This window comes from Papio anubis, chromosome 6, assembly GCF_008728515.1.
Source record: "Papio anubis isolate 15944 chromosome 6, Panubis1.0, whole genome shotgun sequence".
Lineage (NCBI taxonomy): Eukaryota > Metazoa > Chordata > Mammalia > Primates > Cercopithecidae > Papio > Papio anubis.
Genome location: NC_044981.1, coordinates 123283170 through 123427348, shown reverse-complemented (window position 1 = coordinate 123427348; position 144179 = coordinate 123283170). Strand labels below are relative to the sequence as shown.

At 41.5% G+C, this 144179-nt stretch overlaps 1 protein-coding gene and 2 long non-coding RNA genes across 4 annotated transcripts; 1 reads left to right on the top strand and 2 right to left on the bottom strand.

Moving 5' to 3' along the window:
• Positions 1-29041: 29041 nt before the first annotated feature.
• Positions 29042-31449, bottom strand: CITED2 (Cbp/p300 interacting transactivator with Glu/Asp rich carboxy-terminal domain 2). Its single transcript, XM_021937805.2, has 2 exons — positions 31205-31449; positions 29042-30744 (listed from the first exon to the last, which is right to left on the bottom strand). The coding sequence occupies exon 2, from the start codon at positions 30734-30736 to the stop codon at positions 29915-29917; it is 822 nt and encodes a 273-aa protein (XP_021793497.2). The 5' UTR covers positions 30737-30744; positions 31205-31449; the 3' UTR covers positions 29042-29914.
• Positions 31450-75256: 43807 nt separating this feature from the next.
• LOC103883990 lies at positions 75257-116080 on the top strand. The gene is made up of 3 exons (XR_001902111.3): positions 75257-77250; positions 79019-79110; positions 116017-116080. It is a non-coding gene; the product is annotated as an uncharacterized LOC103883990 (long non-coding RNA).
• LOC101021721 lies at positions 98583-136268 on the bottom strand. 2 transcript variants are annotated; one of them, XR_646411.4, is made up of 5 exons: positions 136010-136268; positions 134368-134491; positions 131778-131888; positions 103747-103853; positions 98583-99980 (listed from the first exon to the last, which is right to left on the bottom strand). It is a non-coding gene; the product is annotated as an uncharacterized LOC101021721 (long non-coding RNA). The 2 variants fall into 2 exon arrangements; XR_646412.4 differs by lacking the exon at positions 136010-136268 and adding an exon at positions 134768-135447.
• Between the last annotated feature and the right edge of the window lie 7911 nt (positions 136269-144179).

The following is a 144179-nucleotide window of genomic DNA, read 5'->3' as shown; positions in this document are numbered from 1 at the left end:
AAATAATTCTGGCAATATAACAAAACAGCGTTCTATATAACACCATCCCCTACCAAAAGATCACACGAACTCTCCAGCAATGGATCTATACAAAGATAAGCTCTTTAAATACCAGATAAAGAATTCAAAAAGTTGACTATTTAGCTACTCAAGGAGATACAAGAGAAAGGTGAAAACCAATGTAAAGAAATTTTTAATAATTCAGGATATGAATTAAAAATTTTCTAAATAGATATTATAAAGAAAAACCAGTTAGAACCCTTGGAAATGAAAGATACATTTGGGGAATTATAGAATGTAGTGGAAAGCTTTAACAACAGACTAGACCAAGTAGAAGAAAGAATTTCAGGCCAGGCATGGTGGCTCACGCCTGTAATCCCAGCACTTTGGGAGGCTGAGGCAGGTGGATCACGAGGTCTGGAGATTGAGACCATCCTGGCTAACACGGTGAAATCCTGTCTCTACTAAAAATACAAAAAATTAGCCGGGCATGGTGGCACATGCCTGTAGTCCCAGCTATTTGGGAGGCTGAGGCAGGATAATCGCTGGAAGCCAGGAGGCAGAGGTTGCAGTGAGCTAAGATTGCGCCACTATACTCCAGCCTGGGCGACAGAGTGAAATTCCATCAAGAAAGAAAGAGAGAAAGAGAAAAAAAGAGAGAGAGAGAGAGAAGGAGGGAGGGAGGGAGGGAGGAAGGAAGGGAAGGAGGGAAGGAGGGAAGGAGGGAAGGAGGGAGGGAGGGAGGGAGGGAGGAAGGAAGGAAGGAAGGGAAGGAAGGGAGGAAGGAAGGAAGGAAGGGAAGGAAGGAAGGAAGGAAGGAAGGAAGGAAGGAGGAAAGAGAGAGAGAGAGAAAGGAAGGAAGGAAGGAAGGAAGGAAGGAAGGAAGGAAGGAAAAGAAAGAAAGAAAGAAGGGAAGGAAGGAAGGAAAGAAAGAATTTCAGAGCTTCAAGATAAGGTTTTCGAATTAACCCAATCAGACAAAAGTAAAGGAAAAAGAATCAAAAGAAATTAACAAAGTGTCTAAGAAATATGGCATTATGTAAAATGGTCAAACCTAGAAATAAGTGGTGTTCCTGAGGGAGAAGAGAAGGCAAAAAGTTTGAAAAACTTATTTGAGGGAATAATTGAGAAAAACTTCCTTGGCCTTGCTAGAAATTTAGATATCTAAATACAAGAAGCTCAAAGAACTCCTGGGAGATTAATTGGGAAAAGGATATCACCAAGGCCTGTAGTCACTAGGCTATCCAAAGTCAATGTGAAGGAAAGAATTCTAAGAGCAGTGAGAAAAAAGCCTCAGGTAACTTATAAAGGAAAAGCTATCAGACTAACAGCAGACTTCACAGTGGAAACCTTACAAGCCAGAAGGGATCAGGGTCCTGTCTTTAGCCTCCTTAAACAGAAAAAACTGTCATGCAAGCATTTTGTATCCAGCAAAACTAAGTTTCGTAAATGAAGGAGAGATAAAGTATTTTCAGACAAGCAAATGCTGAGAGAAGTTGTCACTTAAACCAACCAGCTCTACAAGAAAAGGTAAAATGAGTTCTAACTCTTGAAACAAAAGATTGCTATGCACCAGACTAGTACCTCCTACAGGCGTAACAGTCACAGGGCCTATAAAACAGTAACACAACAAGGGAAACAAAATATCTAGGTAACAATCAACTTGATAAGTGGAAGCATACCTCATATCTCAATATTAATGTTGAACACGAATGGCCTAAATGCTCCACTTAAAAGACAGAGATTGGGCCGGGCATGGTGGCTCATGCCTATAATTCCAGTACTTTGGGAGGCGGAGGTGGACGGATCACTTAAGGCCAGGAGTTCGAGACCAGCCTGGCCAACATGGCAAAACCCTCTCTCTACTAAAAATACAAAAAATTAGCCAGGCACAGTGGTGCAAGCCTGCGGGCCCAGCTACTCAGGAGGCTGAGGCATGAGAATTGCTTGAATACAGGAGGCAGAGGTTGCAGTGAGCTGAGATTGCAACACTGCACTCCAGCCTAAGCAACAGAGCAAGACTCTGCCAAATAAAAACAAAACAAAACAATCACAGATTGGCAGAATGGATAAAAAAAATCACAAACCAAATATCTCTTGTCTTCAAGCGACTCACCTAACACTTAAGAATTCATAGAAACTCAGAGTAAAGGGATGGAAAAAGATATTCCATGCAAATGGAAACCAAAAGTAAGCAGGAGTAGCTATTCTGTTTTTGTTGTTGTTGTTGTTGTTGTTGTTTTGTTTTTTGTAGACAGAGTCTTACTCTGTTGTTGCCCAGGCTGGGGTGCAGTGGCATGATCTCTGCTCACTGCAACCCTCTACCTCCTGGGTTCAAGCAATCCTCCTGCCTCAGCCTCCTGAGTAGCTGGGACTTCAGGTGCCGGCCAACATGCCCTGCTAAATTTTTTATGTCTTTTTAGTAGAGAAGGGGTTTTGCCATGTTGGTCAGCCTGGTCTCGAGCTCCTGATCTCGTGATCTGCCCACCTCAGCCTCCCAAAGTGCTGGGATTACAGACGTGAGCCAGGGCGCCTGGCCAGATTTCTTAAATAACTCAAAGATGATCTACCATTCGATCCAGCAATCCCACTACTGAGTATCTACCCAAAGGAAAAGAAGTCATTATATCAGAAAAGTACCTTGAGTGGTAATATAAAAAGGTATGTTTATTGCAGCACGATTCACAATTGCAAAGAAATGGAACCAACCAAAGTACCCACTGACCAGTGAGTAGATAAAGAAAATGTGGTATATATACACCATGGAATACTACCCAGCCATAAAATAGAACGAGATAATGTCTTTGCAGCAACTTGGATAGAGCTGGAGGCCATTATTCTAAGTGAAGTAACTTAGGAATGGAAAACAAAATACCATATGTTCTGACTTATAAGTGGGAGCTAAGTTATGGATACACAAAGGCAGACAGATTGGACAGATTGGTCTAACAGGACTCTGGAGAGTCAGAGGGGGAAGACAGGGGTGGGATGAGGGATAAAAAATTACATATTGGGTACAATGTGTAATACTTGGGTGATAGGTACACAATAATCTCAGACTCCACCACTGTACAATTCATCCATATAACAAAAAACCATTTGTACCCCAAAAGCTATTGAAATAAAAAATATTAAATAATAATAATAAAAGATTCTCGAGCATTTTTCTGGGATGTAAACTACTTGAAAATAGTTTGTTCCTTTTGTGGCTTACTTTTAAGATTTGTTCATCAGTCTTAGGGCAGGCTTAATTATTCTTCACAATTAAGGCAAGACGCTTTACCAAATGCTTTGTGAATTACAAGGTTTTTCAGTTTGGCTGGTGGGAGTGGGCACTATTCCCCATCCTGTGTGAGTACCCACTATTATTAGCTCTAATTATTTTGGATGATTCCTTCCTTGCGACAATCTTCAGTACTCTGTCCTATAAACTCTAGCTACTACGTTTTCTCCAGATTCTCAGCTGCATCTCCTCAACTCAGGGATACTTTGAAGCTCCTCTTTGGTTCTGTTTTTCTGTTCTGTGGCCTGAAGGCAAGCCAATCATCAGTCATCTTATTTGTTTCCCATCTCCCAGCAATCAATGTTTATTGCTGCCTGATACCTAATAACCTGAAATATGTTCTTTCATATATTTTGTCCTTTTGTGTTGGTTGTTTCAGGCAAGAGGGTCAATCTTTCCTTATTACTCCATCTTGGCCATAAGCACACATTTTGGAGGCTACTTTTGGTCATGGAAATAGATTTATTGGGACTCCATCTGCTTATCATTCTCTATTGTTTTTCCTCTTATTGACAAATAATGTTTATGAGAGGACAGAACAAGCTAAAGCTGAGCCTGGATGAAAACTGCTATGTCACCAAGAACTTTTAGTAACAGAAGTCTAATCAGAAAGTCCAAAGATATCAATCAGTAAAATATAATTTTCTCAGGAAAAAAAAAAAATCACATTCAGTGCTTGGAAGCTTCAATGAAATCATATCTTAGACCCAGAATATGATTCATCTCTCCACCATAAGCCAGGAATCTCAAACACAAGAGGCTTTCAGTGCCCTCAGATAAGCACGCCAAAGTCATTTGGCTCAAGGGTCCTCGTCGGTGGCAGCTGAGCCTTGGCGGGTTCTCTAAACTGTGGAAAAGCCTGTTTCTCATTTAAAAAAAAAAAAAAAAGCTATTATGATATAAACAAATGAGCTTCATAAACTTACAGACCCAAGATAATGCATTTCAATTCTGAAATAGCAGGGGAAATGACTGCATAATTTTTGTTGTTCAGTGGTTGATCTTGGAATATCAAAAGTGGGGAAAGTCTTTGAATTGGTTGGTTTCTTAAAGTGGGGGTTGACTCCGGTTCTGAAAGAAGAAGGAAGTGTTTGTGTGAGTCTTAAGACATTCTCAGTTGGAACTGGAAGTAGTTCTTCCAGTTCTGAGTTTGGCATGATTGATGGAGGTGATTGGTCTGGTTCTAACCTGTTAACACAAAGTAAGCCCTATGTAATGTTAGCTGTTACTACAGATGAGGACAGGTAGAACTAGCGGGGCTGACTAACCTGTGTGCTCATAGCAAGGCATATGTGGGTAGCATGCCCCAAATGCTCACCACTGTACTCTTCTGAGTTTAACTGACTGTGTGTTGCAAGCATGGAAGTTTTTTTCCCCCCTGTGGCTTCTTTTTATGTTGTTTATTTTGTGTTTGGCACACATATTTGATGACAGGGTTTAAGAAAAGTGAAGCAGAGAAAACTCATGCTGGATATTAACATGCAATTTTTACATTAACTAGAGGAGGCTTCAAAGAAAGAGTTGTGGAAATAGGCAGCTAGGGATTGGTGGCAGTCTCCTGAGAAGTATACTCTACTTATAACTACAACCCGGGAGGGAAAACTGACCAGAAATTGAATAAATGGGGCTTAGAAAACCATGTTTCCCGGGATGTGCAATGGGGAGATTTGAGATCAGGCAAGTGAATATCAACTTAAAATGCTGTGGAATGCATCTCCGTAGGGACCATGTCGTAATGATGTCAGTCATAGCTGATGCAATGAATATTGTCATTTCTAGATGCACATTTCTTCTGTGAAACAAGACATACACAAAAAGGTGTCTCTTGTCAATGCAGTCAGATGCAGGTCCAGGCAACTCTCCAGGGTGACTGCTATCTATATGGTGACTCTGTGATCTAGACATGATCCTGTAACCTGTACCCTCTACAAGACATGGACCTCTCTGCTAAAGGTCAGGAGAGGAAAGAGACTGCCTTAGTCTTGGAATTGCTGTATATTGACTCCTATTCACATTTTAGTGGACAGAAGCAGACACATTACTTGCCCAAGTACAAAGGAGCTGAGAAGTAGAGCCCTCTGTAAGCAAGCCAAGGAAGGAGAGCTGACTGTTGGAGAGCACTAGGTACTAAACTTCTTGCCTCCAGAGTTGGGGCATATATTGCCTCCTGCCTTATTTACCACTCAGCTTGGCTTGGCAAACACTCACTAATCTTTCTGGCTTTGAGTTACATGATTATTTGCTTCATATTTACCTCTCCCATTAGACTTTAAACTCTGAACTACTTATTCTGTCTTGCTTCCCAACTCTTAACACATTACAGTACCAAGTGTTTAGTTAGACAGGCATTTGTAAATGAACCATTACCCGAAGTAGGGTAACGACAGAAGGCATCTGGAAATTTTTTTTCTGGATCTTGTCAATACTTTGTTTCACTCACTATAGAAATGTTTAAAAGTTATAGGCTGGGTGCAGTGGCTCACGCTTGTAATCCCAGCACTTTGGGAGGCTGAGGAGGGCAGATCACTTGAGGTCAGGAATTCAAGACCAGCCTGGCCAACATGGTGAAACGCCGTATCTACTAAAAATACAAAAATTAGTCGGGCGTGATGGTGGGTGCCTATAACCTCTGCCCCTACTAGAAAGGCTAAGACAGGAGAATTGCTTGAACCTGGGAGGTGGAGGTTGTAGTGAGCTGAGATCGCACCACTGCACCCTAGCCTGGGCAACAAGAGTGAGACTTCATCTAAAAAAAAAAAAAAGTTATAGCCAGCCTGATTTCGCAGGTGCTAGACAAGAAGTTGCATGACATTTACATGCCTGTATGGTACAGGTGCTACAGATTATCAATACTTACTCTAGTTTCTGATATTGGGTTATTGGCTTGTTCGTGGCACAAAATTCCACCAGATAATGTTAATTGTTAGGAAGATAGATTACTAAAAATAGGCTGGGTGTGGTGACTCAAGCCTGTCATCCCAGTACTTTGGGAGGCTGAGGCAGGCAGATCACGAGGTCAGGAGATGGAGACCATCCTGGCTAACACGGTGAAACATCGTCTCCACTAAAAACACAAAAATTAGCTGGGCGTGGTGGCACGCACCTGTAGTCCCAGCTCCTTGGGAGGCTGATGCAGGAGAATCCCTTGAACCCGGGAGGCGGAGGTTGCAGTGAGCCAAGAGCATGCCACTGAGCTCCAGCCTGGGTGACAGAGCGAGACTCCATCAAAACAAAAACAAACAAACAAACAAACAAAAAAAAAACACTCCATTTCTTTAAAATTTTCTTCAATCTTTTTCTGACTCCAAATATAATATGTATGGATTATAGAAAAATTAGAAAGTAAATCAAATATAAATAAGTCTTAATTTCATTGTTCAAAAACCATTGTATTATCATCATGGCATACTTATTTTTGGACCTTTATCAACATGCGCATCATCACATAGTTGATCTCCAACAGTAGAATAGATTTTTATCTAGAATTTTTTTTAACATTTTGTCATGCCATTTTCATTTTTAACTGAAGTTTTTTAAAACATTATTTTAAACAGCAACACAACTTATCTATGTTTAAATAATAATTTACTAAACCATCTTTTAATAGTGGACATTTAGATTGTTTCCAAAAGCTTTTGACTACATATAAAGCTGCAATATAAACAACATGTAAAGCTGCAATATTGTAATGCACAAACATTTTCAAACATTTTTCTATATTTTGGACTATTGTCTTAGGATAGATTCACAGAAGGAAAACATAAATTAAAGGTTATGAGCATTTACACAGGCACCTTTAAGTGAGTTGAGAGTTTTGGGGTTTTTTTGAGATGGAGTCTCTCTCTGTTGCCCAGACTGGAGTGCAGTGGAGTGATCTTGGCTCACTGCAGCTTTTACCTCCCGGGTTCAAGAGATTTTCATGTCTCAGCCTCCCCAGTAGCTGGGATTACAGACATATGCCCCCATGTCTGGCTAACTGTTTTTTGTTTATTTGTTTGTTTGTTTGTTTGTTTGTTTTGAGACAGAGTTTCACTCTTGTTGCCCAGGCTGGAGTGCAATGGCTCCATCTCAGCACACTGCAACATCTGCCCCCTGGGTTTAAGCCATTCTCCTGCCTCAGCCAACCAAGTAGCTGGGATTACAGGCGCCCGCCACCATGCCTGGCTAATTTTTTGTATTTTTAGTAGAGATGAGGTTTCACTATGCTGGCCAAGCTGGTCTCGAACTCCACACTTCAGGTGATCCACCTGCCTTGGCCTCCCAGAGCGCTGGGATTGCAGCCATGAGCCACCGCACCAAGCTTTTTTTTTTTCCTTTTAAATAAAGATGGGGTTTCACCATGTTGGCCAGTCTGGTCTCGAACTCCTGACCTCAAGTGAACCACCTACCTCCGTCTCCCAAGGTGCTGGGATTACAGGTGTGAGCCACCATGCCCAGTTCCTAAGTGAGTTGATAGTTTTAAACAAATTATCCAACCTGTTTACCATTTTCACAGCCATAACTATGGAGTATGAGCTCCAGGGAGTTTAAAATACTTGGTCTTTTTTTCTTTTTTTTTTTTTAAGATAGAGTCTTACTCTGTGGTCCAAGCTGGAGTACAGTGGCCTGATTTCAGCTCACTGCAGCCTTGACCTGCCAGGACTCAGATGATCCTTCTACCTTAGCCTGCTGAGTAGCTGGGACTACAGGTACCTGCCACAACGCCTGACTAATTTTTGTATTTTTTGTAGGGACAGGGTTTTGCCATGTTGTCCACGCTGGTCTCGAACCCCTGGGCTCAAGCAATCCCCTCACCTCAACCTCTCAAAGTGCTAGGACTATAGGCATGAGCCACCACACTGGCCTAAAATACATAGTTGTTTTATGTAGGAGTCAAAATAATATTATAAAGTATTAATAACTCATACAAGCAGCAATACCTCATCCAATGAGACGATAATAGCATGCCCAGCAATTCCATACTGCCTTATGCAGCAGGTTCTTAACATTCAAGAAAGAAACATCTAAACCCATCTAGAATCCTCCAAGTTACGAAGTTACTTCAACATATAGTTTTCCCCCACAAATGTCCATGTTTTCATTGGCTAAAGCACTGCAGAAATAATTTCTTCAATCATCCTTTCTTCCTTTCAAATTGAATAAATATGGCAGAATCATTCACATACAGAGTCATTGCCCAATTCAATATTCTTTTATTCTTTCACTTATTCAAAACCAAATTTTTCTAGCTAATAATGGTTACTTTATTTGCTTTTTACTTTTTCAACGCTAGCTTGCTTTTGGGGTCCATGTTAAATAAACATGGTTTTTATTGTTCCATGTTTTCACTGATGAGAAGGGAATGACAAGGTACAATTATTGGATAGTCCCATAGCTCTGGCATCAGCTAAATGACTATCTCAGGTACCATCTTTAAACATCCACTAATCCAAAATGACAATCTACTCTACATGTCAAGGGCTTCCAGGAATTATGTGTGCATGCACAACCATGAACAATAAATCTACACATTTCAAGGATCTATTGTGATTTTTTTCAAAGCACATTAAGAGGCGGTTATAATTATCCCCTTTGTGCAGAGAAGGAAGATAAGGCCAGTAAGTAGGTAATTGTCTTGGCCAAGGTCATACTGTCCATAAGTGGGACTGCTGTGATGAGTCTCGGACTCAGGAATAGAACGCATTAGAAACAGAATCTTCATTATATACATGAGCAGATGGAATGAAGCTGAGTAGACATTATTCCTGAGAATCAATGAGATGTAAATATAGGTGGAAATAAGAGTGGACAAGAGAATAGGAAATCAAATCATCCTACAGAACAATCCTTGCAGAATAATAACTGCACAAGAGATGACCTCAATTCACTCATGAAGGGAAGGGGAAACGAACTGATATTTTTGCCATATGCTGGCTGAAGACATGTGGAGGAAATTGCAAGCCAATTTGAGTTGAAGGCGCATCGCAGGAGCTGACAGCACAATTTCTTTTCCCATCAATTTTCACCCCCGCCCCCACCTCCACCTCACAAGGGACCTGCCAATGTAGACATCCAAAAAAAAGTATATCTCAGTTAAGAATAGAATGTTATGTTGTGCAGCAGCATAGAAATAAAAAAGAAGTTTCCAATACAATCTAGTTTTTATCTCTTGAGAAATTATACAATTTTAGAATGCAATGTACATATTTGTTCAAATATGGGTATAATTAACTGGACAAACTTCTCTCTGCTTTTTAATTCAAGGTTTATATTCAAATGCATTATTTCTTTTTTTAATTTAACTTTTAAGTTCAGGGGTACATGTGCTGGTTTGTTAAATAGGTAAAGATGTACTATGGGAGTTTGTTGTACAGATTATTTCATCACCCAGGTATTAAGCCTAGTACCCATTGGTTGTTTTTACTGATCCTTTTCCTCCTCCCACCCCCACCCTTTGATAGACCCCAGTGTGTATTGCTTCCCTCTGTGTGTCCATGTGTTCTCATCATTTAGCTCCCACTTATAAGTAAGAACGTGAGGTATTTGGTTTTCTATTCCCATGTTAGTTTACTAAGGGTTATGGCCTCCAGCTCCCCATCCATGTTCCTGCAAAGAATATGATCTCATTCTTTTTTATGACTGCATAGCATTCCATGGTGTATTTGTACCACATTTTCTTGATCAAGTCTACCACTGATGGACCTTTAGGTTGATTCCATGTCTTTGCTATTGAGAATAGTGTTTGAAATGCATCACTTCTTAGTAATGTATAAGATAACACAAATTCAGTTTTGTTAAACTTGATTAATGTTTATTGACTCCAAAATTTATTGTGCTGCTAGAACTAAAGATGTAAATTCCCCTATTGCTGACATAAGCCATAACCCTCAGTTGAGGATGAGCCATAAGAAACAGAACCCCAAGAATATAGTATATGTAGAAACCAAGAGTTGTTAGGGTTGCAATAGGAGTAAGGTTGCAGTGGGAGTAAGAAGACCTCAATAAAGCCCAGCTCTAACATGTAGGATCTCTGAACCTCAGTTTCTCTATCTGTAAAAGGAGGATACAATGATATCTACTCCTTTTACCTCTCGGGATGATGTGAGGATCAAATAAGGCACAGTTCAGAGACAATAAAATACTATATTGATGTAAGATATTATTACCAATATTGCAATCATTACTGGCTGTAGAATAGCTCTCTTTCTTCACAGGTTATTTTTGGAGTGACAAAAGCTTTGATCCACCTTGGCCATTCAGAGAGTGAATGAGAGGTGAGATTCTGGAATATGGGAAAAGGGCAGGCTCTTTTCATTGGGACCTGTCCCAAACCAAGGCAGAGCTTCTAGTAGGAGCTTGTGTTTGCTTCTGTTAGTTATTTTATATTTTGTTCTGAAAAGTAAGCAATGGGTGCAAAGCAGGCTCACTGTGTGCTGGTTTCCACTTCCTCCCACTGCATCTTGGACTGTGCTTTTACTACTTGCCTGAGTCCAGCAAGACAGAACACTCACATGCACAAGTTTTATGAAGAGGGTTTATTACTCACAGATAGGCAGCAAGGGACAACAGATGCCTAGGATTCAGGGCAAGCTAGTCCCTCAGGACTCAGGAAAGCTACCTAGGGCAGATGGACTCTCATCTGCAGGCATCCAACCTGCATCACAGCTGAGGAAGTCTGAATAGCAACTGCCTTGGGTTTTGTAGTTCAGGGTAATGTGACTTGCTGGGTTAAAGCATTTAAAAACGTCCTTTGTCAAAGAGGGAGGGGGAAGGAACAGAGACAGAGCTGTTCTGACCAGTTCTTCCTTGCCTCAGGATGTGCATTCCCAATGCATTCTACAGCTATTCTTTTTTTTTTTTTTTTTTTTTTTTTTTTTGGGTTCTCTGTCACTCAGGCTCACTGCAGCCTGGAATTCCTAGGCTCAAGCAATCCTCCCATCTCAGCCTCCCTAGTAGCTGGGATTATAGGTGCGAGCCACTGCACCTAGCTTCTATAATTATTCTTTTTTTAATTTTCAAATGGGGTCTCACTCTGTCACCAGGCTGGAGTGCAGTGGTGTGATCCTGGCCCACTGCAACATCTTCCTCCCAGGTTCAAGCGATTCTCCCACCTGAGCCTCCCAAGTAGCTGGGACTACAGGTGTGCGTGCCACCATGCCCAACTAATTTTTGTATTTTTAGTAGAGACGAGGTTTCACCATGTTAGCCAGGATGGTCTTGATCTGTTGACCTCGTGATCCACCCACCTCGGCCTCCCAAAGTGCTGGTACTACAGGTGTGAGCCACTGCGCCCGGCCTACAGTTATTCTTAAGAACTAGAAGTGAGAAAGTGGGGAGAACTGGGTTGGTTCAAGGCCACTGGGAGAACCATACTGCACTGGGTTAATGAATAAAGGAAAAATGGCATTGGTAAATGCAGCTTGGCCTCAAATAAATGTTATCATCTATCTGAGCTCACAAAGATCTCTTCTTATTAATTAACACATTCATTTATGCAATATTTATGTATGACCTACTCTGCACTAATTTTGGCTTCCTTTTAGCCTTCGTCATCTGAGCACACTGCTGAGCTGTATGAAGATGCCTGCTTAAGCTGTATGTCTCCAATGAGACTGTGAGCTCCTTAAGGGCAGGGCACACACCTCATACCTCTATTCTGTCCTCTGGAATGCTTAGCAGAGTGCTAAGAAAATTTAAGGAGCCATTCTTAGGGGACCCTGTAATATTTTCACAGTTTGATTTTTTTGTTTGTTTGTTTGTTTGTTTGTTTGTTTGTTTTGAGATGGAGTCTCTTTCTGTGACCCAGGCTGGAGTGCAGTGATGTGATTTCGGCTCACTGCAACTTCTACCTCCCGGGTTCAAGTGATTCTCCTGCCTCAGTCTCCCAAGCATTTGGGACTACAGGCACGCGCCACCTCGCCCAGCTAATTTTTGTATTTTTAGTAGAGACGGTGTTTCACCATGTTGGCCAGGATGGTCTTGATCTCTTGACCACGTGATCTACCTGCCTCGCCCTCCTAAGTGTTGGGATTACAGGCATGAGCCACCAAGCCTAGCCCAGTTTGATGATTTTTAAAGTGTTGTGCTGCCAGTTGAGTTATTTAGGAAGGGCTGCCCCTGAGATGGAGATTAGAATGCTGGGAGTGGATTGGGAGTGGTCTTGGAAGCAATGCCTGTGGAAGGAAGGAGAAGGACAGATTGGGCAGAAGAAGATGAACTTCAATGCAGCCTCAAGAAAGTCCTCAGTTCATCCATGGGAAGCTCCAAAGCTAGGATGGCCTCCCAGAGTTGTCCCAACTTGACAAGAGAGCCAGGCCTTTATTCCAGACACTGGAGGCACGCTACCTCCAGAAGGGGTGTGACCTTGAGCAAGGTGGTGAGGAAATTCCAAAAGAAGGTGTCAGTTGAGGGCCATTTGCTGACAGCATTCCCAGTACTGGAGGGAAGAAGTTCTTCAGTCCTGAAGGGGGATTTTGAGTAGCACTTCACAATGTCTATTACTTACTGTAATACTGGTACAAGATGATGCTAGAAGCCTTATCCAAGGAGGAAAAAAAGTGAATTTGAATATTGACATATTGTATCTCTCATATTGTTTCCCGAAAAGATCATTTTTAAGTCACTTCTGAAAGTATACATAAAATAGAAGTTCTTCCCAAACATATACTTCAGGAAAATATTTAAAAGCAAGCAAGCAAACAAACAAAATACAGTGGAGATGAAAATTGTGTCAGTATTAGTATGATTAGTCAAGATAATTTTGTTTCATGTATTTGATCACAATTCAAATTAGTTCTGGAAGGGGAAATTTAATTGTCTCTTGTAACCAAACTTCAGGAAGGGCACAGTTGCACCTAGACCTCAGGGATTCAGATACTAACGGATCACCTTTTTGTCTCTGCTTCTCTCTTCATATTGTCTGTTGATACGGTTTGGCTGTGTCCCCACCCAATTCTCATCTAGAATTGTAGTTCCCATAATCCCCATGTGTTGTGGGAGGGACCTGGTGGGAGGTCATTGAATCACGGGGGCAATTACCTCCATGCTATTCTTGTGATAGTTGAGTGAGTTCTCACAAGATCTGATGGTTCTCTCTGCCTCCATGTGAAGAAGGACGTGTTTGCTTCCCCTTCTGTCATGATTGTAAGTTTCCTGAGGCCTCACCAGCCATGCTGAACCGTGAGCCAATTAAACCTCTTTCCTGTATTAATTACCCAGCCTTGGGTATGTCTTCACAGCAGTGTGAATACAGATAGAGTGTGTATTCTCCCACACTCACTTCTTCCACACTACTGTAAGTATGGCTAACAGCAGTTTCCAGGCTCATAGTTTCATCACTAGAGAGGACTTAAAACTTGATCTCTCTGTTGTCAAGTTAAAAGTTCCTGGGGGAGGGGGAGGAATGCAAATTAAAACCACAGTGCAATACCACCTTACTCCTTCAAGAATGGCCATTATTAAAAAGTCAAAAGCAACAGATATTGATACGGATATGGGGAAAAAGGAACTTTTATACAGTGCTGGTAGGAATGTAAATTAGTACAACCTCTGTGGAAAACAGTATGGAGATTCCTTAAAGAACTAAAAGTAGATCTACCATTTGATCCAGCAACCCCACTACTGACTATCTACCCAGAGGAAAAGAAGTCATTAAATGAAAAGAATCTTTGCACATGTATGTTTATAACAGCTCAATTCACAATTGCAAAGATGTGGAACTAACCTAAGTGCCCATTGACTAATGAGTGGATAAAGAAAATGTGGCACATGTACACCATGGAATACTACTCAGCCATTAAAAGGAATGAAATAATGTCTTTGCATCAACTTGGATGAAGCTGGAGGCCATTATTCTAAGTGAAGTAACCCAGCAGTAGAAAATCAAAAACCGTATGTTCTCACTTAGAAGTGGGAACCGCTCTATGAATATGCAAAGGCATGTAGAGTGATATATTGGACCATAGATACTCAGAACAGGAAGGGTGGAAGGGGGGTTAGGGATAAAAATCTACACATTAGGTACAACGTACACTACTTGGGTGATGGAAGCACTAAAATCTCAATTCACTGCTACATAATGCATCTGGGCAACAAAAAACTATTTGTGCCCCAAAAGTTACTGAAATGAAGAAAATAAAAAAGCTAACCCCTGTGGGAAGGTTTCTGTTGGGTCAGTGTTATCCACAGACCAATTAGCTGCAGCCAGAGGGTAAGATGAAGGTATGATGAACCAATCAACTGGGCCCAACTGGGCATCCCTAGCCATTCACTGTGCGCAGGGCACATAGGATTATGGGAATTATCACATGGACGTATGTAACTAAAGTATAAAAGTGGCATTTTGTGGAAGGATAGGACAAGCAATGAGTAGACAGAACAAAAGATGTTCACTGCCATATATTAGAGTTTTCTTATCTTCCGTGTTTGAATCTTGCCAGGCTAATTTTGTATTCTTTTTGGCTTTGTCATATGGACCAGTGCATTTATTATGGAAATAGATTATATAGCTATTGGTAATTTGTTCATAAATATTAGATTCTGTTCATTTTGCACAGAGATTAATCGCCTGCCAAAATGTACATGATTTTCTTGGTGCAGAGAAATCACTTATTAGTCATATTAACAAGGGAATATCAAATATATTTTGAAGGGCTAGAAATGAAGACATAATGACCATATACTTCTTTTTAAAATGATATTTATTTATATTAACAAATGTCACTTTATAGAAGACATTTCAACCTTATTCAAGTAAACCCTCTTTGAATGATTTATGGTGTAATTTTGTTAGCTATATATATCTTTATTATATGAAGAAGATTTGGAAAAAAAAAAAAAACTTTAAAAAGAGTCCCTGTCAATTTCATCTTAAAATCTATGCTTTGAAACAGACATTTTAGAAAAGGTCTGCTTAGCGGTTAACTCTTCTGGTGATGGAGTTGCCAATTTAATATCCATTTCACCCCAGGGTGATTAATTTAAGTCAATTGTGATAATTGCACCCCATGGTAAAACCAATCTCAGTGGTTGGTTGGTTGGTTCAGAAATCGATCCCTGACATGACCATGAAGAAAAGGATGGTTCTGCAGAAAGTTTTCTTTTTCCTACATGTCACATGAGCTCTGCTCATGCCACCTGTCACCGGTCCAAGGTGCAGCCAACACTGACAACAGCCCAGGAGAGAGAAGAGAGAAGCCTGAGTCTCTATGGACATTATTGATCAGTGAATTAATCAACCCTGAAGCCTGCCCTTGCCTTCTTGACTTTTGACAGATAATAAAAGTATTTCTCATGGTTTAAGCCAGAATCAGGATTTCTACTACTTGCAGCTAAAAATTTCTTAATAGATATAATTGCAAAGTATAACAGAGAAGCTTATTACCAAATAATTGTAATACTTGTACATAATCCATACAAACAGAGGTATTTATAAGGCATAGGGATGCTGCAAAGTAGGGAAGTATATGAGGAAGTTTCTGAGAGAAGTCGATGCTTAAGATGGATATTGAAGGACATTTCAGCAAAGGAATGAAGTTGAGGAAGTGCCTTTTGGGCAGAGGGGACAGCATGTGCAAGAGCACAGAATAATAAAATAGATATTCTCAAAATCCCTCAAGTTAGACAAATTACAAAAGGCATAGAGACATCTTACAGGAACCATGGGTATGGTGGCTACTAATCAGGAAACCAGGAAGTTGCCCGGGACAGATGTGTCTTCCCTCTCCGTCTATCTTGATTTAGCGCCAGATGGTCTCTTAGTATTGCTTTGTTCAGACAATGTGTTCCACTCTCCCGCTGACTTCTGCAAACCAGTGTCTCTGCTCTTCAGTATGAGTGCATGGCTCCCAAAGGACATCACAAGGATCAGTATTAGATAATTTCACTAAAAACACCTCCATGCTTTCTTTGACTAGTTTCGCTGTCTCTTTGTTGGAGTTTTCCAGGCCAGCCAATGTGCTAGCATTTCCTGACAGCTACTTGCCTACAGTCCAATCTGCTGTATCACTGGGAGACAGGGTCATTATGGTATAAACATGGCTGCCCAGATTCACCATTTCAGTTGGCCTGAGCAATAGTATCAGATGAATGCTTCAGAACAACTCTTTCTGAAGTTTGAAGCATGCATGGTAGGGGGTAAATTGGGAGAAAGTGAGGCCAGATAGGAAGTTATTACAGTCTAGATAAGAAATAAAGAATCTCTGAGCTAAGACGACAGGAGAGGGATGAAGAGAAGAATGATACAAGAAAGGTGAAATTCATTCATTCACTCATTCAACAATATTTATTGAGAATATATTGTGTATCGGTACTCTAGGTACAGTGAACAAAGTAGACAAAAATTCATGTCCTAGTGGAGTATATATATTTGAGAGGGAGTCTCGCTCTGTTGCCAGGCTGGAGTGCAGTGGTGCCATCTCAGCTCATTGCAAACTTCCACTCCCTGGTTCAAGCGATTTTCCTGCCTCAGCCTCCCAAGCAGCTGGGATTACAGGCACGTGTGACCACACCCGGCTAATTTTTGTATTATTGGTAGAGACGGGGTTTCACCATGTTAGCTAGGATGGTCTCGATCTCCTGACCTTGTGATCTGCCCACCTTGGTCTCCCAAAGTGCTGGGATTACAGGCATGAGCCACCGCGCCCGGCCATGGAGCTTATATTTTAAAGAAGGGATGCGAATCAAGAAATAATTTGAGTAAGTAAAACATGTATTACAGGAAATGATGATAAGTGCTGTTCAAGTGCTCTTGCTATTTATCCAAATATCCCCCAAATTTGCCATTTTATTATGCTCATGGATTCCGTGGATCAGGAATTCAGAGCTGGTGCAAGGGCTCTGCTCCATAGCGTCTGATACCTGGGGGTTCCACAGGGAAGATGCTACAGATGCTGGCACTCGACAGCCGGAACCTGGAAGCACCTGGAGGCAGTCGACAGTGGCTGTCACCTGCGAGCTTTGGCTGCTGCTGCTAGTGGACGCACCTACACAAGGCCTTTCCCTGTGGCCTGGCTTCCTTACAGCATGGTCGTGTCGGGGTAGCTGGACTTCTTACATTGTAGCCCAGGGCTCCAGAGGCATGTGTCCCAAGAGAACCAAGGGGAAGCTGTGCGGTGTTTTCTGACTCAGTCTTGAAAGTTACACAGCAAGAGTCCATGAGTGAACCTCAGATTCAGGGAAGAGGCCTAATGCTGTTTTGGTGAGATGAGTGTCAAAAAAATTTACGGGCAGTTTTTGTTTGTTTGTTTGTTTGAGATGGAGTCTCACTCTGTCACCCAGGCTGGAGTGCAGTGGCACCATCTTGGCTCACTGCAAGCTCTGCCTCCTGGGTTCACGCCATTCTCCTGCCTCAGCCTCCCGAGTAGCTGGGAATACAGGTGCTTATCACCATGCACGGCTAATTTTTTTTTTTTTTTTTTTTTTTTAGTAGAGACGGGGTTTCACCATGTTAGCCAGGATGGTCTCGATCTCCTGACCCTGTGATCTGCCTGCCTAGGCCTCCCAAAGTACTGGGATTACAAGGGTAAGCCACTGCACCGGGACTTTACAGACAGTTTTAAACACCCTTATAGCAGTGCTCTGGCGAAAAGTTGATCAGGATTAAAGGGATAGGGTATGCCATGGGGAAAAGCTGGAGATGGCTTTCCATTTTAATTAGTGCGGCCATCTGAAAAGAAAATTCTCACAAAGACCTAAGGGAGGTTTAGGAAGGAAGGCACATTGTAGGCAGGTGGACAGCAAACACAGCAAGCTTGTTGAATGTAGTAACTAAGTAGCTTGGCTGGTGGAGAAGAGGGAAGGAGTGGAAGAAAGTTCTAGATTTCTGGTTTCAGTGTCTGGATGAATAGCAGTTCCACTGACCAGGAATCAGAACACAGGAAGTGAATGAGAGAGGACTGAATGCAGTCTTGGACATATTCTACTGCAGTGTGTATCAGACGTCTGCGTGTGTGTGTGTGTGTGTGCGCGCGCGCGCACGTGCCTGTGTTCATTCAGTAGTAAGCAGAGATTGGGGAGGTCTGGGCTGGACATCTGGGTTTTAAAATGCTCAATATCTAGATGGTATCAGAGCCCTTTAGAAATAGATGAAATTGACTAGTGAGGTGAGGTAAGAAGTCTGGCAAACACCAATATTTAAGGCAGGAGCAAAAGGCCTAGTATAAGATTTTGAACTGGCTTGAGAAGTAGGAGAGACAGGAAAGATTAATGATTTTAGGGTCAGAAAAAGGTAGAGAAAGGCTTAGGGACCTTCAAATGTCTTTCTGACTGATGCACAAAATCCTACCATTCAAAATTTCTTCCTTTAAATGTTCTCTCTCTAAAATTTCTCTATTAAGATATAAACGTCCCAGCAGGGCAGAAAATTGAGCCACTGATACCTGAGCAAATGGAAGGCAGGAGAGCACTTCAAAAAGGGAAGGGGTTAAAAGGGGGAAGAAAGTGGAGCTGCTCCCTACAGAATGGGAGAAAAATTTTGCAATCTACTCATCTGACAAAGGGCTAATATCCAGAATCTACAAAGAACTTAAACAAATTTACAAGGAAAAAAAAAAAACCCCATCAATAAGTGGGCAAAGGATATGAACAGACACTCCTCAAAAGAAGACATTTATGTAACAGCCAACAGACACATGAAAAAATGCTCATCATCACCGGTCATCAGAGAAATGCAAATCAAAACCACAATGAGATACCATCTCACACCAGTTAGAATGGCGATCATTAAAAAGTCAGGAAACAACAGATGCTGGAGAGGATGTGGAGAAACAGAAATGCTTTTACACTGTTGGTGGGAGTGTAAACTAGTTCAACCATTGTGGAAGACAGATTCCTCAAGGATCTAGAACTAGAAATACCATTTGACCCAGCGATCCCATTACTGGGTATATACCCAAAGGATTATAAATCATGCTACTATAAAGACACATACACATGTATGTTTATTGTGGATCTATTCACAATAGCAAAGACTTGGAACCAACCCAAATGTCCATCAATGATAGACTGGATTAAGAAAATGTGGCACATATACACCATGGAATGCTATGCAGCCATAAAAAATGATGAGTTCATGTCCTTTGCAGGGACATGGAAGCAGCTGGAAACCATCATTCTGAGCAAACTATCACAAGGACAGAAAACCAAATACCGAATGTTCTCACTCATAGGTGGGAATTGAACAATGAGATCATTTGGACACAGGGCGGGGAACAGCACACACTGGGGGTTTGCCGTGGGGTGGGGGGCAGGGGGAGGGGGATAGCGTTAGGAGAAATACCTAAAGTAAATGACGAGTTAATGGGTGCAGCAAACCAACGTGGCACATGTATACCTATGTAACAAACCTGCACGTTGTGCACATGTCTCCTAGAACTTAAAGTATAATAAAAGAAAAAAAAAAAGAAAAGGAAAAGAAAAAGAGTGGAGTTGCTCAAAGACATCTTTTGTCAATTTCCTATTTTTATTAGACTGTAGCAAGCAATGGTGCCTGGGCAGAGTGTATTTGGGTGACCTTGACATATCTTTAATTTTGAGGGTTAAAATAGGTCACATAGGATATTTTATGTTTCAGTAATACAAATAGGAAATGGTAAGTGGGGCTGGGGGCAAGTTCTCTTTTTAAAATTTTTTTATTTTTATTTTTTGTTTTTTATTATTATACTTTAAGTTCTAGGGTACATGTGCATAACGTGCAGGTTTGTTACATATGTATACTTGTGCCATGTTGCTGTGCTGCACCCATCAACTCATCAGCACCCATCAACTCGTCATTTACATCAGGTATAACTCCCAATGCCATCCCTCCCCCCTCCCCCCTCCCCATGATAGGCCCCGGTGTGTGATGTTCCCCTTCCCGAGTCCAAGTGATCTCATTGTTCAGTTCCCACCTATGAGTGAGAACATGCGGTGTTTGGTTTTCTGTTCTTGCCATGGTTTGCTGAGAATGATGGTTTCCAGCTGCATCCATGTCCCTACAAAGGACACAAACTCATCCTTTTTAATGGCTGCATAGTATTCCATGGTGTATATGTGCCACATTTTCTTAATCCAGTCTGTCACTGATGGACATTTGGGTTGATTCCAAGTCTTTGCTATTGTGAATAGTGCCACAATGAACATACGTGTGCATGTGTCTTTATAGCAGCATGATTTATAATCCTTTGGGTATATACCCAGTAATGGGATGGCAGGGTCATATGGTACTTCTAGTTCTAGATCCTTGAGGAATCACCATACTGTTTTCCATAATGGTTGAACTAGTTTACAGTCCCACCAATAGTGTAAAAGTGTTCCTATTTTTCCACATCCTCTCCAGCACCTGTTGTTTCCTGACTTTTTAATGATTACCATTCTAACTGGTGTGAGATGGTATCTCATTGTGGTTTTGATTTGCATTTCTCTGACGGCCAGTGATGTCGAGCATTTTTTCATGTGTCTGTTGGCTGTAGGGATGTCTTCTTTTGAGAAATGTCTGTTCATATCCTTTGCCCACTTTTTGATGGAGTTGTTTGGTTTTTTTTTGTAAATTTGTTTGAGTTCTTTGTAGGTTCTGGATATTAACCCTTTGTCAGATGAGTAGATTGCAAAAATTTTCTCCCATTCTGTAGGTTGCCTGTTCACTCTGATGGTAGTTTCTTTTGCTGTGAAGAAGCTCTTTAGTTTAATTAGATCCCATTTGTCAATTTTGGCTTTTGTTGCCATTGCTTTTGGTGTTGTAGACATGAAGTCCTTGCTCATGCCTATGTCCTAAATGGTATTACCTAGGTTTTCTTCTAGGGTTTTTATGGTATTATGTCTAACATTTAAGTCTCTAATCCATCTTGAATTAATTTTCATATAAGGAGTAAGGAAAGGATCCAGTTTCAGCTTTCTACTTATGGCTAGCCAATTTTCCCAGCACCATTTATTAAATAGGGAATCCTTTCCCCATTTCTTGTTTTACTCAGGTTTGTCAAAGATCAGATGGCTGTAGATGTGTGGTATTATTTCTGAGGACTCTGTTCTGTTCCATTGGTCTGTATCTGTTTTGGGGGCAAGTTCTTTAAGGAAATGACAGTCTAACAGCTCAGGAGAAAGTGCAAATATGAATTTACAGACCTTTAGCTCCATCTAGTGGCTAGGTCATGAAAGGAACAAATATTTTATAACATCATGGTTCTTTAGCTACATTACTTTTACATGTCAGTCTATAATTACTTCCTGGATAGTTACGTATTATGATATACAGTCCCTTTTGTTTAACAATTTTCAACTAATCTATTGATTTGTCATCTAGCTAAATAATTTATTTCTCAAACTGTTGGAATGTGCTGTTGGAAAGTTGGGGAAGGAGAAATAGATAAATGGATATAGACAAATGCCTCTTAACTACTTGAAAACTCTTATGTCTCTGCTTATTATAGTGTTCAACACATGCTAGCTTCCTCTGATTTAGCATTGTATATAGAATTACCTCTCTCAGAAAGTTAATAATACTAACAGTCATGCTAATAATGATGATAATGATTGTGACCCAGAAAGAGATGTTTGAAGGGAAGAGAGTTCAAATAGTTATAGTTTGTTATTTATGAGGTTGGAAAAGTGAAATTAATCTGTAGGAAAATAAAACAGAACCTGAAATAAAGAATTGATCGAATTATTTCCAGTAAATTACACCACACACACACACACACATATAATTTAAACAACTGCATCAGCAAATTTGCAATGTCATGTTCTAGAAATATTTCCTAGGGTGGCAAGTTTTTTCGGTATTTGCTTGCAGGCTGATAAATCTCAGTAGCCAAAATTTGTGCTCATTATGGCAATGAAAGGGAATATTTACAGAGACTATTCCAACCTTTGGAAAGTTGACACAACTGGGTCAGGTCTATGGCACATCCACAGACTCATGGTGAGCTTGGAAAAATAATGAGAATGACGGAACAGGTTTTGAGGTGGTCTTATAATATTGTACTCCATCTTTTCAGAGAAGGAGAAATGATAGGAATGGGCTTATGTTTTCTTCATGAGAATTTGAATACAAGATGTATTAATTAAACATCTTCATTTTACTGATGGAGAAACTTGAGTCAACAGTGATTAAATTACACAGCTATTTGGTTGCAGAGTTAAGACTAGACCTATGTTTTTTATTCCTGATCTACTATTCTTTTCAGTACAACTATTAATAGAAGAGTTCTCCATTTCCGTAGAAGACCAAAGTAAGAGAACGTGAGCTTACATTTGCATCAAGGAAGTTTGGATAAATTGAGGAAGATTAGCTAAGTGTAAAGTAACTAAATCCCGAATTTCCTTTATTCTAACATGTACTTAAAAAAATATTAACATTATTAAATCAACCTGAATCTTATAATCAATATTAAAACATAATTGCTGGCAGGCAATGGGGGAAGTTGTAAAGCGGTCATATTTATGTGTCAGAATTTACTAACTAACATTCTCATTTAATAGAGTATGGAATTGGCAGAGTAAGGCATTGGCTTAATTTCTGAAAGAAACTGTTTATTTCCAGCAAGATGGAATTCAATTATGGAAAAAAAACTAAAATTGCAATTTAAATCACTGGTATTCATTCATTTGACTTGAAGTCCTAACGAGGCACCAGGATGCTACTCATGCACTTTCAGGGGTCACACTGAATTTGGAGGAATTTTTATACCAAATTTGAAAAAGTGTAGACCTGAATCTTGTGAATCCCAAAAGGAAACGGTGTGTGATTGTATGGATAAATACATGTTATAGTTGTGTTCATATATTTTAGAACTTGTGTTCATGTAATGTAATGGGTTTTTTTCTTAATCGCTTATTAAATTGATCATTTTACAATCAGTGGCATTTAAGAATAGGTGTCATTTGGTTTATCACAGCAGCATTGCATCCTAGAAAGAGCACTGAATCAGAAGCTAGGTCTGGAAACTACTCTGCTCCTCTGTCTGCTACTGTGTTGTCCTTGAGCAGCTGACTTCCTCTCTAAATGTCAATTTCCTTATGTAAATTTGGGAGAATATCATGAATCTTGCAAGCATATTGTGAGCATTAAATGAGATTATGTATGTAAAGTGCCTACCACAATATCTGTCACATAGTAAGTGCTCAACCGAGGCAGCCACAGGAAACTTACGGTCAACAAAGAGATATGTTAAGAGATGTTGACGGAAGGGTAAATTTCTTTGATTTGATCCCATGCAGTCTAAACAGTGTTTCTTACTATTTAAAAATCTATGCCCTATCAGTCAAGAAGATTTTGAGGCGGGCACGGTGGCTCACGCTGTAATCCCATCACTTTGGGAGGCTGAAGTGGGTGGATCACGCAGTCAAGAGATTCCGATCATCCCAGCCAATATGGTGAAACCCTGTCTCTAAGAAAAATACAGAAAAAATAGCTGGGCGTGGTGGTGCGGGCCTGTAGTCCCAGTTACTCAGGAGGCTGAGGCAGGAGAATCACTTGAACCCAGTAGGTGAGGTTGCAGTGAGCTGAGATCGTGCCACTGCAGTCCAGCCTGGCACCAGAGCAAGACTCTGTCTCAAAAAAAAAAAAAAAAAAAAAAAAAGAAGAGATTTTGAAATGTCTTTCTACATTTTGTTTTACTAAAAGAATGTGTATTAAAACATCTGTCCAAATATAGTATGTAATATGTTTTTATAAATTACTGTTTTCTCTCCCTTCTCCCTATCCTGAGAGGTACCTCTACCCAGCTGAGAACCATTGATTCAAAACATGGTGTCAGAAGGGGATCTTAGAAACATTTAGATATTTAAGTTCATATTAGGAACATAACAGTCAGTTCAATCATTTTTCACCTACTGGCCTCATCATCCTTATGTTTGGTAAACACACTGGGTAAAGAGAGATATATGAAACTGGTCATCATCTTGCTTATCCTCAAGAGTTATCCAAAATACATGCAACAGAGCCATATTTAGAAGGTGATCTAAGAATGTGTATGCACAATTGAAGTATACTATGTGTTTGTCATGAAGGAGATACCAACTGTCATGAAGCAAAAAACCCAACGGAACCCAAAGCAAACCCCAAAACCAGTGGGTTACGAGAATAAACCACCACCATTAACAACAACAAAATTCTGTGGCCTAGTGACTAAAGAAATCACAAGGCCAAATTTCATTCCAGTCCATAGGGAAACCCAGAGAGAAAAGACTTCAGTAGCCTCCAAGCCCATTTCCTTCACTGTAGCGGGCGTTCATAAAAACAGTATTGACAATCTGGAGTTGGCTGACTTTTCCTGATTTTATGCTAGTTTGACTTGCACTCAAGCTTTAATTTTGCTCCCCACTCAGCTTTCAGGAATGGACAGGCAGAATTCTTTGGGCACTATTAACTTTTTAAAAGCCACTCTACTATTTGCATATCTCCTGCAATGCGCACCACGCTAACCTTGCCTTGCTACAGGCTCCTCAGGAGACAGATTCCCCTGTGGGCTTTGTTCAGCAACCCAAAATGTAATCAAGTAACCACTCTACTGTAGAGGGAAGAAAGGGAAGGATTTCAGGGCTGAGCACAATGGTGATACCATGGGAAAATTCCAAGAATTCCGTGAACCGCGGTCCTCACCCCTGGTTGTGCCCCTGCCTCACTAATCTTTCAGATTAGTTCAGCCTAATGAAAACTAATAACATATAAAGCAAGTAATAATATTCATCGTCCATCTTTCTTTCATGTGCTTTTTGTTCACTCTGCAAGTTCTGATTTAGCCAAGCTGAATTCTCAGAAAGCACCACTAACTGCCTCCTGGGGCTGCTTCGTTTAGTGCTCATCTAGGGAAGGAAGTAACTGATAAGAATCCAGCTGCTAAAAAGTCATTATTTGTTCGTAGACAGTGTGGAAGAGGTCGGTCTGATAGTTTCTGTTTCCCAAGGATTCAGTTTCTCAACACAACAGACTCTTATTAATCATAGCTTTTCTTTCATTGTGTATAAATGTCAAAATATGATAGAAATTCTCGCCAGCCGCTCTCAGAATATTTTCTCACCATTTAGCATTACTTATGAGTTTAATTTCTTCCTGGGAAGGGAAGAAGTTCTTTATTTCAGATGTTTTAATATTTTTCAAAAATATAGGTGGGGCTTACTACAAGGCGAACTAAAATGATCAGCAGTATGTTATTTGATAGAAAATATTCTTGTATTTCCTTTTCCAGTTTAAATTAGAAGCATGGCTACCAGGAAAAAAAAAAAAGGAATCATTTTTCTTCTTGCTGCATAAAAATAGGTCAAGTAATTTAAGCCAGTCCATTGCAATTAAAATTCTGACATTGCCATTGTTCCTTCTATTCTAGGGGGAGAAGACAAACAGAGCCCCTGATAATAGGGGTTCACTGGCTAAGTCATTTGATGTGCTACCTATTGTTCTCTTCTGGAGGCTCAGCCTCAACCTGCCTGGGAGCGCTGATTTTGATGATAGTGGTACAGTCCCAAAATGATAAATACCACCTCTGAAGCATGCGTTTCTGAAGAGGTGTAATGCTGCTTTCATGCTAGGAAAACAATTCCATTGCAGAGGAAAAAAATTGCCAATGGCGTGGGTCCTAAATTCTTTGAATTCTAAATTTATTTATTTTTTGGAGACAATGTTATCTCCCCGGTTTATTTTAAAGTAAATTTTACTGACTCAATTAGACAGCAACACTCATCCTCATTAAAGATCCTGCAGTCCTTTCACAAGATTAGGGCTGGTGGCTTGGTCACATTCCAATGTGGATAATTGCATTCTGCATTCCTGGATATTTCCCTCCACCTTTCCAACCTCATACCATCAAATGCATTGTTATTTTCCCTTACTGCAAATCAACAGTGCTGTTGTGGAGGCGCCGAGGGTTTGCCATCCCCTCAGTTTACAGGCTAAAGCATCGGCCCAAACCACTGCTCCTTACGCTTTTAAGAGAAAACCCCTTAGGTAATGCATATTTTCAAATATGAGGCAAATCTCAATTATGCACGCTTAATCATAGGTTAAGGTCTTTGGTAAGTAAAATATTCTTATTTTATAAAGGATGTTTATTTTGGAATCTTCTTTGATTTAAAAAATGTGTTGCTCGAATATGTGCTGTTTGCTCAAAGAAGAAAACAAAGTCTTCAGAAATGGTAACAAAACAAACAATAAAGAGAAAAACCTCTTGAGGAAACAGCTTTTCATTGACCTTCTAAATAAATTCCACAAGGGGGCGAAAACACCTAATGGTCCGGGGCTGCAAAGTTTTTATTGCAAAACTGGCCACCCATAATAGATTAGTGGATTAATATTTTTCTCTAAAGGATCTGGCCTTTAATGTTGACATCAATTTATAGCCATCCCAGGCGTTTACAGTAGTAAAAGTCATGGAGACCATAAACTTCACAATAGATGTCAGCCTTCTGCTACCAGTGCTCTAGCCCAGCACCCCATAAACAGTGGTGATTAGGTAACTGTTCTTCAAAGACCCATCCATAGCGCTAACGTCTTTATCAGCTCCGGCAAAGATACTGTCACAAGGATTTTATCAGGCACATGACAGAAGTACACGTTTTTATTAATGTGGACTTATTTTTCTGACATGTAGCTATGAGGTTGCACTGCGGCTTATCATTGATCTCTTCTTGAAAATCAAGCATGGAGTGTCTATTTTTGGGCAAAGCTTAAAGAACAGAAGCTCTCTTGTATCATATTAGAACTTTTTGACAAACAGCCAAGGTACAGAGGTCAAATTTCCCCATATGCTATAAGCAACTTAGTAGGAAGCAAGACCACAAAAGGTTTTGCAAATGTCTGCCAGTAGCCGGGTGATCTAGGTCACTGTACAGGTTTCATTAATCAGGTTGTTGAAACAAGGAGTTATTTTTCTCTGCTTAACAGACCTGCAGATATCACGTAGAATCTGCTCAATTGTCGATCAAGAAAGAGTTTTTAATGAAACAGATCATTCAAGTGAACGGGGGTGGGGGAGCATTGTATTTGTACTGAAGACAAATTGTGCTTTTTAGCCCAGCTCCTCTGTTTGAGTCCTCTGTTCTGGTAGGGATGGGCTCAAGAGCTAATAATAGTTTCTTGGGCTCTGCATCTCCACATACGTGTTCCGGCGTTTGAGCAGCAGGAGGAATTTAGTGACAGAGCAGGTGTTGTGGCTTATTCCCTGGCAGAATAAATGGTGAAGGGTGGTGGCAAGACAATTCTTTTGCTTCTTTATGCAAAAAAACAATGCCTTTAATCGCTTTCCTTTTTTCCTGGCACTAGTGAAAAAGGATAGGAGTTGCTGTATTAATATGTATGCAAACATATTTTTTCACTTGAGCCTCTGGAAAAAAAAAGAGAAAGAAAAACTTACTGTGAAAAAGCTTAGCCAGAAAGATTTATAGCTGATTGCAGATTTAGTATTGACATGTCTTAGCTGAAGAAAACTTCAGCTTTAACTATTAATGTGGAAATCTGGATCAGTTTTTCAAGTGGGGTAAAAAGAGTTTTGGATGATTCAGTATATTTTCAGAAATTATTTGAACATAATTTTAAATAAGAAAGTGTCAATTATAGAGGTATATAAAAAACCCAGTGGAGTGTGTGCATTTTAATTTTACATGGCCTGCCTTGGAGATAGAATTATAAAATGTAGATGATCTAAATTATACTTAAAGCAGCCTTTATGGCCAACTTACTCTCTCGTAACACTTCTAAATATCAGCTCTTCCTGATTTCTTATAAACTATGGAATTTAAGATGAGAATCGAAGTCTAAATGAAATCGTTTTTTAAAGCATTATTTGTAAGACTTTCTTCAACCTACATTTTTTACTTCCCCAGTAAGTTACGTATAAAAGTCTGTATTTGTTCTTGAAGGTAGGTGTGTTGCTCTTATAAACATAAGATAAGCCATGGAAACATGAAGGAGAAAAACAAAATTCCTTCTCCTTCCACCTGGGATAATTTGAGATTTTCACACTTATTACTTTTTCCTTCGCTTGATTATATAAGGCAAAACTTGACACCCACTTAGTTGTAGCTATGGTCTTCTTGGTAAGTCATCTATCTAGGTAAAATTAAAATATTATTTTTAGGTGCTTTGCATCCCATGCATGCAACAGGAAAAGCTCAGAATTCAGGAGAACAGGGCATGCTTAAGAGGGAACATCTTGTAAAGACTGTAATTTGACCTTTGAGTCAACCTGAGTACATTTTAAATATTATAGGACAAAATGGAAAGCCTCAAGGCGGAATTCTGCCCCCTCTTCCTCTCAGAACTATAAACCAGTCAGACACTATTTCAGAGATTACCCTAGAAAATATGTACCTATCCTTGGCACTTTCGCTGAAAAATAAAACTATCATCACTGGAGATAAAGGTAGATTTGTATTTAATGCCACCCCCATCAATCAATCAGTATATTATTCCAATCTACCTCCATTTAAGTAGTTGAATCAGATATAAACAGAAACACTTGATTTTTTTTTGCCTCCTGTCCATTGAAAAAGATAATGTTGAATATTGCAAACCTTTCTAACTCTGGAGTACACTTGATATGATGGCAATTAAGAAAAAAAAAAAAAGCACTGTGACAACTTTGCAGCTTTTGATTAAAGCACACCAAGAGGCATGTTACAATGATAACAATGAAGCATTATGCCAATTATGTTAAATCCTGCTCTCCGCTTAAGCTCATCATGACCTGTTTTAGTGTCCTGTAATTTATCCTTTGGAATGCTTACTCTCATCAATAAGGTGTTCAACTCAAAGACGGGGGAAAAAAGCCACCAAAGGTAACAATCACTCCCAAATGACTTCTAGAAAACAAGTTATTTCTTAACTTTTTATTGACATTGGCAAATTAAAATAGAATAAATTAACAAGTATTTTTTCAAAAAAATGTTTTGTACAAAAATACTGTCAAAATTTCCTAAAAAGCTTTCAACACAGTAGTATCTTTTCATGTACTGAATATAACTATTAGCACAGTGTCAAAATGTTGAAGACAGAAACAAAATAAAAATCTGTGAAATGTTTGCCACTGACGACATTCCACACCCTATTATCATCTGTACATATGGGGATGGGGGGTGGGCAGGGGGGACAGCCAACTTGAAAGTGAACAGTATGACTTCTCCTGATCCAGAACAGTTTGGCCCACATCTGTTTAATCTTCCAGTTTAGCATATTTTAAAAATTAGTCTGTACTCAAATGCATAGTTAAAAAAATGAAGCGAGATGGCAGAGTTTGTGCAGTAATATCTGCCCTTCAAAGTTCATGCAACCAACTAATGCAATTTTTCCTTTCACTCGTAAATCTGAATGCAGTTCAGTCATTTGAAACCATCTACAAAATCCACAAGATTAAGCAGTTTGCCAAGATTAATATCTAACAGTTGAGCACTGGAGAAAGTGAGGGAAAGGAGTAAAAACAAACAACGAAAAAGACCAAGTTAGCTAGATATTTCAACTACATAAGGGAGGTGAATGTCAAGGCTACAAAAACGAAACAAAAACAGGAAAAAAAAAGTGGCAGCAATTTTTTTTAAACCAATTTGTACAAGTTTATAGTTTACTTTGTTTCCAAGTTCTCAAACCTTTCAAGATCTGAAAAGTGAGATACTGTGTCTAAGGGAATGTTTCTTTTAATTCACACCGAAGAAGTTGGGGGTTTGATTTCTTTCGCCGGGGTTTCGATCGAGTCAACAGCTCACTCTGCTAGGCTGCTGTTTGCACACGAAGTCCGTCATAAAATCAAACTCGTTTTGCCCCAGCCAGAGTTCGGGCAGCTCTTTGATGCGGTCCAAACCCATTTCTATCACCAAGGACATAAGAACTTCCTCGTCGATGAAATCAGTGTCTATGACATTGGGCGGCAGCATTGCAGCAGGGACGTGGGCCACGGAGGCGGGCATGTTGCTGCTGCCGCTGCCGCCGCTGCCGCCGCCGCTGTTGCTGCTGCCCGCGCCGCCGCCCGAGCTGCCGCCAGAGCCGCCGGGGGTGCTGCTGCCGCCCGAGCCGCCGGGGGTGCTGCTGCCGCCGCTGTGCTTGGGGTTGCAATCTCGGAAGTGCTGGTTTGTCCCGTTCATCTGGTGGCCTGCAGCAGGGTGCAAATCCGGCATGTAGTGGTTGTGGGGGTAGGGGTGATGGTTGAAATACTGGTTGTTGAGCTTCTGCAGCTGCATGCTGGCCGGCAGGGAGCCTCCCTGACTGGCCACCGGGGGGCCCATGAACTGGGAGTTGTTAAACCTGGCCGCGGGGGCCAGTGCGCTAGGGGGGTGCCCTCCGTTCACAGTCCCCGGCCCCATCGCATGCCTGATGCCGCTCGTGGCATTCATGTTGCCCGCGCCGTAGTGTATGTGCTCGCCCATCAGGGCGTTGAAAGCGTGCTGGGGCTGCTGCTGCTGGTGGTGATGGGGGCTCGGGAACTGCCCCATGCCCATGCGGTGGGCAGGGTGGTGGTGCAGCCCATTGGTGCCGTCGGGGAAGCGCCCGTGGTTCATGGCCATCATATGGTCTGCCATTTCCAGTCCTGGAAGTGAAAAGGGCAGACGATGAGACCCGCGCCACACGTGTCGCCCACCACAGCGCACCCCACTTTTGCCCGCCTCTGCCCCCCAGGATTCCCGGGCGCACGTCGGCTGCAAACCACCACCCCCAAGATCCCACTAGCAGCCGGTGCACCCGGGCTCGCCACCACGGAGGAGCTGCCACTCATAACACAGCCGAGCGCTGCATAAACAGCCCCTTCCCCTGCGACCCGGCGGGGGGACCCGAGCCCACACCCCCTCTGCTCCCCGAAGTGGCCTAATAAAGGAAGTGCCCCGTAGCCCTGCCGCGAACTTCAGGCATTAAATCAGCCCTCCTCATCCTGTTGTTGCACATCCTGTTGTTATTCCCCAGCTTCGCCTCACGCTCTTCCTCCGGGCAAACCCTGCCCTCGGAGGACTGGGCTGGCAGGAGCCCCAGCCAGCTTCGCCCGTCGCGCTTACCTTCCGTTTTTGCGATTTCTGCTCCGAAGACCGAGGGCGGGCTCGTCGGGTCCAGGACCGGCTCAGCAGCACATAGAGGGGGCCTTCTTGGCGTGCAAAACGCTTCGCTGTCGCGATGTCGGCGCCGAGGTCTCGCAGCGGCCGCTGGGGCAGATTCGGAGCCGTTCCCTTTTATTTCCCCTCCGCTGCCCTCACAGCTCGGCAGGACCGCCCGGCAGCTGCCAACAATGAGCTGTGTTTCTTAGGGCTTTGGCCACAGTTAATATAGGCATTTCAGGAAGGGCGGAGCGAGAGCCTCCAGGGCGGGCGGCGCCAAGACGCGGATTCCGGAATGCCGCGGACACCCTGGACCGGGTCTGGGAGCCGCGTCCCCGCCACCCGCGGCACGTGCGCAGAGGCTGCGGGACCCAGGGGCCGCCCCGTCGCCCCGTCGCCCCCCGACTCTGGTTTCTTCCCGACCCAGAAACGCGAGGTTAGCTCAGCCACCCCCGAGGCATGGGGGAAATCTTCCCCGGCCGCCCCGCCCGAAGGTAGCGCCTGCCGGGATAGGAACGAGGAGAGCTCACCGCCCCACTCTGGTTGGAGCTCCCCACCCCCAGCTCTCTCACTCGGCTCACAGCGATCCGGCCGGCCCTCTACGGGAAAAGGGGACTCGCCCAGCGCCCCCGCCCGCCAGAGTGCCCTTCTGCCTCCCCGGTTTTGCAAAAGGTTCCCCAGACTGCGAAGAATGCCTGTGCTTCCTCGAGTTGGGTTTTAAAGACCTGGACAAATAATGCGCCCTTTCCTGAGTCCCCTTTCCTAGGCTGTGCCTTTGTGTTTTCATACGGGCAGTGGGTAGACCTACTCTAGATCACCGCGTGTAGATGCATTTTTTTCCTCCACTCCTTTCAAGGACAGGAGCTGGGGGCGGGGAGCGGCAGCGGCTGCAGGTGGACGGAGCGCGCTTGCGGGCCCGGCCAACCCTGCTCCCGCGCCCTGGAATTCCAGTCCGCGCTTTCGGGCCCACCCGCCGCTCCCGGGGTACGTGTGCTTCTGCTAAGTTTGCGTTTGCAGCTCTTGGTAGCTTTGGCATCCGAGCTGAGGCGTCTCTGCTCTGTAAACAAACTCAGCGATCCTCGTCCCCAGATCCACCTTTTTGCACATACACAGTTACTTGCTTCTGCTGTTGCCCTGGATCCGGGAGGTGGGGGTGTGTGCAAACTTGCACAGCCTCCCTCCGGGCTCTGCCTGACGGTTTGGGGTTGATTTAGAAGCAAACGGGTTTGTAATTAAGAAATTCGAGGGCTGAGTAAGGCTGCTGCTGCTGGAAAAGGAAAACAAATAGATAACATGGTAATCGCTTTGTAAATAAAGTCGTTCTGGAGGTGGGCACGTAGCTGCATGTCCCGGATGGCACCACGCGCACACACACGACTGGGACTCTTCCTTTTCAGTGAAATTGTTCAGTGGGGCAATAGGCGATAATAATAACCTTGCTTTCAGAACGCGGTACAACGAGCCTGGTCGCCCGTTTGGTTCATTGACTTGCAAATAAAACCCTTAACACAGGTCTGGGCTACTACCCAGTCGGAGCTCTCTGGTTTTCTCACATGGGGAAGCCGAGTTGTTTCCCCAACACCATGATGGGGCTACTCTGAGCTTTTATATTGCTCTTTATGTGGTAAAATCGAGTTTAGCGCTCCGAATAAGGACTTCTGGGCAGTTGTTCTTCATAACTCGATAGCCATTGAAGACTTCCTGCTGCGAAGAGCGAGTCCGCCTCCCCGCCCCCCTCGTCTTTTTCCCCCTTCTTGCACACGAGACTTTTAAAGGCCCTATTTCTTGAGGTCTGGAAATTCTGATACATCTCCCCGTTCAGGAATTTGCAAAAGAGACCCAATCCTGATTACTTTCGTCTATGACCCCTCTGTCTTTTCCTAGTCAGGCATATTTTTTAAAATGTTATTCCTTTTTGTCTTTTCTTCTTTCCTCTTCCAGGGTCTCCGGCAAACCATGCATGCAAATAATTTTTAAACCTCAAAAATATTTACTTTTTAGAGATACAGGCACAGGACACATTGCATTGTTAGTTGCAACAATTCCCTATTCTCCTAACCTCCCACCACCTTTGCCTGTAGGTCAGGACATGCAGTTTACCGAATCAGAGGCTTGGGTACCTGAAGGGACCACTTCCTATAAAAAAACAGATTCTAAAATACTGGTCAACCCCAGCCTCAAAAATCACGGGATTGTTTACTTTCCCTTCTTTATACTGCAAGTGTTTTTAGACACAAGGAACAGCTTTTGAATGTCTAATCTAAATTCCTCTTGCAACCACTAAGGAAAGGTGGAGCTCCATCCAGCTCCCGTGGTTCTACCTACTATTGGGAAATCCCTGGAAAGGTCACCTGCCCATCCCCCATCCCTTAAAGGAGAACAAAATAGTTCTGGGACCAGCTGGTTGGAACATGGCATGCTTTGTTCATTTATTCTCATCCATCCGTTGAACGTGCTCCAAGTGCCAAGCGCTTTCTTGGTGCCTGGAGATACAAACAAGATAGGAACTCATGGTCACGGGGAGAAAACTGACAAACAGGCCTTGAACACACTATGATAAATGCCACAACGGCATTGAAAGAAAGGGCTTTGGAGAGCACATAGGAGGGACACCTACCCTGTCCTGGGGGCTTTGGGAAGGCTTTCCGGTGGAGATGGTGACTAAGGGAAGGCCTCAGGATGAAAGGAAGTTTCGTCCCATTAGGAGTGGAGTAGAAAACTTATGGTTAAGGAGTTAATGCAAAGATGAGAGAAACAAGGTTGGACAAATATGCTGGGGCCGGATGCCAAGGGCATTGTGTCCTCAAGCCGAGAAATTTTGCTGTATCCCAAAGACAATGGGAGGCAGGTAAAAGCTTGTGAAGCCATGAGATAGGAAAGATTTGGGTTTTAGAAACATCAGGGCAGTACTGTGGAGAATGGTTAGAGAAAGTAAGACAGGAAACAGGAAGTCCAGTTAGGGGGCATTTACAGTAAGCCAGGGCTCCCAGAAGTTCTGTGTAACTAGTGTTTATCCTGTGAACCTGGGTGAGCGAGTGAGTGGTCTGTCTGTGGCCCTCACAGATGGCTGTATTTGTTTCCCAGAGCTGCCATAACAGAGTACTATTTAGGTTGGTGCAAAAGTAATTGTGATTTTTTTTTTTTTTTTTTTGCCGTTGAAAGTAATGGCGAAAACCGTAATTACTTATGCACCAATCTAATACAAACTTAAGGCTGATCAAGCTTTAAACAACAAAACATTGTTGTCTCACAGTTCTGGAGGCTAGAGGTGCAAGGCCAAGTTGTTGGCGGGGTTGGTTCTGAAGGCCTTGAGGGAGAATCTATTCCATGTCTCTTTCCTGGCTTTTGGGGGTTTTCCGGCAATCTTTGGTGTCCCTTGACTTGTAGATGTATCACACTGATCCCCACCTTCATCTTCACGTGACTTTTTCCACCCCCTGCCCCCTTGTATGTGTATCTCTGTGTCCAAAGTTCCCCTTTTTACAAGGACTCTGGTCCTTTTGGATTAGGGCTTCTCCTACTGGCCTCATTTTAACTTGATCACCTCTACAAGCTCCTGACTCCAAAGAAGGTCATATTCTGGAGGTTAGAACTCCAACATATCTCCAAGATATTTTTGTGGAGATGCAATTCGACCCATAACAGTGGTAAATAAACTGAGTAACAGAAGACCCCTGCTGCTAACAGAGAAAGTTGCCACCTGGAACTCTCTTCCCAGATGTCCTACTGGCCCAGATTCTCATTTTTTCACGTCTCTGCTCAAATATCACCTCAACAAGCTCTTCCTGACTATCCTACCCAAATGGCAATATCTCTCTTGTTTCCTTGCCCGGCTTTATGTTTCATCTTAGTGTGTCTTCCTACCTAACGTGCTGCATGGTAAATTGACAGTTTACTGCCTTCCCCACTAGAATGGCACCTCCATGAGAGCAGAGACCTAGCCTGGTTGTTCACTCAGTGTCTGAAACAAGCCCTGGCAGGTATTACTCTTTTACTAACTGATGGGTGAATGCATGAATAAAATATGGCATTGGCACTATGGGAACCCCAATGAGGGGCCAAGGAAGACTTTCTGGAGAAGGTTACTCTCAAGGCTGGAGGTGGACCAGGTGCAGTGGCTCACACCTGTAATCCCAGAATTTTGGGAGGTTGAAGTGGGAGGATCACTTGAGCCCAGGAGTTTGAGACCAACCTGGGCAACATCTTGAGATCTTGTCTCAACAAAATAAAATTAGAAAATGAGCCAGGTGTGGTGGTGCATGCCTGTTGTCCTAGATGCTGAGGAGGCTGAGGTGGGAGGATCGCTTGAGCCCAGGAGTTCGAGTTTGCAGTGAGCTATAATCGCACCACTCCACTCCAGCCTTGGCAATAGAGTGAGACCTCCATCCCTTCTACCTCCCAAAAAAAGGCTGGAGGTAGAAAAATCAAGTGGAAAAGGAGAACAGCAGCTTACCTTTGTCTGCATCGTGGCAGCCACTTGGGCAAAACTGTTATCTGTTTGGGAAGATGACTTACCTGGGCATCACTGGCTGCTGAGTAGTGGACAAAGGTCCCCATTGGTGGGAACTTTTGTCTGAAACAAGTTTTTAGAGGTGAGTCTCTGGCTTTAGCTAAAACCTGAATTGAGAAAAGGCTGACTGAAGGGCCCAGCTTCAAAAAATATATTGAAAGAGCTCATACTTGTGTGGTGGAGCTGGGGAAGGGGGTGGGGTGAGATTTAACACTGTATTTTGTACTTTATTTAAATTATCTCAACTGGGTGCAGTGGCTCATGCCTGCAATCACTAGCACTTTGGGAGGCTGATGTGGGAGAATTGCTTAAGCCCAGAAGTTTGAGACCAGCCTAGGCAATATGGCAAAATCCCAGACTCTACAAAAAATATAAAAATTAGCTGAGCATGGTGGCTCGTGACTGTAGCCCCAGCAACTCAGGAAGCCAGGAAGCTGAGGTGGGAGCATTACTTGAGCCCAGGAGGTCAAGGCTGCAGGTCGAGGTCGAGGTCATGCCACTGCACTCCAGTCTGGGTGACAGAGCAAGACCCTGTCTCAAAAAGAAATAAAACCCAAAAAACAAGACAACAAAATGAAACAAAACCCTAAAGCTCACTTAATCCTCAATGTAAGGAGTAGGGATTAATTTCATCACTTTAGTAAGGAGGACTTTGAGTCTCAGAGAATCTTTTAAAAATAAAAATAAAAACAATGAAAAACATGGCCACCTTCTCAGAGGGAGAGGAATAGAGAAAAGAGGAGAGAAGTAGCCAGAGAGTCTGTTAATACATGCATATAGGACAGAGGCCCTATATGCAACCTGGTGTTATCTGCAAATTGAATAATGTCTTACATGTGGTATATATGTCAAACTGAGATGTGAATATCACTTTTAAACATGTAAACTTGGTTCTAATTCATAAAATACAAATTCACTTGAACTTATTACCAAACTCATAATAGTTTTTCTGTCTTTAGGTATTTTTTCATTCAAGAAAAATATAGCCATTATCATGTAGAAGTCAATGAAATGTTTGTATTAAAGGGTCTTTGAATTGATGAAGTTGGTACTATCCCGCTTGAGAATTTGATTAAAATAAATATTTTAGGATGTCATTCCTGGAGTTCTTGATTCAGCAGGCTGGCAGTGGGGCCTGAGAAGCTATATATATTTTTTAAAAGCTCCCAGTTGGTTTTGATATTTAGTTAGGTTTGCAAACAGCCAACCTTGTTTATAGGTTGATGACAACTGGATTCATTCTCACAGGGTTCATGGGTGTATTATGAACCTGGTTCACCCTCATAATGTCCAGTTTCCCTGAAGTGCCACCCGTTTCCTCCCCGCCTCCCGCCCACGACTGGAATTTTGCCCATCTTTGAAGGCCCAGTTCAGATGACATTTCCTCTTTTTTAGTCTCCCCTGATCCCCTAGATGGAAAGAATTCTGGCTCCTTGGTGCTTCCAGGGCAGTTTACTCAGATCTTCCTTTATGACCTATTTTGACTTGAGTTCTGGGTATTTGTGTTCTCCTGTAACCTTCCCTGTGATGGCAGAGGTTCCCAGGTGAGCTCCAAGGGGCTGCAAAATGTCGTGCACAGAATAAGGTCAATCTTCAACAGATGTCTCTCGACTTACCATGGAGTCACGCTCTGACAAACCCCAGTTCTATAAATTGAAAACATCATCAGTCAAACCATCATAAGCCAGGAGCATGTGTATAAGTTTTCTAGGGCTGCTAGGGCTGCCATAACAAAATATCGGCCTGGGAGGCCTAAATAACAGAAATGTGTTTCCTCACAGTTCTGGAGGCTGGAAGTCCACGATCACAGTGTGAGGACCCCTCTCCTTAGCTTGCAGATGGCTGCTTCTTGTGTGTTTTCACATGGCCTTTCCTTTGTGCACAGGAAACCCTGGTGTCTCTTTCATGTGTCCAAATTTCCTCTTCTTATGAGGACATCAGTCAGATTGGATTAGGACCCTCCCTAATGTCCTCATTTTAACTGAGTCACCTCTTTAAAGACCTTATCTCTAGTTATGGTTACATTCTTAGGTACTGGGAGTTAGCTGTCAACAGAGGAATTTGGGTGGGGGTACAATTCAGCCTATAAAACACACGTCACATATAGATTCTTTTTTAGATAATTGACATTTTCTTAGTCTGCACCTTTAACAATAAACTAGAGAACATTCACATTGGTTTTGAAGTTGGATGAGGTATGTTGGAAAGCAGAAGAAAAATTCAGTGACCTTAAATAATTAGAAAAACACTCTATCAAAAACAAGATTATGTTCAATAAGAAAAACTGCAGAGGCTTCACGAGGACAATAACAAATTACATGGGTATTGGATGGGAAATTATTGACTAGATATAACAAGTTCAGCCAAAAACCAAACCAAAACAAAACTGCGGGTCCTCCTAAGCTATTGGTTGAATCAGAGGCAGCCACGGAATGCTGTTATTGAGAAGGACACAACTCGGAGTGTATCAGGAGTGAGAATCACATGACAGAGCTGGAAGTAATCCTTTTGCTACACTGGGCTCTTCTGAGAGATCATGGTTGCTTTGCAACTTTACTTTTTCATAAAGAGTTACCGAAAGCAAAGAAAGTTCATTAAAAAAAAAAAAGGAAATCTATTTTTAAAGGGATGGGAAATGGGACTTATAATGGCTATTTAATCTGGAGAAGAAAAAGCTGACAGGTGACTTAATACATATGTTCTGGTCTACATAGAGGAAAACTAATATGGTGGATCCTTTCCAGATGTTTTCCTTTTCCACTGAGACAAAGAAAAAAGGAAGGCGTTCTTAAAAAGAGAGCTTCAAATCAGTGGTTTCCAAATTTGTGTTCTGTAGACATTGTGTATTCTCAGCTTCACTTGTAAGTGCTTTATGTATTAAGGGCTTCTGTTTGATTTTGTTTTAAAAACATATTGTTCTGATGTTAAACAGTTATGAAAACTAATGCTTTGGATAATACATAAAAATCATAGAATTCTAGTGTGGGTAGGACTTTTAAAAATAATCTTATTCAAACTCCTTCCTTTTCTAGATGAGAAATCTGAGGTCCTGAGAGGTTAAGTGACTTGCTCATAAAGGACTTCCTAACCACCAGGATTTAAAAACACCAGTACGGATTATCAGAGCAGACTAAGTCTTTATGAAGACGTCACTGAAGTGAAATAGAGATGTGTTGAGTGGTGTTTTAGATCAGCGTTTCCCAGCTGATGTTCTATATTATAGGTGGACAGGATTGCAGAAGACAGTAATAGAATCTATATCAATTTCTACTTTTAAAACAGTGGGAATTAAAATCATTTAAAAGTAGTTTTCCAGTTCAAAATGGAAGTTTGGGGCTGGGTGTAGTGGCTCATGTCTGTAATCCCAGCACTTTGGGAGGCCGAGGCAAGAGGATGGCTCGAGCCCAGGAGTTTGAGACCATCCTGGGCAACATGGAGAGACTTTGTTTCCACAAAAAAAAAAAATTTGAGGCTGGGCACGGTGGTTCACACCTGTAATCCCAGCACTTTGGGAGGCCGAGGTGGGTGGATCACAAGGTCAAGAGATCGAGACCATCCTGGTTAACACGGTGAAACCTGGTCTCTACTAAAAATACAAAAATTAGCTGGGTGTGGTGGCACACACCTGTGGTCCCAGCTACTCGGGAGGCTGAGGCAGGAGAATCACTTGAACCCAGGAGGTGGAGGTTGCAGTGAGCCGAGATTGCACCACTGCACTCCAGCCTGGTGACAGAGCGAGACTCCATCTCAAAAAAAAAAAAAAAAAAAAAAGAAATTTTAAAATTAGCCAGACATGGTGGCACACACTTGTAGTCCCAGCTACTTGAGAGGCTGAGGTGTGAGGATCACTTGAGCCCAGGAGCTCGAGGCTGCAATGAGCTGTGATTGCGCCACTGCACTCCAGCCTGGAAGACAGAACAAGACCCTGTCTCAAAACAATAACAAAACAAAATAAAAAAAACAACAAGATGGAAGTTTGAGAGTCTCTGAATTGTGCTGAGTGAGCCCACAGAGCTGGTTGTAGACATCTGATGACAAGCATTAAGTAACGTAGTTACTCACTCAGCTAAATACTCATGTCAGAGTGGTGGTTGCACTATTTAACAACTTTAAGTTGCTTTTAATTCTTTTATATATACGGATTTTTTTAAAAGATAGAAGACTAATGGTCCGGAATAAAATAAACCTGTAAGAGATATAATCGTGATCATTTTTTTTGAAACAGAGACAGTGTCTCACCGTGACGTCCAGGCTGGAGTGCAGTGGTGTGGCCATAGCTCATGTAACCTTAAACTCCTGAACTCAAGTGGTCCTCTCACCTTGGCCTCCCAAAGCACTGAGATTACAGGCATGACCATGGTGTCCAGCCTAATTGTGATGATTATTTCACAGCTAACTTATGATGGTGCTCATCTCACCCAGAAGTTGCATTCATATCATGAAAATGTTTATATAGTACTAATACATAACTCTAGGACTAAAAAATGAATCCAAAAAAGAGAAAACATAGTGATGACTACACTCAAATTGTCAAATTATTAGAAATAAAGATTCAGCTGCTGTATATAATTATTATGGAAGTATGTTTGCAAATAATAGCCTGGAACTATTCCTCTGATCTCATTACTTATAAACAAAGCACAAACATTAGTTTTTAAAATCCCAGTTGATTTTTATGTACAAAAGCCAAAAACTAAAAACATCAGGAAAAGAAAGTATTTTGTGTCAATTTGTAATGTCATAATATGTAGTTGTATTTCAATATGTTTAAATATGTATTTAGTCTCAGATCCACAGAGAATATATTGTCAATTTTGAATTTGTTAACAAGCTATGCTTTACTTCTTATAGTTGAAAAAAAATCTTATAAGTGTATTTTATAACAAAAAATAATTTGTTTTTATAGTCTTTGTAATAAATATTTTTAAAAATAAACTCCACAAAGCAAACTTCTATTATACATTTATCTAAAACATAATGTTTTCTGTGAACTCTCTTCTTACATGTCATACAAAAATTTTTTAAATGACGTGAAATGCCTAAGTGGTTCATGAGATAATCATGAAGGAGACTCACAGGACAAAAATGTTGAAAAATGCTGGTTTAAGTCAGTGTTTCTCAAGAATAATAAAGCTCTCTTTCAGAATAAAGAATAATAAAGCTCTCTTGGTTTTTTATTTGTTTGTTTGTTTGTTTGTTTGTTGAGGCAGAGTCTCGCTCTGTCGCCCAGGCTGGAGTGCAGTGGTTCTGCAAACCTCCGCCTCCCGGGTTCACACCATTCTCCTGCCTCACTCTCCCAAGTAGCTGGGACTACAGGCACGCCCCACCACGCCCCGCTAATTGTTTATCTTTAGTAGAGACGGGGTATCTCCATGTTGGCCAAGCTGGTCTCGAATTCCTGACCTCGTGATCTGCCCACCTCGGCCCCCAAAGTGCTGGGATTACAGGCGCAAGCCACAGCGCCTGGACAAGAATAATAAAGCTCTCTTTCAAAAGAAAGAAGTATCTTGGCCAGGCGCGGTAGCTCACGCCTGTAATCCCAGCACTTTGGGAGGCCAAGGTGGGCAGATCACGAGGTAAGGAGATTGAGACTACCCTGGCTAACACGGTGAAAACCCGTCTCTACTAAAAATACAAAAAATTAGCCGGGTGTGGTGGCGGGTGCCTGTAGTCCCAGCTACTTGGGAGGATGAGGCAGGAGGATGGGGTGAACCAGGGAGGCAGAGCTTGCAGTGAGCCAAGATAGTGCCACTGCACTCCAGCCTGGGCAACAGAGCGAGACTCTGTCTTGGGGGAAAAAAAAAAAATTCGGTTTCAAATGTTTACTTACATTATTTATATTATATTTCTTAACTATGTAAAAATAGGGAACAATGCATGATATCCTTATGTTTATAGCTCCTATACAACTGTAATACTAGAACACATGTACATGTTAAATAAAAATTCAGAACCAATAAAAATAGAAATTAACAACATTTATCTGGCAGATTTTGTCGAAATTAAGCCACCCCTTGCAATGTGAATCCAGCAACAAGAACTACAGTATCTGTTTTTTGCTACTGAGTTTGGCCTGCTGATGCTATAGCATACCATGCCGTGAAATTTGTATCGGAACCACTGTGCAAACTTGTATACTGTGCACCACGATTTCATTTGGTCTTCACATGGTGCAACCATACTAAAGCCATCTCTGTTCTTTCCTGATTCGTGTTCAACATTTGAAAGTCGTGCTACTTGGCACCATCACAGTTATAATCATAAATCTAAATAATGAAAGATGATCATTTGGATGATTCATAATATGCTTCTAATAATTTGTTAGAAAAGACCAACAAAATGAAAACATAAAATTAAAGAATTCTTGAGGAGAAAAAGAGAACACTAAAGACTACTTTAGGTTTGTGAAGGATCTGTGAACTCCAGTTAAAGAAACCCTGGTTTTGGTGGTATCCAGTCTTTATTATTATCAATACTTTGGGTCATATAACTATGTATTATAATAAATAATTTGGATCTATGGTTGAGGCAGTGAAGAGAATAGAAAGGTTAAACTATCGAAAAGTCTGTGTGTTAGCCACTTCCTTAAAAAAAATACAGGTTTCTCTCCTGTATCAAATAAATATATGACCCCAACGTTGTCTGTGAGTTCAATTGTGTTTAGTCATTGGTTCATCAGTTCCCGCTTCTATTCATCCAAATGCCAGCTTTACAGAAATGCTTAGGTGAGCTGGGTAATAACTAGAAAATAATGATTTATATTCATGCCCATTTTAAAATTATTTTTATTTTTATTTTTTATTTTTTTATTATTATTATACTTTAAGTTCTAGGGTACATGTGCATAACTTGCAGGTTTGTTACATATGTATACTTGTGCCATGTTGGTGTGCTGCACCCATCAACTTGTCAGCACCTATCAACTCGTCATTTACATCAGGTATAACTCCCAATGCAATCCCTCCCTCCTCCCCCCTCCCCATGATAGGCCCCGGTGTGTGATGTTCCCCTTCCCGAGTCCAAGTGATCTCATTGTTCAGTTCCCACCTATGAGTGAGAACATGCGGTGTTTGGTTTTCTGTTCTTGCCATAGTTTGCTGAGAATGATGGTTTCCAGCTGCATCCATGTCCCTACAAAGGACACAAACTCATCCTTTTTAATGGCTGCATAGTATTCCATGGTGTATATGTGCCACATTTTCTTAATCCAGTCTGTCACTGATGGACATTTGGGTTGATTCCAAGTCTTTGCTATTGTGAATAGTGCCGCAATAAACATACGTGTGCATGTGTCTTTATAGCAGCATGATTTATAATCCTTTGGGTATATACCCAGTAATGGGATGGCTGGGTCATATGGTACATCTAGTTCTAAATCCTTGAGGAATCGCCATACTGTTTTCCATAATGGTTGAACTAGTTTACAATCCCACCAACAGTGTAAAAGTGTTCCTATTTCTTCACATCCTCTCCAGCACCTGTTGTTTCCTGACTTTTTAATGATCGCCATTCTCACTGGTGAGAGATGGTATCTCATTGTGGTTTTGATTTGCATTTCTCTGATGGCCAGTGATGTCGAGCATTTTTTCATGTGTCTGTAAGGCTGTATGCATGTCTTCTTTTGAGAAATGTCTGTTCATATCCTTTGCCCACTTTTCGATGGGGTTGTTTGTTTTTTTTCTTGTAAATTTGTTTGAGTTCTTTGTAGGTTCTGGATATTAGCCCTTTGTAAGATGAGTAGATTGCAAAAATTTTCTCCCATTCTGTAGGTTGCCTGTTCACTCTGATGGTAGTTTCTTTTGCTGTGCAGAAGCTGTTTAGTTTAATTAGATCCCATTTGTCAATTTTGGCTTTTGTTGCTGTTGTTTCGGTGTTTTAGACATGAAGTCCTTGCCCATGCCTATGTCCTGAATGGTATTACCTAGGTTTTCTTCTAGGGTTTTTATGGTATTTGGTCTAATATTTAAGTCTCTAATCCATCTTGAATTAATTTTTATATAAGGAGTAAGGAAAGGATCCAGTTTCAGCTTTCTACTTATGGCTAGCCAATTTTCCCAGCACCATTTATTAAATAGGGAATCCTTTCCCCATTTCTTGTTTTTGTCAGGTTTGTCAAAGATCAGATGGCTGTAGATGTGTGGTATTGTTTCTGAGGGCTCTGTTCTGTTCCATTGGTCTATATCTCTGTTTTGGTACCAGTACCATGCTGTTTTGGTTACTGTAGCCTTGTAGTATAGTTTGAAGTCAGGTAGCGTGATGCCTCCAGCTTTGTTCTTTTGACTTAGGATTGTCTTGGCAATGCGGGCTCTTTTTTGGTTCCATATGAATTTTAAAGCAGTTTTTTCCAATTCTGTGAAGAAAGTCATTGGTAGCTTGATGGGGATGGCATTGAATCTATAAATTACCTTGGGCAGTATGGCCATTTTCACAATATTGATTCTTCCTATCCATGAGCATGGTATGTTCTTCCATTTGTTTGTGTCCTCTTTTATTTCCCTGAGCAGTGGTTTTTAGTTCTCCTTGAAGAGGTCCTTTACATCCCTTGTAAGTTGGATTCCTTGGTATTTTATTCTCTTTGAAGCAATTGTGAATGGAAGTTCATTCATGATTTGGCTCTCTGTTTGTCTGTTACTGGTGTATAAGAATGCTTGTGATTTTTGCACATTAATTTTGTATCCTGAGACTTTGCTGAAGTTGCTTATCAGCTTAAGGAGATTTTGGGCCGAGACAATGGGGTTTTCTAAATATACAATCATGTCATCTGCAAACAGGGACAGTTTGACTTCTTCTTTTCCTAACTGAATACCCTTGATTTCTTTCTCTTGCCTGATTGCCCTAGCCAGAACTTCCAACACTATGTTGAATAGGAGTGGTGAGAGAGGGCATCCCTGTCTTGTGCCAGTTTTCAAAGGGAATGCTTCCAGTTTTTGCCCATTCAGTATGATATTGGCTGTGGGTTTGTCATAAATAGCTCTTATTATTTTGAGATACATTCCATCAATACCGAATTTATTGAGCGTTTTTAGCATGAAGGGCTGTTGAATTTTGTCAAAGGCCTTTTCTGCATCTATTGAGATAATCATGTGGTTTTTGTCTTTGGTTCTGTTTACATGCTGGATTACATTTATTGATCTGCATATGTTGAACCAGCCTTGCATCCCAGGGATGAAGCCCACTTGATCATGGTGGATAAGCTTTTTGATGTGCTGCTGGATCCGGTTTGCCAGTATTTTATAGAGGATTTTTGCATCAATGTTCATCAGGGATATTGGTCTAAAATTCTCTTTTTTTGTTGTGTCTCTTCCAGGCTTTGGTATCAGGATGATGTTGGCCTCATAAAATGAGTTAGGGAGGATTCCCTCTTTTTCTATTGATTGGAATAGTGTCAGAAGGAATGGTACCAGCTCCTCCTTGTACCTCTGGTAGAATTCATCTGTGAATCCATCTGGTCCTGGACTATTTTTGGTTGGTAGGCTATTAATTATTGCCTCAATTTCAGAGCCTGTTATTGGTCTATTCAGGGATTCAGCTTCTTCCTGGTTTAGTCTTGGGAGAGTGTAAGTGTCCAGGAAATTATCCATTTCTTCTAGATTTTCTAGTTTATTTGCGTAGAGGTGTTTATAGTACTCTCTGATGGTAGTTTGTATTTCTGTGGGGTCGGTGGTGATATCCCCTTTATTATTTTTTATTGCATCTATTTGATTCTTCTCTCTTTTCTTCTTTATTAGTCTTGCTAGTGGTCTATCAATTTTGTTGATCTTTTCAAAAAGCCAACTCCTGGATTCATTGATTTTTTTGGAGGGTTTTTGTGTCTCTATCTCCTTCAGTTCTGCTCTGATCTTAGTTATTTCTTGCCTTCTGCTAGCTTTTGAATGTGTTTGCTCTTGCTTCTCTAGTTCTTTTAATTGTGATGTTAGAGTGTCAATTTTAGATCTTTCCAGCTTTCTCTTGTGGGCATTTAGTGCTATAAATTTCCCTCTACACACTGCTTTAAATGTGTCCCAGAGATTCTGGTATGTTGTATCTTTGTTCTCATTGGTTTTAAAGAACATCTTTATTTCTGCCTTCATTTCGTTATGTACCCAGTAGTCATTCAGGAGTAGGTTGTTCAGTTTCCATGTAGTTGAGCATTTTTGATTGAGTTTCTTAGTCCTGAGTTCTAGTTTGATTGCACTGTGGTCTGAGAGACAGTTTGTTATAATTTCTGTTCTTGTACATTTGCTGAGGAGTGCTTTACTTCCAATTATGTGGTCAATTTTGGAATAAGTGTGATGTGGTGCTGAGAAGAATGTATATTCTGTTGATTTGGGGTGGAGAATTCGGTAGATGTCTATTAGGTCTGCTTGCTGCAGAGATGAGTTCAATTCCTGGATATCCTTGTTAACTTTCTGTCTCGTTGATCTGTCTAATGTTGACAGTGGGGTGTTGAAGTCTCCCATTATTATTGTATGGGAGTCTAAGTCTCTTTGTAAGTCTCGAAGGACTTGCTTTATGAATCTGGGTGCTCCTGTATTGGGTGCATATATATTTAGGATAGTTAGCTCTTCCTGTTGAATTGATCCTTTTCCATTATGTAATGGCCTTCTTTGTCTCTTTTGATCTTTGATAATTTAAAGTCTGTTTTATCAGAGACTAGTATTGCAACCCCTGCTTTTTTTTTGTTCTCCATTTGCTTGGTAGATCTTCCTCCATCCCTTTATTTTGAGCCTATGTGTGTCTCTGCATGTGAGATGGGTCTCCTGAATACAGCAAACTGATGGGTCTTGACTCTTTATCCAGTTTGCCAGTCTGTGTCTTTTAATTGGAGCATTTAGTCCATTTACATTTAAGGTTAATATTGTTTTGTGTGTATTTGATCCTGCCATTATTATATTAACTGGTTATTTTGCTCGTTAGTTGATGCAGTTTCTTCCTAGCCTTGATGGTCTTTACATTTTGGCGTGTTTTTGCAATGGCTGGTACCGGTTGTTCCTTTCCATGTTTAGTGCTTCCTTCAGGGTCTCTTGTAAGGCAGGCCTGGTGGTGACAAAATCCCTAAGCATTTGCTTATCTGTAAAGGATTTTATTTCTCCTTCACTTATGAAACTTAGTTTGGCTGGATATGAAATTCTGGGTTTAAAATTCTTTTCTTTAAGAATGTTGAATATTGGTCCCCACTCTCTTCTGGCTTGTGGAGTTTCTGCCAAGAGATGTGCTGTTAGTCTGATGGGCTTCCCTTTGTGGGTAACCTGACCTTTCTCTCTGGCTGCCCTTAAGATTTTTTCCTTCATTTCAACTTTGGTGAATCTGGCAATTATGTGTCTTGGAGTTGCTCTTCTCGAGGAGTATCTTTGTGGTGTTCTCTGTATTTCCTGAATTTGAATGTTGGCCTGCCCTACTAGGTTGGGGAAGTTCTCCTGGATGATATCCTGAAGAGTGTTTTCCAACTTGGTTTCATTTTCCCCCTCACTTTCAGGCACCCCAATCAGATGTAGATTTGGTCTTTTTACATAATCCCATACTTCTTGCAGGATTGATACTCTTTCTTCCAGTTGATCGAGTCGGTTACAGAAGCTTGTGTATTTGTCATGTATTTCTGGTGTCATGGTTTTCATCTCTGTCAGTTCATTTATGGCCTTCTCCACATTAATTATTCTAGTTATCAATTCTTCCACTCTTTTTTCAAGATTTTTAGTTTCTTTGCACTGGGTACGTAATTCCTCCGTTAGCTCTGAGAAATTTGATGGACTGAAGCCTTCTTCTCTCACCTTGTCAAAGTCATTCTCCATCCAGCTTTGATCTGTTGCTGGCGATGAGCTGCGTTCCTTTGCAGGGGGAGATGTGCTCTTATTTTTTGAATTTCCAGCTTTTCTGCCTGGCTTTTTCCCCATCTTTGTGGTTTTATCTGCCTCTGATCTTTGATGATGGTGATGTACTGATGGGGTTTTCGTGTGAGTGTCCTTCCTGTTTGTTAGTTTTCTTTCTAACAGTCAGGACCCTCAGCTGTAGGTCTGTTGGAGATTGCTTGAGGTCCACTCCAGACCCTGTTTGCCTGGGTGTCAGCAGCAGAGGCTGCAGAAGATAGAATATTGCTGAACAGTGAGTGTACCTGTCTGATTCTTGCTTTGGAAGCTTCCTCTCAGGAAGCTTCCTCACCGTGTGAGGTGTGGGGTGTCAGACTGCCCCTAGTGGGGGATGTCTCCCAGTTAGGCTACTCAGGGGTCAGGGACCCACTTGAGCGGACAGTCTGTCCGTTCTCAGATCTCAACCTCCATGTTGGGAGATCCACTGCTCTCTTCAAAGCTGTCAGACAGAGTCGTTTGCGTCTGCAGAGGTTTCTGCTGTCTTTGTTGTTGTTGTTGTTGTTGTTGTTTAGCTGTGCCCTGTCCCCAGAGGTGGCGTCTACAGAGACAGGCAGGCCTACTTGAGCTGCTGTGAGCTCCACCCAGTTCAAGCTTCCCAGTGGCTTTGTTTACCTACTTAAGCCTCAGCAATGGCATGCGCCCCTCGCCAGCCTTGCTGCTGCCTTGCGGTTAGATCGCAGACTGCTGTGTTAGCAATGAGGGAGGCTCAGTGGGCGTGGGACCCTCCCAGCCAGGTGTGGGATATAATCTCCTGGTGTGCCCGTTTGCTAAGACCCTTGGTAAAGTGCAGTATTGGGGTGGGAGTTACCCGATTTTCCAGGTGTTGTGTGTCTCAGTTCTCCTGGCTAGGAAAAGGGATTCCCTTCCCCCTTGTGCTTCCCAGGTGAGGCGATGCCTCGCCCTGCTTCAGCTCTGGCCCTGCTTCAGCTCTGGCCCTGCTTCAGCTCTCGCTGGTTGGGCTGCACCAGCTGACCAGCACCGATTGTCCGGCACTCCCTAGTGAGATGAACCCAGTACCTCAGTTGAAAATGCAGAAATCACCTGTCTTCTGTGTTGCTGGCGCTGGGAGCTGGAGACTGGAGCTGTTGCTATTTGGCCATCTTGCTCTGCCCTCCTTTTATTCTTATTTTTATTGAGACAGAGTCTCACTCTGTTGCCCAGGCTGGAGTGCAATGGTGCAATCTCAGTTCACTTCTCAGGTTCAAGTGATTCTCCTGTCTCAGTTTCCCAAGTAGCCAGGATCACAAGCACACACCACCACACTGAGCTAATTTTTTTGTATTTTCAGTAGAGATGGAGTTTCGTCATGTTAGCCAGGATGGTCTCGATCTCCTGACCTCAAGATCCGCCTGCCTCGGCCTCCCAAAGTGCTGGGATTACAGGCTTGAGCCACTGCACCCAGCAATTATTTATATTTTAAATGGTATTTGCTGGAGTGCTTATAGGTACTTCAGGTCTTTTAAGTGTTTTAGACAATGTTGTTCACACCATTAATTTGTATGAGCAAAGGATTTCTAGACTAATTTCAAGTGCAGCCCAGCTTCTGGAATCAGTGTTGGGGGCACCAGAGAAATACCCTCAGAAGTTTGAGATAAGATTATTTTCCATGAGTGCATTAAAGGAGCATAAACATGTACAAGATAAGATCAGCATCTTTAGCAGGAACATCTCAGCTTCCTGGGCTCTTGGGTACCCTGGGAGTTAGTAGGCACCTGGAATTGTAAATGAATCACCTACTCTTCATCAATCTCTTGTGAATCTGATGAGCATGGGAGTCAGTTGAATTCAGGATGAATGGAACGGCTGAGCTGAAGAGCAGGCCTTCATCTGTGGTGGTGTCGCCAAGGGAAGGGCACGGTGACAGCATGAGGGTCCTTTGGCCTCCGTCTGTTCTTGTTACCTCTGTCCTGTAACTGCAGCGGGTTCTGTTGAAATAATTTGAAATTCTGAAGTGGGTGGGAGACTCCTACTTACTGATATCTCATAATGCTTTGCCATTCTTCCATGAGGGAAACTGTGATTTTGCTCCAGACTGGTCAGGTCTCCCATTATATACAGCTCTCCTTTATATACAGTTGTCTTGACAGTTTCTTTCACAGTCCCTCTCAAAATGTATAGTTAGATAAATTGTTGTGACTCCTTGAATACTGTCCCCATAAAGGAGTCTGACTTCTATCTTGTTGGTATCATCGTTGCATCTCCAGTGCAGAAATAGTACCTGACTCAGAGTAGGTGATCCTGAGGCTAAGAGATGCAAATTCCTTTAACACTTACAGTTAAGCAATTGAGATCTAATTTTAAATCTCCTTTTTTTTTTTTTTTTGCAGGGGATGCAGATGGAGTTTGCTCTGTCGCCCAGGCTGGAGTGTAGTGGTGCAATCTCGGTTCACTGCAACCTCTGCCTCCCAGGTTCAAGCAATTCTCCTGCCTCAACCTCCTGAGTAGCTGGGATTACAGGCACCCGTCACCATGTCCAGCTAATTTTTTTTTTTTTTTTTTTTTTAAGTAGAGACAGGTTTCACCATGCTCAGGTGATCCACCCACCTTGGCCTCCCAAAGTGCTGGGGTTACAGGTGTGAGCCACCATGCCTGGCCCTTAAATATCCTTTTTTTAAAAAAAAAAAATTGAAAACATTTTCTAATCTTCTTGTTTGCTACTCTGTCAACCCTCAAAGTGTTCTCCATACATGCCTGAGACTTCTCGAAATAATTTAGAAAGATCATTTATAAAGTTAGTTAGTGTTTAGAATTAAATTTTTTTCAGTCTTTCTTTCCTTCACCACCCTTTCTTCTTTTTTTTTTTTTTTTTGGAGGTAAGGTTTAGCTCTGTAAGCCCAGGCTACAGAGATGCAGTGGCTGGCGATCTTGGCTCACTGCAAGCTCTGCCTCCAGGGTTCCGTTATTCTCCTGCCTCAGCCTCCGGAGTAGCTGGGACTACAGAAACCCACCACCACCCAGCTAATTTTTGTTTTTGACTGAATACGGGGTTTCACCGTGTTAGCCAGGATGATCTCGATTTCCTGACCTCAGGTGATCCACCCACCTGGGCCTCCCAAAGTGCTGGGATTACAGACGTGAGCCTCCGCGCCCGGCCCACCTTTTCAATGTTTTAATTTCTCTCCAGTAATTTAAGCTCTTCTGGAGGGCAACATTTCCTGTATTTTCAATTGGCATTGTGGATCCTTCATAACGCATCATCAGGAGAAAGAGAATTCAGAGAAAGAATCAGTCCTCCACCTGGAGGTAGGGACTACTCACACATTACGTTAAAGAGGATATTATAGAAGCAGATGCAGCAAAAGATGAATCCACACGTAGTTCCCTCTGATCCCACCAGGGTCATGTATTTTCAGATACCTGGGCACAGGTGGGCTGGACAGCTTCTTTTAAGAAATAATGAGTAATTTAAGCCAAAGCCTTGGTGGCTCTGCCTGTAATCCAGCACTTTGGGAGGCCGGCCCGGGGCCGAGGATCATGAGGTTAGGAGATTGAGATCATCGTGGCTAACACGGTGAAACCCCGTCTCTACTAAAAATACAAAAAATTAGCTGAGTGTGCTGACACGTGCCTGTAGTCCCAGCTACTCGGGAGGCTGAGGCAGGAGAATCACCTGAACCTGGGAGGCAGAGGTTACAGTGAGCCGAGATTGTGCCACTGCACTCCAGCCTGGGCAACAGAGTGAGACTCCATCTCAAAAAAAAAAAAAAAAATATTAATTCAGATATAAGTTCCAGAGCATCATGACACCAACAAGCCATCCTTTTCATGGTCTTTGCTGCTTACCAGAGAGAATTCCATGAAAAGAAGGCAGGATAAACTAATGCAGACAGAGAGAAAGGTTCAGAGTTCATGAGGCTAGATGAACTCTACTGAGGTCTCCAGATTAGATAAAGGTGCAGATCAGGTGGGGAGGATAATAACTCTTCCAAGCACTTCTAACAAAACGGTTTCCTGCATCACTTCCCGACCCCACCCAGCACCACGCTTCAAGCTCCTCCAGGCTGGAGTGTAACTTATTTTTCCTTGGGCCCTAACACCTAACATCTGTGTGACCCCCAGACCCATTCTCTTGCCACTACACTTGGATGATAGAGGGACATTAATTCAGGGGTAACACATTTTCATAAGTAAAATTATTCTCAGTAAACGGGGTTTCACCGTGTTAGCCAGGATGGTCTCGATCTCCTGACCTCGTGATCCGCCCGTCTCGGCCTCCCAAAGTGCTGGGATTACAGGCTTGAGCCACCGCGCCCGGCAGGAAAATTTCTGATAAGTAATTCAACTTCTAGGAATCAGGATAGGGTGATAAATGCAAGGAGACATTCTACTTGGTAGCTGTGAGTATTTCAGTCACGGAAAAAGCATGTTCTTTTCTTGTTAAAAATTAATACATCTAGAGATGAATATATATTTTATCTTAATTTTGGTTAGGACATGTCAGACTACAGTTTGCTGAGCACTTTAAAATATCGAATTTCTATACCTGAAAGCTAAGAATTGTATTCTGCAACATGGTGACCCCACAGAAGTATTGCCACCTGATGACCAGTGGGATGCTCTCCAAGGCAGACAAACAGCTCATTCTCTGAGAAGGCTACACCCTTTGCTTCTGATGCCATTAATATTAGTTTACCTCAAGCCAGGTAGCTTTCATCAGAAATAGCTACCACATTAGCCGCCGTGCTAGACGTTCCCCACCGAAAGCTCCAACTCCTACAAGTGAGCCAAGGTGATAAGATAAGCTTTCTAGTTTCTTTCAGTACTTGGGAAGCCTAAGGCTGTTCATGCTGTTTAAATGTTGTTTTGCTTTTGACTAAAATTATTTCAACTGATGTTAATAAGAATGGGAACCTCAAGTTGATCAGGACCTCAAATTGCCAATTATATATTTTTTAATAAGAATATGACCCCATCTCTACAAAAAATACAGAAAAAGGCCCGGCACGGTGACTCACGCCTATAATCCCAGCACTTTGGGAGGCCGAGGCGGGCGGATCACAAGGTCAGGAGATTGAGACCATCCTGGCTAACACGGTGACACCCTGTCTCTACTAAAAATAAAAAAATTAGCCGGGCGTTGTGGCGGGCGCCTGTAGTCCCAGCTACTCAGGAGGCTGAGGCAGGAGAATGGCGTGAACCCGGGAGGCGGAGCTTGCAGTGAGAGAGAGAGCGCCACCGCACTCCAGCCTGGGCGACAGAGCGAGACTCTGTCTCAAAAAACACAACAAGACAAAACAGAAAAATTAGCCAGGTGAGGTAGTGTGTGCATGTAGTCCCAGCTACTAGGGAGGCTGAGGCAGGAAAATCTCCTGAGCCCAGGAGGTAGAGGCTGCAGTGAGCCGTCATTGCACCACTGCACTCCATGCCCTCCAGCGTAGTCAACAGAGTGAGACCCTGTCTCAAAAAAAAAAAAAAAAGGAAAGTTAATTATTAATTAATTCAATTGGCTAAGAATACTTCCCTTCCCTTCCCTTCCCTCCCTAAAACATAAAATGTAAGCGGTAAAAAAAAAAAGAGGTCTTTAGTGATGGCTTTTGGCTGGCATCAACTACACTGCATTCTTTACTTACACAGCACTGTGTCTAATGACTCAGAAACAGAAAAACAGTATACCATTAGGGGAAGTAAAAGAAGGAAGAAAGGAGAGGCTACACTTGCTGAATGACTGTGGGAGCCTTAGAGTGTGCCATTGGCTTTCATATACATTGTCTTATTGAATCTCAACGTCGACTCTGCTCAAATGTTGTTACTATCTGAGGCCCGGAGAGGGTAAGTGATTTGACTGAAGTCACTCATTTCCCAAGTGTCACAGCTGGAGTTTCAGGTGAAATCGACCTGACTCCAACACTGAAGGGCTTTCTATTCTTGTTTATTGCTTTTAAAAGACGATAGAGTAGAGTAGGACTTTGGACAGAAGTTTTTCAGAGCAAGGGTTGTGTTTTATTTCTCCAAATCCAGAGAAACTGCTCCCAAATTCTTTAGCCTTTCATCCCTCTTTTCTCCACTTTAAGGACAGGACATAATAATCAGCATTATCCTAGATGGAAAGGTGAAAAATACTCTTCTTCTCCCTCTCCCTTTCCAACTTTGAATGAAATCACAGCTTTTCAAAACATGTAATTAAGGAATCTTAACACAAAAATAAAACAACAAAAGACAAACTACAAAAGAAGAGGAACAATGGATAAAGGCTTCAGTGAATCCTGGGGGATGCAAATTTTCTTAGCACTTCCTGGTAGCCAAGGCAAAGGGAGAAATATGTTGTATTATATAGCTGTCAGTGTCTAATAAGGAAAAGACTACTAGTTTATTAGGAAAGATAAACTATATTTTTTACTCTTGGCTGAGAGAAATTCATCTTATGAGTTATCCTAAAAGAGCATTGAGTGACATAATTGAAAAAGTACTAGAGAACAATTTTAATGTTTTAAAAAAAAAGCTAAGACGCTAAGTTTTTTTTTTGGCTTGCTACAATATCCCTTTGATGGACAACTCTAGTGGAGGGATAAATTTTTATGTTCTAGTTGCTCATTCAATTTGAAACAATAACTTTCCATATGTTGATCAAAGAAAATCTTCCCTTGAAGGTCTTCAATTGCTTCCTCCCATATTTCACTCAGGCTATTTCTCCCATAAGTTTTTTTTTTTAAGTGTAGGTCTCTTTATTCTTGTCCTGCCACATTTTAGATAGAAAATTACTGTGAAGATGCTCTGTGCTGGCTTCTTATGCTTTGCATAAAACACACACACACACATACCCCACACCATACACACACACACCCCCAACACCCCACACACAGACACACACACACACCCCCACACCATACACACACACACACCCCAACACCCCCTCACACACATTGTAGACACATTACACACACACACACACACCTCTAATTTTACATACACACCCTAATCTCACACATTAATACACATACATACACACACACACATACCCTTACACTATACACATACACACACCCCCAACACCTCTACCTCACACACCACACACACACACACACACCTCTACACACTCATACACACACACCCCACACCCCTTTGCACACACACACACACACTCTACACTATACATACATTAACACTTCTAACGCCTCCTTTGCTTACACACACACACACCCCTCTACTAATTATACACACACACACACACTCTAACACCTCTCCACACACACAGACATTACCACACACACACACCATACCCCACACCATACACACACACACCCCCACCACCCCCCCGCCCCACACACACACACACACACATAGCACACACCTCCAACCCCCTGCCCCACACACACACACACACACCCACATACAGACACACACACACACACAGACACACACACAGACATTAACACACACAGACACACACACACACACAGCACGAGTTTCTTTCCATGAGATGTGAGCTTATAATGTTGCACTTTGTACCCCTCTCAATACCTATTTACAAACAGCTACAGTGTTATCTCTTAGTAGCATTATTAAACCTTTTTGCTCTCTATCTGATCTGAGGATCTGACCTGAACTGATGAAACCTGAGTCTGAAAGGAATGACTCACTGAATCTCTGCCTCCGGTTCAAGTGATTCCCTCCTGCCTCAGCCTCCCGAGATAGGATTAGAGGTGTGCACCACCACGCCCAGCCAACTTTCTGTATTTTCAATAGAGATGGGGTTTCGCCATATTGGCCAAGCTGGTCTTGAACTCGTAGCCTCAAGTGATCAGCCTGCCTCAGCCTCCCAGAGTGCTGGGATTACAGGCCTGAGCCACTCCGCCCGGCCCTCTCTCTGTTTTGTCTCTGGTTACAGTGTCAGAAATCAGAACTTTCTGTAGTGTACTTACTTTTGAACTTAAATAATCCATTTCTTCCTTACTACATTTATAGAATGGCAAAGAATTTATAGTTATTTTTTCAAATTTCTTCTATTAATAACTCTTCAGCTGCATTTCTACACATACTTCCTTTGAGGGCAGCTTCTGCGCCCATAGGTTTGTGTATCTCTAGCATTATACAGGTGTATAACTTTTTTTTCTGGCTTGTAGAGTAAACTTTACTAAAGTTTCCCAAACCAAGAGGAGATTACACTGTAATCGTATAAATAAGTTTACAGCTGATTTGCGACAAAGTTTTTATGATTGTGGTGAAAGTGGTTGATACAAATACAAACTATAAAGGAGAGAAATTTTGTTCCTTTGTAGGAAAATAACTTTCATGGAAAATACAAGAAAATATTTTTTTAAAGGGGACAAAAATTGCCCAGATTCCCTGAGTTGGACAGTTTAGCATTTTTTTTCTTTCAGTATTTTTCAGAAGGACTTTCCAAGGACTCCAGAGGGAGTTGGGGGTTGGAGGAGAAATACATATATCTCTCTCCCGCCGCATTGCTTGCAAGGTCATGGACCTTGAACTTGCGTTTGACTGAAATTGCTCTGTGGGTTGCTTCTAACTCCCTGGGCTATAGGCAGCTGCCATTATAAATGCCAATAAGATGAGTCCACCACCAAGTTGTCACATCTGGGTGGTCTTTAGTGCATGGGAAAGAGCCTCAGCTGTTAACAAGCTGTGAAGAAACCATTTTTGCAAAACATACCACCTTAAAATATGGCACTTTGCTCTCGGCTTTAAGGGACCTCTCCTTCCCTCTCTCAATATTTTCTCGTTTCCCCATCCCCTGGCTAAGAACTTTTATTTAAAGCTGTTGAGCTTTCCCTTTCTAATTATCTACGCAGTACAATTATTTTTTTCATAGTACTCTTTTTTAGAGGAAATGAAGGACCGTCCGATGGTAGAGTTATATTCCTGGAAGAGCAGAATTCCATTCGCATCGCCTCTTAAGAGTCCCTAGCTTTGGCGGGGTCCCTTTTTCTGGTCCACAGCTCTCAAGTGCCCCACCTCCCTTGGCAACCTTGTGTTAGCCTGAAGTTGGAGAATTCTGGCAAAAGGCGGTTTGCAATATGTACTGTAATGAAAGCCCAGCTGTTGGGGGCTGGAGGCTGAGCTGTGAAGACACCGCTCTCTGTTGGTGTTCTTGCTTGGCTTGAAGAATTGTCTTTCACGGATCCCCAAGGCAGCACTGGGAGAAGGAAACTATTTTTCAAGATGCATGTGCATATCAAATACGACTTCCTGGAGGCTCCTTCTAAGCCACTTCTGCATTTCAAAGAGGGTTTATTTATCCCATTAGTTAAGTCATCACGTTTAAGGCAAAAGAGGCTTTTTACAGGTGTCTTTAGAAAGGACTTTCTATACATTCCCCTGTGTTGAGCTGACAATGAAGTTCCCACATTGGTTGCTATGCTAATTTAAAATATGCTTTGTTGCTCTTCGGAGATAAACAAACACTTCAGGAAGAGAAATTTTCACAGAGTATTGTAGACCTGCTGTGAGTGCATAAAACAGTTTTTCTCCCCTTAGCAGATTCATCTTTGGCAATCACAGTTACAACTATCACTTAATGACACTACGCTTTAATTTTTTAAAATTATTTATTTATTTATCTATTTTGAGGTGGAGTCTTGCTCTGTCGCCCAAGCTGGAGTGCAGTGGCGTGATCTCGGCTCACTGCAACCTCCGCCTTCCGGGTCCAAGTGATTCTCTCACCTCAGCCTCCCAAGTAGCTGGGATTACAGGCACACACCACCATGCGAAGCTAATTTTTGTATTTTTAGTAGAGACAGGGTTTTGCCACGTTGGCCAGGCCGGTCTCAAACTCCTGACCTCAGGTGATCCACCTGCCTTGGCCTCCCAAAGTTCTGGGATTACAGGTGTGAGCCACTACACTTGGCGGACACCAAGCTTTAAAAAAATTAAAAATTTTTTTTTTTATTTTAGAGACAGGATCTTGCTCTGTTGCTCAGTCTGAAGTGCAGTGGCATGACAATAGCTCACTGAAGCCTCGAAATCCTAGGATCAACTAATCCTTCTGGTTTAGCCTCTTGAGTGTCTAGGACTACAGGTATGCACGCCACCATCTAGGACTACAGGTATGCATGCCACCATACCTGGCTAAGTTCTTTTTTTTTTGAGACAGAATCTCGCTCTTGTCACCCAGGCTGGAGTGCAGTGGCGTGATCTCGGCTCACTGCAAACCTCTGTCTCCTGGGTTCAAGTGATTCTCCTCCTCAGCCTCCTGAGTAGCTGGGATTACAGGTGCCTGCCACAATGCCCAGCTAATTTTTGTACTTTTGTGTGTGTGTGTATGTGTGTGTGTGTGTGTGTGTGTGTGTCTGTGTATGTATATATATTTTTTTTTTTTTTTTTTTTTTTGAGATGGAGTCTCGTTCTGTTGCCCAGGCTGGAGTGCAATGGTGCGATCTCAGGTCACTGCGAGCTCCGCCTCCCAGGTTCACGCCATTCTCCTGCCTCAGTCTCCTGAGTAGCTGGGGCTACAGGCGCCTGCCGCCACGCCCAGCTAATTTTTTGTATTTTTAGTAGAGATGGGCGTTTCACCTTGTTAGCCAGGATGGTCTTGATCTCCTGACCTCATGATCCACCCGCCTTGGCCTCCCAAAGTGCTGGGATTACAGGCCTGAACCACTACACCCAGCCTAATTTTTGTATTTTTAGTAGAGACAGGGTTTCACCATGTTGGCAAGGGTGGTCTCAAAAATTTATTTATTTTTTTTCCTTCCTTCTAATTTTTTGTAGCGACTGGATCTTACTGTGTTTCCCAGGTTGGTCTGCAACTCCTGGCTTCAAGAGATCCTCCTGTCTCAGCCTCCCAGAGTGCTGGGATTACAGATGTGAGTCATCACGCCTGGCCCAATATTAAGCTCATTTTGTGCCATTGAGATAGTTTCCTAGTTAGCTCGATATCTCCAGTTCCCATTTATCCAATCCTTCCTATACACTATGTTCTTTCTAACTTAAAAATGCTATCATGTTGCTCCCTATTCCCGAGCTTAAAGTTCTTCAAGGATCCACAGAAGGTGATGCCACCTTTTTAGCATGACAGAAAAATCCTTCCGCCCTGGCCCCTGACAAACTGTCCAACTTTACTCTCCGGCAAGGAGCCTGCTTCCTAAGGAGCAATAGAGAGCCAACATGTATAAGCAGTAATTACTAAGTACCAAGCACAGGGCTAAATGCTTTAAAAAGTGCAATTTGGCCAGGCGCGGTGGCTCACGCCTGTAATCTGAACACTGGGAAGCCGAGGTGGGTGGATCACCTGAGGTCAGGAGCTTGGGACCAGCCTGGCCAACATGGTGAAATCCCGTCTCTACTCAAAATACAAAAATTAGCTGGGTGTGGTGGTGGACACCTGTAATCACAGCTACTCCGGAGACTGAGACAGGAGAACTGCTTGAACCCAGGAGGCGGAGGTTGCAGTGAGCCGATATCACGCTAGTGCCCTCCAGCCTGGGTGACAGAGCGAGACTCCATCTCAAAAATAAATAAATAATAAATAAATAAAAATAAAAAATAAATAAAAAGTGCAATTTGATTCTCTTGATGACTTCAAGAAGTAGATGGTGTTATTATCTCAATTTTACAGATACGGAAACAGAGGCTTAGAGAGCTTAGATAACTTGTGGGAAGTCTCCAGTTTCTAAGTGTTGAAGCCTAGAGACCCTTCCTGACGATCTGACGTCGAAATATGTGTGTTTAACCACTACACTATGCTGTGTCTCCTGCTGAATTGTTAGCTGTTTCTGAACGCTCCATTCATTCTCTCTCATGACTTATGCCTTTGTACATACTGTTCCCATTTCCTGGAAAGATCAATCACATTTGTTCAACTACTGGCTCTTTCTCTACCCTAACATCTCCGCTCAGTTGTTAATTTCTCTAGAAGCCTTTCCAGGCTCTCCAGGGCAGTGTTAGGACACAATGCTTTGCAACCATACAGCCAAATGCTGTGTGCAATCAAGCTGTTATTAGCTTGCCTTGGGTTTGCTTACATCTTACATCTCTAGTTCTGTGACTGGACTGTGGGCCTTTTGAGGGCAAGGAATTTTATTTTTGTATCCCTAATGCTGATGTCAGTGTCTAATACATGATTAGTTGAGGCTCAATAAATTCTTGTTGAATGGTATGAATGTAAGAATGAATTGATAGGAGCTGGGGAAATATAATGTGCACATGATTTGCTTATTTTTAGTAATATCTTGTCTATTCTCTGGTGCAAAAGTTTCCCATCTGTGGTTTCTACATCCCTCAGGGTCCTTGAAGATTGAATAGCTCCTTGAGTTATTTTCAGTATTTCAAAAGGCTAACAGAAACCATCACATTTACTTGTGATAAGTCCCTAGAGGCTAAATAAAATGTCAAGTTTCTTTGCTCTTGGCTAAAATCATATCAACTTGTTGTGGTAACAGAGATTCTCTCCTAATGATCAGAAACTGACTGGCCGGAAGGGCTAGGTGTGATTAATAACACAATAAGAAAATAAGTGATCTGTTACTTAAATACTGCTTGTTTAGTGGGAGAAATTCCTCAAAGATTAGAATTACAGGGAGAAAACTCCAAATAAAAGTAAAACCTGGCTGGGTGTGCTGGCTCACGCCTGTAATCTCAACACTTTGGGAGGTCGAAGCAGGCGGATCGCTTGAGCACAGGAGTTCAAGAGCAGCCTGGGCAACAGAGTGGAACCCCATCTCTACAAAAACTACAAAAAATTAGATGGGCACGGTGGTTGGCTTACGGATATAGTCTCAGCTACTTAGGAGGCTGAGATCTATTGAGGTGGGTAGGTTGAGACTGGAGTGAACCTAGATGGCAACAGAGTGAGACTTTATCTCAAAAATAAATAAATAAATAAATAAAAGTGGATGTTTCATGACACAAATATGGGTAAGTTTCCACTGTAATTAATGGACTAATGTAGCCCGCAACCTCCTAATCTGCACAGAGTCCCCTTTTCAAAAAGCCAAGGAAATTATTTTATGATTGGGCAAATATGGCTTTTCTATTGAAGGTTTTTTTAAAAACCTTCTCTATTGACAATTGTATATAAGGGCGATCTGGGTTCTTTATCTGCTATCCATTGATCATTAGGTTTAATATGGCTTATTGAGTTGGATTTATGTTCTTTCAGAAATTTCATTGTTACTTTCTTTCCAAAAAAAGAAAAGAGAAGAGAGCAAAGGAGACAAACAGGTTTTTCTCATTCCTCCCTATGGCTTCTGGCCTATATATTTTAATTATTAAAACTGTCAGCAGGCTACTTTATTGAAATAAATTCCAAATCTCCAATTTGTCACATTTTTCACTGACTTGGTCTGGAATACACCATCACTATTATAAATGATTTCATCCCTGTCAGTGAAGGCAAAAGGTCCTTCATTAGTAGTTCTGGCTCTGTCACAAACCTTTCTGTGGGTTCATTTGGTCTCATGATTTATTGTAAAATTTATAGTGTGTAAACATTGCCATAACCTTTGGAGTAGTAAACTTATCAAACTTTTTGTAACATCTCCTCTCATTCCCTTGTATTGTTTGGCCGATACGTCTTCCTAGGATTGTAAATATTCTTCCATTTCTTGCTTACCATCATTCATAGATCAGACTACTCTTTTCTTCATTTCTGGACCCTGAAACATCATAGTCATCAAGCTTCATAGAAGACAGCAATCAGGCTCTGATATCTGTAGTGCCAAATTCCACTCCATCTGAAGTGCAGTCATTATCTCCTCCCTCTAGTTCATCCTCCAGAGAAACTGGAGTTATCTGTTCAAAAGGGAGATTGGATCCCGTTGGTCTCCTGATTAGAAATCTTTAAGGGATCCTCATTGCTGACATTATCAACATTATCAACTCCAAATATTAAGTTGATTGCCCAAAGTTGAAGAATCCTGGCTATTCGAGGCCCTTGACAGTTTGTCTTCAAGGCTAACTTTTCAGCTTCAGCTGCCACCAGAGTCCTGAGGTTCTCTCTCCTTCAACCTCCTTTGATGCCAGCCTTTCTACAACATGACATGGCCATTCATCCCCAAATGGTCTGGCATTCCTGTTCAATTCCCACTTGTCTTCCAAAGTCCTGCTTAAACGCCATCATGTCTGGAAATGTTTACTCATTCTTATATTATACAGCATATCATCTTTTGGTATGTATTACAATTAGCTCTTTTTGTGTCTGCCTATTCCTTTTTTCTTTTTTTGTGTGAGACAAGGTCTTGCTCTGTTGCGCAGACCGGAGTGCTGTGGTGCGATCACAGCTCACTGCAGCCTTGACCTCCTGGGGTCAAGCAATCTTCCTGCCTCGACCTCCCAAAGTGCTGAGATTACAGGTGTGAGCCACCACACCCAGCCCTTGTCTTTTCCAATTCTAGGAGCTCTTTGAGGACACTGGTCAGATTTTATTTATATTTGTATTCATAATGGCTTCTGATCACTAGGAAGACCATGTAGGTTATCAATAAATCTGGGACACTTATAAGTGTGCATAGGAGCACTGTTTGTTGTTGTTGTTTGTTTGTTTTTTGAGATGGAGTCTCACCCTGTTGCCCAGGCTGGAGTGCAATGGCACAATCTCGGCTCACTGAAACCTCCGCCTCTCGGGTTCAAGTGATTCTCCCGCCCCAGCCTCCTTAGTAGCTGGGATTACAGCCACGCACTACCACACCCAGCTAATTTTTTGTATCTTTAGTAGAGACAGGGTTTCATCATGTTGGCCAGGCTGGTCTCGAACTCCTGACTTCGTGATCTGCTTGCCTCAGCCTCCCAAAGTGCTGTGATTACAGGTGTGAGCCACCGCACCCAGCAGGAGCACTGTTAATAAGTACAAATGCTTCACGCTAGTCTCATTAAATTGTCTTGGGTTCCATGAGGGTGCCTGCCATCATCATCCCTCTGCCATGTCCACTTGGAAAATCCCTCTTCACCTTTCAGGATTCTCTTAAGCATAGTTCTTCAAGGAAGCTTCCCTTAATTCTCTCCAGATGAGATTAGGAGCTCTTTCTGGGGTGCTGGCTGCTCTAAGCATACCTTGTTTTATATTACACCAATTTGCTTACTTTCCTGCCTTGCACAGCTAGGATTGGAGCTCCATGAGGCAATGACTACATCTTATTCATCTCTGATTTCCAATTACTGTGTACTCTCTTAGTAAATGTCAATTGGATTAAGTGTAACTTTGGAATTCCCATAGCTTTTAGGTGGAAAAGTCATTAAATTTTTTTGGTAACATTTTCTTTTACTGTTTGTTTAACGTACGTTTCTGGGATTAAAATTGTTTTTACATTTGAATAAATGTTTAATTACTGTTTATTAAAATGAATACATCTGATACTACACTTCAAATTATGATTTTACTTGAAATGTAACTGTGTATTTAGGGCTTTTGCACCATTTTTTCAAAGCCCCTGGATGGATAATCCTCTCACTAGCATTCTGGCTATGAAACAATTTTGAGGGGATGTCCAGGATCCACATTTTTTGAGGAGTGTTAATGCCACACAAAATATTTTGAGAATTTTGGAAAATTCTGTGTTCACATGTGAGCCAATTGAAAAACCAGGTGAAATTTCTTGTTCTCCATCATTATTCTGAATCTCTCTTTGGCTGAATTTCAGCCAGTCTTCCTAAATCTTGAGCCCTTGAGAAAGAATGCTTGAAGTGGGATGAATGAGGAGTGTGACCTGTTTCCCATCAGAAGGGCACGAAATGCTCCACAGGCTTTTTACATTTCTGGATGTTAAGGAAGAACTTTTGAATCACATCCATACATCTTTTTCCTGGAAAAAGACACCTACGTCATCTACTTCCTCCTCTCCTCTCACTTCAATCCAGGGTCAGAAAACGACATCCTTGGTATAGAGACACCTTAACAACAGGTCCAATGTATAACCAGGCCCAGGAACAGCGTCTTTAGAGAGCATTTGATGGACTTCTCCCATTGCCTCTTCCTGGCCTGTAGTTTCTCTCATCCTCTAAGAACACTCCTGTTGGATGAGTGGGAAGAATGACTAACATCGGTCACAATCTTTGAGCACTTAACGCTGTGCATGTCGCACTCTGACCTGCTGACAAATGTGGAATGAAAATAGAATGAAAGAGGACTTCGCAATTTTAGTAATGAATTACATCTGGTTGAAGTATTTAGAGTTCACAAACCTTGGCCCAAAGCTGAGAGTGAGGGGGTGGTGGGGGTGTGGTGGGGGAAGAGAATATGTCAGGATAATGCGCTCAGAGAATGAATACTAGCTTTAAAAGAAAGTTTCGTGACTTTAGTTTGTAATTGCTATAATGACAGCACCTTAGATTTTTAGGATGTTGCTTCTGCTCCTGTTCCTTGCTCTGTCTTTGTTCTTTCGTTCAGTTTATTCAGTAAACAGCTGGGGAACACTCACTGTGTCTACGCCAATAGCAGAGGTACTGGGCAAACAGATGGGAGATAGGCCCCTGGCATGGGAGCCCCTGTTCTGCTTATCCAGATACCTGCTTTGTGACCCTTCCATTCGGGGCCCTACCTCCATGCAGGGAATCCATCCTGCCTGCCCTGGATATGTGATGAGCTACTTTATCCCAAAGAGTATAAGGAACAACTAGTTGGGCAATTAATAGTATGTCCTAGGTGCTGTACTAGACACTGCACAAATATTATTTCAGGCATGCAGATAGAATAGGATAATGACTGAGAAACTGGCTTCACAGACCCACAGGCCCCAGCTCTGCCATCCACAGTCTTAACCAGCACTCTTCGTACTCATCAGGACTCAACTAGAAAACTTACTAGTTGGGTCCTGTCTGTTTTAGTGTCCTCATTTAAAAATAATCTTTACCTTAGGTTGACAGGAAGATTAATGAAAGGAAATTATTCTTTTTTTTGTTGATTCTCAAATCCATAGTTCATGCCAAAATTCATTTCTCTACCCCAACCAACCCCACTTGCATTTACAAGATCTTTGGACATCCTGAATTATTTTGGAAATTTGGGGGACATTGTGTTGCTACCATGGGCAAAAGGTTCCTAGGAAATTACTCCAAGTGTAGTTCAAGCAAGCAACAGGTCTTACTGAGCTGTCAAACAACCTTCTTAACCAATGCACATCATAATGCTGCCTTAGTATTTTTCAAAGATTTCAACCTCTAACTGCAGTATTTAGATAACAAACAACTGAACACTGCTTACAATAGCTGTGCTTCATGTTGAGGTTGTTGAGAAGGTGCTGTGGATATGGTGCTTGTAGGCTCCAGGTCATAAGTTCAAATGCAACCCAATTTGCAACTATCATGGGATATTTGTCTCTGCAAAACCTGTGTCCTAAACTCAAAATCTAAGATATGGCTGGATACATTTTTAAAAATAGCCACCACCTTTGACACTTTGTTAGAGTATTAGTAGAAAGACCAGTCATAGTGAGCTGGGACAGAATGAACATAAAATATTAATCTTAAAGTAATAAAAGAGAAGTGTTCAAATTTTATTAGAGTAAATCATCTTAAACACACACACAGTGGGTTTTTTTGCTTTCATATTGCATATGCTAATAATGAGTGTTCTACTTAGATGCACATATCAAAAATTGTGTATTTTTTATAATCTATCATTTTAGGAAATTGGTAATGTATTTATTTATTTAAATTTTTTGTACTATTATTGCCAATTATTATAAATTACAGCTTTATATGCTGTAAGCCCAATAAATAACAGCTTTATAATTTTTCCTTAATGCAGATTTTTAAGAAAACAAATGAGAGCTACAAGCAAAAATTCATTCACACTGTCTTTTATATTTTTCTATGTAGTTACTTTTACGATTATCTTTATTTCTTCATATGGATTTATGTCACTGGCTAGTGTAATTTTGGCCTGAAAAACTCCCTTTGGTGATGAGGGCAGATCTGCTAGAGATAAATTTTCTGCATTTGTTAATTTGAAAGTTTCTTAATTTCTGCTTTTTTTAGATTCATTTTTTAAAATTGGCAAATAAAAATTGTATATATGGCTGGGTGTAGTGGCTCATGCCTGTAATCCCTCCATTTTGGGAGGCTGAGGTGGGATTACCTGAGGTCAGAAGTTCGAGACCAACCTGGCCAACATGGAGAAACCCCGTCTCCACTAAAAAATACAAAAATTAGCTAGGTGTGGTGGCACATACCTGTAATCCCAGCTACTCCAGAGCCTGGGGCACAAGAATCACTTGAACCCAGGAGGTGGAGGTTGCAGTGAACCGAGATGGAGCCATTGCACTCCAGCCTGGGTGACAGGGCGAGACTTCGTTTCCAAAAAAAAAAAAAGAATTGCATATATTGGTGATGTATAACAATTTTTTTGAAAATGCCATTGCTTTATTGGTAAAGCTATGGCTATTACAGCTTGTAGGAAAGTTATCTGTACCTAGAATTCTTGATTGACAAGAATTTTGGCTTCCACTGTTGTTGATGAGAAGCCAAGTATTAACCATTGTTTTTTAAATTGTAACTTTTATTTCAGATTCAAAGCGTTCGTGTGCAGGTTTGTTACATGGGTATATTGTGTGATGCTGAGGTTTGGGGTACGATGGATCCTCTCAGCCAGGTACTGAGCATAGTACCCAATAGTTTTTCTGCCTTCTCCTCCCGTTCTCCCTCCTGCCTCTAGTAGTCCCCAGTGTCCCTGAGTACCCAGGGTTTAGTTCCCACTTATAAGTGAGAACATGCGGTATTTGGTTTTCTTTTCCTGTGAGGAACTGTGTAATTTAATATTTCCTATAAATAAACAGACATTGTGATTGCTTTATTGGGTTTTATAATGTTGACATCTACTTTTCCCACCAAAAATTTATGAAATGTAAAGTGTTTCCCCGAATTGGGTTTTATTTTCTCATGAAAGTCTCTCCTTAGAAACAGTTTTCCAAGGTACAGAGCAACGTTTCCAGATCAGATTTACTCTAAACATTCTCCTTAGTCATTCATTCACTCATTAAGCAAGGAATAAGCTAGTCCCTACCATGGGCAGAGTACATCACTTGCTGAGTTGGGTGCTGTAGATACAACACAGTTTAACACGTAATCCTCACCCTAAAGAGCTTATGGCCTAGGTAGTAGTACAGTGTAGACACACAGTAAATGTTAAATGGTGATTCAACAGTACCTGAGATGTCACAAGGCTGAGTGTGACTATGTATCAAGTGAATGACATTGACAGTAAACAAATGCTCAGAGTTCCTAAGAAGGAGAAATTGCTATGACTGGAAGAGGTCAGACAGGCTCTGTGAGAGGTGGAACTGCATCCGGTCTTGAAAAGCAGGGAGTTCTTAGGAGGGCGATGAAAGGATGTGTTATGCATTTCAGACCAGAGCCCAAGGTTTGAGCAAAAGCCCAGTGATGGGAATGAGCAAAAGTGAGATTTGAGGGGAATTAGGCTGCATCCCACCTTAGAGGTGGTGAAGGGCTGGGGCTGTGTGTGTGTGTGTGTGTGTGTGTGTGTGTGTGTGTGTGTGTTTCTGTGCTCAATATTACCTGCAAAGTGACCATCCCTGAAACAAAATAGCCAAGAATCCAAGCAATGCAGCATTTAGACCTGGGAAACAAGAGTGAGGGATGGGGCTTGAGCTGTCAGAGTCCTGTCAAGGAAGTGAGGGTCCTGAAGCCCTGGACAGTTCTTCCTCTTCCTTCCCAACCCTGCTTGCTTTGTCAGATAAAAGGGAGACAAACCAGATAAACTGGACACACAGAGATTTTGGTTTTGATTTTACTTTCCCAGGTGTAGTTTAGTCTTCTGTCTGCACATAAAGCTATTCGCAACTTAAACCCATTTTTCGAAGTTTTCAGTGAGGGATATCTGATTTTCTATAGCCTTTTTAAAAGAAAACTTAGAAAGCTTTTCTAATTGAATTTGAAACTGTTTTCTTCCACCTTCTTCTTCCTGAGGTTGAAAATGGGTAAGTCCCTTTCACAGTCTTCTTTAGGCCAAATAGCTTTACGATTTTAGTTGTTTCTCTAAGGGTATTTCGTCAACATATAACCAATTTAAAAAACTGATTTTGTATTAAACACCCTCACATTCTCCATATTCCACTTTAAAATGCGAACTTAAAGACGGTATGGAGTATTCTAGGATAGCCTGTAGCTGGTACTGAGCATCAAGGAAAGAACACCTGTTTTTCTTTTACTGAATCAAACATGCTTTTAAAGCTCAAGCATGAACCCTAATAGCTTGTGTTGACGAAGATCTCCAGAGCGTCTTCTGTATGACATCACAGAATGAATCCTGCATTTGTGTGGTTTGTTTTTCTTCCCATGTGAATGACACTACAGAACCTCAACCTGTTTATGTCCACCCACTTCTCCAACTTATCAAGATCATTTGCACTTCTATCCAGTTTTCCAAAGTGGAATGTACCACACCTCGTTTGATGTCATTGAATTTAATAACCACATTCTCTCCCATCATCTAAGTCACTACTAAAAATAGCACTAAGTTAAGACCAACCTCTCTGGAATTCCATGAGGTATGCATCTCTGGGCTGCCACTGGACCATTAATAATTACTTAGTGAGAAAGGCCTTCTAATCGCTTATGCATCTACCGGATGAGGGGATGATTTCAGGGTGCAGTTCTGAATTGCCCAATAGCAAGACAACGCTTAAAACTGCACAATACTCAAAACTCTTTCATGTCTTCGCCTTCTACTTGATTTTTACCGGACTTGTACTTCTGAGGAGTAGCAGTTGACTAATGTGATCTTAGTCAAATGCTAATTAAAAAGAAACTGATTAAGACAGTTTCTTTTTAAACAAAACTGTCTTGATTTTTTTACAGTAAGCTAGTGTGTGTGTGTGTTCATGTGTGTATGTGTGTCTATAGGATTGCAGTATATTTCTGGATTTGAATGTTAAGACATTGAGTCGAATTTTTTGAGTTTTCTTATTTTTCTTTTAGAAACACATGTGCATTTCTCTCTTTCGGTCCATACATACCTCACCTTAAGTTTGCGAAGATAATTGCTGGTTATTCTGTGATGACTTCCTCGAAATGCCATACCCTGGTGTTTGCCAGTAATTGTTTATTCATTCTGCCACTTGATCTTCCAGGTCATGCATTAGCATATGTATTTATATATAATAATGATTTTCAATTTACTGAGTGGAGTATTCATTTGAAGTACTATAAAAACACAGGGATGAAAGCGATTCCTACCTCATGTTCGTCACCTAACTGGGACAGACATGACAAGTAAACAATAATAAAAACATGCAGGAAGAAAGGTCAATCATACTGCTGAGGCTTTGCTGGAACTAGCTGAATTTTTCTTTGGTACAACCTTTGGACTGTAGCCATTTTGATTTAGAGAAGACCCATCGTTGGAAAAGCCCTCCTGGGAACGTGGAATGTGGGAGTTTTGAGAAGAGGTCTGAAAGAGAAAAGAGAACTAGCTAGGATAGTTGGAGGGAGAGCCTAGGTTCACACGAAAACAAACGAATTGTTGTCATCTCTGTTTTGGGAAAGGGATTTTCGGTGGCTTCGAAAGGAATTCTGTGCATGAAGGGTATGTAGGGGAAGGGAGACTGCTTAAAGGAGTCAGCCCTTGTTTTACCTGGCTACCAAACAAAAGAACCTCCTAGCCACATGAAATTGGTTGCACAACTCACAATATCTTGGTTGTGACAAGGGCTGTTGCTAGAGACTGGTGTTACTGGTGCTGGAATTCTAAAAGGTTGTTTTCTACAAGCCATCCATATATCTTGGGTATTGTGACTCAAACGTTGATTGTGGTTAACCTGCACAGAGATGGGAGTAGAAGTGATTCCTCCAGAAAGGCTAGCTGGAATGCAGCTAGTCCATCTGCATACTGTTAGGGAGCATGCCGACTGATGAGGCCAGGTCTAAGCACTGTGATCTCCCTGAGGGGATATCCCTGAATCATTCCTCATTCAGCCATCTCCAGCCCAGTGGCCAAAGATGAAGCCCGACACGGTATTATCTCTTCTTATAGCCTGGGCTAGGATCCTCACCCCTGGGATCAGCCTTGGAGTGAGTCAATAAAGGAGTGGCCATCGGCCGGGCACGGTGGTTCACGCCTGTAATCCCAGCACTTTGGGAGGCTGAGGCGAGCGGGTCACAAGATCAGGAGATCGAGACCATCCTGGTGACGAAACCCGGTCTCTACTAAAAATACAAAAAATTAGCCAGGCGTGGTGGTGGGCACCTGTGGTCCCAGCTACTCAGGAGGCTGAGGCAAGAGAATGGAGTGAACCTGGGAGACGGAGTGAAAAAAGAAAAAAAAAAGAGTGGCCATCACCTCTGGGAAGCCCTGGTAGCGGTCTGAATGTACCTATACGAGGTGGTGAAGTGAGTGGTGTCTTCTACTTTACTCTATCCTATTAGTTGAAAGGACTAGTTTATTGTGCTTCCTAACAACCAAACCTGGCCCCGAGGACATGAGATTCCAGATGTCTAACCTGCAAAGTGGAGTGTGAGGGGCCCGGAGACAGGACGAAGAGAGCACGGCATGAAAACGGTTGGGCTAGAATGTTGTGATGCCCTGGAAAGGCGTTGACAGGCCATCTGTAGTGGGTGGATGTGGGTGCCAAAGATGTGGGCTGTGGAAAAGAGGTCTGGGGAGTCCCAAATTTTGCCCATAGCTGCCTTCTTCTCATCTCTTTTCCTCTTATTCCCTTACGTGTCTACTACCAAGCCTAATAAAACTTAATAAGACTAATAGTAAGTGTCTAAAGCATTCTGCCCTGTACCAAAGATATCTGAATGAGGCTACTGTTTATTGTATTCTTTGTTAGGTGAAAGGTTAAAAAAAAAAAAAGTGCGTGTTTTTTTAATCCGGTTCATTCAGGTTTGAATATAGAGCACAGCAAAATACAATGAGGAGTATTGTACATCAGTGGTCCCAGTTTCTTGAGACATTGAGAGAATATAGCTCTGTGTTCTCACCATAAATTAAAGGGAGACTTCCAAAGCCTTGACTGATATCCTTCTTAGATTTTTGTAGTATTGAAACCTGTGGACATTGGTATGTGGAGAGATTTGAGTCTTGGCTAGTACAAGCTTGGTTGCTGAACTGCAAGTCCTTCTTACCAAACAAGCACACAATAGCAGCTTCCATAACGGAGTAATATATTCCATGATGGGTGCCAGATAGGGCAAAGGGAATGTGTTACTCCGTGGTAGATCAACCCACCTCTTTGATACCGGCTGGAAACAGAAGTTGAAACTTGCCACTGGTTGCATAAGTGATTCCTTTTACACGATGTGTCTAATTACATTTTTTTTTTTTTTTTTGAGATGGAGTCTCACTGTGTCGCCCAGGCTGGAGTGCAATGGTGCGATCTCAGCTCACTGCAACCTTTGCATCTTGGGTTCAAGGGATTCTTGTGCCTCAGCCTCCCGAGTAGCTGGGATTACAGGCACATGCCACTACGTCCAGCTAATTTTTGTATTTTTAGTAGAGACGGGGTGTCACCATGTTGGCCAGACTGGTCTCAAACTCCTGGCCTCAGGTGATCCTCCCACCTCAGTCTCCCAAAGTGCTGGGATTACAGGTGTGAGCCACTGCTCCTGGCCTAATTGCAAATTTTTAAGTATAAAAATTGTATTAGGGTTCTCTAGAGGGTCAGAACTAATGGAATAAATATATATATATAAAGGGGAGTTTATTAAGTATTAACTCACACGATCACAAGGTCCCACAATAGGCCATTTGCAGGCTGAGGAGCAAGGAGAGCCAGTCAGAGTTCCAAAACTGAAGACCTTGGAGTCCGATGTTCAAGGGCAGGAAGCATCCAGCACGGGAGAAAAATGCAGCCTGGGAAGCTAGGCCAGTCTCTCTTTTAACTTTTTCTGCCTACTTTTTATTCTAGCCATGCTGGCAGCGGATTAGACTGTGCCCACCCAGATTAAGGGCGGGTCTGCCTTTCCCAGCCCACTGACTCAAATGTTAATCTCCTTGGCAACAACCTCATAGACACACCCAGCATCAATATTTTGCATCCTTCAATCTAATCTAGTTGACACTCAATATTAACCATCACAGTAGTCATTAGCTTCTGGGTGGAGAATTTGCTGTTTTATTTGAATAGAATCTGGGTAATGTTCAGTCCCGAGATATACTTTTTCTGCTTTCGAAAAGTAGGGTTAGGCGTTACTTTTTTTTAATGCATAATGCAAATAGAGGGGAATATTGTTGCATACTATAGGCTGAAATGGAATTTCTCGCATTTTTGCCATAAGGTTGTCAAGGTGTGTTAATGCACTAACTTTGCATGCATAAATGAACACACTTAGGGCATTTGGAACTGGTGGAAGAGTCCCTTGCTGGGCCCTTGCAGGGGCTGGCCTTGGCAGGAGTCACAGATGAATGTGAAGCTGGAAAGGCTATCCCTTGATGACTTGGAGCCACTTTCTACACTGCTTGCTTGTGCTGGGAAGCTTTGTTTGTAAATTCCTACTTGACTTTAGGCTTTATCACTGATCAGTCCTCTGCTCATTTTTTTCTGATGAAGCTGCTGTTAGTTGATTCAGTGGAAATATCTATGTATATTGCACATGTATGTTTATTGCGGCACTATTCACAATAGCAAAACCTTGGATCCAACCAAAATGTCCATCAGTGACAGACTGAATTAAGAAAATGTGGCACATATACACCATGGAATACTATGCAGCCATAAAAAAGGATGAGTTCATGTCCTTTGCAGGGACATGGATGCAGCTGGAAACCATCATTCTGAGCAAACTATCACAAGGACAGAAAACCAAACACCACGTGTTCTCACTCATAGGTGGGAATTGAACAATGAGGACACTTGGACACAGGGCGGGAAACAGTACACACAGGGGTCTGTCATGGGGTGGGGGTCTTGAAGAGGGATAGCATTACAAGAAATATTTAATGTAAATGTCGAGTTAATGGGTGCAGCAAATCAACATGGCACACGTATACCTATGTAACAAACTTGCACGTTGTGCACATGTACCCTAGAACTTAAAGTATAATTAAAAAAAAAAGAAATATCTATGTATCGACACCTCACTTGCCCATTGATGCCAAGGTCTGTGGTGTTTCAAATGAGTGTAATTTCAGAATAATGGATGACATTCCTTCAGAAGTGCCTTTTAACCCAATTTAAGAATTGTTCTGGCTGGGTGCGGTGGCTCATGCTTGTAATCCCAGCACTTTGGGAGGCCGAGGCAGGTGGATCATTTGAAGTCAGGAGTTTGAGACCAGCCTGGCCACCATGGTGAAATCCTGTCTCTACCAAAAATACAAAAATTAGCTGGGCATTGTGGTGCATGCTTGTAATCCCAGCTACTCAGGAGGCTGAGGTGGGAGAATCGCTTGAGCCTGGGAGGCAGAGGTTGCGGTGAGCCAAGATTGTGCCCCTGCGCTCCAGTCTGGGCAACAGAGTAAGATCCTGTCTCAAAAAAAAAAAAAAAAAAAAAAAAAAATTCTTCTTAGCGCACTTTTAAAAATGAGGAACTGATTTACTGTACTAGGAAGAACGCACTCTTTGGAGAGAACATCATGGCGATACCTGGTTGTGTCTCCCTGGACAAGCTTCTAAACTTTTTCTGAGCCTTAGTCTACTTCTGTGTAAAAGGGGAATGAATACGCTTACTTCTTCTTTGAGGTTGTTGAGCACAGTAAATGAGACTAGGTAATTTATGAAGACAAACATTTTCTAGGTCAGGCAAGGTAGCTCACACCTATAATCCCAGCGTTTTGGGAGGCAGTGGGCAGATCACTTGAGGTCAGGAGTTTGAGACCAGCCTGGCCAATACGGTGAAACCCTGTCTCTACTAAAAATACAAAAATTAGCTGCATGTGGTGGCACGTGCCTGTAGTCTTAGCTACTTGGAGACTGAAACAGGAGAATCTCTTGAACCTAGGAGGTGGAGGTTGCAGTGAGCTGAGATTGCACCACTGCACTCCAGCCTGGGTGAGAGTAAGACTCCGTCTCAAAATAAAATAAAATAAAATAAAATAAAATAAAAAGAAAAAGAAAAAGAAAAGAACAAACATTTTCTAAAGTTCTAGAGACTGGAAAGTCCAAGTCAAGGCAATGGCAGGTTCAGCATCTGGTGAGGGCTGCTCTGTACTTCCAAGGTGGCACCTTGAATGCTGTGTCCTCACATGGTAGAAGGGAAGGAAGTGAAAAAAAAAAAAAATGACCTAGCTCATTCCCTCCAGACCTTTTATTAGAGCACGAATTCACTCATGAAAGCAGAGAGAGTCCTTTGGCCTAATCACCTCCCAATTCCATACCTTTTAATACTATTGCATTAGGGATGAAGTTTCAACATGAATTTTGGAAGGGATGTAAACATTCAAACTATAGCAGTATGTAAGGAGATGAACATAGTGACCAGTTATAAAAGTCACACATTAAGCTGTAGTAAGACTAAACTGGCTTCTAATAGTTCAGGAGCTGATAGCTGAATTTTCTGGAAGTTCTTGAGCGGGTTGACCTGATTTGGTAGCTTGAAATCAGTTATGGTGAAAGTACGAATCAGACTTTTTCTTCCCCTTGGAGAGTTGGTTGTTAAACATTTAGGAGTATACCATTGATAATAACTGTCAATTCCCCTTCAGCATAGCTCCAAATTGTATTATAATCCTCCTAGCCTTTCAAAAAAAATAGAATTTAAAATGATCCTATAAAGAGGATTTAAGATAATCACAGTAAACTTCAGTCACTTGCCATATTATAGCACAGAGATGCTGTCAGGGCCCATTGAAATTGCCTCCATAGGACTAGAGAACGCTCTGTTTTTTGAGGTGTTTATCTTTGCTCTCTATAATTTTTTCTTTCTCTCGTTATACCAGGTTAGTTGGTGTGGCTGTCTCTAATAGCTCCTTCCCACTTCTTATTTGCTATTTCTCATCATTTCATTAGCTGAAAAATCAGCTTTAACATTATATGTAAAGTAAAAGTAACTGGTTCCCAATTAAAAAATGGGCAAAGGATCTGAATAGATGTTTCTCCAAGGAAAATATACAAAGGGTCAATAAGCACATGAAAAGGTGTACCAGATCATTAGTCATCAGGGAAATGCAAATCAAAACTACAGTGAGATACCACTTCACACCCACTGGCTACAATAAAAAAGTCCAAAAATAAGAGGTTGATGAGGATGTGGAGAAATTGGGGCCCTTATCATTGTTGGCAGGAATGTAAAATGGTACAACAATGTTGGAAAATAATCTGGCTGTTTTTCCAATGATCGCACAGTTACTGTATGACCTATCTCTTCCGCTCCTCAGCATATATCCAAGAGCAATGAAAACATATGTCCATGCAGAAATGTGAGTATAAGAATGTTTACAGCAGCATTATTCACAATAGCCAGAGTGGAAAGAACCTAAATGTCCATCAACTGAAAAACAAATAGTAAAATTTGGTATATCCAGTCCGTGGAATATTGTTTGGCCATAAAAAGGCATGAAGCACTGATACATGCTACAGCATGAATCAACTATTTTATTTATTTATTTATTTAGAGACAGGATCTCACTCTGTCACCCAGGCTGGAATGCAGTGGTACAATCCTGGCTCACTGAAACCTCCCCTGCCTGGGCTCAAGCTATCTTCCTACCTCAGCCTCGTAAGTAGCTGGGAGGCTAGGACCACCTAGCCTTGCACCACCACACCCTGCTAATTTTTGTATTTTTTGTAGAGACAGGGTTTCACCACGTTGCCCAGGCTGGTCTCTAACTCCTGGGCTCAAGTGATCCCCCAACCTTGGCCTCCCAAAATGCTGGGATTACAGGCATGAGCCACAGCGCCCGGCCTGGATAAACTTTAAACACATTATGCTAAGTGAAAGAAGTCAGTCACAAAAGATCATGTATTCTATGACTCCATTCATGTGAAAGTCCAGAACAGAAAAATCTATAGAGATAGAAAGTAGGTTAGTGTTTGCTTAGGGCTGGGGTGGGAACGAAGATAGAGAGGCAGGAGAGTAACAGCTAAAGGTTATGAGATTTCTCTCTGAGGTGATGAAAATGTTCAAAATTGTCTGTGGTGATAGGTGTACATATCAGTAAATGTCTTAAAAACCATTGAATAGAACACTTTAGTGGATGCATTTTATGCCATGTGAATTACATCTCAATAAAGCTGTTAAGATTTTTAAAATATATGTTATCATGAACTATCATTTAGTTCATAAACAGCAAACATGATTTAAACTGAAGAAAAATATTCTTAGGCAATTAATGTATTAATGAAGTTTTTAAAAAGTAAACTTACTTTGAGGGACAATCTGAAGGGTTCATGAGAAAGGGAAATGCATGGATTTTTGACATCTATTTTCACTGTTCAGGAATCTTTCTCTTTTTGGATATATTCTGGAGAGTTATTGTCTTAGATAAGTAATGTCCATCTGAATGAGTTGTTTACAAGAATTTTAATTCCCTTTTAGGTGACCAATACTGAAGGGACTGAAGACATTTCTCTCTGTCTCTCTGCATTTGTGTATATGTGTAAGTTTAACAGTTTTGGATGATGGTGGTGGTGATATTGCCATTCACAAAAGATGCTTTAATATCTGGGCTCTGTAGAGACTAGGGGATGGTGAGGTATGAGTGGAAGCTGAGAGGGCAATATCAATATGTTGACATCCACGTCATTGGTAGAACTAGAGATAAATGATGAGTAAATGTTTCCTAAAATAGCAAGTGATTCAACAGCTGCATATATATATCTATAATTTTTCTTTTGAAAAGAAGCTTGTAAGACATTTGATACAAAGAGTGGAGAGGAAAAGATACTTATGTAAACACTGACCCATGCCTGTAACTTTCCACTTGATATAACCCTCTCGTGTGATGCCAACACTTAGCAAAATGTCTGCCTTTTATGATTTGCAGAGTTGTTGTGGAAAATGTTACCTTATGCCCTCTTTTAGAAAGAATCTACATATTTGAAGAGGAAAATATCTATATGTCACTTGAAATGTTTCATTAAGCATTATGAAATATATATATCATTTATTAAGGGTAAGCTCATCCTTTACAGAATACTTATACACCACTTGCAAGACTTAAAAAAAAAATTCTCTGCTGAGACTCTTTTTGCAGTGAAATTCAAATTTTAGCTTCCATTAATGCTATTGTTACATCAGTATTTGGTTTGTTCTTGCCCATGCTTTATTGATATTCATTCTTCGTTTATTTTTGTTTACCACAGTGCTCAAGTTTTAGATTTCAGGAAGGAAAACACACAGGGAAAGTTACTTCTGAAGTCCCGTACCACATCAATTGCTTGAACATAGTAAATAGTAAATACAGTCTAAGAAGCACCCAAGACTCCAACAGCTCAGTTCCAATCTTCTGGTGAGGTATAAATGCTGCAGGAAGGGAATTACTCAGTAGTTGTCCTCGCTTTCCACCTCACCCATTGTTTCCCTCACCCTCCATGCACCTGCCCACTTGTGCAATCCTTAGTTGAGTGTGAGGATGTCATTTTCTCAACAAGCACTGGGTCAATTATAAAGCACTTTGGCATTGGAGGAGAGTATTTCTTTCTGGCCTCCATCAATGGATGCTTCATCTCTGGAAGCCTGGGGTTTGGTTCCTCTGGACTTCAGTAACCATAGTTGCCAATCTCAGCTAAACGTCTGGGGAGAAGGAAAGGACAGAGAGGCAAAAAACATCTTACTGCTCCTGGTGGTCAGGTCCATGGATAAATTGCTTCCTGGAGAAGAGGGAAGAGGGAAAGTGTGCGATGATTTGTGCATCTGGGAACTTAAAGGATAAGGTGAATGCAATGACTTAACTGTTGGATTAACCTGGCATCTGTCTTTATTTCATTGGAGTTGATATATAACATCAATATGAAATCAATATGCAACTTCCTGGGCTTGGAAGAAGAGACAAAATATCATAAATGATTTTAGAAATAACATCTATGAGACTTTACTTTTTGTTTGTTTTATTTTTGAGACAAAGTCACAAATAACATCTATGAAACTTTATTTTTTGTTTCTTTTATTTTTAAGACAAAGTCACACAGGCTGAAGTGCAGTGGGACCATCACGGCTCACTGCAACCTTGACCTCCTAGGCTCAAGAGATCCTCCCACTTTAGCTTCCTGAGTAGGTGGGACCACAGGCACAGGCACACTTCACCACACCCGGCTAATTCTGTTACTTTTTGTAGAGATGGGTTCTTGTTATGTTGCCCAGGCTGGTCTCGAATTCTTGGCCTCAAGTGATTCTCCCACCTGGGCCTCCCAAAGTGCTGAGATTGCAGGCGCGAAGCACTGCACCCATCCTGAAACTTTATAATGGGCATATTCCCTTAATTCCCATCTTAGAACAAATGAAATATGGCCACTGTAGGTTGGAAGATGGACTGACTTTCATGAGGAAAAACAGAACTCCATCAGTTCACAGCATCTCACATCAGAAGAAAACCCAGGTTATCTTTGACGCCATTTATAGACAGTTTCTAGTCTACCTACAATCTAAGTTGCAAAATTATTACTATACATTTTTACCTTTACAGAAGGTATGTATACCCTCCTTATATTCAGCTTTCCTTTGTTCAAATTATTAACTAATTACTCACTTAAAAAAACACTTCCCATATAAAATTTTGCCTGTCCCTTCCCACTGCTCCTAATTATTTTCCTGGATGTTATCAGATGCTGCTTTCTATTTTTACCATCTTCCTTTGGAAATAAGGTGACTTTAACTAAATGTAGGACAAAGGGGTTCAATGATCTTGTAGCAACATTGGAATATATTCTCTGTTATTCTTACTACAATTTAACAGTATATTTGCTTTTCTGTTTTAAAATTCTGTTGAGCATCATGTATACATCTTCATTAAGACATCTTCTGGGAGCCTACATCTTTTTCCTGTAAGGTTAGAACTAATTCGGAACTTACCCGAGTGGATGAGTAATTTAAGTTGCTACTTCCAATGTGCATGACTTTGCACTTGTCTGTTCTGAGCTTCATCTGCCACTGTTTTGCCCAATTACTGAGTTTGGATTCTATGTTTTTCACATCCATCTGTGTAAACTTAGGGAACCAAAATAGTTTTGTGTAGTCATCAAATCTCAGCACCTCATTATTTAGTCCATTTTCTAGGATGTTACCACGTATCCTGGAGGACAGTGCTCTTGCATCAATCGCTGACACCCCACAATTAACTCCTTTCCATGCTGAGAGCTGGTTATTTATTCTTTTGCTCCCCCTCTATCTCTTAACCCACTTTTAACACATGATTGACAGCTCTTTACCTCTTGCCCAGTAGTTACCAAGTTTCCTTAATAGTCTCCTGTGTAGGACTTTATCAAAAGCCCTTTGAGAGTCTAAACAAATTACATCCACTAGTTTTCCTTTACCCACCATTTTGTGGCCTCCATAAAATTCTGCATGAAAAATACTAAAGACACATAAAGAAATAACAACTTCCAAATGTTCTTCTCTTCTTTTTGGATATGCTGGTTTGTCATCTAGTGCTGTTTTTTTTTCTCCTTTCCTTTAACATTAATTTTCCGTTTGTGTCAACCCCAGCCTGTCACCGAACCTCTGCAAACCAAAGATGCATTCCCTGTCTCATATTAATGCTGCAACATAACTGATAAGATTTTGAGCGACTTTACGAGGTAAATAAATTCCACTGGTTGGCTCCTTCTGCATTGTAAGAAACATGCCCTGCTAACTCTCTCACTTATTTACCAGCCTGTCAGAAATTTCAAGAAAGCAAATTTTCCCTTTGAGAGCGAACATTCCAATATTTTGGTTTCAGGGGCATGATACCTTGTCATGACTTTTTTTTTCTGTAAAAATATTTATTTGGGCTACATACATCCTACACCAATAATGCCTCACCTTAAACTGACAAAAAAAGGAATTTAAAAAAAGGAACTTTGAAAATGTGTAATAAGTAACACAACAGTCTCCTTTGTCATAATTCCTGGTTTGATCCTGACTTCATTTGCCAGGAGTAATCGCTCTTTGTATTCATGAAAGCACTGATCACACTGGTGTGGGAACTGTAAAGGAATATGAGGGGAGTCTGAGCACTGGTATTTTCACTCACATACCTTTTGAACCTTGAAATAACCTTATGAAGTCGGTAAGATATGCGTTATTATTACTATTATGTGTAATATTTAGAAAGACAGCTTTCACTCTGTTGCCTAGGCTAGAGTGCAGTGGCACAATCTTAGCTCACTGCAACTGCAAACTCCTTGGTTTAAGTGATTTTTCTGCCTCACCCTCTGAGTAGCTGGGACTACAGGCACTCATCACCATATCTGGCTAATTTTTAATTTTTTTGTAGAGACGAAGTGAGTCTCCCTATGTTGCCCAACCTGGTCTGGAACTCCGGGCCTCAAGCCATATTCCCCTCTTGACCTCCCAAAGCTCTGGGATTATGGGGATGAGCCACTGAGTCCACCCAAGTCACATATTATTATTATTATTATTTAGAGTAAGCGGAAACCTAAGCGATAGATCATTTGCCCAAGGTCATGGAACATTTTAACGATCTTGGATAAAATCCAAGTTTTCAGATCCTTCATCCACAATCTCTTCTCTTCTTCCACGCTGTTATTGTGAGTTTCTCTCTTTCTTTGAGGTGAACGTGTAAAAGATTCAAGCCATTTTAAAAATAACTTGTGGCTCCTTATATACTATTTCTTTCAAAGTCTTTTCAAGAAACATGCAGTTGTCAATGTGGAGGAGACTCTCGTTGCCCTCTTATATCTCATACCTGCCAAATCTTACCCTTTCAAAGTGAAGCACATTTTCATTTTCGATTAATATTAAGACTACATAAAAAAGCATTTTGCTCTCTGAGACAAGCTTTTCTTCAGTGTTTCAACAAACCATTTATATTTTTTTTTATCATTTTTTTTTTTTCCCTACAAAAAAGTCTCCCTCATTTAAATTGTCACAGCTTGGGAACCCTGCCTGGAATACATAATAACTGCTTGTAACACTTAAAACGAAAACAAATTTACCAAGGATGGTGGAATGACAACAAAGAACAAGAAAAATATAAGTACATGGAAAATAGTCTCTCCTACGCATACATTTTCAGTGCTAAGTATTTTTATTGAAATTGCTGTTTCCTGTTCTCCTACTTAGCTCCCCTTCATCCGGATTTTTTTGGGGGGGGGCCGGGGTAGGGGTTGGGGGACAGTTTAAAATGGAAAGATCTAAAGAGAGAGAAGAATGAACCATTATAATTGTCATTTGATTTCTCGGGTTCAGAAAGTAGCATTCGATGAAGTAATACTGAGTCCTAGCAGAACACTGATGGATAGGTAGGTAGAGCAAGGTTTCTTCCTCAACCGTGGCACTACTGACAGTTGGAGTGGGATACTTTTTGCTAGAGTGGCAGGCTGTGATTTTTCACAGTATCCCTGGCATCTAGGCACTAGATGGGGGTAGCGCCACCTTCCCCAGTTGTGACAACCAAAGGATCTTCGGACATTGCCCAAGGTCTCCAGGCTTAGAACCTAGAGGCAAGCCTCTTAGGAACGTACTTGTAAATGCTGGTGGGGGCTTTGACAGTCAGCCCACTCCCGCCCATGGGCAATCACTCCCCATCCAGGGAACATCTTGAGTCCTAGAAATAAATTCACCTTCAAGAAGGCCTACTTGCTTACCTAGTCTTAGCTTATGCTCTGTGTCCGGTGATTCTGAAAGATCCATTTACTCTCTTTTGCCTGAACTCGCTGGAGTTGACAAAAACACTTTGAGAGCTTCCCTATTGGTAGGGAGGAGCTCCTGACATTTCCTGAGAATTCCATGCTCCTCTCTGGTTTTATCCTACTGCTCCCCTCTTCCACCCAGTGCGAATTCGGCACTAAAAAACAGAACCCCACTGGGAACCAGCTGACCTCGCTGACCTTGGACGAGTCAGTCTTTACTCTGGGTTTTTGTTTTCTTATCCAACTGTGAAATAGTTGGACTAGACAATACACCTTCAATACTACTTAAAAGTAGCAGAAAGGAGCTCTAGAATATTATGACCTGAATGTTCTTGTTTTTCTTGGCTTCTTTAATCTGTCAATTTAGACTTTAGAGGCAACCCTCTACTTTCCACAAGGGCATCAGTCAATAACTTGTTTTTTGGGAAAATATTGTTTAGGGTTGATCTGGCTGCTTGATTTCACCTGTACTTACTCCCTCTCACTCACCACCCCAAAGCCTAATTTTATGAACCCATAAATAAGAACATGGAAAACTCAGGCACATCTCTTGAAGAAGACAACTCATTTGTATTACATCAAGAAGTTGTGAGTTCAATCACACCTTAAAAAGACTACATTGAGATTAAGCAGCAAAGTGTGTGAATGAAACCATATTTGAAATACATTGTGGGAATAGGTTATTTTAAGTAACCTGCTGGGAAAGCATTTTAGAAAAAAAAGATGAGTACTCTAAAAAAATATAAATCAAGTAACTATTACTGGATTTATCTGGCTATAGCATTTCAAAAATTACAAAAATCTGATTCATTCCTACAAAGTCATGCAACCTTTTGCTGCTACTCTTACCACGCTGCTACTATTGACTCTTGTCAAGATCATGCCTGACTTTCCCCAGACATAGCTGGTGCTGCCAGGACAGGTGTGGTCAAGGTGGTGAAGGCTTCTCTGCCTCTGACTTGCTAGTTGTGTGACCTTAGGCAAGTCAATTTCCCTCTCTGAGCTTTAGTTTTCTTTCTTCTAAAATGAGGAAGTTGAATTTTATTTCTAAGTTTACTCTAAAATTCTAAGAACTAAATAAGAAACATGGGTTAATGACAGGACTGGCTTGAGGACACAGACTTCAGCGCAGCTGGGGACCTGGATCCCAGCAAAACTGGCTCCCCTAGGTAAGCAAACCCTGGACTTTTCCTCCTACCCCAAAGGGAGAGGTGGGCTGGAGCTTCCTCCTTTCCACCAAAGAGTCTAGAGGGTTGCACACCACAATCTGCTCCCTGCCCCTAGCTCCAGACCTTTTGATAATAGGCAGTGGTTCTAGGAAAATGGATGGAACTCTGCTAAGAGAAATGCCAACAAAAGGCCCAGAGGAAGAGAGAGAGGAAGACCCCATGGAAGATTCGGATGTTCGTCTGGGTGGAAGAGTCCAAAGCGGATGTACCAGCATGTTGTTAGCACACACACACCCTGTGTGGGAAGAGGAGCAGCTGAGGTGACTGAGAGGTGACGGATGCTCTCACTCTTCATCACGAAATATTCAGAGAACACCATTCCAGCTCCTTGAGATCTACGGTGTCCAGAGCAACCCCAGATTCCTCTATCATCATAAATCCCTTACTAAAAGAAAGCAGCCAGAAGATTTTCCCCTGTGAAATGGCCCAAAGTCATTCCATCAGTCTTTCTCGAAGATGCACTGGGTGCCCTTCATCATTATCACATTATAAATGAATTTGTTAAGAAATATGTGCTTACTGACTACAATGTGCCAGTCACTGTGCTAGATGCTTGGGATGTAGCAATGAATAAACAAACCTATCAAGATTCCTGCCCTCAGGGAGGTGACAGTCTCTTAGGGGAGACAGACACACAATAACGATAGGAAGTAAATTAAATGGCATGTTAGAAGGTGATGGAACTAAATAAAGAAAAGAAAGGAAAAGCCATCATTTACTTCATCATTCATTTTTCAGTTTTCCTTTAGCCCCAACATTCAGAATCCCCCCAAATATTTTCTCCGTATTATAATTTCTTATTCTTTAGTTTTTTCATTACTAGCATGACTAGAGTATTGCTTGAGACTGATTTCATTCTATGAATACACTTTATGCATTGTGTAATGTGGAAGTGCCTTGGCTCTGTTCAGTGAAACATTTTCTAAATTTTCCTTTCAAGACTCCCACGAGTTGGGCAGAAAGAGCATCATTATGCCCATTTTACAGACAAAAAGCCCAAGGTTCATGGAGTCTTTGAAAAGTTGGGTGTCTTGATTTTTTTTCTCAGTATTCTTTTGCAGACTTATGTAGGAAGTATTTTTGGTATATTCTCTGTGGGAAAAAGTGTTAGAAATTTCAAACAATTGACTTCAAACAATTATCTGGAACATTATTTAGAACAAACCTGGCTATTTGTTGGCAACTTCTTTTTTTTTTTTTTTTTTTCCCTGAGATGGAGTCTCACTCTGGCATCCAGGCTGGAGTGCAGTGGCACGATCTCGGCTCACTGCAACCTCTGCCTCCCGGGTTCAAGTGATTCTCCTGCCTCAGCCTCCTGAGTAGCTGGGATTACAGGTGTGCGCCACCAGGCCTGGCTAATTTTTATATTTTTAGTAAAGAGGAGGTTTCACCATGTTGGCCAGGCTAGTCTTGAACTGGCTGGTCTTGAACTCCTCGTGATCCACCCGCCTTGGCCTCCCAAAGTGCTAGGATTACAGGTGTGAGCCACTGTGCCCAGGTGGCAACTTCCAATATAGTGATTAAGTAGGTTCACACCTGATGGCATATTTCCATTTCCAGGAAAGTGATGGTTAAAAAGAAATCTACTTACATTGTGTGCTTGATTGTTACCACTGTGGTTCCTGATACTGGATTATCCTTACCGGCCACCTGTGATTTCTTTAGAGTGCTGGCAACCTGCCCTGCTCATCATGTGGGGGGACATTTTTCTCCACAGCATAAAATTGGTGAAGTGCAAGATCTTTTTTGGTTCCTCCCTAGACTCTAATGATACTGGTAGATACTAGTGTGCAGGGCTCCATTCTTGCTGCCTATCTTCTGGGATTTAATATCAATTGCATCTTCTGGAAATGGGTTGCATCCTTAGATGTAAGCTAGTTAAGCCTTCTTCATAGGGCAAATGGGACACATAGAGACACGCACAGACACAGAGACACACCCACATGTGATTCCTAAAGTGCCTGGGGAATTTGTCTGTGTACATTCAGGGTATATAATTTGACAGGCTATAAAGGTGAAAGTTTTATCTCTGAATTTCTTTGGTCCCCTGTTCCTGCCACCAGACAATTTCCTCCTAACATTGCAATCTGGGACAAAGCTTTTGTCCCTAGATTGGCTTTCTATGAAAGCTCTTGGTGCCTTTTAATCAGCTGCTACGTGGTCTGTATCCATGGTCCAATTTCCGTATTAGTACAACCAGAACATATTAGGGAAGGTAGCTTGACTTCTGCTGCTGTAGCAAAAATATGCTTACGTAATGCAGTCTAACGTCAAATGTAAATGAGCTTTTTTTCTGTACCCTATCCAAAATAATCTAGAATCCTGCTCTTATTTGTGATGCGAAGAACTTGGGAATTTCTAGCTTAGCGTCTTTCCACCCTCTTCTCTTTTTTAGAGTTTGCTTTTTAGAGTATGTTGTAATTCAGTATTAGTACTGAATTAGTACTGAATTCACCCATGTGTTCTTGGCACATTGAAGGATAGCCTTCAATACAAAAGGGTCATTATTACCATCGCAGGGGCACAAGTCCCTTGAAATTATCTGCAACATTGTTCCTGTTCAGTTTTCATTTGGTTTGCTGGGTTTCCTCTGCCTATTTTAACCTGTTGCAATTCATTATTAGCACTGAATTAGTACTGAATTCTCACACTCCACTGAATTAGTACTGAATTCAGTACTAATACTGAATTACAACAGGGTAGAATTAGGTAGTGTGGCCCCTTAAAGGGAAGATGGGCTTTCAAATAAGGAATCTTGGGTGTGGAACCTGATATAATATTTTATTAATTGTGTGACTTCAGCTTATTTAGTTTACTCTCTGAAACTTAGTTTCTTTTTCTTTTTCTGTAAAATAGGAGGAAAAGTTACCCCTGACAAATCTTTTTAGGGATGTAAAAGGGATAATGGAGAAAACGGTTGAAATTTAGATAGAATATACTAAGAATATGTCAGTTTCCATCTTTCCTCTCCCCCTTCTATCTTCTCCCCCTTCATTTGGTGATGATGCTTTCTTGGGAATGAAGTTTTTATGTGACAGGTTTATTTCTCCATTAGAACAATCTCACACAGTCTGCCATGTGTCCTGGAGGTGTTGGCTCCCCATGTGTTTATGGTGGAAAATGTATTCTCTTTGCCACTGTGTTGATTCCAAGACACACTCATGTAAACCTGTGGCTAAAAATGACAGAGTCTGCTTCGTGGGCTGATCTCTTTCAGTGTTGCAGTGTGACTGTTTTGCCCTTTAAAATCCATTGATTTGGGAATTAGGAGATCAGGTATGTTCATCTAATTTGAAAATGTGCTGGAGAAATAACGGATATTCTTCTGATTTAGTCTTGCAATAAATCTGTCCTTCAGCTTGAAACTGTGGTGCCAGAACTTTCTTTGCCATCACCACCACAGGCATGAGTTTCTGACAAGTAACCCATCCAATAGTCAACTGCTTCCCTCTTAATTCAATGCCTGGGAAAAGCACAATGATTTCAGCGCTGAGAAAATAAAGCTACGGTTTGGAGGACTAGAGAGCACTTTGAGAGGGTACAATGGTGCCACCAGGATCCTACCTCTTTCCTCTGAATCAGGTGAAAAGGATAGTATTTGATATCTCTAGACAAGAGCTTCTCCAGGTGACAAGTACAAATTACTCTCCTGTTTTTGTAATCTGACCGGTCACCACCTGGTCCCAAACAAGGGCTCTGGAATTAGAGAACATTCCAAAACCACATCTCACACTCCACATGTTGCCTCTCTTCTGAAATAAAGAATGACTCTGTGAAGAAAATACAACAGAGGTGAGGAAAGCTTACAAATAATTAGGGAAGGGAAGGTGGGAGTCAGATTCAGCATGCTGTGCTATCAAAAACATAGTACAGAACAGCTCCATTAGCTTTGTGTGAATAACTAGATGAAATATACTCGTAGGACTTAAATCACAAGCGAAGTGGAAATTGCCCAAAGATGCAAATAATTTCTTGATAGAGCCTTTCGTAAATAATCATGGTCTGTCTCTGCTGGGTATTTCACGTCTAAATTGTCATCAACATAGTTTTGATTTTATCAACAAGACATGTGATTGTTTCTTATAATACAAAAGAAAGCTAAGTACTTAATAGCATCCCTTTAGAATTATTTTTAACTCCTATTTGCATCCCAAATAGGCAGAGGAAACCCAGTAAACCAAACAAAAACCAAACAGGAACAATGTTGCAGATATTTTCAAGGGACTTGGGGCCCTGCAATGGTAATAATGACCCTTTTGTGTTGAAGGCTAGCCTTCAATGTGCCAAGAACACATGGGTGATAAAATCTCTAAGCTAAAAGTTGATCTGGTCTGGTAGGGCCCCATAAAGCAGGGTTGAGGGAACCCCTATAGTACTGCTGTGGAGAGTAAATGTGTACTCAGGAATAAGTACTTGCTGGATACAGCGAAGAGCCAGTTGTTGATTTGCATGTGTGATCACTTTTTCAAATAGCAGAAAAGAAACAAAAAACATATGCAAAGATAGACTTTTCAGTTCTGTCCTGATTCCAATTCATTGTTGATACACAGGGCAGAGTTGCTTTGCAATTTAAAAGCAGACCTGAAGTGTTCGAAAGAACCAAGGAGGCAGGTCCAACATCCCTGGACGGTCAAAACCTCCCCATCCTCGACCCGGATTAGTTGAGAAGCTGCCACACCCAAGCAGAGCCCAATTCCTCCCCACACCCTGTCCTGGCCTCTCTGAGCTGCCTCTGTCCTTGCTGCTCCTCTCAGAATCCCGCTGTCTTTCCAAGACCCAGATGGGGTGCCCTCTCTTCTCTTCTGGGAAATCTTATCTGCCTTCCCTGAAGACTGGAGTTATCTGCCCCTGCTGCCCTTCACTTTTATTCAACTTTTGGCACGTCCCATATAAGACGTGTGTTTTAGTTACCTGCCAGCCTTCCCAACCAGGTACAAACTCTTCAAGGGCCAGGACTTGTCTTATTCATCTTTGTAAGAGAGTGCTGCAGGCACTAGAAGAGTTTTTCAGCCCAGGGGAGGCAAGGTAAATGCTGGCTGATACACCTTTTCCTCTCTATTTAGAGTCTGGCAATTCACAGTTTGAATAGTGGAGTAAATCCTTTAATATTGAAATCCCTTGCCACCCTTGCGTTCTTGCTGAGGTATCATATTGTGTCCTGGTCTTAGATTCCACAGAGCGTTTATGCTTCTGCCAAGAGCTTAGGCTGTGGAAGCCTGAGCCATATTTTGTCTTTCATTTCAAATCCTATCCATCAGATTATATTTTCCACATTGGCTTTTCCCTTACAGCCAAAACTAATTCTAAGTGTGTTCATATTCGGTGCTCAGTTTGTAAGAAGGGCCTCCTTTGTGCGGGAGGCCCTGGACTGGAGTCTGCCAGAGGATTCCAGATTTGTCACCGCTCAGGACTGGGCTTTTGGTTGGTGCCTAGCGAGGGTGGTTGCTCCTGCCAGCCAAGGACCCTGCTGGAGAACTTGCCAGGGGAAGTATTTGCTCTTCTTAGGATTTTTACAAATGGATTTTTTATGTAGTTCAGGGTGGATCAGTAATTTTCCACAGTCAGAATTTCTCTGCCAGGTGGGCAGTTTCTCTTAGGTTGGTAGAATGCCCTCTGATAAGATTCAGTGGCAAATAAATTACTTGCCCATTCAGGATGTTTGAGTATCAGCCACAGAAGAAGAGGGGCCCCTGGGTGCAGCAGAAGACCTGAGAGAACCAAAGAACCTAAACAGATAGGTGAAACAGAGTTCCAACCAAGAAGTTACCTACTGAACGAGCACCCAGGGACCCATGGTTGCTACACCTACTAATCCTCTAATTCATAATATGAAGGACTGAGGGTTCGTTGAAAACATGCTTGTTTTTATACTGAAGTTAGGGTGATCTTTTGTTTGTTTGTTTGTTTTTTGTTTTTTTTTTTTGAGACAGATTCTCGCTCTGTTGCCCAAGCTGGAGTGCAGTGGCGCGATCTCGGCTCACTGCAACCTCTGCCTCCCAGGTTCAAGCAATTCTCATGCCTCAGCCTCCCAAGTAGCTGGGACTACAGGCATTCACCACCAGGTCTGGCTAATTTTTGTATTAGTTTTAGTAGGGATGGGGTTTCACCATGCTGGCCAGGCTGGTCTCGAACTCCTGACCTCAAGTGATCTGCCCACCTCGACCTCCCAATGTTAGGGTGATCTTGCTGGTGTACTTCCTAGCAAGGCAATAAACCTTAAAGAAGACAGCATATGTACTCACATACACCCTACATGTACAACTATAGTTTGTGGTAATTGAGCTCTTTTGAGGTGCGATGCTTTATGCTTTATATTCCATATCTCCTTCAGTTTCCACAGCCCTAAGAGGCAGATGTGATTATCACCGCTTTATCAAAAAACAAAATGAGGCTTCAGGATGTTACATATTTTAACCTGTGTGTCTTTTTTTTTTTTTTTTGAGACAAGGTCTCACTCTGTCACCCAGGCTGGAGTGCAGTGGCATGATCACAGCTCACTGCAACAACCTCCTGGGCTCAAGCAGTCCTTCCACTTCAACCTCCTGAGTAGCTGGGATCACATGTGCACACCACCACACCCAGCTAATTGTTCGTTGTTGTTGTTGTTTTGTATCTTTTGTAGAGATAGAGTTTCGTTATGTTGCCCAACCTAGTCTCAAACTCCTGAGCTCAAGCGATCCTCCCACCTCAGCCTCTCAAAGTGCTGGGATTGCAGGCATGAGCCACCGCCCCGGCCTGTATACTAATATTTTATCTGATGACTTCTCCAAATGTTCTTTTTCCTTTGTTTTTCCAGAGCTGGAAGAAATGAAGAACCTCAACAATTTTTATTTCTACTTTTGATCAAGGAAAAATGGTATTTAGAAGGTTTGCTAGAGAAAAACTTAGCAGTTTGGAGGATTGAGATCCTTTGGCAGACATATAGGAGTGTGATCTGGAAATATTTTTTTAAAGGAAGAGCTGGTGTTTTAGGATGCCAAAGGTACAAATTAGGATGGTGCCATGGTTGACAGAAATTTGCAAGATCTCCATATCTACATTAACTCTTTGCTCCTGACTATTAGCTGACTGGTCCAGAAATTCTTGATCCAAGCTTCATATGTAAGCTTCTCTCTCCTGTGAATATGGCACTGAGAGACACAAGATTAGAAGCCCTGGGTGCTGATCAAACTCATAGCAAGGAAGAGTTGTGGTTCAATACTGCCTGCTCCGGAGACTTCTGAGAAGGGCGTCTCTCCGTCTGTGTGGATGTCTGATGCTTCTGGTGTTTCACAATTCTTGAGCCCGGCCAGGAGTTTACTAACAGGCATCCCTGTGTCATCTGAACAAGGCATGTTCAGCTCTCTGTTTTAATCCCTCTTCTGCCTTGAACCTCCCCGTACGCAGGAAGAGGCAGAAATTCATTCTGTCTTTGTGTGTTGCAGGGTGAGCACAGAAGCCCAGAAGAGTCTCCTAGACTTGTTCATGTTACTATGATAGTGCTTAGCAACTGCTAGCTCCCCCTTCCCTATCTGTTGTTGCTGCCAGGCCTGAGGCTGAAAGGGTGAGAGGATGAAGTGAGGCTGAAAGCAATGGTAGCTGCTGCTAACAAAAGTTGCAGGGTGGGGATCTTCTTTTCATGGCTCCCTGTTGGGTAAGAAAGGGAAAAGAGGAAAGCCGGTATACTGCAGAGGGAGAGAGTGTGTACACAAGGAGTGTGGTGGTGGTGGTGGGGGCGCATGCCCTAAAGACTAAAACGCTCCTCTCAGCCTTGGCAAGATTGCATAACCACCTGAGAATGAAAAATAGATGATTAGTAGAAACACCTTGTAAAAATATCTGCTCATTAAAAGTAGGTGTCTGAAATGTAAATGCTCTGAAAAATCTGCAAGTCTAGAAGATAAACTTTCTGAGTTTATTATCCTTTACAATGCACCATAGAACTGGGGGTAGATTCAGGAATAAATTTGCAATGGCTGGAAAAAGAGTGACTGGAAATGCTCTCCTGGTAAATTAGATGTGATGATTTCACAAGAGAATGTAAGAAAAATTGAGGGAAATAACAGTGGTACTGAACACCTAGCTATTCAGGAGACCGAGTCAGGAGGATTGCTTGAGCCCAGGAAGTCAAGGCTGTAGTGAGCCGAGATCATGCCACTGTACTGCAGCCTGGGCGACAGAGCAAGACTCTGTCTCAAAAAAAAAAAAAAGAAAAAGGAAAAGATCCCCCCTGCCACCCACAAAAACAGTTCAGAACACCTGTGATGATGTAATCAAGGGCAATAAATAACATAGATTTCGAAGTGATCAGTTATGGCAAGCCAAATTGGTGGATTTAAGGAGACTTACAAGACTAACAATTGAGTTCGGCCAAGCAGATGTTAAATATTCAGAATTTAGGAAAGCACTTTGGGTCAGCCCTCAAAACATTTTACTTGCAAAATGAGTTCAGATTAATTTGAATATGAACATGCTGGAAATTAGACAGCGAGCATGGGCTTTGGTGAGACCAAGGGTGCCCAGCAGGAAGGGAGATAGGAGGAGGGGGACAAGGCTCTCCACAAGGAATACTTCTTAGATATACATTTATTCAATAATTATAAGGAGCTGATTCAATTTTCCTAAACTGTGAAGGCATAAAATAAAACAGAAACAAAGATATGCCAAGAAAAAGAAATAAGCAGATTGGATTCTGTTTTTCAAAAAGCGATCTGAATCTGTATATTTTCCATGCTGAACGGAATCATGGGATGCAGTGAGGCAATCCTAGTCCTCCATTCATCCCATAAGCACATGTTCCCTGTGTCCTGGAGGCCAGGCGCCATTCTAGTGCTGGGCACAGGCTGAGTAAACACAGCCTCTGCCCTGGGCTGCCACTTGGTGCTGGGGAACCTCAGTGGAGTGACTTGGATGGATAGTGAGGCTCTCCAGAGTAGGCTGGGCCTGAGTTGAGTCTTAAGTTATAATAATAGTAACTTCTTATGTTGTATCATATTTTGTATATTAGAAAGCACCTCTACATATGATATCTTATTTGGTCCTTGTCACAGCTATGTGGGGTGGTGCAGACAGTGCCAATCCTTTTGAGTTTACTTCACATAACCTCTTTACTTTGTTTGATATGACTGGTCATGCCCTTGTTGTTGACATTCTCTCCTGGTGTCTGTGAGACTTTGAACCAATTGTTTCTTACTGCTGTGGTCTGAAGGTTTGTGTCTACCTCCACCTCCCTGGATCCCGTCACTCATATGTTGAAGTCCTCACCCCCAAAGTGATGGTGTGAGGAGGCAAGGCCTTTGGGAGATGATTAGGTCATGAGGCCAGAGCCCTCATGAATGAGATTGGTGCTCTTGTAAGAGAGGCTCTAGAGAGATTTCTTGCCCCTTCTGCCATGTGAGGTTAGAGGGAGAAGACAGCTGCAATGAGGAAGTGGGCCCTCACCACCAGACGTGGAATCTGCCTTGATCTTGGACTTCCCAGCCTCTAGAACTGTGAGAAATACATTTATGTTGTTTATAAGATATCCAGTTTATGGCATTTTGCTATATTGGCCCAGACAGGCTAAGACATTCACTGTCTTCTTGGATGCTCCTTGGTATCTATTGCCACTCTTTTCCTTTATCCTATCCCTTAAATATCAGTGTCCCTAAGGGGACTATCTCATGTTCTCCATCACTGGTGCAAACGTAGTCCACTGATGACTGACAAGCCCAAGAATTGGAATGGCTTGCAGTTAGGGGATGGGAGGAAAGGCACTGGAGAATTTCAAAGGGTTGGTAGATATAGTTGGAAAAATTTCCCTAGGTAAATCTGACAGCCCTCACTCCTCTCTGTTTTGGGAACCACCTACCTATAGATGCCAATGGTTACATTCCTAGCCAATCTCTTTGTTGGACTCTGGATCTACTACCCAGTCTTCTACAGGAACTTTAGGCCTGGCTGTTTTACTAGAGCCTCAATCAAATGTCCCAAACAAAACCCACTAGTTCCTGCTTCCCCTACCATGGCCAGGATTATGGCCGCATCTTCCACTCCTCCTTCTCCCCTCACATTCCTCATTCCCCGTGGCTTATAATCCACCACAAAATCTTTCAATTGTACTTTTAAAAATCTCTAGAATATGCCTACTCCTCTCTGGCCCCACTACCGCTGCATCAGGCTCTGGACTTGTCTTTGTGGTTGTAAGCTCTCCATGCACGTTCTCTATACTGCCATTGGAATAACTGTTCTAAAATAAAAACGTGCCTGCATTACTCATTGCCAATGGTCAGACAAAGCGGATGCTGTGTGCAGTTCTTTGGTACTAGGCCTGTGCTTACTTATCAGCTTCATCTTCTGCCATTCCCACTCTGCCTTCTCCTTGATGTCTGTGCTTCATTCTGTACTTCTTTCCCCGATACCCCATGCTGTCCCTCGTCTGCCTGCACCATCCCACTCTGCTTGGCTAACTCTTCCTATACCTTCACCTTTATATTTCTAATGTCCATCTGGCAAACATTCCCTGACCTCTTCTAGCTAGGCAGAGAAAGTTTTCTTCTCTTTATTTGCCACCATAATTCCTTGGGTGTTGCAGCTATTTTATATCCCCTACTAGAGTATAAAAGCTTTTATTTATTTATTTATTTTTATAGAGTCTCACCTTGTCGCCAGTCTGGAGTGCGGTGGTGCGATCTTGGCTCATTGCAACCTCTGCCTCCCGGGTTCACGCCATTCTCCTGCCTCAGCCTACTGAGTAGCTGGGATTACAGTCACGCGCCACCCCTCCCAGCTAATTTTTGTATTTTTAGTAGAGATGGGGATTCACTGTGTTGTCCAGCATGGTCTCGATCTCTTGACCTCGTAATCCACCCACCCTGACCTCCCAAAGTGCTGGGGTTGCAGGAGTGAGCTACTGCGCCTGGCCGCCCTTTTTTTTTTTTTTTTTTTTTTTTAAATAAACACAAGACAATTGTTAATACATCATTTTACACTTAGAGCCCAGAACTTAGCAGATGTTCAGTTAATGTCTGTTAGATAAATACATGTTGCATAATGAGTTATTTCTCATATAAAGAAATAAAGATTAATTCACATGTCTAAGAGGGACAGAGTGAGTCCTCTAATCTAGGGTTGTTCCTAATAAATCATTTACCTATGGTTAGAGAGACTCTGTACATATACATGAATTGGGGTTGAACTTTAATATGAGATACTATGTTATAGGCTTTTCTAGTTTTCTTTTAAAATTTTGCTACAGAATGATAGCATTCTCAAAGACAGCAAGGGAATAAAAAGCAAATGTGACTGCTTAAGGAAGAAGTAGACTAGAAATGGGGAGCCCACCGCTAACTCTGTGTGCTTCTCTTACAGCACTTATCTCCTCCCAGGCCAGGCTCCCTCTCCATAATACATGTGGGTAGATGAGGCGATGTTTAAATGTCTAACTCTGTAATTCTGTTATGCTGCATGTGTCACAGTGCCCTTTAAGCTACTTCCTCCTTAAAAGGCTCAGTGAGCAACCAGTGAAATATACCAGGAAGTATGATGTATCTTGAAGCTTGACACAAAAACCTCTCGGCACAAGTATCCTGGACAACATGCAACTGATGGGCACACCTGGCCGGTCTCAGCTCCAGATGTTTTCCTTAATCCCTGGCCTTTCATCAGGAATGTGGATTTCTACTACCATTTAATCCCTATCTAAATATACACCCATCTGAACAGTGTGGAGGATTGGATGGTAGATGGAATCAGTTCAAAGTGTAGACGGTGGCACAGTGTTTTTCACAGACAGCCTATCCTGGGGGTCTGTACTAGCTATTTTCTCCCTATATCTATGTACAGGAAATTCTCCAACCCATGAGGAAAGGACCGTAGGCTGGTCTATTACAGGGGCATGCTCAGTTCCTTAGAGGAGTCCCTTATCTTCTCTGCCACCAGCTGCTGCTGATTGGATTGGGGTGGCATCTGTCAGCACAGCCAAACTACGAACTGGTTCAAAACCTGTGGCCTGACCTCATGCAAAAGACATCAGCTGCAACCAGACTCTTGAATTGAGAAATACTGAGAGAATGGGACCATTAACCCCATTAATTCCAGAGGAGGAAATGGTAGCTGTGAAGACGCAAGAGAGAAACTCAGGTAAAGTTAGAACCATGAGGTGTCATGGTAACCTGAAGTTATGAAGAAGCAGAAACTGGAATTGTTAAGAATTCAGAGGTTGCACGTCCACGTGGGAGTCCCCAAGGTGTGAACCATACAATTGGGAGTAAAGAATAAGTCACTTAGAAGGAAGAGAACCGAGTGGATGAGCAGAGATAGATCACAAGGGTCCTACCACATACTCCTGCTGCTGCTGGCAGAGAATTGTCTCTGGACCTGCACAATCTGCTTGTCCAGTTTCGTGCTCAGAAAGGTCTGGCCCTACCACAGTGCTTGTTCGTATTTCTGTGAGGTTCCCTCTCCAGTGTGTATTCTTACAACCACCACTCCTTCCTCATTTCTTGCAGTAACTGGAAGAACCTAACACAGACACCTGTAGGGCAGGGCTCCTTGTTTTCTGACTTGCTGGCTCTGACCACAGGTAGAGCATTCAGGTGTCCAAGTATCTGGGTCGCTCTTTCTCCACATTCATGGAACATTTTCATTTGTATAGCAATGTCTTTAGATAGTCAGCAATCAGATCCCTACACCTTAATACTTAAGGAAATATTTAAATTGGAGTGCCATAATTTAGGGCTTACGGATACCAAGGAAACGCTGGATGGTTTTTAGGGGGTTCTAGAAACCCGTGTAACTGTTTGCAGTGAAAATGTGTGTGTACATGTCGGGGGGTGGGGGGGTTGCATTCATCTCGTGAGAGGTCCCGTAAGTTTAACTAGTTTCTCAGAGAACTCTGTAACCCTCCATCCCCCTGAAACTGAAGATCACTAGTGTTTGTGTGGTACGAGCTCAGACTCTAGAATCAGACCTGTGACTGATATTCCAGTTGTACCACTTATCAGCTGGGTAGCCTTGTACGTTTACTTTACCTCTCTACAGCATATGTTATTTATGTATGAAATGAGTCTAATACTCATAGTACTCACACATAGGAGTTTTATAAGGATTAAGGGAGATAACCCACATAATGTGTTTAGCACAGCACCTGGCATACAGCAAGTTCTTAGTGATGGTAGATATTACATTTTTGTTATAGTTAATAAATGTAAATGTGACCAATTCTTCACTGTCATGTGTTTTCAAATTCTGAATATTTATGTTTTATTGTAGAGGGTGTATTTTTTGTCAGAGAATTATAAGACTAGAGGGAAAGACTAGTAACCAAATATAATTTTTCAAAAGTATAAATTTTATTCTCTAACAAGGCACATCAGAAAATACTGTGAAAATTTACTCATATTTTATAAAATTTATAAATATATAAAATACTGATGAGCTAAATGTATCTATTTTGTACTGATGAACATGATTTTATATATTATCATAATCATTAATAAAAATTAGATAAATTTAAAAGTCAGTTGCTTGGAGGTTAGTAAAATATTGAAATGACTGAAGTTGAAGATTTGTTACCACTTAATGTACACTTATTTAATACCAAATGTTTCACTGTGGAGGAATAGCTGAGAAACCAAATGTATTGACTAGAGTTTATAATGAATGTTTCAATATAGCTGCTCTTGCTTGATTATGTATTTAAAAATTTTGTTTTTATTATTTTTTATTTGTAAAATAGAGACAGGGTCTCATCATGTTGCCCAGGCTGGTCTCGAACTCCTGGGCTCAAACGATCCTCCTGCCTCTGCCTTCCAAAGTGGCATGAGCCACTGTGCCTGGCCAATTATATTTTTTTAATGCCTAGTAAAAATCCATTATAAGGTACATTTTTTGCATTACCAATTAACTTGCATGGGAAAATGTGTGATCCACAGCAGGGCAAGACTTCGACCAGCTAGTTTAGAATAAAAGCAGATATAGTCAAATGAATCTTACTGGAACAAATAGGAAAGATATTATTACGATATTCTGCATCCAAATGGCAAGAGATGACACCATTTTCTGAATTTACTTCAAATAAATATCCTGCAATGGAATCAGCCTTCCCAGGGACCTCTCTGGACTCTGAGAAGTGATTAAAGGGACTGTGTGGCAGTCATGGGCATGCAAGCAGCTGTGGCCATCGAGCTGGTTCTAACAGGTCAGTCCTGATGAGAACTCCATGGTGGAGAAAATAAATCCTCTAAATTCCTGATGGGAGGCCTTTGACTTTTAATGTGACAAGTGATTAGTCAGGTGTATGTGAATAATCATTATATGGGAAACAACACCAGCAAAACAAAACCCAACCCAACTCACAAATGCAAAAAATGTCATGTTTTCAAAATAATGATGTCCAGCCTGCCTTTTGCAAAGGGAAGAAGCACAGGAATGGGTTTTACCAAGACAACACAGTGTTCTTATTCCACCAAGTGGAAGAAATAAAAGTAAGGAATTTTCTGGCCCACATCCAATCACTCAACCTCTGTTGACTGGGTCCAGATCTGCAGATGCCTCAGGCCACAGAGGTATTTGGTTGGACTCCACGTCTGTGTAGAAGGACAAAAGTCTTGCTATTTGCAGATTGTGTGGGTAGCAGGAGTCATGTCAATGATGATGATGATCATCATCATCATGATCATGATGCTTTTAGTTGAGTGTTCTCTGACTTTTTGATAGCTATTTGCACATAATTTTTAATCTAAGGATCTCAGGTAGATCTGGTAGTGGGGTTTCCAGGGCCTGTCTTGTCTCTGAGAGAATGTCCTTGGTGTCAGTTGCCTCCACCTGCCCTGGGCCATGCCCAAGCTGAAGGCCAGCAGCCAGCATTTTGCTTAGGTGCGAGGCTGTTGCATAGCAACTTTCTGTTCAAACATGCTGAGAACGGATTCTGATCCTTTTTCCAATCTTCTTGAAGACAGTCCCCATGTAGGACACTGTATTAGTGTAGTGCCCAGCCATCCTGAGTAGCTGGATAGGTTCTCTGTACATGCTTGGCTGCTTCTTCTTGTCAATGAATACATGAATGACTTCTTCATGCAAAGAGCAGCTTGTTACTTTTATCTTTCTCTCTTTTTTTTTGTTGGGGGGAGGGGAACAGAGAGGATTAGGAATTTGGAAAACTCCTTAGTACATTACTGGTAGTTGCTTTTTATTCAATAGAAGACATGATCATTAGTATTATTTCAAATAGTTCCCAGCTCCAATCCTTCCTTTCTGTCTTGTTTCTATAAGGATCTCCCATTTAGTTGACTTCTCCATTCCCAAATTTAGACATGAGAATGAGTCCCCTAAGCAAGTCTTCCGGAAATTCCAGAACCTTGAGATTTGGTGGCAAGCCTAGGATTAAATTGTGTTTAGAATGATTATAGCTGTTGTTCCTACAAACTCATTTCAGGGAGAGAAATGGAGATGTCTGTTGTGTGACTTTGTACTGGGTCATCTTAGTTAAACTCCATTTCTCGTAATCCCTTTCATTGTGGCTCCAGGTTACCTTTAGGCAAGAAAAAGATTTGAACAAGATCTGGAAGAAGAAAGTGAAGCAGCAGCCATATTTTGCCCACTGAAGGTGGATATAGAACTGCAGGCGCAATGGCAGATTATGCACACTGATGATGATCGTGAGCTCACATTGTGGACCACTAAGACCACAGCTCCTCCAGCAACCACGGATGGACCATAGCTCCTCCAGCAACCACGGATGGACCACAGCTCCTCCAGCAACCACGGATGGACCACAGCTCCTCCAGCAACCATGGATAGACCACAGATCCTCCAGCAACTGCGGATAGACCACAGATCCTCCAGCAACCATGGATCTTCCTTTGGCTTCTCTGAGTCTCTAGCCTGATATACGCACAGCTCCAAGATACAGTGTGTTGGCTTTACCATGCAGATGTCCTCATCACTGATGCTGAAGGGGATGAAAGACAGATGTGAATTCCAATTTGTTCTCATGGGTTCCATTTAATTCTCTCTCCCTCTCTTTCTCTTTTTTCTGTTTTTTCCTAATAAGGAGTCTTGTTCTGTTGCCCAGGCTGGAGTGCAGTGATGTGATTTCAGCTCACTGAAACCTCTGCCTCCCAGGTTCAAGTGATTCTCGTGCCTCAGCCTCCTGAGTAACTGGGATTACAGGTGCATGCCACCATGCCAGGCTAATTTTTGTATTTTTAATAGAGATGGGGTCTCACCATGTTGGCCAGGCTGGCCTCGAACTCCCGACCTCAAGTGATCCACCCGCCTTGGCCTCCCAAAGTGCTGGGATTACAGGCATGAGTCACCGCGTTTGGCCCAGTTTATTCTCTTAAGCTCTGGTTTGTCCTTGCACTCCCGCACTGACAACCAGCTTTCCTTCCTCTTGGCTCAGGTCCACAGCCACTCCATGCCCATACCAGTCACAGAAGCCACAGCCTTATGTAGACTTTTCCACTAGCTCCCATACTAGTGCTAAGACTTGAATCCCTATTTTACATTGCTCACAGTGGTTCTGCTTCTCTCATTGAACCTTGATTGATACACCCATTCTTATCCTAAATGAATACCAGCATCTCTTTTAAAATGGTGGCCCTGGTGTTCAGCTGTTCTTTATACTCTCTTGGAGACCACCAACTCTGGAGGGGGAAGGCATGAAGATCCTTTTCTGTATTTCATCTGGTATGTTAGCTGAACTTGTAAACTTGAACTTGTTTCATATAACTCAAGTATACTATCCACAGGAGAGAAGTAGCGAAGGTTTATAGGGAAAAAAAATAGACAATCCATTGCCATCAAAGAGACTGAATGGGGAGGGCAAGTATACACACAGGTGCAAATATTAAAGGACTGATTAAACACCTGAAGGCATAGGCGAGATGAGGAAAAGATGAGGGGAAACAAAGGTAAACACAAGTTATGAGTACAATAAATGTTTGTTGAATGAATGTATGAGAGGTGTTTTGACATTTTAATAAAAAGCAAATATAACAAGAATATAATATTATTTTTTAATCTCCTACTTTCATAATACCCCAATAAAACTATTTTAATTTTCAGCTATTATTCTTCATCTCTGCATACATTCGTCAAATACTCAGAATTGCAGTGCAACAGCTTTTTGTAGTTTCTTTGTTTTGCCCCACTTATTTTTTCATATATATATTTTTTTCCATTGACCTGGGAAGCTATGATGACTTTTAAGGACATTTTAAACCTCTGTTCAAAAAGCTTTTATGTTTTCCACTTCAACTCCTGCTTAGAATGTTTAGTTCTGAGAGGGATCTGAGCTGTTTTGGAAATCAGTCTAACAAACGATTGCGAAAGCAGTGTGTAGCCAAGGTGAGTCGTAAAAAGTAAGAGCTGTTGCTAAGGGAACCACTAGAGAAATGGTGAGGGTATAAACTTTGCTATCATATTTAAATTTCTTGCCAGAGTTCTTGTTTATTGTACTTGAAAATTTAAACAGCTCCAGTGAAGACAGAAATGTCCTGGGGTGATGGACGTGGTCTGGCAGAGGCCATTGTCACAGAAGATAGTGCAGGCTGCTGGAAGGAAGGGAAGGAAGCTGTTCCTGCCTGCAGACCAAGAAGAGCACTTTCTCGACCCAGGAATCTGTGAATTTGAATGAGATTTTAGTTTACAATTGGGAAAAATCACCTTTGTGTGGCTGCCCAGGTCCCTCTCTACCTGGGTGCAAGTGTTTTGTTAAGGTGACTGGGCACAACTTTTATGTATACACACACACACACACACGCGCGTAGGAACACAATTAAATGCAACCTTACATTGAACTCCAGTACCTTCAATTGGTACAAATGGAGCTGCTTTGATTGGTTTGTGAGTGAGGTGACAAAATTTCTTACTCTTGGCCTTCACCTCACCCTTACTCCCAACTCTACTTCTTTACTGCTGTGGTCCCTGAGGCTCACGTGGCTGTCAGAAAAATAGCTTGAAAAATGTTAGTTTAGGACGACTTTTATTCACACTTATGAGGACATTGGAAGCTTTAATTTGTGAATCAGAGATTTTGTATTTCTTTTTCCTTTTCATTAATCTCTTGGTAATAATAAAGATACTACAAGAGCAGGCTGGGTGCAGTGGCTCACGCCTGTAATCCCAGCACTTTGGGAGGCCGAGGTGGGCAGATCACGAGGTCAGGAGATTGAGACCATCCTGGTGGTGAAACCCTGTCTCTACTAAAATTACAAAAAATTAGCCGGGCGTGGTGGCGGGCACCTGTGGTCCCAGCTACTCAGGAGGCTGAGGGCAGGAGAATGGCGTAAACCCGGGAGACGGAGCTTGCAGTGAGCCGAGATTGCTCCACTGCACTCCAGCCTGGGCGACAGAGCGAGACTCCATCTCAAAAAAAAAAAAAAAAAAAAAGATACTACAAGAGCAAAATCTTCCATCATTCCTGTAATGTGCCAGGCATCGTGCTAAGCACTTTACAGATAGCAGTTCATTTGATCTTTCCAACAACCCTATGTGGAAGGTTCTACTGTAATTCATGGATTCTAAAACATTTTTCTCTCACATTTTAGCATTTGTGAACTTAGAATGTATCTTACTTTTGATGGTGTGACATAGTTTAATGGGAAGCATTTTAAAATTTCTTAATGAACCATAACATAATGGTGTGTTTTACAACGACAGCTTAGATTCCATGAAATGCCATCTTAATATTCCCATTTTACAAATGGAGAATGAAGGCACTGAGAGGTTCAGTAACTTGCCCAATAATACATCTTGGCATCCTGGCTCAGCAGTATGCTCTTTTCCAGGCATTTGGCCTGGGATTTCCCCTGTTTCTCCCTGAATTGACATTGAGGGTTGCTCCCTGGGCCTCAGAGGTCCCCTGCAGTTCTGACACTGGATTTCATCCACTGGGTGGAGGGCTTCCTGCAGGCAGACACCCCTGGCAGGGTTAACACATCAAGCATTTTTCACTCAATTGTTAACACTGCTGGAATTTGCTTATTATATTGCTTTTCCAAATGACAACCAATTCCAGAACAGTCCTTTGGAGATGAGGCACAGTTGAAGTTTTGATAAGGGAAAAGACCGGAAGGATCGATGGTGTGCTAGAACTCATTTCAACTGGCTTGGAAGAGCTCTTGCCAGCTGGTTGTTTGAAATCATTCTGCCAATAAAATTGACCATAGTGGAACTATTTACATCATAGAAACGGTCAAACGTCATGAATCAAGACTTGTTTGTCTGTTCTTTTAGCTTAGAAACAATTTTTTTGGAGGGGATACCCATCCAATGTCTGTCCTTTTTAGAGAGCAGATTCGGAAGCACATCACTAGACAGATGCTCAACCATCTGATTCCCACAGAAAACCTCATTGGTCAAAACACAATGGTGGGAGGAAAGCAGGCAGAGTCAGTGTGAGAAAATGAGCAGAATCCGAAGTTTTCAAAATAGTCTTAATGTCAAATAATTTCAATATTATTACAGTTAGATCTTGTGCGTGTGTGTATATGTTAATTTAATTCATGTTATCATCTTAATGTCATTATAGATAGGCGAACATTGACACATATGTTATCCATATGTGTGGTGCTGTAGAGAAATAAAAATTATCCAAGGAGCGGCCAGGTGCAGTGACTCACGCCTGTAATCCCAGCACTTTGGGAGGCCGTACGTAGCAGGCAGATAACAAGGTCAAGAGATTGAGACCATTCTGGCCAACATGGTTAAACCCTGTCTCTACTAAAAATACAAGAATTAGCCAGGCGTGGTGGCAGACACCTGTAGTCCCAGCTACTCAGGAGGCTGAGGCAAGAGAATCGCTTGAACCCGGGAGGCAGAGGTTGCAGTGAGCCGAGATGGCACCACTGCACTACAGCCTGGTGACAGAGCGAGACTCCATCTCAAAAAACAAAACAAAACAAAACAAAATTAGCCAAGGAGAGAGCACTGCTCACTTTTAATTTTGTCCTCCTTGCTAAGAGAAGGAAAGGCTAGCGAGCTATTTGCCAACGGCAGTGAGTGGCCAACGGAGCTTCCAGGATCATCTAAGTGTAGCCCAGAAACAATAAATATTAGATCTTAGAGGGCAGTGATCACCATGTAAAAAGTGATAAGTGTATGTTCATTGCTGAGTTGAGCAATTATAGGAGTTCTCATACAGTCACATCTCTTCCATATGAATTATTTTGTTATTTTTTTTCCTCTTTGGTAATTCTCAGTAAAACCCACGAAATGAAAAGAGCTGTGGGCTTATCATGAGAAGGAGGAAGGAAGTGAGCAGAAGCACAGGCGGCCTCACTCTCCTCAGCCTGAAGACAGAAAACCCCAGGGAACAGAATGGATTGTGGCAAGGTTAGAAAGAGACCCAAAGCGACCTGAGATCTCAGGTGTTTGGCGAAGAGGAAAGGAAGAGCCTGGAAACAGGCTGGGGTTTGAAGAGAAGTTGTCGGGGCGAAGAGTGAGGGGAGGGAGCTTGGGTCCTCAAACAGGAGCTCTTTGGTCATCTTGGGGCCACAGAAGTCACAAGACACTGTTGGGTATTGATGGTAGGAAAACAAGACAAGGACGGGTGACCCCAAAAGCTGACTGGGAGAAGGGGTAGGGGTTATGGTTGCCTTACAAACAGCAAAGGGCCTGCCCATGTCTCATTTTCAAATTGGGCTATTTTAGAAAGAAATATCTTTGTGATTCTCTTCTGTTTAGAGCTGCCAAGGATTTAGTTCAAGAAAGGTATGTTTATGGATGTTAGGATGGAAATGTTAGCAGTTGGGCTCTTGGCTAGCTCAGAAGGAGGGGCTTGGCTTTTTAGGGTATAATGTGAGGCTGGACAGCAGCTTCTGAAATAGCCTTCCCTGATACCTGCCCCCACTCACGGAGAAGGGCTGCTCACAATTTATTAACAAATATGGCTCTTATTAATAATTCTTTGAGCTAGCAGAGCAATCCTAGCTGATTGAAAATAATTACCAACCTCTCCAGTTGATTAAACAGCACATTTGGATTTTCATTTATATCATCATTTTGATTGAATGATGTGTGTGTACGTGGGGCTGTGTGTTAACAAGGTGTCTCTTAAAAGTAATAATAAGTACTCAATGAGAAAGAGTTGCATATTGCTCAGTATAAAAGCAAAAACAAGAAGTCTAAGGCAGGTGAGCAAAAGAACAAAACTGGGACCTAAAATAAATTACGAAAGACAGACTGTGACAGAGATAAAGTTTCATGGGACGCAAGTGATAAACACATAGAAAAATACTTATGACGTTCCAAGCATAGCATCAGAGGATTGAAAATTCTGGTCAGCATCAACAAACAAGCAGTATAATTAATCTGGAACAGAAAGAATACCACAGATGTTTAAAATTATTTTTTTTTCTACTGACTCAGTCTCCTGCATACTTACAAATTGAAGCATGTAGATTAATAGCTCCTGAGGTTGACGCCCAACGGGCCCAGCTCCAGGACTGTGTTTGCACTCAATGACATCTTCTTGGATTCACACTGTTTCCCCTAATCAGAATATAGAATAATTAAAGCCTAAACTCGTTTTGTCTCACAGTGGTCACCCAAGTGTGTTCTGTTAGAGATTCACTCAACAAGCATAACAAACAAAAACTCCACCAGAAACTGCTGCATCTCACAGAAGGGGTGCAGGCTGCTCTTCTTTGCTCACATAACTTAGTTTGGAGCAGCCTCATTCATAACACGATAGTGCTAACTTGCTTCCACCTGGTTCATTTGAATTCGGATTTTGCTGCAGGTCTCCATCTGGTTTAGTTCCACAAACTTTAAATGCTAGAGAAAAGATTATGCAAACGTGGAAGTTCATAACACCCTGAGGCCATTTTATTTCACAACCTTGAGGAGTAGGCAAATGTTTTCCTGGAGAGGTAAACCAAGTCACCAAGCTGTTCTGTTGATGGCTTAACATTTCCTATCAAGTCAGAGGCAAAACAAACATGAAAATCTTGGCCAGAATTGAAAATTCAGCAGGTTTGTTAGAGCACTGCCCTCTCTTAAGCTGGCTTTTTGTTTTTTACCTGCAGTGCTGGTTAAACATGAAATTTTTCTGAAAGGGCAGGGAAAGGCAGAGTGGTCCATATGGATTGGAAAGAGCCGGCTCTGCTGAGGAAGGCCTCATCTCAGACCCGGCAGCTCTTCCTTTAAAGAGTGCTGGCTTCTCGGGCACGGTGGCTCATGCCTGTAATCCCAGCACTTTGGGAGGCTGAGGCGGGCGGATCACCTGAGGTCGGGAGTTCAAGACCAGCGTGACCAACATGGAGAAACCCCGTCTCTACTAAAAATACAAAATTAGCCGGGTGTGGTGGCACATGCCTGTCATCCCAGCTACTCGGGAGGATGAGGCAGGAGAATTGCTTGAACCCAGGAGGCAGAGGTTGCGATGAGCAGAGATCGCGCCATTGCACTCCAGTCTGGGCAACAAGAGCGAAACTCCGTCTCAAAAAAAAAAAAAAAAAAAGTGCTGGCTCATGGAGCTCCAGGGTACCCTCACCATGGATTGTGCAGCTCTCTGAGTGTCCCAAGTCAGAAACATGGCCACCCCACCAGGCCCTTTTTAACCTGGATCATTCACCCCACGCCTCTCGTTAGACCCACCAAGTCTCATATGGGGTTGACACAGGCATCAGCCATCTCACAAACACTGAAATTAGATATAATTTACCAAACTGTGAGGTCCTGGATAAGGCCTTATATTCCTTTGCTATGAGTTTGATCAGGAGCAAAATCCTTAGATCTCTTTCTGTTTGAACTGTTATAGAAAAAAATATCTTTGTGATTCTCTTTTGTTCAGAGCTGCCAAGGATTCAGCTCAAGAAGGATATCTTTATGGGTCTTCAGGAGATTTTGGCAGTCAGGCTCTTGGCTAACTCAGAAGGAGGATCTTGGCTATTTTACTAAATAGGTTAGTAAAATAGAATACGGAGAGAAGACATGAAACTGTACTAAAAAGACAATGTTCTCTTCTCTAAAAATTGTGTATTCACAATTTAAATGTTATTTTAACTTAGAAATGCATTTTGTCCACATTTACGTTCAAGATGCAAAGGGTATTCTGACATATATACTTACACACACAAAGAAAAAAGTACTCAAAGAGAGGCTGAGAAGTCATCCGTCCACTTAGTAACCAGAATAGAAATAGAAATAGAGAGCAGGTACAAAAATAATTTCTCAGAGTCTTTGGCCTACAAAAGATATATTTGGTTGTGCCATGCGAACTAGCCCTTCCCCCGTTGCCTGTATATCCCATCTTAATAATTCCCATCTCCTTTTATTCTTCCCCAAGTCACTAGGCTAAGAGAATGTTTCTAATTATCACTAACAAACCCACTTAGGTTATGTTTACATAACAATAAGAAAATGTTTCAGGGAGGAATTAACTATTGCACTGGGGCGTAGGCATTAATTTCTTCATGTAAGATCCAGTTCTTCTTTACTGAATGTTTCATCAAATGTTTATCTCAAACCAGTAGGCTTAGCCTGGTTAAGGGGTGTTTTCCACATAAAAGCCTCCTGATTGGACAAAAACCGGCCTCACCCAGGGTGTCCTAAGATGGTCTTATCTTTTAACACACTTTCTGACTCCTTTTAGACAAAAGAAGGAAACTAAAACAAAATTGGGGCTAACAATCTGGTTAGGAAGATAGGACATTAGTATTAAACCAGGGACAGATATGCTTGTGAAAATGAAAGAAATGTAAAGGAGAGAATCATTAAATTTCATAACAGAGCTGGAAGGACTTAAAACTAATCTAATCTTCCTTATTCTACAGATGTGGAAACAGAGAACCACGCAGAGCAAAGCGACTGACCACATTTTTTTTCTTTCTTTCTTTTTTTTTTTTTTTTTTGAGATGGAGTCTTGCTCTGTTGCCCAGGCTGGAGTGCAGTTGAGTGATCTCAGCTCATTGCAACTTCTGCCTCCTGGGTTCAAGCAATTCTTCTGCCTCAGCCTCCCAAGTAGCTGGTACTACAGGTGCCTGCCATTATACCAGGCTAATTTTTGCATTTTTAGTCGAGGTGGGGTTTCACCATGTTGGCCAGGCTGGTCTCGAACGCCTGACCTCTTGACTGATCACATTTTCTAAAAGCACTGGCCTATGGTTCAAGAGCTAATGTAAACATTTCAAGGCAGATTTTTCTAGATATGCTAAGAAAAAAAAAAAAAAAAAACTCATCCAATATTCTCTTTTATTCAAAAATCCAATCATTCATATTACAGTCTTTTCCCATATTTCTCCCAAATTTCTCATGCTGACGTTCAGGCCAGGTCTAATTTTTGGTAAACTGCCTTAGGTGGGCAAATATTCCAAGGGAAGGACCTAGAGTCTGCCCCTGAGTAGAGGGAAGCATACCTGCAGCCCCTGGGTAGAGGGAACCATACCTGCAGCCCCTGGGTAGAGGGAACCATACCTGCAGCCCCTGGGTAGAGGGAACCATACCTGCAACTAGAGATAAACCACTACAGCTGCCAATGTAGGCCTTTGCGCTTAGTAATTTGCCCATGACTTGTAGCTAAGGCTTCTTTAGCACACAGGAGACAGAATTCTAATCAGGACTATGTTTTCTGGATTTACTATACCCCAGCTCAGTCTGAGGGACAGAGAGGAGTGGTTTTGTTTTGATCACTTTCATTTGTGGTAGTCTATGCCTGCCTCTTGCTCTTTCAACAAATCCATAAGATTCCTTATTCTCCTCTTTCCTCTTTTTTAAAATCTTAATTTCCTAGTCATTTCAAGTTTGCTGTTTTTCGATTTTCTGCTCCACCTATCCTTCACCTTAATCCTCTAATCCCATTCAAGCAAAGTAGTAAGTTCTTTTTCTTCTTTGTTTTCTCCCCGTAGTTTTCTACTTTTTAGTTTTTTTTAAAATATCTTGGGAAGTTTACCCTTTTTGCCAAATGTGAATTATGCTCATGGACATTTAAGAATTCATCTTCTAGTTTTGATGAGGCTAAAAGACTATGGTTTCTTTCACTTTGTTTTTTTTTTTTTTAAATCACTAAACTTCTTGAAAGAAGTCTACACTTGGTCTATACTTAGTGTCTTTACATCTCATTAATTCCTCAACCCAATACTGTCTGGCTTCCACCAACATCACTCAATTAAAAATACTCTCTGACCAGCATCCTCCCAAGTGGCCAGTTCAATGGCTTCGCTTTCTCTTGTTATCCTACTTGACATTTATGCAACATTTGACACGGTTGACCAGTCCCTCCTTATTGAAACGCTCTTCTTTCTCCGCCTCTTTTATTTCACCAGCCTCTCTAAGCTTTCTTCTTGGGCTTCCTTTGCTAGTTTCTCCCACCCTTTGATGTTGTTTTTCTAGGGGATCGATTTATGGTCAGCTCACACTGCACACTTCAGCCCCATTCTAATTTCTTTAATAGTTCCATAAGCATTGATAAAGTTCTGTGGCTCTTAACTTCTCAGTTGAAGTCCAGTTCATATTTCCTAGGGCCTATAGGACATCTCCTCTTATTTTCTCTGAACAGGCTGTATTATTATTATTATTATTATTATTATTACCACTATCATGATCATCATGATTAAATTCTCCACCAGTTTGCACATGCTGTTTTCTTTGCTTCCTACATCCTTCTTTCACCACACCAGCTTGGAGCACTCCTGCTAATTATTCAAGACCAGCTCTCCTGCTATCTGTTCTTTGTCACTCTTAGGAAGAGTTAGTTGTTATTTCCTTTCTTCTTTTTGAAGCATTTTGATAGAGATAATGACTTACATTAATGGAATTCTTAGGTGCCAATTGCTGATCTAAATTTTTCACACACATTATCTCATTCTTTCTGCCTGGTAGCCTCTGATAAAGTTACTCTACCAATTTTGGATGAGGAAACTAAGACTCCATGTAGTAACCTGACCAGGATCCCATAATAAAGTTTCAATTCCAGGGAGTCTGAATAACTTCCCCAAATAATAGTAGCTAACTTTTACTGACTGCTTACTTTGTGCGCGGATTTTCTGTGTTACCTCATTGAGTCCCCAGAACAGTTAGGAAGGAGTATAATCATGATACCTATTTTATAAATGAGGAAATTGAGGCGTAACTTGCTCAAAACTGCATAGCCTATGAAGTAGCCAAGTCAGAATGTACTTTGTATTATTTCTCTCGATGACAAAATTTCCCAAATTGTTCTATGAGTAACCCCTTAGGTGCGTCCATCTTGCACGCTTCCTTCAGCTCCTTGAAGGCCCAGATGATGTCATTTTCAACTCTAAAACCTTTTATCTAGTCACAAAATACAAGTTTGATAAATGTGGAGAGAAAGAGACCGATAGACAGACTGGCTATTGTTGTCTTTGGGTTGTTTTTCTAGGGCAACCGATATGCACCCACTTTATTATATGTTTTCCATTGCAAATTATTTGTTTTGTGTAGCATTATGAAGTCTAATGTGAAAATGCTGTCTCTGCAAACTTTCTTTTTGAGTAAAAATAGTTTCAGTTCCCAAAGGTAAAATAACTGCTGCCCTGACAATCTGTATCTGCTTCTCTCCCTTTAGCAGTTTTTTAGCTGTTGTGTCCAGATGGAAAGTTTACTTGAAAAGACCCTTATCTATTCAGAGATAAATACCACATTTCACAGAATATAAGCTGACAACAAATTTAAGTCATGTCATAGTTTGAAAGAGGACATTTTTTGTTGAGTGAGACTGTCCCCATCTCAGGTACTTGACAGCTCTATTAGTGTTTGTGAAATTACAGAAGTAATACATTATATTATAGAAAATATCCAAAATACAAAATTGTATATAGTAAAATTTTAAAATCCTCCTTTGCTATATATCCTCAATTATTTTCCTTCATTTGTTTTGCTTACTATACTTTTTCTAGGCATTATAAACACAAATGTGCATATATACATACATGTTGAGTTTTTAATTTCATAAATTGAGATCACGGTATACATACTTTCTTTGGCACATTTTTCTTAGAACAATATATCTTCACATGTCTGTATTAATCAATCTACTTCAATCTTTTTAATGGTTACATAGTGTTCTATGCTAAGGAATGCATACCCTGTAAACCAATTCCATTTAGAAGAATACATGAACTGGTTTCCACAATGCTAACTATATACATATCTTTGTGCACACATGCAGGATTTCTGAGGCTGAGTTCCTCAAAGTAGAGTGGCTGGGTCACTTGGATAGATTTTTCTTGTGGTAGCTGGTAATGTGGAAGCTGCCCACATGAGTCTGGCCTATCCATCTTTACAATTTTAGCAAACACAGTAAAATCTATCTACAGTATTTTAATCAACATTGAGAGTTTATCTGAATCTATAACTTCCTCTTTCTCCTGAACATGACCAAACCAGTAGCATGCTTTTACTTTTCTCTCTCCTCCCCCATTTTCTGTATTTACTGAAATCATTTTGAATTTTCTAATTTTTAAACCCTATGGTTCTGTTTCTTATTACTTATTTCTTAATAATTGTAATAAACTTCATAGCTATGTTCTCATAAATAATTTAGGGTTAACTGGGTTAGGTTGTTTTTTTCCTCCCTCCTCCTCTTGCACCATGTCATTTCTTTTTAAATTCCTCTTTTGTAGTTTTAATTTTTTCCACTGGAATAGACACCCTGGTGGTAAGGATTATAAATCATTGCATGTGTAACAATATCTTTATATTTTCTGCATTCTAGATTGATGTTTTCTCTGGTTATGGGATTCTGGGTTCAAGAGAGTTTTCTCTTCTCTTTTTGAAGCAATTTCTTTGTTATGTAGTGCTTGTTGATATAAAATGTGATGACAAACTGTTTGTTCTTTTAGGTTACCCATGTTTTTTTCTCCTTGGAAAATTTTTAGATTTTTTTTTCTCTTTGTCCTTGTAACTCAATATTCTCACTAAGATTCATTTCTGTTTTTCTTTGCTTTTTAACATTTTCTGACTCAGCAGTTTGTCAGCCATTATCAGGAAGGACATTCAGATTCTGGAATCCTAAAGCTCTCATAGCAAGGAGGCTGAATTTTCTTTTGTGATTATTTCCTGCGTGATACTCCCCCAAGCCTTCTGTTTTTTATTTTTTATTTTAAAGAACTGTCAGGCTGTGAGAAAAATCAAAACAATATATAGAAAAGGAGAAATAAAAATCGGATGTGCATGATTTAAAAAAAATCTTCAACAGTTACATTATTTGTTAATAGCTTTTGATGACCAATCATTCTACCTCTTCCTACTGAATAGGCTTGAATATCTGGAAATAAGATATGCTATCATTCTTTTTGGTCATGAAGGCTACATAGTTACAGCCAGGCATGAGAAATTTAAATTACAGAATCGATGTATTCCCAGGGGTGGGGGAAATCTGCTTTCTGTGTCCCAAAGCCTATATTCTCACTCATTTTCTTGATAAAATTGGAGATGGGCTTGTCTGAAATAGTAATTTGGCCCCATTCATTATAAAATCATTTTCAACAGTTTAACAAGTGCATTTAGATTACATGAATTTCTAAAGAAATATTAATAATATATAGAACTAATGCAAACTATCAAAATAAGTCCCTAGCCTAAATAAATACCTTAAATGTATTAAAGGAAAAATGGTGGATCTAACTGAATATCCATGGGCTAATCTTCAGTGAACGTCTCTCTGTGCCGGGTACCTCTGCTATTTTGTATAAGCATTGCTTCTTTTAATCTTCTCAGCAGCCCAATGAGGCAAGCAATGTTATTACTCCATTTTACACATGAGGAAACTAAAGTTGAGAGAACTTGTCTAGGATCATGCAATTAACAAACAACTCGCTGCGATTGAATCCAAGCTGCCTAATTCCTCAGGAGCGTTTTCTTATGGTGCACTGTGATTTGGAAAGTGTTCAGGGGCCAAGTGTGGTGGCTCACACCTGTAATCCCAGAACTTTGGTAGGCCGAGGTGGGAGGATCACTTGAGGTCAGGAGTTTGAGACCAGCCTGGCCAACATAGTGAAACCCCATCTCAACCAAAACTACAAAAATTAGCCAAGTGTGGTGGCAGTGCCTGTAGTCCCAGTTACTCGGGAGGCTGAGGCAGGAGACTTGCTTGAACCCAGGAGGTGGAGTTTGCAGTAAGCCAAGATTGCGCCACTGCACTCCATCCTGGGTGACAGAGTGAGACTCCATCTCAAAAAAAAGAAAGAAAGAAAGAAAGAAAGTGTTCAGGAGCTCAGTCTCTGCATCTCACAATCAGAGAAGACATCCTGGAGGTGGTGGCTCCTGAAGCGATCAGCAGGTGAAGAAGAGAAGAGCATTTTAGGAAAGGGCAATTTATATAATGATGCCCAAGAGTGAAGGGTGCGGCCCACAGGGGAGGATTGTCGGTTGTTGTGTATGGTTTTAAGCAACCCTGTATAAGCCGTCAACTTTTCTGAGGCATGTAGTTTGGTACTTTGAATTTTATCAACATTTTGTCTTTTGTCTGCACAATTATCTGTTCAGTGAAACTCATCAGTAAATAAGTGATTGAAATAACAGAGTGAATGGAGATCTGGTTATTTCAATCACACGGACAGAGCTGTAAGATTCAGTTTCCACTATTTAGAATTGGAACCTAAATTACCATGGACTTGACATAAAATTTATTATAAATGCATGATGAGATCCAATCATATTTATTTATCCAAACAACTGACAGTATGAGATCTTCATGATTCTGGACCATAAGGATTCCAAATAGGCTGTTCACTTATGAATAGGCCTGTAACAAGGACATGTGAGAACAAATGCCAGAGAAAAATTTTTGGTAAGTAATGCACTTTCAATTTTAAACTTTCAGAGTGTTTCTCTGCACATGAATGAATCAAGAGCCAGTGGATGGTTAAGAAAATGCTTTTCACAGAGCCCTTTAAAATTTAACAGGTGCCAAAGAAATTCTACCAAAGAAGCTGAGGTGCATTTTAAGTGTGTTTTATGTTCAGTGTTCTTGCCTGATACAAGGACAGAATATGAGACCAAGTATCTCTATGCAGGGAATGCATAAATTCCAACTCTGGCTTATATTTCATTATGCTCCAGAAATATCTTGGATGATTAAAGTAATTCATTGTGGGCCGGGCGCGGTGGCTCATGCCTGTAATCCCAGCACTTTGGGAGGCCGAGACGGGCGGATCACGAGGTCAGGAGATCGAGACCATCCTGGCTAACACGGTGAAACCCCGTCTCTACTAAGAAATACAAAAAATAGCCGGGCGAGGTGGCAGCGCCTGTAGTCCCAGCTACTCGGGAGGCTGAGGCCGGAGAATGGCGTGAACCCGGGAGGCGGAGCTTGCAGTGAGCTGAGATCCGGCCACTGCACTCCAGCCTGGGCGACAGCGCGAGACTCCGTCTCAAAAAAAAAAAAAAATAAAAATAAAGTAATTCATTGTAAAAAAAAAAAAAAATGTACCAATTCCTACAGATTTTTGGTTTTCATATGACATAACAAAAAACTTGAAGTAATGAGTTGTACTGTGATTTTATTACGTCAACCTACTACTGGTTGTTATATGTCATGTTTATCTGTGGGATCCAATGGAATTGTGTGCGTTAGGCTAAATTCCTTCATAATTTGAACTCCTCTCTGTTGGAATGATCTCTGAGCACTTTAAGGCCTTGGTATCTCTTCAAAAACAAAGGCCTTATCTCTTTATACCTCACCCTGAATTCCATTTGCCTCTGAATCTCAATCAAAGACAACAGGATAATCCAATTCCCTTTGAAATTTTTGATGCAATCTGATATTGACATGGATCTCAAGAGTAGTCTATGTGAAAAGCATGCTCTCATACTGGATCATCGCCCACATTGTTTTTTTGTATGCGATTCAAAGCTGTTTAGACCAAGGTTTCTCTCAAGTCCCTTATACTATCACAGCTTGGATAAATTCTCTTTAGTATAAAAACATCTTGGTATATCAGCTTGATGAATTTAGAAAATATAAGGGTGGTGTCAGGGAAAAGTGGTATGATTAATCCTTGATATAAGAAAAAGACAAATGTAATTTGAGACCAAGCTATTGTTCAATAGATGGGCTACTTCTAAGGGCTGACTTCTAGTTTGGAGACAGGCTTGCCTATAGGACTTGTGATTCTTGTGCAACATCAAAGAGGGAATGGAGGATGTAGGGCTGAACTTACAAGTCACAACATGTTTCCTGGGGCATGAACATTCCTCTTTCTACTCTGGCCCCTAAATTTTATCCTTCAATGGCCTTCTATTACACCAATTCTCTGAGCCTCTCATATGGGCACTTAATCTATTTATTCTTTTGTCTTGTTTTCAAATTGTTCATGTGTTATCTTGCCTTCACAACCAGACTGAAAGGTCCTGGAGAGCAAGGGCCATGGTTTGTTTTTTTTTTTTTTCCTTGAGGCAAAGTCTCACTCTGTCACCCAGGCTGGAGTGCAGTGGTATGATCTCGGCTCACTGCAACCTCGGCCCCTTGGGTTCAAGTGAGTCTCCTGCCTCAGCCTCCCAAGTAGCTGGGACTACAGGCATGTGCCACCACACCCAGCTAATTTTTTATTTTTAGTGGAGTTGGGGTTTCACCATGTTGGCCAGCCTGGGCTCGAACTCCTGACCTCAGGTGATCTGCCTGCCTCAGCCTCCCAAAGTGTTGGGATTACAGGCGTGAGCCACTGCACCCGGCCAAGGACCCTGTTTTACATTGCTTTTGTGGCCATTACAGCATCTGATAGTGTGCTGAGGTCACAGGAGACTTCTCTCAATCTTTGTAAAATGGATTCAAATTGAGTAAGGAACCTTGAGAATCTTGACCCAGGGCTAGCACAGACTCCGCAAAATCTCTTCTTTCTCATTGGCAGCCACCTCACAACTCATTGTCTGCCTGAGTGCTCTCTTGTGCCTCAACTACCCACGTGCATTCTTCTCCTCAAAAGGCATCTTCAGTTTTTGCACACCTCAGTGGTTTTCCCATTTCTAGTCATTTTCTTCTTCTTGATTGCCAAATTCTGGTAGAGGGCATTAAATGTTTTTTTTTTGTTTTTTTTTTTTAAATAAATAATTAACAGGCTAATAGTTAACAAAAACAGATTAACAAGTTAATAATTAACAAGTTTAATAGATTACACCTGTGTGATTACCTCGCCTCAACACAGGATTTAATAATGATATGCTTAAAGGCCTCATAAGTGGATTTTCAGTGGATCAGTACAGTTTTTACTGATCATGGCAAAATTATCATCTTTGCTTGCAAAGTCCAAGCTATTCCTTTATTTCTTTCATTTCCTTTTTTCTCTTAAAAAGGTATATTATCTCTAATTCTAAAATCGATAAGTAGGTTGGGTGCAGTAGTTCACGCCTGTAATCCCAGCACTTTGGGAGGCCGAGGAGGGTTCATCTCCTGAGGTCAGTAGTTCGAGACCATCCTGGCTAACACAGTGAAATCCTGTCTCTACTAAAAATACAAAAATTAGCTGGGCGTGGTGGTGGGTGACTGTAATCCCAGCTACTTGGGAGGCTGAGGCAGGAGATTCGCTTCAACCTGAGAGGCAGAGGTTGCAGTGAACTGAGAACGTGGCACTGCACTCCAGCCTGGGCAAGGAGAGTGAAACTCCATCTCAAAAACAAAAACAAACAAACAAGAGACAGATAGATAGAGTAGTTACTGTAAAGATTTTGTCAAATGCAGGAGGACAACAACAGCAAAAATCTACCCATAATCCCATCATCCAGAGATAAACATGCCTAAAATAATTTTCTTCCGGGCTTTTCTTACTCATATATGTATGTGCATGACCCTTGCTTCATAAGCTTGGATATATAAGACATGTTTTCTAATTTCCTTAAATCCAAGTGAAATCTGGCCTTATCCTTCCAGAGGACACTATAATCACCTTGCCAACTTTGAGAAAACTTCACTGATGTTTTTATTATAATTGACTGGAAATGATAAATGAATGCACAGAAAGTAGGTATTTTGATAATACTTAGTCTCTCATCTAAGAATATGGTATATGAACTTTATTCAAGTTTTCTTTTGTCTCTCAATAAGTTGTTGCAGGTGTTTTGTGTGTGTGTGAGGTGGGGAAATACAGAAGTCCTATCCTTTTCTAAGTTATTTCTAGGCATTTAACATTTTTTTAAACTGCAATTATGAAAAGAATTTGTTTATCCTTACATTTACTGCTATTGCTGGCATTATTTAAGAAGGTACTGATTTTGGGGGTATGTACTTTGTTTTCTTTTTTTTTTTTTTTTTTTTTTGAGACGGAGTCTCGCGCTGTGTCACCCAGGCTGGAGTGCAGTGGCGCGATCTCGGCTCACTGCAAGCTCCGCCTCCCAGGTTCAGGCCATTCTCCTGCCTCAGCCTCCGAGTAGCTGGGACTACAGGCGCCCGCCACCACGCCCGGCTAGTTTTTTGTATTTTTAGTAGAGACGGGGTTTCACCGTGTTAGCCAGGATGGTCTCGATCTCCTGACCTCGTGATCCGCCCGCCTCGGCCTCCCAAAGTGCTGGGATTACAGGCTTGAGCCACCGCGCCCGGCCTGTACTTTGTTTTCGATCATATTAGGTGACTTTCTTATTAGTTCTATTATAATAGTTTTTCAATGTATTCCCTGAAAGTTCTAAGTAGACCATAGCATCATTTATGAATGATAATAGCTATAACTCTTATTTCCATTTCATGTCTTATTGCATTGACTAGAATGTGTAGAACAAGATTAACAATGCTGGCATCCCTGTTTTAAAAGGAATGGGTTGAGTGTTTTATGAAGATATGTTAGCTACTGTTTGAGGTAAATGTTCTTTTTTCATACTAAGTAATCAGTAGTTGCTTTTAAAATATGTTGTTTGGATTCAAAGTTACTTAGAATTTTACAGCCACCTGTTTTAAAAAAATCCATTGTCTTGACAGTAAAAGTGTGAACTTACGCACAATTTACTAAATTATTGATCACTAATGGATAGTAGTGGGGTAATTATAATAATTATTAACACTTGTAACATTTGTTTACATTATTCCACTTAGACTTTATTGTACTATTTACATTTTTGTTTTTATCAGTTATATTTGTATTTTTCTTTCTTCTTCCACTGCATCATAATCTTCTTGGTAAGTCATATTTTTCCTTTGGAAAATCCAGTGTCTTCTAAAGTATTCACAGTGCATGAATATATGTTATTGATGACCTACTTACTTAGCACTAATAAAAACAATAACAGCAACTCAATATTTATTGAGCATTTAGTATGCACCAGACTGTTCTAAACACTTTATACACTAGCTTTTTTTTTTTTTTTTTTGAGACGGAGTCTCGCTCTGTCGCCCAGGTTGGAGTGCAGAGGCTCAATCTCGGCTCACTGCAAGCTCCACCTCCTGGGTTCATGCCATTCTCCTGCCTCAGCCTCCCGAGTAGCTGGGACTACAGGCACCGCCACCAAGCCCGGCTAATTTTTTATATTTTTAGTAGAGATGGGGTTTCACCGTGTTAGCCAGGATGGTCTTGATCTCCTGACCTCGTGATCCACCCGCCTCGGCCTCCCAAAATGATGGGATTACAGATGTGACGCACCGTGCCCAGTCTACACTAGCTTTTTAACCCACACAATAATCCTTAGAAGTAGATATTATTTTACACTTTTTTCTGTATGAGGGAACTGGGAGAGATTAAGCAGGTTGCTTGAGGTGTGCACCTAGGCAATTATAGAGCCTGAATATGAATCCAGGCAACCTAACCCCAGAGCGATGCTCCTTCCATAGATGGCCATGTTACTGTATAAATCATGCTGGTAAAACTTCTTTAAATAAAATTTTCATCCTGCTTTATACCTATGCAACCCTGAGCAACCAATACGGTAGGGTAAGACTCGAAATATGTTTCTCTGGAATAGCATTTAATTTTTGCTTTTGTTTGTACTTCTCAAGATTGAATTTTTGATTCATCTATGTGAAGTGGCCCTAAAAATGTCTTATTCTGTAATCTTCATAATTTAAGATAAATTAATCCATGAAACTAAAGCCATTAAGTTATCTCTTTACTAAAGAATTATCTCTTGAATCTTTGTTTGGGAAAATTCCTTTTTATTTATTTATTTATTTGAGATGGAGTCTCGCTCTGTCACCCAGGCTGGAGTGCAGTGGTGTCATCTAGGCTCACTGCAAGTTCTGCCTCCCGGGTTCACGCCATTCTCCTGCCTCTGCCTCCCGAGTAGCTGGGACTACAGGCACCCACCACGCCCGGCTAATTTTTTTGTATTTTTAGTAGAGACGGGATTTCACTGTGTTAGCCAGGATGGTCTCTATCTCCTGACCTTGTGATCCACCTGTCTGGGCCTCCCAAAGTGCTGGGATTACAGGCGTGAGCCACTGTACCCAGCCAATTCGTTAATTTATCTTTGTGGCAGAATCAATATTCACTGTTAGCAAATTACAATGATGCATACCAGCTTTGAATAGTCTACACTGAGACAGATTTCCCAGGATTTTCTGGCTAACTCGTTAAACTGTCTATACTCTGTTGAGTGCAGGGTGAACTCACAGGGGCCTGGAAGAAGTGTGGGGCGCTGGGGCTCTCGTCCAACTATCACCAGTCACTTGTGTGATCACTGGAAAACCAGCGAAATGTTCTTGTGTATGAAAAAGTACGTCCAACTAAGTAAAACAGGATTACATTTTCTTCTAGGGCTAGATGTTTACTGTTTATATGATTGAGAAATTCAGAAATTTCAAAAATATATTTTGATATACATAAAGACAATTATACTTTTTGGCCATTTGAAATCTCTCAATGTCTTATTTAATCAATATACACACTATCTGAAAATCTTAAACATTACTAATTTACAATGTACATTAAACCTCTTCAATTCTGAGTGACAGAATCATCATTCTTATGCTTCTTTAGAACATAAATTTAATTGACTCAGGTATACTTTAGCTGCAATCACATTTATGTTCCTTTTCTTTATCCCATATGTTCACAAACAATTAAAATAATAACAAAATAATAGCTACCCCTGGTTCCATTATAAAAATAGTGCTTTAGAAAGAGTTTATTTCAGGTTATCAAACACTCTACTTATTTTCACAATTTCAAGTCTATCGGCAAAATTCTATTTTCCCATAATTTTAATTTCTACTAGCTTATAGTGCTTGGAGTTGATGTTTCTCAAAATAATCATGCTTCTTTATTGAAAGAGAACTTTCCCACATTTATTTTGTATCTCCCAGTTGTGTCTACTTTCAGTGTTTTAATTGCAGGTTAGTTTGGGCTATCTGCATAAAGATGAATTAGTTTAGAAGCCAAATTTCATTACTCCTACTACAAAGATAGGCTCAATAACAGATGCAACAAATTTTAACTATCATTTCCGTCGGGATCACAGATGGTATTGACATGGAAGGCATCTGTGGCACAGGCCAGTGAAGAGATGGTTGGCTTCCTCTTAGAGTCAGAGCAAAAGGATGTGGCAAAAAAGATCTAAGGATGCCATGAGGAATTAAATGTATGCATGCAGGTCGTGGTGAGTCAATTATAACAGATTCAGAGCTCATCTGTGGGAAACCTGGGGAAAGACTGGGTCTTGGGTGAGCCACAGTTTTCCTACTCTGTTTCTGTCAGAATCTAGAATGAAGCATACATGCGATAAAGTGTTTACACTTAAAGAATAGATAGAAAAGACTTCTATTATTAGGGCTTGATGTTTTACCAAGCAGGAATATGGTCACAGTAAGTTTGAATCCCCTTGCACTATTGTCAAGGAGAGTTATGTATCAAGAGATAAATGAAGTGGCAAGGTAAATAGATAAAACCAAATGTGAATAACAAAAAGTAAAAATAAATGTGAGACAGGATTGTACTATTGAGTATATAATTGAGTATATTGACAAGGATATACAAGTGGGCTTAGATTAGCCAGTTGTTAATTTAACAAATACTACTGGGCACCTACTATGTGCTAGAAACTGTGACAGTTCCCAAGTTCCCAACATGCCAACTAAACGTGGTCCTGAATTTTCCAGAGTTTATAGTCTTGTTGAGGAGCCTTTATGCATGGTAAAACACTAGCATCAATGTAGAGGATAAATATATCATTGAAACAATCTTTTTCTTTTTCTTTTTTGAGACGGAGTCTCACTCTGTCGCCAGACTGGAGTGCAGTGGTGAGATCTCAGCTCACTGCAACCTCCGACTCCTGGGTTCACGCCATTTTCCTGTCTCGGTCTCCCGAGTAGCTGGGATTACAGGCACGCGCCACCACACCCAGCTAATTGTATTTTTTTTTTTTTTTTTTCCTGTAGCGATGGGGTTTCACCATTTTGGCCAGGATGGTCTTGATCTCCTGACCTCATGATCCACCTGCCTCGGCCTCCCAAAGTGCTGGGATTACAGGCATGAGCCACTGTGCCTGGCCCAATCTTTTTCTTTTTATCATTCACAATATTTGTACTTGTAGATTCCATCCTTTTCATTATCATAAGCTATTCGTGTAACAATAAGCATTTTACGTATATTACTCATTTAATTATTGCAATACTTTCTGCCGCAGAACTATTAATATTCTCAATTTTACAAATGAAAATGCTGAAGTGTAGAAAGATTGGAGTTATCTGCTCAAAATTAAACAGCTTTTAACTGGGGGGCTGGAAACCAAACACTGGCAGTCTAGAGGTCCAGAGTGTGTGCTCTTAATCATGACTGTATTGCAATCATGCAATTCTTCATGCTAAACTTCCTGTAAAACTTTATCCAGAGTGCTACTATTTATTAATTTCCCTTTCATAGGATCACAATGTTCCTGTGCCATTTATGTTTTCTGGAATGCTCTGCATACAATGAGCCTTTGGAATATGTTATTGATAAGTGGCCTCATCAGCCAGACTAAGAGGGTCATTTTGTTGCATAAATGATGATGGTAAACTTCATTAAATGTAGTTTTAATCCTGCTTTGTAACTGTCAGGTAACCTCAGTTGACAGGCTTTTAAGTAAGAATAAACCCAGGGGAAGTAAGGAGGACTTATCTCGGGAAAGTTCCTGGCATGTGCCATACAGTGATGCTTCAAGGAGGCTGAGAGGAGGAGGCTATTCTTGGGACAAAACTCCTCTACCTGCTTTTTTTTTTTTTTTTTTTTTTTTTGAGACAGAGTCTCACTCTGTCGCCCAGGCTGGAGTGCAATGGCATGATATCCTGCTCATTGCAACCTCTGCTTCTCAGGTTCAAGAGATTCTCATGCCTCAGCCTCCCAAGTAGCTAGGACTATAGGCGCACACCACCATACTTGGCTAATTTTTGTATTTTTTGGTAGAGACAGGTTTCACTGTGTTGTACAGGCTGGTCTCGAACTCCTGGCCTCAAGTGATCCACCCTCCCAGCCTCCAAAAGTGTTGGAATTACAGGCGTGAGTCATCATGCCCAGTCTACCTGCTTTTTCTCCATAGTGCAATTCTCTCTTCACTTTCATTCTCCATAGAATGTGCCTTCTCATTACACTCTGCTTCTATTGCTTCATGGCGTGGACTGCACACTTATTTCCACAGTGCTTTGTATTTGCTGACATACTTGTGAGCCTCAGATTTAAATTTCCCGTGAGATAGTATCCCATGAGAACTGGTTTAAGGCACCCGGTTTAGGGCAGAGGTTTGGTGCTGGTGTTCCCATGAGTTGATGACCAGTCTGGACCTCGACTCAGAAGTTGACCCCAGTCCACTAATTTGTGGCCAGGTTGTGATATGTCAGGAGCTTCTGCAGGGAGAATCTGGGACGTGAGTAGTGAAATTATTGAACAATTTGTGTAGCTTTTTCAGTATAAACACATTATTAATGCATTTCCACATTGAATACCTGACTTATGATCCATGTCAGTAATTTGTGTGGCTGGGGGGACAGGGAACAGAGAAAGAATCTGTTAGAATGAAAAGAGAATTAGGGAAGATGGACCATGAAACTGTTAGAATTCCATAAATATTAAATTTTGAACAAATTTCTAAAAACAGAGTTGTTCATAATGTGGTTAATTGTGAAGTTGTTGATAATAAAGTGATAGGGTAGAAAGGAACCTTAGGAGATTAACTAGATCATTTGCTACTCTGAGAAACTAAAACAGGTGGGTGCCAACCATTTAAACATTTATAGCTAGAGGAAAACCTAAAAACTGTGGAGCAACGTGCTCTTGAGAAGCCACTAAAATAGGTGGCCTGTGCCTCCTCTCCATCTCTTCATCTCCATTACTCCATTTAATTTCTCTTCTTTGCACCTATCACTACTCGCATAGTACATTTCTATGCCTTCATTTGTGCTTGTCTCTCCTGCTAGAATGTAAGGTTATGCTAGCTGCTTGGTCTCTTTCATTCACCACTCTGTTTCCAGTGCCTAGAAAGTACCTGGCCTGTGGTAGATGTTTATAAATGTTTGTTAGGCCAGGCTTAGTGGCTCATGCCTGTGATCCCAGCACTTTGGGAGGCCGAGGCTGGAGGATCAGGTGAGGTCAGGAGTTTGAGACCAGCCTAGCCAACATGGTGAAACCCCATCTCTACTAAATACAAAAATCAGCCAAGTATGGTGGTGGATGCCTGTAATCCCAGCTACTTGGGAGGCTGAGGCAGGAGAATTGCTTGAACCCGGGAGGCAGAGGTTGCAGTGAGCCAATATCACGTCATGCACTCCAGCCTGGGTGACCAAGCAAGACTCTGTCTCAACAACAACAACAACAACAACAACAACAACAACAACAAAAATATATATATTTATAATTGCATACATGTATTGAGGGTAAGAATATCAACATGGATTGAATCACAGCATTAATTATTTCTCTACCTTTTTAGACTCAAGAATCCTTTTCACAACAATGTATAACATCTCTGGTTCAGTTAATTCTTTATCTCTATTATTTTAGCAACATAGTATGGCATCAAAAATAAACACATATTTCTTTACTCACTTGATGTTAGAAATTTTCGTTATGTGCGCTCAGAAAGTCAACGTTTTTTTTTTTTTTTTTTTTAGACGGAGTCTCGCTCTGTCACCCAGGCTGGAGTGCAGTGGCCGGATCTCAGCTCACTGCAAGCTCCGCCTCCCGGGTTCACGCCATTCTCCGGCCTCAGCCTCCCGAGTAGCTGGGACCACAGGCGCCCGCCACCTCGCCCAGCTAGTTTTTTGTATTTCTTAATAGAGACGGGGTTTCACCGTGTTAGCCAGGATGGTCTCGATCTCCTGACCTCATGATCCGCCCGTCTCGGCCTCCCAAAGTGCTGGGATTACAGGCTTGAGCCACCGCGCCCGGCCCAAGTCAACGTTTTTAAAAATGTATTTTCTGATTTGTTTCTAATTGGTGAACTAAGTGAGAGACTTTGTGGCTCTATTTGTAAATATTTCTTGTAAAAATATCTTTTTCCCCCAACCCCCCCCCAACAATAGGTTGAAAGCTAAATGAGACATAACTGTCATTATACTTTTATTTTTCTAACTTTGGCTTTTGAAATATTGAAGACATTTCAATGTACTATGTAGGAATTTAAATTAAATAAACGAACCTTGTGGATCTGTTGAGGATCATCTTGAGGTGAATTTGCAGAATTATTATCATTTATTGCTTTCATCAACTATATAATTGAGAAGGTTTTCCCAATGATTTATACCACCATAAAACACTTGGTCTTATTTCTATTAATTATGATTTGGAAGATGTAGTAAGTATAATGTTAATGAATGTGTTGAATGATGTTAGATTAATTGGAATGACAAAAACGCCTTAAGCAAAAACTGATAGTTTGAGAGTATTGATCAATCCAAAGATAAACTATTATTTACTTTGTGTCCTGCCCTGTCCTTAGAAATCTGGTCCTGAGCAAGAAGTTAGAGTCAATCGCTGATCATCATTTCTTTTTTTTTTTTTAAGAAAACTTTTTATTATGGAAATTTCAAACATACACAAAAATAACTCCAATATTATTCATCTAACTTCAACCATAATCAACTCATGATCAGTCTTGTTTTCATATATATTCCTATCTAACCCCTTTCTCTCTCCATTTGAACTCCACTGGATTATTTTAGATACAATCCAAGACATCATGTCACTTTATTCCTGGTTTTAATGAGCCTTTTGTTGGGAGAGAAAGTGGGAAGAGAACTAGTAGCATTCTATGTAGCAGTGTGGTAGGAGGATCAGCACAAAGTTCGTCTGTTTCCCAAAATGCCTGATATTGGTGAACCATGGGTGTTAGAAATTACCAGGGAATTACGTATCTTTGGCTATTGCTCTAAACATAACAACTAGGTAAATGACCTTGCAAAATGCACATATTTCTGAGAGTGGAAAATACACTAATTTTCAGAAATTATAGGTATGCATTTTAAAATCAGATTCACATACAATCATCTGATCCAAGGTATAACCATAATGAAGTGGAATTTTGGACAGATATGTTCAGAGATAATTAGAAATGTCACAAAAAATTTCAGAAACTAGTTGCTCTTCACCAGCAATGACAACGGTACACCAGAATTTTTGTTGGGGGGCAGTAAGGGAAAGAGGAGAGAACTTTGTGCAGAAATAAGCAGGAGGAAGATTCTCTTCTCACTTTTCACAGCCTTCTTGGCAAATATTAAATAATATCTTTGTCTATGGCATCAATTATTCTCTGTGTCAGTGATTTCTAGGTCTCCATTTCTGTAACTTTCCTTAGCTTTGCTTCAAATATTTAACTCCTTTGGTCCAAATATATAAATAGCTCTTTTTACATAGTTGTGTACAAAGTTCCTCATATTCAACATGTCTGGAAGAGACCATTCTGACCCCATTGCCTATTTTCCCTCCAATTTTTTTCCCTGCTGCTGTATGACCAGCAGCATCATCCAGGTAGGTATCCAAGTGAGAAACAAGAATCTTAGTCTTCTCCTTCCTCTCCCTTACTCTTTAGATGAATCAGTCATTAGTTCTTGTCCTGTCTGCCTCTCAAAAAACTCGTACTGGATCTGCCTTAATTCCACTTTTTTCATTTTTTTTGGTTAGAACTAATAAACTTGTCTTAGGTTGAATCCATTCTTCACCCTGCTGTTACGCTTAATCCTAGCCAAAAGCCTGAGAAGTGTTCAGCCTGCTATTAGAGACATGTTGAATATAAAAATCCGTTCTCTCTCCACTCTGCAATTCTTAAACTTACCCCTATATATAGGTATATGTGTATATATATATATATATATATATATATATTTTTTTTTTGAGGCAGAGTCTCTCTCTGTCACCCAGGCTGGAGTGCAGTGGTGCGATCTCATCTCACTGCAGCCTCTGCCTCCTGGGTTCAAGAGATTCTCCTGCCTCAGCCTCCCAAGTAGCTGGGATTATAGGTGTGTGCCACCACGCCTGGCTAATTTTTGTATTTTTAGTAGAGACAGGGTTTCACCACATTGGCCAGGCTGGTCTTGGTCTCAGACTCCTGACCTCAAGTGATCTGCCTGCCTAGGCCTACCAAAGTGCTGGGATTACAGATGTGAGCCACCACGCCCGGCCGAACTTACCCCTTTGTATGGCAAATATGACTCTTCACAATCTAGCCCTCTTACTTTTTAGGTTTATCTCTGGCTATTTTTTAATGACTTTACCATCTAATAATATGGAAAGACATGTAGTTCTCTAAACATGCCACAATATTGATTCTGATTCAGATGGGGCTGTAAATTCTATTCAGACACTCCTCAACTGACAATGGGGTTACATCCAGATAAACTCATCAATTTATAATTTTTTCAATTTACAATAGATTTCTCCAGACTTAACTTCATCATCAATAAAGGAGCGAACAGAACGCATGTTGCTTTTGTACTATCGTAAAGTTGAAAAATCCTAAGGAGAACCATCATCAATTGGGGACCATCTGTATTTCTTTTCCCCTTTTTTTTGGAGACGGACTCTCACTCTGTCACCCAGACTGGAGTGGAATGGTGTGATCTTGGCTCACTGCAACCTCCCTGGCTCAAGCAATTCTCCTGCCTCAGCCTCCTGAGTAGCTGGGATTACAGGTGCCCACCACCACGCCTGGCTAATTTTTGTATTTTCAGTAGAGATGGGGGTTTCACCATGTTGGCCAGACTGGTCTTGAACTCCTGACCTTAGGTGATCTGCCCGCCTCGGCCTCCCAAAGTGCTGGGATTACAGGCATGCGCCACCACGCCCTGGCGACCATCTGGGTGATGGTGCATGCCTGTCGTCCCAGCTACTCAGGAGGCTGAGGCAGGAGAATAGCTTGAACCCAGGAGGCGGAGGTTGCAGTGAGCCAAGATTGAGCCACTGCACTCCAGCCTGGCGATAGAGTGAGACTCTGTCTCAAAAAAAAAAAAAAGACTATCTGTATTTCTAATAAGATCTCAGCTGATGCTGCTGGTCCACAGACCACATTTCAGTAGCAAGGGCTACAGGATCTATGTTCATCTTATCTCTTAATTACTAGAGGAGTCATGGTTGTTTCTTCTCCTTGCCATTCATTCTGTTTTAACTGCTTTATGGTTTCAGCCATTTTATTTTGCAGATCAGTCAGTTTCTCTAGATCACCAACGTGGCCAAATCCTTCTTCCGCTTTAGGTATCAACTCAAACACAATTTAGAAAACTGCCCTGTTCTTCTGTTATTGCACTAGCGCATTGCATTATGAATTCTTGCTTGTCTATTTCCCCATTCAAAGTGTTCTCGCAATTACTCACAGTGCCAGGCACATGGGAGAAACACAGAAAATATTTGTTGAAAAATAGTTAGGCGAAAATTTCCCCTTGATGACTGTATGATTGTGCTTTGACATTCCCATGGTATTTCCAGCATTTTGTGGGGTAGTAAGTAAATATTTCTAAAGAGTCCTAGGTGCGGTGGCTCATGCCTGTAATCCCAGCACTTTGGGAGGCCGAGGCAGGCAGATCACCTGAGGTCGGGGGTTCGAGACCAACCTGACCAACATGATGAAACCCTGTCTCTACTAGAAATACAAAATTAGCTAGGCGTGGTTGCAGGAGCCCGTAATCCCAGCTACTGGGGAGGCTGAGACAGGAGAATCACTTGAACCTGGGAGGTGGAGGTTGCAGTGAGCCAAGATTGTACCATTGCACTCCAGCCTGAGTGACATGAGCAAAACTCTGTCTCAACAACAACAACAACAACAACAAAACCACACACACAAAAAAAACAAAACAGAGTCCTGAATGTTTCATGAACCACAGACCTTAGAGATTTATTTGTAATCCCATTTTCATAATAGTATGGTAACCACAAACTAAGGGGCCCAGGATTATCTCTGGAGAAGCTTCACAGAGCAGCCATTTGGGCTTTGATTAACTTATCATAGTTTGTCTTTAGTCCCAAGGCTTGTAGGCCCAGAATGCTGATGTGTCAGCATTTTGAGCAAGTGTTCCTTTCTCAGTGGGGTGACTCACATTAACCCAGCTTTTAAGATTGATGTATAATTTAGAAAGTCAACCCATTTATTGACTGTGAGAAGTTATGGCATTAAGAACCAGAATACTGGAACCTCCATGATTAGCCCTTTCCTTGAGTACTCAAACTTTAAGGCAAGTCAACCCATACTTCAAATTTGTTTCAAAGGGCAGAATCTGAAAAGTAGGATTTAGATACATCAGATGTATGGTGGCATCAGGTTAAGTTGGCTTGAAACATCTAAACAGCATTTGGAATAATCTTGCCAACAGTACCAGAAATTGTTAAGGTCTAGCAGCATGTTTTGCATTCATCTCTACTAAAAGAATGAATTTTCAGTTGACCCAAAAAAGCTCGATCAACCTCGAAGTCTGATAATGGAGCGGACATTCCCAGAGCGCCTGGATGGGTCCTACCATTGTTTGCCTCTGAAAGTCTTCCTTTACCATCTTTCCGTGGCAATGAGCCCCCTTTAGGGTACAGTCATTTTTTTAACAGAGCAATTCTTTCTTTTTAAAGGTGACTTCACATAATTCTGCTCTGATCCTTCATGTCTTGTTTTCCATTATTTCTAAGACCTAGGAAGCACTTTCCAACAAACTTCCAAGTGATGCTTAAAAAATAACCGTCTGCCTCTGCAGTGAAGGCAGGGCTGGCCTTATGAACAAGGCTTGTAAGACCTGATAAAGGGAACATCCTCCAGCCCAACTTCTTGGTATAAAAAGGAAAAAATAAAATTTCTTTTCTTCTGCCAAATACTATAGATTCAGTCATTTCTTTTACTCAAATAAAAATGCCTCTGGGAGAGTAATACTATTCTTACCCTTCTCTCTCTCTGTAAGGTTTCACTGGGTGTGATAGAGGATGAAGCACCTATCACAGTATTAAATATCTGAGTGGGTAGAGAGTATTGGGGCCTTAGGTCTTTGTTCCAAATCCCACCATTTTAGACTGTAGTTATCCTTTTTTTTTTTTTTTTTTTTTGAGAAAGGGTCTCACTCTGTCGCCCAGGCTGGAGTGCAGTGGAGCAATCTCGGCTCACTGTGACCTCCACCTCCCTGGTTCAAGCTATTCCCCTGCCTCAGCCTACTGAGTAAGTGGGATTACAGGTATGTGGCATGATGGCCAGCTATTTCTTTTCTTTTTTTGAATTTTTAGTAGACACTGGGTTTCACCATGTTGGCCAGATTGGTCTTGAACTCCTGACCTCAAATGATCTGCCCGCCTCAGCCTCCCAAAGTGCTGAGATTACAGGTGTGAGCCATCTCATCCAACCAGACTGTAGTTACCTTACATTGCCATGAAATTGTTGGGAGAATAGGAATCTGCACATACAGCAAAAAAAAAAAAAAAAAAAAAAAATCCAATAAATTATGAGAAAGCTGATGGGTGAAGGGCGAGGAGTGTAGTTGCATCTTGATTACTTAGGCTAATAGTTCTTGGAATATGTACCAAGGGAAGTTATGAGTTTTCTCCCCATTGGATATAGATATTTAAATCATTGACAAGTGCCTTCAGTGGAGACTGACACAGTGAAATGTTTCTCTGTCTTTAATGTGCATTCAGTAGGTCTGATGCAGAGTAGGCATTTTTCTTTTCTGGAGATGGGGGGTCTCACTATGTTGCCCAGGCTGGTGTTGAACTCCCGGGCCCAAGTGACCCTCTCACCTCAGCCTCCCGAGGAGTTGGGACTACAGGTGTGTGCCACCATGTCTGGCTAATTTTTAAATTCTTTGTAGAGATGGGGTTTCTCTATGTTGCCCAGGCAGGTCTCAAACTCCTGGGCTCAAGAGATCCTCCTGGGGTGCAGTGTACACTATTCAGGTGACGGGTGTACCAAAATCTCAAAAATCACTACCAAAGAACTTATCCATGTAACCAAACACCACCTATTTCCCCCAAACTATTGAAATAATAATAATAATAATAATAATAATAAAGAAATCTGCTGGACGCGGTGGGTCATGCCTGTAATCTTTGGGAGGCTGAGGTTGGCAGATCACCTGAGGTCAGGAGTTCGAGACCAACATGGGGAAACCCCGTCTATAATAAAAGTACAAAAATTAGCTGGGCATGGTGGCGGGCGCTTGTAATCCCAGCTACTCAGGAGGCTGAGGCATGAAAATCACTTGAACCCAGGAGGTGGAAGTTGCAGGGAGCTGATATCCCGTCACTGCACCCTCTCAATTCCCACCCTCTCAATTACCAGCCAAGCCAAAGCCTCTTCCTTTTTTTTTGCCATTTGTTCTGTTTTACCTGCTCTCTGTCTACAGCTGTTTTATTTTGCAGAATCAACCATGTCATATGGTAGAAAAGCTTTCTCAGGCATGTGGATTTGCATGGCCTTGGAAACATTCAGTAATGGGGAAGTGTTGAACAACAAATAAAAAATACTAGAGGGGGATGGTACTGTGTGGGTAGAGAAGGAGAGAGAGTGGTGTGTGTGTGCGCACTGCAACACACAATAGTGTACACTGCACCCCAGGAGGATCTCTTGAGCCCAGGAGTTTGAGACCTGCCTGGGCAACATAGAGAAACCCCATCTCTACAAAGAATTTAAAAATTAGCCAGACATGGTGGCACACGCCTGGGCGACAAGAGCGAGACTCCATCTCAAAAAAAAAAAAAAGAAAAGAAAAGAAATCCTCCTGCCTTAACCTTCCAAAGTGCTGAGATTATAGTTGTAGCCACTGTGCCTAGCTGAGACTCTGCATTTTTAACAAGCTCCCAGCTGATGCTATGGGTCCATAGATTGCATATTGAGTAGCAAGGGTTACAAGATCCCCTGAGGTCTATTCCCACCCTCTCAATTACCAGCCAAGTCAAAGCCTCTTCCTTTTTCTTTTTGCCATTTGTTCTGTTTTACCTGCTCTCTGTCTACAGCTGTTTTATTTTGCAGAATCAACCGTGTCATATGGTAGAAAAGCTTTCTCAGGCATGTGGATTTGCATGGCCTTGGAAACATTCAGTAATGGGGAAGTGTTGAACAACAAATAAAAAATACTAGAGGGGGATGGTACTGTGTGGGTGGAGAAGGAGAGAGAGCGGTGTGTGTGTGTGCACTGCAAGGGTGGGGTAGGGAGGAAAAGGATATAATAGGTCTCACTGGAATGTGGAAATGTGTGTATGTAAAGAGACCTGTTAACTCATGTCTAAAATAGCATAACACCCCAGCATGGTTGGGCAAGTACAGTAGCAAAATGTAAAAAAAAAAATCTAGGGAATGTCAAAGAATATTTTGGAGTAATATAAGCCCACTTCATGGTTTCTTTTCTCTTCTTTGCTGTTGGTGGTTGGATGTAGTTTTCTGCTGTTCAGAGTTTGCTCCGTTCCCTATCCTGTTTTGCAAGGATGAGGTGGAAGGCATTACAAAGGGAGAAATTTCTACTGTTTGTGGCCAAACAATATTCAGGATGTCATTATTCCAGTTTCACTTAAGTTATCTATCCAAAGTGTTATTATATAATTTCTCTGCACAAATCCGATGTAACACCCTGACCTTCCTGACTCTGCTCTTTCTTTTTTTTTTAACCTTGTCTTTGTGCAGATTACACATTAATGGTGAAGAATTTTTTTTCCCATTAAAAATAAAACTGCTTGAAATTCCACTTGTCAACTTTTCTCTTCATTTTAATCACCCTCTCCCCATTTCAATTCTTTGGAGTCAGGAATTCCATATGTATTTTATATTGTTACTGTTAGTTTTCTCTTATTTATTAAATTGTTTTCCACAATTATGCATCCTTTTACCAGGCTTTAGAGTACAAAGACATTTCAAAATAATGCAAATAACAAAATTTTAACCCATCAAATGGCAGTAAAAACACTTCAAAGAATTTCCCTTGGAGAAGTTTTTTGAAAACATAATCTTTCACCAGAAAACTCAGCAAGTGTATGTTAGGCCTGCTTTAACATCATTTTCTGTGATATCTTTTCTTCATTATGGTAAGAAAAATAACATATAGTAACTAAAACAAGGAAGACTGTTAGATGTATTGCAATTGTGATAAAACTCCAATGTTCAAATGCAGATTTCGTTTCATTTCTCTGTTTCTCTGTAGGGTTTACATTTCCCATCTGCCTGTGCAGTTCTGTGGCTTAGACATCTCTGGAAAGTTTGTATTTGTTCAGAAGAAAGTGGCTTTTATGGAGATGTCACTGGGAAATGTTACTTTTGATTGCTTGGACTACTTAGGATTTTATGTGTGTAAAGTGCCATATAATCCCATCAGTGGTTATTCCTCATAAACAATTTCATGACTTAGTTTATTATCACTACATCCATTTTGTAGAATGGTAATACTGAGGAATGGGTTACCAGAGAGTTGAAATTAGCACCTACAATCACAAAAGTGTCCCAGACAGTTGGTTAGTTTAAACTATAGACTGCAAAAGTGTTTCTTTGTGCCAAATATCTGATAAAAAGTGAAATCTCTGGGGTCTCAGCATCTCTGGGGTTGTCTGGGTATGTAAAGGAAAAATGAGATCTGAGTCAGTTACATAATGTCACTGAGAGAAAAAAAACCTCTTGAAGTGGGAAAAATGTGGGTCCCATTGGTTCAATGGTCCTCCCTGGCAAACAAAATCTGCCGGATCATTGCTCAACTTGAATTTGTTTTCGTAAACATGGCTATCTATTACAGTGCCATAAACAGCTGCCTTCTACATTCTTTTAATTTTACTTTAAATCCTGAAAATGTGTCAATCAAATTTTAATGGTCACCTTAAGATTATACTGCTGTGACCTCAGAGAACCAGACAGTTCTGTAGAGACCAGTTCTGTAGAAAGAACTGGGTAGCGGTATCTTGACAATCCTGCCCCACTTGTCTACAGCCATTAGTATTGGCTTTAGAGAGTGTATTCTAAAGTGAATAAGCTGGTAGGATCAGTGTGCATTGCTGTTCTCAGGGGAGTTTTTCATAGCCCTTCATCAAATGGTGCAGTACCAGAGGTTCTCAATGACAGCCGGACTCTTAACTTCAATAAGGACATAAGCAGCATGGGGCAGAGGACATAGAGAGGCAAAGGAGGGTTATGTCTTACTGCAGTGCTCTCGCTGCTCCCTAACAGGATGTAGGATCCTCAGTTCTTCCTCCCTGTCGACTTCTGGATTTTGGTCGTGTAAGACCCATTTCGGACTTCTGACCGCCAGAACTGTAAGATAATGAAGTCACCAAGTGTGTAGGAACTTGTAACAGCAGTAATAGGAAACTAACCCAGCCATGTTTTGCCTTCATGGGCTCTTTCCCCCAGTGAAAAAGTAAAAAATTGTATTTTATGATCATGTTGGTATAAAGATGAATATGGTATATATTAAAAAAGCTTTCTAGGCCGGGCGTGGTGGCTCACGCCTGAAATCTCAGTACTAGGAGGCTGAGGCAGGTGGATCACGAGGTCAGGAGTTCAAGATCAGCCTGGCCAAGGTGGTGAAACCCCATCTCTACTAAAAATACAAAAAAATTAGCCGGATGTGGTGGCTGGTGCCTGTAATCCCAGCTACTAGGGAGGCTGAGGCAGAGAACTGTTTGAACCTGGAAGGCGGAGCTTACAGTGAGCCGAGATTGCGCCACTGTACTCCAGCCTGGGTGACAGAGCAACGCTCCGTCTAGAAACAAATAAATAAATAAATAAATAAATCTTTCTTTGACCTAGAAGTTCCTTTTTTTCTTCAGATTTTAAAAGTAATTAAAACATTTTCATGGGCACCTAAAAGTATCATGGCCTCTGAGCACGACGTCAGGTGAGCCTCACGGATAGGTCTGCCCTGGGTAGGAGTCGCTCTGTCCAAATCTCCCCCACCGTTCACCGCTCTGGATCTAGCATAGCTGGGTGCATGCCAGCTGAGGGATTTCAGAGATACTGGCCTCTCATTCTGTTGTGTAGTTTCCTGATTTTTGAATGGGAGGGCACTATACATGGGTGGAGATATATATTTTGAGAAGGAAGAAGTTATTCAGAGTGTGTCTTCAGTTGCATGACATCAGGATTGCCCCGTTACTACACACACAGTAAACAGACAATACATTCTAATTGAGTGAAGAATTGTTACAAGATTTTTGTCTTTTAGTTCTGTTTCTTGGAAGATTTTGCAGTCAATATACCTTTGTTTACCTATCTTCAAATAAAAGATAGAATAGATTTTTTATTTGTTTATGTGTTTGTTTCAAAAGGAGCCTCATTCTGTTACCCAGGATGGAGTGCAGTGGCCTGATCTTGGCTCACTGCAATCTCTGCCTCCCAGGTTCTGCGACCTTGGCTCACTGCATCCTCCGTCTTTCAGGTTCAAGCAATTCTCCTGCCTCAGCCTCCCAAGTAGGAGTGGCAGGCACGTGCCACCATGACTAGCTATTTAATTTTTTTTTTTTTGTAGAGATGGGATCTCCCTGTGTTGTCCAGGCTGGTCTCAAACTCCTGGGTTCAAGCAATCCTCCCATCTCAACCTCCAAAGGTGCTGGGATTACAGGTGTGAGCCACTGCACCCAGCACTTAGAATAGAATTTTACTGGTTAAAATTTGGAGAGAGGCTGGGCGCAGTGGCTCACGCCTGTAATCTCAGCACTTTTGGGAGGCCGAGGCGGGTGAATCATGAGGTCAGGAGATCGAGACCATCCTGGCTAACATGGTGAAATCTCATCTCTACTAAAAATATAAAAAATTAGCCAGGCGTGGTGGTGGGCGCCTGTAGTCCCAGCTACTTGGGAGGCTGAGGCAGGAGAATGGCGTGAACCCGGGAGGCGGAACTTGCAGTGAGCCAAGATCTCGCCACTGCACTCCAGCCTGGGTGACACAGCAAGACTCTGCCTTAAAAAAAAAAAATTTGGAGACAGATGTGATAACAATGTCAATAATCCTTATGTTCAAATAGCATCCATAGTTGACAAAACACTTTCATGTGCATTATCTCTTTTGATAATCTGTAAAGTCACATAAGATATTAGGAGGAAAAATGCTTCATATTTATATAAAAATATTAATAGTAATGGTGGTTTTAATTTTAGATAAGTCATTTATAATTCTATGAAGAAAAATGCTATGAAAGACAATTATATATCTGACTTTTGTTACTCTATAATTTGGCCTGTGCTCTCATATGTAAGCAAAAATGCAAAACAACATTTGTACTTCTTAGTCATATATATGCTTTCCACACTTTCCCTCTGTGAAAAATGCTACATTTCAAGCTCATGACTACAAGCGTTAATGCTGTGAACTGGAAATTACAACATACCCCGTTGCATACTCCATTAACTGTTTCCACTTCTCCAACAATTAGATGCCAGAAAGGTTTGATTTTTAGCTAAAAAGCAAAGCTAGATTGAGGGAAGTTCAGAGACGTGATGAAGGAACCGGTGACCAGAGTGCCTTGCTGCTTATGGAGCCCACAAGAATAAAAATAGCCGCTTTTCGAAATTACGATTCTAATTCAGGATTTGTGGCGTTTACTCTAATTTGGTGCTGTTCTGGAAAAGGCTATGTCGAAAAGGATTTGTTTCTAGAGATTTTCAGGAAAGTAGCCAATTCAAACTGCTCAACCCTATGAGGTCATTCCTGGCTGGTAGCAAGAACTTTCTGTCATGTGGGTCTTGCTTGAGAGTGAAGAGTACCCGCATATCCACTGCTTCTGAATTCATACCTGTTGGGGCTTATACGCACACGCACACACCAGCATCTGGGTCTTCATACCCGTTCTTCACACTGATCGTGTGAACTGATTCACAAGCCTTCAAGTGTCCTAGTTAGACTAATTTAGTCCAGCTCTGAAAGAATAGATAGGTAAGATAGGCTGTCACATTCCATCAAGTTAATTTCTAATTTCACTATTGAGGTTTTAATGGGACGTCTGGCCTATTAAGGTCTTTTACTCTGTTCAAGAGCAACCAAACACTGCTGCTAATTCTATCATTAAGAAGAGCAAGCTGCTGTTGAGCGACCCTCCCCTCGGCTGCCCTTCCCTCTTGCGGCCTTCCTAGCCTGCCTATATGGTTAGGTGCCTTTTAAAAAGTTGCACTCATTCTAGTTACACCCTGCCACACCTCCAAGCCTGAGGATGCTTTCGTCTGAGTTCCCAGCAGTCTTAAAGCTTTGCCAACAGCAGACGGAGGTATCACGCTGAGCCCTGTGGAGAGAAAGCCTTGCACTGTGCAAGTGACCCATTTGGCACCAGAGAGGGGGAGGGGAAGAGTAATCCTGATGGGCTCCAGGGACTCCTCATCCATCTACTTCCCCTGGGATCCTCTCCTGGAGGGCTCTTGCAAACACAGTTGCCCCGCCATGGTGGAGGATCATCAATAGAAACCCATGAAACAAGGCCATGCCCCGTGGCACTCTGAGTCAGTTCCGTAGCGTGATTTACCAGCTCTCTGAAAAAAGAAATCTGCTAGGACCTGGGCTGGGACCGTAAGATGTAAAGGTGTCAAGTTGAAAAACCTAGGGTGGGCCCAAACCTCCACCTCCCCAACCCCCTTCCCACTCCTGGGAAAATCATTCCCATGTAAACATTTCTTTTTGCATTTAGTATATCTGTGCAAGAAAAACTACTTTATTACTCAACATAAATAACATTCACTTTGAACCTTAATTCTGAAAACCACGGAATTTTTAAAATGCTGTAAATAGCTGACATGGGTGTTCTTCCCTTGCTTTCAAAGGAATTGTTTTTGTAATTACCGAGCAGGGTGAAACTGAATTTTCCCTGCAGTAAACAGGAGAGTGTGTAATGAGATATCTCAACTAAAAACATGAATCGTATTCAAACTAATTAATAATAGAAAACTTTCAGGTCATTCTTAATACTTAAAAAAAAAAAACAACAACTTTTATTTTTTGAAGTTGTTAGGTCTCCATTCTAGTTCTGAGTACAAATAAATGCCTGACACATGGTCTAAGCCAAATTCCAAAATGTAGCAAAAACAGTGCCTGCATATTTGGCAGGAATTTAAACCAGTTCAGGTCAGTGTCTGTTTCTGTCCAAAGAAGAGTTTCTGCATTTACACTGAGCTAGGAAAATAACACAGGAAAACATGGGGAACAACACGGAATATTGTAAGCTCCAGTGCCCGGCTGGCCAAAGAATAATGTTTGGGGCAACTCTGAAATTACCGCCCAGGCTGCAGTTTGGGTTTGCATAGCGTTTTGGAGGACGGTGAGCAAGAGAGAAAGTACCGATTGCATTGTTGTGAGGAAACTGCCTTCCCCCTTCTAAGGCTCTCACCTTGCAAATCACCCCCTTTTAGCAAAAGCACATCTTACTTCTTAACTCTTCCCCTGCTACTAACCTTTTCAATCATCCCCCTTCATCATTGCAGAACGGCCTTTGGAACAAAGCAGCATTTTAAAGCCTTTCCCACTAAGTTTGCCCCTCCCCCCTTTTAAAGAGGCAGTGTGGGGGTAATTTTCTTTCTTTCTTCCTTTCTTTTTTTTTTTTTGTTTTTTAAATTTGTTTTTCTGCAGTCTACTCTTGTGAGGCTGTCATTGTTTGGGGGTTGATGGATATTTCTTCAGAGATACCATCATATCGCTTGTTATTGTAACACTTATTGGTGATAAAGTTCAGACTAAAAATTAAGCAGCTGCAATGTAGCAGCACAAATTAGTTTAATGTAAGCAGTCAGGAGCAGCTGGCTGGCTCAGGACTTGAATTTAGCTGTTGGGGGAAGGGTTCTGTGACGCTGACAGTGTTTTTTTCCTCTACATAAACATTTTTGGCTGTTGCAGCTTTTGTGCTGATCATGTGACAGTGTCCCTAGGCAGATAATTTATTTCTGTGGCTTTCATGAGCAATCATTAACCTTCAGACACCGAGTTTGCTTTTTGCTTTGTGGCATTTGTTATTATTATTATTTTATTATTATTATTATTTTTCGTATACTAACTAGTTTAATTCAGAAAGTGTCAGGAGAAAATTACAACCAATTTACAATAGACTGTAATGTATAATACTTATGTTTGTATTAAAGCAGACTTTGCTTATAAGACCATTCTCATAGCTTTGTGGGTGTTTGTGGATCAGGATAATTATTTTCAGTGTGTCTGTCGTTGGGATGCTCCTTTAGTATCCTCTTCTGATTGCCAGGCCTCTGCAAGCTGGCCTTGGAGAAACTCAATTTGGAGATCAACCTTTGGCAGTCTTCATCTACTCGCTAGGAGGCTGGAACCCCAAAGGGGTTAGAAATTGGGCTTCTGGAGACAGGCACTACTTGGGTCCCTTCTTCCTTCAACAACTGACACACCAGCCTTCAGTAAACAGTGTGGCCATTTGTAATGAATACTGGAGCTGGAATATATTGGGGTTGAAAAACAAAGGAAATCAGAAACAGTGTCCTGCATAAATCAGAAGGGGGTGGGGGACAGAAAAGTATCATTTCTGACGTCTACTAATCACACTGACCCTGTTTTCTGAATTTATCTGTTTTGTCCTTCTCAGATCTGTTTGTGTTGCTCAGCCATTTCTGCCAACCAGTAATTCAGGAGTGAAATGCACAGGGTCACTCTTTGGTGTCTATCATACATGATATCTTCAGACACTTTCAGAATGCCGATTATCTCGTGGGTATTGTGTGGGCCCTGTTAGATATTCATTTATTCATTCTCTCATGGTGCAGGGTTGGTAGGGGGAGCACTCGGGACTACTTGCACAGAGGGATTTGATAAAGTGTATTTATAAGCCCCAGTGTACTGTGTTTGGTGAAAAATAACAGAAAGACATAACTCCTTTTCTATTTTCTTCATTTAGAATATTCCAATGATGAGAGTTATTTCATAATTAATACATAGACTGCAGCATGAAAATTCCGTGTTTCCAAATGTTTGATTCAAAAGCTAAAAAAAGTAGGAGAAATTGATCATTGTCATTCTTTAAACGTTTTAAAGCACCCTCAACAGACTAGGTACTACGTACGCTGAAAGGGAAGAAGAGCTTGACCACTGAACAATAGAAACAGAAACGAGGATGCCTAAGTAGCCAGGTGATCTCTGACGAGTGAATGGATCCCCTAGATGTAATGAATGTGATAGGGCACAGAATGTTCTATGAATTGCATTGTTGCTGGGGTGGGGGCAGGAGAATGAGTAGGATATGGGAACTTCTTTGTCCTCACCCAAAAGAGACAGATTTCTTTTCCAAACATAGGGCGCTAGTGTTTGGGAATTTTCTGTACTTCTTCTTCCTGATGTTATTTTCTTGCTCACTGGATTCCAGCTCACACAACTGTCAACACTGCATTATGACTTTCGTGGCTGGTGGTAAGTGGTTCACTTACTTTGCTTTTGCCTTTGTGGGCCTCTTCCTCCATAAAAATATTGATAATCATATTTTACAACTGTACTGGTATCAGATCACATAATCCAGGCTAGATTCACTTTTACATATTCATTATTATTATATGGTTCTTTTTCTTATGATTTAAAATAAAATGAAAATCTTGTAAACCCCTAAAATTATTGTGGGCCCTGGGTACTGTGCTTCCTGTGCCTAAGGGAGAATTCAGCCCTAAGGGTGGGCAAAAACACACAACTGACCTTTGCTCAAGTTGAAGATACCCTGGGGGAACAAACCAAATAGGGGAGAGAAGTCACAGTCCCTTTTCCTCAGGTTAAAGCATTCACAGTTCATTCCAGACACTCCCAGATTCTACTTTCTATGGGGGGCCCTTCTTGGGGAGCTCACCCTTATCTGGCCCTCTTCCCCCAGTGGTGGAAGCCACTCTTAAGGGGGCCAGAAAATACAGCAGTCAGAGGTTTGGGGTTAATGGGAGGGTAGCTGGGAAGGCACTTTGGAGAAAGAAAAGTTTAGACCTTAAAGGAAGGATAAATTGTAGATAATGGAAAAAAGGGGGAGGGAGTTTCCATGTCAAAGCAAAGGTTGGGCAGAAGGCCAAATATTTTTCTGGTTTCAACCATAAGCTTTAAAATAGTCAACACCTGGCAGTTATAGAATAGCCCAGAAACCACTGTCCTCTTCGCTGAGTGGATAGTTACTAAATTATAATGACTTTAAGCAGGTGGAATGCTGGGGCCAAGGATGAGGTTCACCTAAGACACAGGAGAAAAAGTCAAAGTGATGTCTGTGGCAATTAGGCCATTCATTTGTTCACACATTTGATTTTTCACCATCCCTTATTGAATACCATTTTTCAAACAGTATAGGAAACTTCTCATGAGATCGAGCTTGAAAGGCCAGCCCTTGTTCTCAAGAAGCTCAGTCTAGTAGGGCAAAGGAGTAGGAAAATGTAAATAGTTACTCTTAAATATGACCAAGGCAATTAGAAAATTATGCACTGGGGCAGAAGTAGCACTGAGCAAGGAGCTCCTGCCTCTTTCTTGGGATCAGAGAAAGTTTCACTTTGGAGGTGTGGGTTGAGTTGTGTTTAGATAGATGAATAGGTTTTCCCCAACTTAAAAAGGTAAGAAAAGACATCCTAGGTAGGGAGATAAACATATGCAAAGAAGAGGTGAGAAGGCTGACAAATGCAGAGAACTCCAACAGTTTGTTATCACTGGACTTTTAAATTTTCCCCTGGGGAATTTGGAGTCGAGGTGTGGTCTCAGGCATGGTGAGATTGCAGAGGTAAGGTTTTAAGCAGAGAAAGTCAGTCAGTCCACAGGGGCAGAGGATGAACTGCAAGGTAAAATATGGAAGTAGGAAGACATGTTAGGAGCCCATTGTGATTAATTTCCATGCTAGATAATGAGGACCTTATTCAAGGTAGTGGGGATGAGGACAGAACGTGTTTATTTAGGCTGAGGACCGATTGGTTGTGTTTAGAAGGAGAAGGTTAAGATAACTCTCAGGTTTCTGGGACATTATGTAGCTTATGGATACTAATGGAAAATTAAGATGGGGTAAAGAGATGGTTACAGTTTGATTCTCATTATTTACTGTAGTTACTTCTATAAAGTTGTCAAAAACACTGAATTAAGAAACAGTAAACTACTGTTCCTAGGGGAAATACAGAGTTAGTTTCCTTTGAGCCTCTGGTCACAACATTTTCATCAACCGATGATACATAACCTTATTTTATGTGTTTCTGTTTAAAGACACCTTATTTAATATGTATTGTTGATTCATTAACATCAAAGTCACAGCTAAAAACACTGTAACTCATACCTACATGAAGCTAACCCAACACATGCATTTGCTCTACAAGGCACATCACACTCTTCATATGCTTAGGAATACTAGAGAATATTTCAGCACTATGCTTGGGTATAGTATTTAATTTAATTTAATTTATTTAATTAATTTATTATTTTTTTTGAGATAGAGTCTCTCTCTGTTGAACAGGCTGGAGTGCAGTGGCACAATCTCAGCTTACTGCAACCTCCGCCTCTCGGGTTCAAGTGACTCTCCTGCCTCAGCCTCCCGAATAGCTGGGATTACAGGCGTGCACCACCACACCCATTCATTTTTTGTATTTTTAGTAGAGACAGGGTTTCACTGTATTGGCCAGGCTGGTTTTGAGCTCCTGACCTCAAGTGATCAACCTGCCTCGGCCTCCCAAAGTGCTATGCTAGGATTACAGGTGTGAGCCACTATCATGCCTCGCCAAGGGGGTAACATTTTTTTTTTTTTTTCTGGACAACAGTCTTGTTCTTGTCGCCCAGGCTGGAGTGCAGTGGCACGATCTCGGCTCACTGCAACCTCCACCACCCAGGTTCAAGCAATTCTCCTGCCCCAGTCTCCCAAGTAGCTAGGATTACAGGCGCCCACCACCACACCAGCTAATTTTTGTACTTTTAGTAGAGACGGGGTTTCGCCATGTTGGCCAGGCTGGTCTCAAATTCCTGACTTCCGGTGATCTGCCCACCTCGGCCTCCCGAAGTGCTGGGATTATAGGCATGAACCACTGTGCCTGGCTGGGGGTAGCATTTTAAAAAGTGAAATCCCCAACAAAAAGCACAAAAATATGATGAATGTGGCACTACATAGACTGCAGAAAGGACACTTGTTAACTGTGTAAGAGCTGAAGGAAGAAAGTAGAGCACTGCCTTGTTTGACCCGGCTGGGAACATGTGTGACCAACACACAACCCAAAATTTTCACTGCTTTCTGAATGTCTGGAAGTGAGTGCGAAAACAGTGTGAGTTTTTATTTTCAGGTTTTCAAATAAATTTTAGGAAGCAGAAAAATTCACAAATGTGGGATCTGTGAATCATAAAGATTGACTGTAATCATTTGGAATTTGGAAATTCTGCTTTTGACGTGCCTCGAAGACATGCAGCTGCAATGTCTTAGAATGAAAGTGGCGAGAGATGTTGACCCAGAAAGTAGATCCTGACTTTGTGAGAGATCATGATGGAGTATGAGATTATTTACATAATGTAAACACAGAGTGTCAGGGTGGAGGGGGTTGAGGGGGGGCTGCTTCAATGCTGCGGCAAGATTGGCAGGGTGCGTGAGGTCTTAAAAGGATCTTTTGATCCTCAAGTGGTGAGTTTCTACCTGCGCTGCTTCCCTTCGCATCTTGCAGTAGAATCTAGTGTAAGCTGGGCTATGGCTGACATCCTTGTGAGGGGTCCAGGGAACTGGATTCAAAATTGCTACTGCAAAAGTCACTTTCCGAGCTATGCTTCGTGGAGAACAAAGACTTCTAGAAGAGGAGCATGGGTCAGAACTCAGTGGAGAGGAGAGCTCTGTGAAGTGTCCACGTCTCATGATCTGGGCTGCTGCCTTGGTAGGGAAAATGAGTGTATCAGCTGCTCTGTCCTGGATCTCTTGTACCCCCTTTACACTCACACCAACACAACTTCTTTGAGATATGTGACTTTAGAGAGCCATACTTTGGGGCCAGACGTTCTGCTGTGATGTTCTTTCTTCAGTTATAAGTTTCTGGTATTTCAAGCCAACCCCATCCTTTCTCTGCAAACCTCGTGGTCCTTTTGTCTGAGTCTATCTTTTCTCCACCATAATCTCATTCTGACAGATCCCTCTAACTAAGCTGAAACATTTAAGACAAAAAGATGAGTTAGATTTGGAACTCAACTGCTAAATACTCTTTCTTTCTTTCCTTTCCTCTGTGCTATGTGTTAGACACTGTGCTAGAATGTGTGTATGTAGTGACAAATGAACTAGGTGCAATCCCTGCACTCTTGCACCTTATAGTGTAGGACATACGACACAGTGAGAGGCAGGCTGAAGCCAGGACACCCCAGGGGTCAAGGCCCAGGTTGTGTCAGTATTTGCTGATGTAAGATTGCACAAGTCATTTTAGCTCTTAGAATCTCTTCTCTCATTTGTAAAACATTTGGATTTGGGTTCCTAGGTTCTTTTCTGCCCCTTTATGTTCAATGATTCTATAAAGTGAAATTCTCTCACATTGTGTTTCAGGGTGGTGGCAAATGTTATCTTTGAACTTGGTTGTTGTAAGCAAGACTCAGTCAAGATTGTCTAAGTTCCTGAAAGCTTTGAGCCACCAGCACTGCGTATGCGTACCCCTGCAGATTGGATTGTCAATGCTTACCATGCAACTGTTGAACCCTGAAGTATTTGGATTCTGTAGAGAAATTTACTGAATGGAAGGGAAGATGCCAGCCTTGGGAAAAGGATTTGATAATACCTTGCACAATTTAACACCAGCTGGAGAGTGGATCCACCATTCCCATTGTTATGCTCGGGTTTAACTGAATGACTCCATTTGAAAGCCACTGCTGTGCTGTTGTGAACAGTAGCAGGAGCTCATGTATTGTTCAGGGTCCCCAAGAACATCTTAGAGATATGAGGAGACCCTATTCGAAATACCGAAGTTGAGTTACTTTACCAGAGGCAAACACACAGCTGAAAACTTGTCTCAGGTGCAGTAATTTTTGCATCGCACTCCCTGCTTTCTCAGATGCAGATCTAGTGAAAGCATGAAATGAAGCATGAATCCTAATAATTTTTTTTTTTTTTTTAGAGGGAGTTTCGCTCTTGTTGCCCAGGCTGGAGTGCAGTGGCTTGATCTCAGCTCACTGCAACCTCTGCCTCCTGGGTTCAAGTGATTCTCCTGCCTCAGCCTCCCCAAGTAGCTGGGATTACAGTTGCCTGCCAGCACACCTAGCTGATTTTTATATTTTTGGTAGCGACAGGGTTTCACCATGTTAGCCAGGCTGGTCTTGAACACCTGACCTCATGATCCACCCACCTCGGCCTCCCAGAGTGCTGGGATTACAGGCATGAGCCACTGTGTCTGGCTTAAAAATTGTTTTTCAAGTAAGTATTAGGTAACAGCCCAGCAGAGGCTGGTGGTTCCTCTACTATACAATGTACACCTGTGGTTCAGATTTTCCCTCTCAGTAGAAGAAAGCTTAGAGAGATGTTATACGTGAAAGAACCTCACAACTGCAATGAATGACTCAAAAACTTACAGGAAGTGTTTTATTACACTTTATTGTGTAAATATATTCCTTCTGCAAAAGGTAATTTTAAGGAAAAAAATTATACTCATCACAAAAGATCCCTGTTTTGTTTGCTTTATGGCTAAAGAATGGTTCTATTTAAACTAATCATCTATTATAAGATATTGAGGTTGAACCCACAGAGTAGGGCATGGCTCTTGGGGTTGGCATTGCCCTTGATTGGCCATGTGACCTTAGGCATTAGAATAAATTTCTTTGGCACTTTCCCTGACTGCAATGTGCAGACAGCAGCAATTTCTATCCTTTTTTCTTACCCTGTATGTTGATTACTACATAGTAAAGTGGATGGAGTTCTTCAAGAGAAAGGCTTGCTTTGAGTACAGGCCCACTGGGTCATATGGATGGGATGCACCAGTATATTTAGAACTGTGATCAGAATTGAACTGAGTTACTAAAAAATGCAAGGCATTTAGACTCTTGGGAATACTTGATCATTACAAAATGTGACCAAAATTATAATGAAATTACTGCTTACGCTTTTCGGACTTCAGAAACTCTGGTCACCTCCGACAAAGAAGGGGCTCGAGTTCGTGGGCATTCTCTTCTGGCTGTTTTCTATAGTAAATTGTTTTACCTTTTTCCTTTCCAGACCTCTTGTTTCCTGCCTCTTGTTCTCTGCTTCCTCCATTTCTGCTTCTTGTTCTTCTTTTCTCAGTGTTCCTCTGCTACTCACACAAGTGTGGGAATCGGTATTTAAACTCAAACACTTGGGGTCTAAGGAGTCTGTGGGAGTCAAGTGACACAGTCTTTTGTTGGGACCCAGAGAAGGATTATATTACAACGTTCCAGTTCCCCAGGGAAAAGAGGAGTTTGCTATTTCAGCAGTTTAATTAAGAAAGAGCTGATACTGACGGTCATGTCTGAAGAGACAACAAACCAAACCTCCAAATGAACGTCTTCTAGAATGCCAAGCCATTGTAAAGAGCCTACTATCAAAGTTGCAACACTTAGGAAATGCTGAGATAGTGTGGTTTCCATTATTAGCATTATTTTTTAAAAAGGTATGGGATATCTATCATAAGGCCCATATGTACAACTGGGCCTCTTGAGATT

Excerpts from the sequence above, each read along its gene's own strand:
- CITED2 (XM_021937805.2), bottom strand. The coding sequence starts at position 30,736 with ATGGCAGACCATATGATGGCCATGAACCACGGGCGCTTCCCCGACGGC.